Consider the following 144,179-nt stretch of genomic DNA (forward strand, 5'->3'; position numbering starts at 1 on the left):
CTCTAATGAACTTACAAGTAATTATTAAAATCATTCATTGGTATTAGTGAGGTGAATTTTAAAAATAGTTCATTATACCAATAGTGTTGGCCTGCTTTGGCAGTTTTTGTTTTGTTCTTTTTCATTAAAGGAACATAGCAAACATCCTAGATATTAGAATTGCTATTATTAGGAAGAATAGTAGTGCCATCATTTAATTTTACTTACACATTTTATTATATTTGTCCAACTGAGTGCTATTATGTCCCAGAATAATGGAGGTTATTCATAACCTTCTCCAATCTTAAAACAAGCCAAAGACTTAAAGTTTTCCCTAGATAACTGTAACCTTGAATTCAAGTTATTATTCCTCCTTGCACATTCCCCCATTTTGTTCTATCTGGTGTGCCAATTTTAAATATTGCTTCAAACCCCTAAAGGTTTTATGAGCTTTACCACAAGCTGCATTTAAACAGATTTCACTTATAATTAATTAGTTAAATGTGTTTAACTATTACTCATTGTCCAAATAAATGTAAAATAAAATATTTTTACTCAAAATAGCCATCTATACAATCATAAACAATAAAGTTATATAGTTGAATTTGTGTCATCCCTTTGGCTAAGCTATAAATAGACTGTTAGCTTCCTGATAAAATTTCTTATACTAAAGGAAGATGTAGCACTTTTGATTGCCTATCAACTTTAATATTTGCTGATATGGAAAAGTGCTAGTCTCTACTAAATATGGAGAAACCTCGACCTACTTTATTTGATTTTAACATCTTGCATTTTAAAATGGACCATCAAGGACTGTAGATTTTTATCATCTTTCCTTAGACTTCTCTACAGTAAAGAGAACACAAGGAAATTTTGGAAGGAGAAATGATGTGGGACTCTTGAGGCCAATTTAATAGAAAATATCTTGTAAGTAAATTCTAAAGTGAGACACATTGAGACTTATACAGGGAGAGACAAGGAATTTTCTTCATATAGTGCAAAACATGAGATATATTCACAATGAATGCCTGGCTTGGATACATTTTATAAGCCAGTACCTCTCATTTGCCTGCTTTTCATAAATCTCTTAGATACCAAGGGCATGAGATATTGTCAATTATCCTTTCAGTAAATAGGAGAGGGTGCTGTGTTTGTCTAAAAGGATGAGCCTACTTTTAGGTGTCAGATTGGGGGGCTGTTGATAGGACACTCAACTAACATGGTTACTTCAGCAGAGTAAGGAAGTCTAGACCAGAGAAGAGATAAACAATGACACTGCTTCAGCAGACACAGCTGGGTGACAAGTCTGGGCAGGAACCAGTTTTGCAGCTATCAGCAACCTCAGGAAGTGGCTGCATAAGAAAACACATAAGCAGACACTGCCTCAGGGAGCCCGAGCAATAGAGGGGGACTGTTGCTAATGAGGTTCCTGGGGCAAGGATGGAGCATGTGTGATCCCCAGGAGATTTATACAAATAGACATCTGGGGGTGGGGGTGGGTGTTAAGCAAGGGAGTTGGGGTTCCTTCTATCCTGGATGGCTTCAGGGTCAGAGAAATACTTAAATCACTGGTGTCACATATTTCCACCATCTGTAACACAGCACAAACAGGACAATGTAGGAGGCACCCAAACAGACCTTTGGCAGAAATACTATAACTCCAAGCACTGCTTTCCTATAATTTGGTGTCTGAAATACTGAGCACTAAGTCATTAAGGAGTCTTTGAATTTTTTCTTGCTTCAATCTGAATGAGTAGGACATTAAAATAAGAATATTTTATATCCACTTGTCTCAGAGTTTTCCCCCAAAGCAGAACCTGAGGCAAGGACCTTAGACACAATCATCACCCCATTCCATTCATGATAAATATTGCAAACAATCATTGAAGAGGCATTGGGTAAAGGCTCTCAAGCCCAATTGCTGATTTGTCGTCCACTGCCGCCATTGACCAGCCATGTGGCCTTTAGGTAGCTACTCGTCTGTGCCTCCGCATTCTTATTACAACATGTTGATGCTACCAGGATCCAACTCTTAAAGCTGTTGCAAGTATAAAGTGACTTATTACACGTGCTGTACTTAGAATAGGGTCTGGCATATAATAAATGCTCAAAACATGTTAATTCTATTTTATTATGAATTTTTTTCCCTACAGCCTCAAAACCCCTTATTGAAGCAGTGTCAATTAATTAGGATTGACATAAGAGAGTAAACAGTTTGTCCTGGCTCCATCTCCCAAAGAGTGAGAAGATGACAATACAAGCGAAGGACACGGCCTCTGGGTCTACGTAGCTTTAGACACCTGTGAAATCCAGGAATCTCAGAGGTGGAAAAGCCATCAAAGTCAGCCGCTCCAACCTCTAATTATTTGATTTTGATTTTTAGTTTTATTGAACTGAACTCTAGAAGTTGCAGTTCTGTTATCAGGAGCAATAGAGATAAGACTCCCCTTCCATATGACAAGCTTTCTAAGAACATAAAACATTTAAAGTGTCTTCCCAAGGTCTCCCTATCTTTAGACTAAATGTTTCTATTTCTTCCAAAAATTTGTCACCTAGACTTCTGAGTATCCAATGTATACTATATCCTTTATAAACTTCTGTATTTAAAGAGGGTGTTGTCCAGAATCGGACGCAATGTTTCAAATGTGATGATCAATCCATAAGGCAAATGACTCAGTATCTCTCTTGTTCGGGTAACTGTTCCTCTTTTGCTGCAGCCTGAGAGTGCACTCGTCATGCTCACCTCTGGAGGATGGTTTATAGGTTCTTTTTCACCCCATGTGCCCAGCAACCCGGTACCAGGAAGCACTACTTGGATTGAACTGGCATCTGCTCTGATGTAATTCTTTGTTGTAATGAGTCTTATGTTTTTCTGAATCATCTTTAATCTAAAGGGTTCATAGAAGACTGGAAACTGGGCCAGTGCAGGGTTCTCTTGAGGTCTTGTCACTCGCATGAGAATGGCACCGGTGGTTGGGACTAAGACAGGGCAACAATGCGCCAATTCGGACCACGTCTGCACTGAAGAAAGGCAGAGGGGACCTCTTCCTCTCTCTCCAGAACTGCATGGACATAAAGAGAGAGAGCAAACGAGGAGCATGCTGCTGTGATGTGTGTTCAGTAATTGCTTTAACATGTGACTTGCTGTTTAGGAAATAAATGGCATTTACTAAGGGTTTATGTGTTAGCGACTATGCCAGGCACTTTCACATTATCTCAATCCCCTCAACAGCCCTGTGAGGCTGGTATTATTAGCCCCACTTTACAGAGAAGTTATGAGGCTTGCCTAATTTTACGTGCTAAAGATAGTTCTTGCTTCTCTTGCCAGATCTCAACTGCCTTCCGCCACACCTGAGCTTCCCAAACTGGGGCGTTCCAGGGGACACTGGAAGCCATAGATGAAATGTGGCACAGCATCCTGGGTCATTAATATTCTGAATGGCAGGAAATTAAAATGCCTTCGACAGGAATTAAAATATAATGGATAACAGCAAGGACTCTGGAGTCTGACTGCTTTGGTTGAATCCTGGTCTTTTACTAACTAGTAGAGTGACCTTGGGCAATCTCTGAAAGATTCCTCTCTGTACCTCCCTCTCCTCATGTGTAAAAGGGCAAAATAAATGAAATAATACATAGCAGGCACTTAAAATAGTGCCCAGAACATAATCGGTGCAAAATAATTACATATATTAACTTAATACATTATGGTTTAGATGAAGTAAAATGCAAAATTTCTTTAATTTTAAAGGTAAAACATGGCAAAGAAATTTTTCACTTATAGAAGACTGCTTCAGTCTCAAATATTCATTCATTCTTCTCTGCTAATGGGGTTGAGGGAAGAAAAGAGGCTCCCACGACCATGCATTTGCTCTTTGCAGTAGACATACTTCTAAGATGGCTTTTACCAGTCCCCACCTATTAGTAATCATGCCCTGAAGAAATCATGCCCCACCTATTGGTAATCATGAGCAAGCATACTCTCGCTTGCTCATTCTCTCTGGCTCTTTTCATTTGCTTGCTTTTCATTTGGAAGCAAGCTGCCTATGAAGAGGTTCATGTGGCAAGGAATGTAGGACAGCTTTCAAGCCCATAGTTTCCAAGGGACTGGAGCCCTCAGTTCAACAGCCTGCAAGAAACAGGTTCCTGCCCTAAACCACATGATTGAACCAGAAAGTGGCTCCTTCCCCTTTGAACCTTGGAATGCCTGCAGCCCTCGTCAGCACGGTGATTGCAGCTGGTGAAAGAAGACCCAGCTAAGTTGCCCAGATTCCTGAACTACAGAAACTATGAGTTAATAAATATTGTTTCAGGTCACTAGGTTTTGGGTAATTTGTTATGCAGCAGTAGGTAACAAACACTCTTCTGGAAGTGGAGTATGTTTTGGAAGAAGATAGGACCATCATGGTTCAGGTGGAAAATGAGATTCATGAGATCATGGTAGAAGGACCTAAACAGATTGCAAGAAGGGAGATGCCCTCACAAGATCCCAGCTATTTTCCAAGACACACTCCACTCAAGCAGTTTTTCCTTATCAGCAGGTCTGGAATCAACCCTTAATTGTCTAGCTTGGAATTCCCTTGCTTTGCCCAAGTGCATTTCAAAGCATTTAAATTGCTCAACCTGCTCCAATACATCTACTGCTACTGTTTTCATCATTAATGAGGCATTCGGCTTTTATAATCTGGGAGATGACCTAAAGATCAGCGTTAATTTAATTTAAAATCAATGCACTAGAGAAGAAAGCCCTGCCTCCAATATTGACGTCATGCTGTGGCTTTTGCAAACTTGGAGGCAAAGACGCATAACAACATACGTTAGGGTATCATTTCTAACCAGGTGCTTAAAGACAGGATGGCACCTGGTTACAAAGGCCTACTAAAATAGATTCTGAAAATTGGTCTGCATCTGATTTAACAGTACTTATTGGAGGCCTTTCACTTCATGATCAAATGAAATCCAAACTAATTCCTGTATTCATTATTGACTCTTGAATCCCATTGAACAGCTAAGACTGGTATCAATGAATCCTATATCACTAATATTTGGGGAAAAGTCATTCATGACTGAGATAATCAAAGAACTTGGACTTATAAGCAATGGTTTTTATCAAGTACTTGTGTTTTTTGTTTGTTTTTTTGTTTTTTGCGTGGGCAGGCACCAGGAATTGAACCCAGGTCTCTGGCATGGCAGGTGAGAACTCTGCCTGCTGATCCACCACAGCCCACCCAGTATTTGTATTTTTAACTGAGCTATTGGCAAAGCTACTTATTCCTACTGCAGGAGGTGAGAAGGCTCTGTGATGTAACATCTGTAAGCACCCATTTCACACGGACCTTTGTATCCTAAAAGTCTGTGCACTGATTTGCAATGGGATACAGTGATATGTCTTCACAGTTTATTGTTTTCTTATTCATTTGTTTATTCATCCAGCAAACACTTATTGAATACCTACTCTGTGTCAAGCCCTATGTTAAGTCCTGGAGGTTAAGAACGATTAACATCAGTCAAAATAGACTTGGTTTTGCCATAGTAACAAAAAAACGCTCAATATCTCAATGGCTTAACCTAGAAAAAGTTTAATTTTTGCTCACGTCCACGTGATACCTGCCTGTTGAAGTCCATGTGATATCTCCATGCCAGCCTCAGCTTCTATAGTTGCTGCTTCAGGGCATGACCAGACCAGAAGACTTGCTACTGGTTACTAAATGTCTCCATCAGAAACAGAAACAAGTCACTTCCATTCAGCTGACCAAATTTGGCTGAGGAAGCACAATTCCTCAATTGTCCCATCAGAGGAGAAGCAGAAATAGAACATTGCTGCTAGCGTACACATCGGCGTGAAATCTTGTATTGGACAGTTGCATGATTTTTTGTCAGTCCTTTAAAATATTAAACATATCTTAGGGTCCTCATTATGTTCCTATACATAGTTAGGGGAACAAGAACTCCATATTAAGAAAGATCTATTTTCCTTCTCCTAAAGACTTTGGAGTCCTTACTATCTGTTCCTCTCTTCTGCAACAGGTAGGCAGGCCAGGTCATTCCTTTGGAGTGAAGAATTGAACACAGGAGGGCATGGGTAAGACCAAGTTCAACAATGAAAATTACCATGAAATTCTCCATCATTCATTTATGCAATTATTCAGCCCTTTGACAAATACATACGGAGCATCCCTACTATGTGCTATGTGCTAGGGATGGAGTTTTGATCAAAATAGGCATGGATCAAATAGTATAATGAAAAAGACTGTCAAGTAAATGGACTATTACAATGGAGTACGATAAAAGCTGTTAGGGAAATGCAGAGAGTGCTGAGGTCACATTATTGGGACACCCAGTAGTGGTGGATGAGGAAAGACCCTTGGAGGAAATGATGCCCAAGCAGAGCCTAATGCATGCACAGGAATAAGCTAGGCGAAAAAAGTAGGAGAGTAGCGAAGTGATTGCTCAAGAAGAACAAAGTCCTGGAGGAGAGAAAGGGACCAAGTGGGAGAGAAGAGAGGAAAAAAGGGAGAATGAAAGAGAGGAGACAGGGGTAAGAAAAGAGAAAAGCAGACCAGATCAAAAGCTTTGAGGATGAACAGGGCACTGCAAGGAGCCAGAACATAGCTTCAAGGTGGGGAAGTTTTGAGAGATGAGATTATAGAGGTGGGAACGAGCCAGATCTGAAAGAATCTTGTAAACCATGAACAGGAGTTTGGACTTTGTCCTAAGAGTACTGGGAAGCCATCGAAAGTCTTCAAAACAGGAGAGTGGTGTGATAGATATTTCAGAATTGAAGTAACCGCCACCTGGCAGTTATTAGCCTGGCAAAGAAACCGACCCAAGGTTTGCTCACAGCAGTCCTGGCCTTGGCTGGCTTCCCTGGTAGGATGGTTTACGAGAGGTGGATTAGGAATTTGTCTGTTTGGTATGATCAGGAACACTGGGAGATGCCCTAACACAAAGACGCCTTTTCTACTCTTTGCCATAAACAGTGAAACACCAGTCTTGATTCCTTCATTTTTTCATCTCTCAGATATGCACTGCACACATGCTATGTAAGTGGAATAGAGATTATGCAGTAAAGAAAAAAAAAGAGCTAAGGACAGGTTCTTTCTTTTGAAAAGCAGAAGTTCTAGTGGGGAGATGAGATGCAATTAATAGTATCCCCTGAGGAGGAGAACTGAGCTTTAGGAACACAGAGGAATAAATGAGGCCCAGGGAAGGCTTTTTGGAGAAAACATCACCATAGTTGGGCCTTAAAAGTTGAATAAGATTTTCTCAGTACAGAATCATGTTTTTATCAGAAGTCTTTCAGTTATAAGTGATAGAAACTTAATTTAAACAAATTTCAACAACAAAAAGGTGAATTTATTGACTCGCACACTGGGAAGTACAGAGGTGCAATTGATTACAAGCACAGCTAGCTTTAGGGATTCAGTGATGTGATCCAAGCTTGCCCTTTCTCTCTCCATCCTTAGGGCAGATTCCGTCTGCAAGGCAAGATGGCTGCCAGGAAACCCAGTATATTTGCTTCCTGGGGCTGCTGTAACAAATTACCACAAACCAGGTTTCTTAAAACAACTGAGATTTATTATTTCACAGTTCAGAAGGCCAGAAGTCTGAAATCAATTTGTTGGCAGGTCAATTCCTTTTGGAAGCTCTAGGGGAGAATTTACTCCATGCCTCTCTCCCAGCTTCTAAAGACTTGCTGACAATTCTTGGCATTTGCTGCCTTTTAGAAGCCTGCCTTCAATCTTTGCCTCCACCTTCACATTGCCTTCTTCTCTGTATTTCTCCTGTGTATCTCCCTATCTCAGAACTCCCTCTCTTCTAAAGGATACCAGTTCTTGAATTTAGGACCCACCCAAAATCCAGGATGATCTAATCTTATCTTGAGATCTTTAACTCAGTTACATCCTGCAAGACCCTTATTCCAAACAAGAGCACATTCTGAGCTTTTAGGTGGACATGGATTTCAGGTGGACATTATTCAACCCATTACAACCAGCAAAGCCATCTTTCCCACAGCCTATGGCACAAAATTCCCTTTCCAGTTTGGCCGGCTTTGACCGCTGTGGAGGAGGGGACGACAGTGGACATTAGCTCCACTGGATCCACATGGGGAGGGTTCTTGAGAAAAAGAGGATTCTGTCTTCAGAAGAACAGGAAAGGGTGTGCTGCTGAAACATCAATGACACGATCCTGGAAAAAGCAGGAAGAGGTTTCTGAGGGGTGGTACAGCAGGATCTTTGCTATCTTGATGCATCAGTACTGAATGCACTGTGGTGAGTATTTCATTTATTGGCTCCCATCTCCTTCTACAGATGAGGAAACAGAAGCACAGGGAAGGAGTGAGTGAGGGCCCTATTACTGAGAGGTAGTGAGGGGCATTCTGTTGGGAGAAGAGCTGCTTGCTTGGAGGACAATTGCCAATTGACCTGCATATGGGGAATAGGAGATAGCCAGAGAGCTAGATGTATCAGGTAGGGGGAGAGGGTCATGACAGGGCAGATGGGTGGATCTTCAAAAACCAGTTCACAATTGTTCCTGCCTCTATCCCTGTCTTACTTGAATTAAGCATTTTACCTAGAGAGCTACATGTCAGGCCACTTATTTTCAGAAGTTACTTTCAAGACCCATGCTGATCAGTAGTAATGTTTGTAGCCATCGACAGTGAAATCAGAAAAATAAGAACAGCATAGAACTTGTTTAAAAACAAAATCAATTCAATTTAATAGTCTGAGTTTCATTCCTTTCTATTTTGTGTATTTGCTAAAAAATTATTGTTTACTCTATGAAATCATCATAGAGGAAAATAGTTTTTATTTAGTTTGGTTTCATTGTCCATATTGGCAAATGAAAATGTTGGAAAACCCATGTTTGTTTTCCATATTTTTAGTGGGGCCGGGATTTTATGGTCTCTTGAAATTCAAAGTTTGCAACCCGATTTTCAACCAGTGCAGAGCAACCTCAGTGAGAAACCAGAAGGGACTTCCCTGAGCATTCATTTTCCTAAGAGCAAGGTGTCCTTGATTTTGAATTGACTTTTATTTGGAATGTTCTAAGAAAGCTCTGTTTTGCTCGGGATGAGACGGAGTTTCTTAGCTGCATTATTGGTTGCTAAGGGACAAGCAGTTCTGGAGCATGCTTGTAGCACCTCCTTAATACCTGTGGCTTAGAGACATTGCCACCGTTAGCCCAAGTGTTCAAAGACACAAGGCCCGCTTGTTAGTTAGAGCAGCTGATGTAGTTGAAAGCCCCTGATTCATGTGAAAGCACTTACGGTAGTAAAGGAAAATTAGCTGGACATTCTTCAGAGTAGTTGACCTATGGATTTGAATTTGATTTGTTTATCCAACAGACATCACCAAGTTAGCAATAAGCATGCTTCAGCCAGACCTACAGTTGGTGACATCTGAGCTGCACCTCATCCATCACATGCCAAGTTCTCATGACCCTCTCCATCCAAGCCATGCCTGCAGGATAACTGTTCCAAGGTAGGGAGGCCATTGGGAAGGCCTACTTAACAAACTAGGAAATAGTCCTTTCCTGGGATGGGTTATCTTTTCCTAAATAGGAAGCAAAGAGATATTTAAGAATGGCCTTTGGAGTCTCTGCAGACAATTCAATTTATGTTAGGGAAGTACTTTTTTGATTCCACTTTCACCTCCCTCAGCCTCTTTTGATTTTGGTCAGTTCCTGAAGAATGAAAGAGGTAAACAATTCTGAAAAGCTTGCAAAGGAAAGAAACAAGGGCAAGCTAGTAGAGCAATGCCTTACCTTCCAAGTCTGAGAAGAAGATTCAAATATGCCTTACCCATTTCTCATTCATTTATTGGTTCATTCATTAATTGGCTGATCTATTCATTCATGCAATATTCATCCATCATTATAAATAAAAATTTTCATAGTACTTTTTTATATGCAAGATACTCTTGTCCTAGATCTTGATATACACAATATTCAAAATGGACTTGGAGGGAAGGGGCTTTTGGGAAACCCACTTTGGTCTGATGTTGAGGAGGTCTTCTGTGTCCTGAAAGCCCTTGGAGACCCCGTCAGCCTCAAAAGAGTTGAACAGCTTCCAGGCTTCTACTTTAGAAGAGAGGAAGCAGTTCAACTGGCTGATTAAGGCATCAAGGCTTGCTCCAGGCCCAGTATTTTAAGGGAGAGAAGTAAACACAACCTGATGTTTCCTGCTCAGTGGCCAATCAATTCCCCAGGGAATGAAGACAGACAAGGATTTAGAGCGTAAGTCTGTTGAGGAAGAGTGGTGGGCCTAAATCCAGGAAAGCTCATGGTGTCTCAATCTGGGCATTAATGAAGTTCATATTTATTAAAATTAACAACCAGTTCAAGCACACATTTAGTGCCTATTCTTATGACCATCACTGGATAGAAAACAAAAAGTTAAAACATAGCCCTTACACTGATGGAGCTCATTATGTAGTCAGGAGGAAGAGTGCTCAAGAAAAAGAAGAAAGCAGGGCTGCATTTTCAATTGAGCTGTATGAAACACATGAGGTGTTATAAAATCTTTTCATCCTTCTGGTATCCCATTGGAAAGCCGGTTCTATCCTAACAGAAACAATAATAGCCGCATAAATGGTGTACTTATTATGCACCATTTGTAACTTTATGAAATGGTCAATGTTATTATTCTGGATTTACAGATAAGGACACCAAGGCACAGAGAGGTTGAGTGGTTTGCATGGTCCATATTGGTAGTATATAGTGGAACTAATGCCATATGATCCTAGAGCCCCTGGCTACCACCAGTGTGCTGTAGTGCTTCACTTCTGAGAATTTATTGTGTTAGAAGCAGGGTATGGGAGGCACCAGGTGGGCAAGACTAGGTGTGACTGGTTTCCAGAGATCAGACTGGGCAGAGCACGTGTTTTAGAACATTTCCATCAGTCAGAATGTCATAAATGGAGCTAGGCATCAGATAGTCCCTGGAGAGGAGCCAGGCTGGGAGGCAAGAGGCCTGAAACCAGACAAGTTTACCAGGGTAAGGGATGGCTCACTGCAGATTATAGAGGAGGGAACCAGGTGGTCTTCTAAACAGATGGATAATAACAAGAGTATGATATGGATGACCTGCAAGTGACTATGTCAAGTTTTCACTTAGTTGGTAGTGAAAGAAATCCAACTTAAAACACCATAAATAAACAAGAAAATGTATTAGCTCACGAAACTAAAAAATCCATGGGTCTATTAGCTTCAGGCATGGCTGGATCCAGATGCCCAAACCAAGAGTCTGGGATCTGCTTTTTCTGTTGACTTTTTCTCCCTCAGTCTTTGTTCATGTAGTAGCCACCAGATGCTTGGCAAGCCACAGTGGAAAGAATGTCTCTCTTTCCCAGTAAGTTAATATTAAATTAATTCAACAAATATTTATTTAGTCCCTACTCTGTGTCAGTATAGAGGATATAGCAGTGATGAAAGAAGGGTTAAGTTTCTTTCCTCTTAGAGATTACCACTAGAAGGGAAAAGATGAAAAGGTAATAAGGAATCCAAAATACAGTGTTAGGTAGTGATCAGTGCTATGGAGAAAAAAATACATAAGGGTTAGGGAAAAGAGATGGTGAGAGTTTAGATAAGATGATCAAGGATGGCCTGGCTGAGGAGCATCATCTGAGCAGATAAATGCATAAAGTGAAGGAGTGAGCCACGTGCATGTGAAAAGACTGCTCCAGAAAGAGGGAAGAGCAGAGACAACCTGGGGTCTGCTCAAATGGGCATCACAAGCTCTACAATGTGACGCTGTGTATATACTGATGAGTGAAATTTCAAAACTCTGCACTCAAGGAGTTAATAGTCAAATAGGGCAAAGAAATGTGACCAGATTGATATCTTGACATACCTGACAGGGAAGAAAGGAATGATCAGGGAAGGCCTGTTTGGGATCAAGAGTTTGGGATCAAGGCTTGACTCACTAAGGATAAAAATATAGAGCTCTGATGATCATATGCAGTAAACAAATTACGTCTGTGACTTCCGTACCTGAATCTTCAGTGCTTCTTTCTTTTTCTACAAACTTTTCTAGAATAGCAGGTTATAACTAGATCTGCATATGCCTGTAGCATTTTTTCATTGATGTAGACTGAATCTGAAATCCATCAAGAAAGACTGTGCAAACGAAATTTATATCACAACGGTTGACCTTAAAATCTAATACTATCATGTTACTTTAAATAAAGGGGTATTTTCTAAGAATCCCCTTCTGAAACCACTGCTCAAGTTTGCTTTCTTTTTCTGACTCATGCACTATTTCTCTCTCGTGCACTAAGGAATGATTTATCTTTTAACTTAGCATTAATTCACAATTTCACAATTAATTAAACATCAGCCTAATCATTACACCCACAAAGCATTTAAAGTGATGTTGGGAGAATGATGGGGAAATGACTAATGCTTTGAAGGTCCATTTCAAATTAGTTATTTGATTAATGAATATTCTACAAGGGCATTGGTGTGATGACCTCTGTTGATGACTTAAAGAAAGACATGTCTGTTTAGATAATGAAAAGACAAAGAGAGCTTGAGTTATCTCTGGGTATACGTTGTATAGAATTACAAGGATTAATCTACACAAAGTGTATTGCTTTTCCCATGGCTTGTTGGAGATAACATAGAATTGTAAGATCAATAAATAATGTTTGGCATTTCAAAGATGCTTCTTGATGATTAACAATGCAATGCACACCCAAGGCTGCCAGTCCTGGCAATTCTGAGCCCCACCACCCATCAGAGGCTGAGGAAAGAAAGCTTGGGCTTGTTCCCGATAAGGCTGGCAGTGGGGCAGGCTGTTTGCCTCATAAACGCTCCATAATCCCTCCTAACACCTGACCTTTCGATTTCTGAGATGTTGAAAACGAAAATTGGTTGTTGCCAGCTTCCTGTATATTCAAACAAATAAGAAACCACTTACCTTGTTTTGTGGTTAAGAAGGAGCCTTTTTCCCGGCAGTTTCACGATCAAAAGCATGTATTGCCAAAGGGAACGAAATATAGGTCAAAGCTGCTGACTACAGCACTCTATATGTATAAGGGGAGGAGGGGCTGCTTCACCACGATCAGCCCGCCTTCTTCAGCCGGAAGCACTTATTCACAATCATAATCTTGGACAGTTAAGTTACTCTACGTTCTTAATTATGCTAAATCTTATGACAATCAAATCTGCCTCAGAAATAGAGTTCATCTGGGTCCCCAAAGGATTAAAGTTATTTGAACATGAAGCTATTGCTAGAGAAGATTTCATTTTTATGGTAAGCAAAATAGCACTTACGCCCTTCCTGAGTTCTTTTTCCCTTTAAACCGCGGCAGTGTCTCTCCCAAAGCAGAGTCCATGTTCATTAGATAGATAACTCATAAGCCAGAGCCTGCTGGCGCCAAATCATTTCTTGGTATCAGTGCAAGAGCCTGAACCCTGACGGGCCCTGGGGGACCACTGGAGGCCCAGAAGATAAGGCAGAGGCTCTGAAGTCTATGTGCGAGGACAGATCCGGCAGGATGAGTGATGCTGCCTGCCCAATGTATGTATATATATGTATAAAAAAAACAGAATTAACATTTTCAAAAACCATCAGTTAAACAACTTTCAATGAGACCAACTCTAAGGGAAGAAAAATGGAGTGCTGCTTTTAGAAACAGGAGACTTTGTGACATGGTTTACACTTGGAGACTCTAGTTTGGGATGTCAGAAATTTTGGAATTTACGAGATCTGGAATCTAGTGGCAGCGCTGAAACTGATTTACTGTTCAATTAGAGTAAGTTACTTCTCTCCTCTAAAAATTGAAAAACTTGAATCAATTCTAAATTCCCTTCCAACTCAAAATCTTCTTTCTAAATGTCATTCATTTGCTTGGGTGAAAATAAATATCAGGAATTATGGCATTGAAATTGTTTGTATAAGAGTCATTGTCACATGACCCTTAGGAAAATAATTTTTTAGCCATTTGGCGTATGTTCATTACAACTCAATTTTTGCTTTACAGACATACTTTAAAATAATTTGCCAGTCAGGAAGTTATTTATTGTACCCTACATTTATTTGCAGTTACTTCCAAAAATTATTTGGAGGTGCAGGTTTAGCATATTATTTATAGTATGGTATGATACTTTTGGCTTTTTTGGGGTGGGGGGCGTATGCTCCTTTTTAATATAAAATACTCCGGCTCAAATTGTATTTTCTAAGGTCATTAGTCAAGGAAAATCTTTGCTCTAATTAGCCTTAAGAAAGAATGGTCTTATGCTAAATATCTCCTCGGTAATGTTCCCTCAGGACATCATGTAAAAGTAAAAGACAAGATTGATTCTCATTTTCCCTTTTCAAGAAAGCCTTTCCTGGGAAGTTGGGCATCCTACCTCTGGCAAAGCAGCACGTGGGGGTTGCCAGGGATGGCATGCATTCCTTGGTTTCCTAGCTCCTGCTCTCCCTCTTAGTACGTGGAGGCATGCTTGCCCTTAGATCAATTCGGGCCTGGGTCCAGGGCTGGCGAGTGAGTTCAGTCCTCTTCCCAGGCCCAGCATTGTGTCTTCCTCAACAGGCCTTTAGTTGAGGCGTCGAGCCCTTCTCTAAAAACTTGATTTCTCCTGTGTCCCTTCATCTTTAAAACTGCTCAGGAGCCCCCGGTCAGAAGCACTGGTGTCCCCTCCATGAGCTGCGCCAAATGACCAGCACTCTGACTGCCACTCGAAATGTTCCCTGATGCCACCCATTACCTGGCTTTATCAATACACATCAGATTTTGCTCTGGTTCCGAAGAAGGCTGCATCTCTTCCATAATGCTGGCAAAGACAGATGACCACAAATGCTCCAGAGACCTGACCTCTTGCTTATCTGTAGCTGGATTAATACTTCTCATTTCACTGTTCCTTGGAGCTATTTCTTGACCCTGGTCCAATCAAAACTGATGCCTGGCTTTGACATCTGAGGTAATTCCATCCTTGGTAGTGCGCATTACAGTTTTAGCAATGCACAACGCTGTCTCTTGTCACTAATGTAAGCTTTTAAGAAATTGATCAACATATGATTTCTTTTAGTTACTGTTGGAAACCAACACCACCCTCCGGGGTCTATTCAAAGAGTCTAGATTGAATAATCCTAGACAGTTCAGACTCTGACAAGCCCAGTTGAATTCCTATAAATGCAATTGTTGTGCTGGCAAATTCACCACCACCCTATCCCCTTCTTCCATTTCCTGCTGAGGGACTGATCCTGCCATCAGCAAGCTTACCCCATTAGCAATGCCTGGTTCCTTGTTTTAGGTCCTTCTCTTTCTTACCCCAAGTCAGCCAGCTGTACTCTGCTTATCCACATGCAAATAAAACCAAGAGACCCAATGCCATAACTGGCTGACATCAGGGCAGCTTTGCTAACGGGAAATGGTGTATTGCTCAGAAGTTTTAATGACCAGTATCTTTTCCCGTCTCTACTTGCCCCCATTCTTTCCCATCTTTCCCCTTTTATAGCCAGTGTTATCTTCTTGTTAGTGACCCAGTAGGAGAGAACTCTCACAAAGGATGCTGAAGCTGTCCTCCTGGAACCCTGGTCCCCTTGCTTGCATTTTCACAGCTGAAACCCATGGCTTTATTTGCTACCTACACTTTATCACCGGGGCTTTCATGAAAGAAAAGGAATTTGAGAAGCAAATGTGGGAGGAATCTAAAAAGACCAGAAAGTGTACTTAAGGACTGGATCTCCAGCAGAGTGGACATGTTTAGAAGAGCAGCTGCAATCTTTAGTCACAAATGGATCCAATTCGGAAGGCTTTTAGTGCAGTGAAACCACACGCTGGATAATAATCAGACGTGATTTTTACCTTGCACTACCACTGAGGCGTCCAATTTTAAGGCACCGAGTTATTTTCCCCATTCTGTACAAGTTCAAAATCAAGGCTATTGTGAGTATATCAGAGCTGGAAAATCTTTGCCCCACCCCCATTCCCTAAAGCAAAAAGCATTTCTGCACATACAAATAGATAGAATACACATCAAGAATTCCTAGGATGTTGGCACATGGCAAATGTTAAATTTGGCAATTCCTAGAGTATTGGCATATGGCAAATGCTAAATTTGGCCTGTGGAGGGACATCTCCCAAGAAAAAGAGAAGTGTGGTTACCACTTCGCTGGATATTTCCTTCAGCACAAACTCGGAAACAAATGCCAGGGTCAGGGGTGGCCATGGGGCAGAAATTTTAGCTTGTTCTCATCTTGGATTCATTTTTCTTGGCTTATCAGAAGTCTAGGACTCCTTGGGACCTGGATGGAGAGAAGATGTGACACTTTCTAGCATTCCTAAGACTCTTAATAGTGAGTGCTGTAATTCAGGCAGGTGGTCTTGAACTATTCCTGACCCTTGGTTTTCCCCCTTAAGGGGGGGTGCTTAGGAGTTAAGGACACACATGGCACTGAAAATGCAGGGGATGGGGTGGCAGTGGGAGGGCCTTTGTGGTCACCTACAAGCCATCATTTATTTTCACTTTTAAGCAGCTATGGCACTCTCATTGCAGGAAGAATATACAGATACCCTAATATTTATGAGCACTTACTATGAGCCACACACTTTCTTAATCACATTAAATGAATTAATTTATTTAATCCTCATTTAGACCCCTGAGGCAGGGATTATCATTAGCATCATTTCACTGAGGCACAGGGAGGTAACTTGCCTAAGGCCACCCAGCCAGTAACAGATGGAGCCAGGTTTCAAATCCAGTCCAACTCCAGATTTCATGCTGCCGGGGAGGGTGAGTTTATAGTCAAACTCATGGTAATTAATAAATATTCCCTAGTTAATGAATCTGAATATATGGAAAGAAAAAAATATGTCCACCATTCATTGACTCTTAAAAGAATCCTGCTGGCGAACATAAGTCGGCGAGATTGACATCTTTTCAGCTTGTTTGCTTGAAGAGATGCCTGCTGTTCTGGAAATAACTTCAGCATGACACTGTGTTTTGCCAGCCTCCCAGCTAACTTTAAATCGTGTGGGTCACAACTATAAACGCTCTGTCCTTTTGCTTGTCGGGGTTTTGAATTTGCAGAGCTTACATAAGTAGATGTTGTTAAGACAAGCATGAGAGATGATTTGACTCGGGTACATTCGCTCAGGAAGGATGTGCTATAGAGAATTAGCCCTGAGGGGAAAGGCTCCTGATATCAGTTTTTCATTTCCCAGAGAACTCACGGTGCCTCTAAGCAAGTCATTTTACTTCTATCTGCCTGTTTACTTTTCTCTAAAATGTGTGAGATAATTCCTATGCCTCTGGGAAGCAGAAAAAGAGAGTAGATTATTCAAATGCCAGAAGAAAATAGGATGAAAAATTCTATGATTACATGCTCTCATTATACTAAACAACAGCAGATTTACAAAAAGTTTAAATGACTCAACGGCTGGTGGCAGCAGGTAGCACATCCTCAAGCTTTAAGGCTTGTTGAGGCAGCGTCTGTACGAAAGCTGGACCTGCTTACGCCCACCGTTCTGCATCCCTAATGCTTCCCTGAAGGAGCCCTGGAGGGTCTGTTCCAGAAGGGACAGGGGGGCCTCGCACTCAGGGCTTCCTGAAGACTAAAGAAACTGTTTGGAATGACACGAATACACTAGGAAGTGAAAAGGTTCTTACATGTACAGAACAAATGATACATTCTATGCACATTAGGTTCTGAGACAAACAAGCTGCCCTCGCTTAGAAAATGATGGCAATCCCTAACCAACGGGTTCAAAAGAAAAGTCTGACCTCATCTGGTTATGGATTCTTTCTTCTTATTCAGATTCTCATCGTCTCCTATGTAGGTTTCTCATTATCGGAGCTGAGGTTGGCAGCATCTTTGTATTTGTCCTTATTACCTTTGGTAAATGGTTCTCAGTTTCTGCAGAGGTGTTGGCAGCAAGTCCACTCTAAGCAGCTTTTATCAGTTGATGGGGCTTTGCCACCCTCCGGTAGGCCCCCCAGATGCCTGCAGCCATGGTGCATTAATCCTGGACTGCCGGGGCCAGCCCTCTCTGCTCTATGTACTCCCTACTGTGCTTTGCCATTGAGCAGACACTTTACTCGTCTGGTTGGTGCCCAAGCTGAAGACAAAGCATCACTGTTCAGCACCCTGAAAAGTTACTTCTCAACAAAGCCCTGAACTTGCAAACAAAAGCAAAACAATAAAACACCCTGTTCTAGTTTGCTAGCTGCCAGAATTCAATATACCAGAGACAAAATGGCTTTTAAAAAGGGGAATTTAATAAATTGCTAGTTTACAGTTCTAAGACCAAGAAAATATGCCAATTAAAACAAGTCTATAGAAATGTCCAATCTAAGGCATCCAGGGAAAAATACCTTGGTTCAAGAAGGCCGATGAAGTTCAGGGTTTCTCTCTCATGTGAGAAGACACAGGGTTCCTCTCTCATCTGGAAGAGCACGTGGTGGACATGGCATCATCTGCTAACTTTCTCTCCTGGCTTCCTGTTTCATGAAGCGCCCCAGGAGGCATTTTTCTTCTTCATCTCCAAAGGTTGCTGGCTGGTGGACTCTGCTTCTTGTGGCTATGTCATTCTGCTCTGCTCTCTCTGAATCTCTAAATCTCCTAAATGTTTCCTTTTTTATAGGGTTCTAGTAAACTAATCAAGACCCACCCAAATGGGTGGAGACATGCCTCCACCTAATCCATTTTACCAACCACTCTTGATTAAATCACATCTCCAGGGAGATGATCTAATTACAGCTTCAGACATACAATACTGAATAAGGATTAGAAGAAACAGCTGCCTTTACAAAATGGGATTAGGATTAAAACATGGCTTTTCTAGGGTACATACATCCTTTCAAACCAGCAACATACCTTTATGCCTGATTTCATTATGCCCTTGTTACCTAATATCAAGGTGTCTAGAAACATCTTGACTTTCTCTTAGATAATGAAATACAAAATCTGTTGTATGTGTGAGAAAGGGATGGAGTAGAAGGAGAAAAGAGGAAATAACTTCAGGAGGTGAAAGAGAAAAAGATGTGTATTGCATAGTATTTCTGGCTTTGTATTACAATTGTGGTGAAGTGTTTTCTTTTTCTTTTTCTTTTTCCTTATGACGAAATCTATATTTTGGACGTGCTTTGGAGTACGGAATTACTTTGGTTACTTCCTTCCCAATCCAGGGTTCTATCTTTTCATGCTTATCAGCTACAGTTAAATGATGAAGGGTTATCCAAATGCAAGTTAACTATTGTGTTGTAAGAAGAGGCAGCAGTTAGTTAAGCACAGAAGTGTAGGCACGGAGCTAAAATAGGTCTTCTCCAAGCCAGCATGCAACAAAAGTCCAATTTGCATTTAATTTTGTCCATTTTTTCCAATCTATGTTTTTGAAGAGCTCAGGTTGTTTAGTAGGCAGCACTTCCACATGATCACAACTGAGAAAGAACATTCAATGAACTGTCATCTATCTACCTGATGGCCATACTTAAGTGTAATGTTTGGAGAACAAACTTGCATTGTTTTTGTTGTGATATTGTGTGACCATGACCTTGGAATCTGGTCAACTCACCATTGCCCGAGCCATTATACTCTTCCCACAGGTGAGAGCCACCTTGTCTTGGGACAAATCATTCTCCATCCTACCTTCTTTCTCAGTATTCCACAGGGGACTGAGTCAATAAAGCATCCTTTAAAGTTTTTAAGTAGGGCAGAGTGTTTCAAACAGTTTTGGTATTCAATCTAATAGGCTTCCTCAGCTTCCTTCTATGGTGAGTGGAGAGCGGCTCCCTATTAATGACTGCCCGTGGGAACAGAATGTTTAATGGAAAAATGGGGCTGTCTCAGAGGTAAGTGTTGACTCCTCTGCTTTCCAACTGTACAAACAAGATCAGTATACTTAAACTATCGTAAGTTTAGTTTTTTTAGCCACCAAGAGAGAATAATGAGACCCACATGTGCTGGTTTGAATTTGTGGACTCCAAAAAAGTCCTATCTTTTAATCCTAACTCAGTATTGCTGGGTGGGAGTTTTTTCATTATCTATGGAGATGTGACCTATCCAGTTGTGGGTGGTAACTTTTGATTAGATGTTTTCCATGGAGATGTGTCTCCACCCATTCAAGGTGGAGTTGCTTACTGGAGCCCTTTAAGAGGGAACCATTTTAGAAAGAGCTACAGAGCCCATGCAGCCAGAGACCTTTGGTGATAAAGAAGGAATACACACCCGGGGGAGCTTCGTGAAACAAGAAGCCTGGAGAGAAAGCTAGCTGACATCACCATGTCCACCATGTGCCTTTCCAGTTGAGAGAGAAGCCCTGAACTTCATCAGCCTTCCTTCAGTGTGGATGGCCTCTTGTTGATGCCTTAATTTGGACATTTTTATAGACTTGCTTTAATTGGGACATTTTCATGGCTTTAGCATGGTAAACTTGGACCTTGAAAATGACCCTTTTTAAAAAGCTGTTCCGTTTCTGGTATACTGCATTCCAGCAGCTAGCAAACTAGAACACCATGTCACAGGATTGTTATAAGGATGTTACGAGATAAAACAAACACATAGTGGCTCTTCAACAAATACAAGATTCCTTCCACTCACCCACCTTGTTGACAATGCACTTGCTATATCAACCTGCTACTCAGGTGAAGAAACATTATTTGTATATAGTATTTAGTGGTTTTTCCTTAGATCCAATTTTTTGCTTACAAAAAACAGACACATTTTTATCCATTCTGGCTATGGATGTAAAATAGCACACATTTTAAAGGAAGAAACCAAATAAGGAACAGCTGTTTATCCTATACTTTATTATAATAAAACTTTTGTTTTAAATCAGAGAGTAAAATTATGGGCATATAAATGCTTTTCACACAATAAAAATAGGCTAGACTTGCTACCAATAATTTCAACCTGAAAACCAAACATTTCACTTAGCCCTCATTGTACGGCATGTTCATTTAGTGAAGCTGCTTGGGAGTTATTTTTAAACTCAGCCACTTAAATCATCGTGTCTCGCATGCTGTCTAGAAGATGCGATGTTTCATTATCAAACAGAAACATTATGTGCTGTGGCATATGAGTCATTAAAGGAACAGCAGATATGTTGTCACTCCCAAATAATAAGCCTTGTTACTATTATTGATTATGTCTTCATAGCTTCTTAACTGAGAATCTCAAAGAACGTTATAATTCAACTACATGAAATTCTACTAATGTGGGTATTCTAAAGGATTTTCCTACCTACTGTCCATGCAATCATTTATTTGTCACCCATTTATTGAGCATCTATTATGTGCTAGATATACTGCCAGGCACTGGAGATTCAAAAAGGAGTAAGGCCAAGATAAAGTCTTATGCAAATCATTTGCTGTTTAGACAAGTTTAGTTAGAAAGTGTTTTAAAGTCTGATTTGCCTTAATCTGCACAGGAATCTCTGCATTCTAAAGGGCTTCCCTGGACTGTGGAATTGAAATAATAAATTGTTTGTATGCAGATTTCAAACTAAGAAAGGGTGATTTCTGAAAACTGTATCATTTGGAAGAAGCCCAGAGGCCTATCAGAAACCTTGCATTATTCTGTTTAAATATATTTTGGGTTTAAAGAAAGTTGGGGGACATCTCAAATTGGAATTTTTTTTTTGGTTTCCTTCAAAGTTGTCAAGAAAACTGATTGAAATGACAAAGACCGTCATGAGACTTGTGTTTGGACCCGTGATTCAAACTATACATGTTGTCATTTCTCTATTGCAGCTGGGAGAAAAGGGAAGAGAAGGCATATAAATAGACTGTTAGTAAGACAGTCTATGTTTTTTTCTGGTAAATGTGTAAGCAGTTAGGTTTCTCCTGTTAGAGAAAGAGAATTTCTTTGAAAGTTATTTTTCCTACATAGCTCTGAAACTCTAATACATGCGTGTATGTGTGTGTGTGTGTGTGTGTGTGTGTGTGTGTGTATTTCCCAGAGACCTTTGAACTTTTATCATTAAGACACGATTCATAGCCTTGTCAGACGTTGCTCTGTATGAATTGCAGGACCTAAATTAAAGAAAAGTTGAAATTAAAATCAATGAAATATGCACCTATTTAAAATTTTTTTTTGCTTTATATTTTTATTCTCTGAACGTGCAGGACACTTTAAGGTAGCAATTAATTTATTTTTAAGTAGTATGCTTTGTTCGTAGCTATTGTATTTGAGGTTTAACTTGTAATGGAAGTGAATTGAAAATATGCTGCCTAGTATTTCTTCATCACTAAATACACCTTTGGGAAAGTCAGCCACGGCGATCCTGGAAATACAGCTGAGACATTTGTGTCCACTTGATAGTTACTGAACAAACTTGAGACCTAGTGCCAAGGAGAAAATGAACACTCTTACAACCAGTCTCTGTCAGCAGAGATATCTCATATATTAATTTAACCAACATTCATGGAAGGTCTGTGACACGCAGAAACTGGTCCTCTATGTACTGGAGATAACAGTAATGGCTGAGACACACTCACCTTTTGAATAAGCTCACTATTTGTGGAAGCACACACAGAAACGCAATCTGATAAAGACCGATGGACTGTTTTCAGCTCTGAGAACAGGTACTGACCTTTCCTATCCAGATAGAAAGCGTGAGAACATTCTCTATTCCTGGAATGTCCCTTCTCTCCCTTTCTGAACTAGCTAATGCTTAGTCACATTGAAATAAAACTTTTTCAGAAAAACGTCCTCTGACTGTGCAGGCCAGGTTAGGTTTGCCTGTTCTATGCCTCCATAGAACCCTGTGCTTTTTTGCTCAGACTATCTTGTAATTACTTGATACCCATCTTTCCTGCTAGAGCATATGCTCCCCAAAGACGGAGATGGTGCCCGTTTTGTTTACACTGTTCCCCACAGCTAGAGCAGTGAGTCTTGCACTGTAGGCCTCTGAAGACAGCTGCAGGGGAAATCTGAGAAGTTGTTGGTTTACTGAGTCATTTGAACTCAGTCAGTTTTGCTGCTGGGACCACGCCCTTAGCTGCCTGTGGACTCCTCTTTACCACCTTCTTGTTATCTTGAAACGGATCCCAGACTTCATTCAGCTTGTTCTCTGTACTTCTGAGGGGCATTTTAAATCGGAACTGTTCTTTGCACTTGGACCCAAGCACCTCAAGGGTCTCTCTAAAAGAGTGGGCTCCAGTTTCCACCCATGTCTGTATCATACCCCAAGAGGTCTCTGGAGAGTTTCCACTGAGGATTCCTGGTCAGGCCCGATGGCCTTGTCAAGTTCTGGTGTGACAGTGACCCTGGCAGCACAACCTTGCAAAGAGACACCCCACATGGAAGGTTCTGTGGTTGGAATTTTGTTTCTTTTACTGTTTAGGTTTTAATATTAATGAAATTTGTATCTGTACAAATTAGATGAGAAAACAAGGAGAGAAAAGTGCTTCCTAGATCCCATAAGTTAAGTAAATGTTTTTCCTTCCACAACTAGAAAGCTATATTTGTACACAGGAATATATATTAAACATGATTTATAATACAAATGCCTTTTATTTGCTGTCACTCTCGCAAGGATTTGTAAGGTACACATTTGACAGTATATATTATAGACTCAGGGGTATTCTGTCCATTCCTTTCATGCAAGTAGGTTTGGGTTCATATTGCTAAGAGACCCAGAACCATGCCATAATTAATGGGGGAGAGATAAACTAGTGCACTTAATACTTCATACTGGAGAATAAAGGGCCAATTTATATCTAAATTTAGTTATTTAAACTAAATATTTTGGTTTCTTGAAATCAGTTACCTAGTCACTTTTCTTTGGAATCATGAAATATTAAGTAGTCTAAAGGAAAGGTTAAAGGAGTAGGATACACTTATCTTCAAATATCTGATGTGGGTACAACCAATTGTTTTCATCTTTTCTCCATTAGAAAACAAACACAAGAAAGCATGCTTACACAGACAAGACAGTAGAAGAGATTTTCTCATAAGTGATTTCAATACTAGAGGGAATTATCAAAGAAGACCTAGAAATCATTCTTGTGGTTGTTTGAAATAAAATCTTGGATTTTTCAGGTCACCAATATCATACTGAGTTATATAAAATTCACAAAAGCTAAGATCACAAAAAGTGAATATCACCCCCAAAGATAAGTACTGACAACAGTTGGGGCATATTTCTTTGATGCTTTTCTCTACATAATTTAATTTATTATTATTATTATTGAAATGAAATCATATTATACAAAAAATCATATTATATAATTATTCAACAATTTGATTTTTATACATAATTATCTTAAACTTCTTTACATATCAGTAATATTTCTTCCCTCCCTCCTTCCTTCCTTCCTTTCATTCATTCATTCATTTTTTTTTATTGCAAAATGGCAGACCATTGTAAGAATGTTTCCATAATCTTAACAATTTTTCTTACTGATGTACTTCTGTATTGTTTCCATTTTGGGGTTAGTACAAACAATACAGTGATGAATCTTCTTTTATGTATTTATATGTAAAATGTGGGAGTATTTCTATAAGGGAAATTTCTTAGAAACTCGATTTTTTAAAAATTGTAACAGAAACTCTAATATTGCCATCTTAAGGTATGTCCCTGTTTCTACCTATCCTTACCAGTCTGGTAATATCAATTTTTAAATATTTTGCTAATTTATTGAGACCAAAAAACATCTTATTTTTTATTTCATTTGGAGCTCATTGATTATTAGGGAAGCTGAGTAATTTGCAAATGTTTATTGATCAAAAACAGTTGTTCTTTCTCAGATATCTTTTCCTTCATTCCCTTTTCATTTGGTTTGTTTGTCTTTTTCTTATAGAACTTTAGACCTATTTCGTGTGGACAAAACATCTTTTCCACTGAATTCCTCGTAAATCCTTCTAATAGCATCCTCTGTATTTTGACTTTGTTTGTGGTGTCTTTTCACAATAACAGGAACTATAATAAGATTCTTAAAATGTACTTGCTCCATGTCAGTAGGACAGCAAGGCTTGTGTTCAGGCTTCGTTTTCCATAATAGTCATCCTTGCTCCTGGTGGACATATTTTGGCAACTGACAGATAATTTTATGTATTTCATCAAATCTGTGGGTAGAATAAATACGTTTTCAATATGATCTCTCTCCAAAACATTTTACCTCTAATTATCCCATTTTTAGTAAATCGCCAGAAAATGTTCTATCAATATGAGGAAGTAAACCAAAAAAAGGCACATTTGTAGGATGCAGACCAAAAAAGCATTCGGTTTTCAAGAGTGGTGATGGGAGCTGCTAGGACGCTGGTAAAGGAGAGGCTAGAAGAGCTGGGCAGCAGCCACTAGCCCATGTTTGGAGCAGAAGGAGATTCACGAAGGCCATTTCCAAAAGAAAGAAAATGGAACTAATCAATTATCTGAGTCATGTCATCCCACTGAAGATGCACATCTCTTATCGGAGAGTTTGGGGGAAGAGTTTGTAAAATTAAGCAACAAAAAGCGGACATTTTTAGTTCCCAAATTGACAGAAAGTTGTAAAAGAAAGAGAAAGTCATCATAGTACAATGTAAAAGAAGTAGGGTGGGGTGGTGATTCAGAGTAGAAAATAAAGAACTGAAGATCTATGATTGTGGTTTAAAATGACATTTGATTTTATCCGAATGAGTAAAAAAGATGTGAGAAATGTAAAGTTATGATGCTCTCCAACTTAAATTGAATTTAAAAAGAAGGTATAGATCATCAAATAAGCCACAGCAAATTTCAAGGACTGGAAACATTTAAAGTATGCTCTCTTGCCTTCAGGGGAATTAAGCTAGAAATTAGTAATAAACAGATAACTCTGAAATCCTCAATTACCTGGAAATGAAACAATATATCTCTAAATAAACTATGTGTCAAATAATAAATCATGACAGAAATTAGAAAATACGTTGAATCAATGATAATAAATATTTGGCATATCACAGTCGATGTGATGCGACAAAGTATTGCTGAAATGTATACCCTTAACTGGTGATAGTAGCTTTTCCTCTGTACCAGCAAAACCAGTTAGACATTGGAATAGAATACGAGTTCTCATCTACAGAACCAGGAAAGAAACCCTAGGAATGAACTGAACAAGCAACAGCACTGCCTATGTGAAAAGAATAGGATGCTGAGATTAAAACAGAAGATTAAAATACACAGAGTTGCCTGGGTGGCACAATGTACCTTATGATGGTGTTAATTTTATTCAAATAAATATAGGGGTAAAACATATAAATCCCTCAGAATTTTAACATTGGAGTGGGTTGGTAAAGATGGGTTACTCATATTTATGTGTGCATATTTCAATTTTACACAATGAGAATGTATTATTCTGTGTTTTTTTAAAGAGGTATGAGAGAGAAATAAAATCTAATAAAACGACTTTATCAGTGTGAAATAGGCTGATGATGACATTTGGGGCTTTTTTTGTCATTCACACTTGGGCCCGGCAAAAAACATCATTCTCCACATTGTGGTTTTTGTGCGATGGATAATATATTTAATAATTAACTCTCCACAGTGTGTGGAAATTATGCTTCAACACTACAATATTTTATTATCTGAGCTTTATTTCACATAATAGATTTCAGTAATGTGTTTTGGCGCAGAGTATAATTAGTTAATGGGGTTGCATTCACAAACCTGGTCCAGCGTAGGATTATGTTCCCTTTCAAACCTCTTCCTTTTGAAATTATGCACCCTGCTGTACCTGACTCTCTCTCTCTCTCTCTCTCTCTCTCTCTCTCTCTCAGACACACAGATACATGGAATTCCTCTTCCTTCAGATGAGCATAATTTTTGACTCTGAGAAGGCACTTTCAATTTTCATTTTTATTTTTATCATGTAATAGGAAAAAGCATCAGGAGGTCAGAGGACAGGTGAGGTATAGAAATATTAGTAACTCGGTACATTAAATATTGTGATTCTAGGATGTAGTGAAAGAGAAGTGTTCTCTTCTAGGAAAAGGCATGTAATAAGTTGAAATAAATGCACATTTATACAGTCTAACAAATGTTAACGTAGATATTTTATGCTATATTATAATCATCTTAGAGAGCATCCATCTAAATATTTCCACCATGCCAAAAAACGTGAAGCTAATTTCTATCATTTTGGTTGCAAAAAGTATTTTATTTCATGATGTACGACAATAAGAGGATGTCGCCTGTTAAAAAAAAGGGTTTAGAAATCCTTGTTGGTCATTGATATGGAATCTTCTTTTACATGTTGCAATAACAGGATGCTCATATTTAGAAGCCAGGTAAAATATTTTGATATATTTTCTGTGTAAAGCTTGTTTCTTTCCCAGTATCCCATATCACACATTTACATATTCTACTGTAAGAATTTCACAATAGTTTGGTGAGTTTGATGCTATCAATCCAATAATTGCAGAATCTCAATATTACAGAAAAAGAAACTTATGCTCAAAGGTGTTAAGTAAGTTGCCAAGTAACAGAAATAACGGTTGAAGTGCAGGTCTGGACCGAAATGCCTGGCTTATTACAAAGCACAGTACTTCGGTTCTCCATAGTATAGTACATGAATGTCTGTAATATTTCTTCTGAAATTATCAATATGCTGGTTATGTCTACATGTACACTCACCAACTCAAGTGTCACACAATCTATACCCCTGGGAAGGGGAAAGTTTGCCTGAGATTTTGCAAGTGAGGAAGACATCCAGTCTGAAACTGGTATTTACCTTTGACTTCTTCCCTTCCCTTCCCCTTCACCTGGAGACCTTTGGCAACTCCTGCCAGCAGTCCTGCCAGGAAGCACCTGACTTCCATGCATTTCTCTCCGCCTCCAGGTCCCTGTCTAAGCCGAGTCCACATCTCCCCACTTGGACACTGTAGCATCTCCTCTAACTCATCGCTCACTTCTACTGCTCTGGGCCCTGCAAAGAAGCCAGAGTAAACCTGCTAGGTTTAAATCAGTTCATTTCACTCTCTGCATCATCAGAGAGGCCTTGGTCTCTTCCTTGCACTGTAGGAACAAAATCATTGCATCTAAACTCTTCACTGAGTTTGCAGGGCCCTGAGCTCATACTTCACATGAGCTGCCCACCCCTGGCTCTCCACCCTCCAGCCAGGTGGTCTTTGGTTGATGCCCAGAAACCCTGGGCTCTTAGCTGCTTGCAGACCCCTGAACTTGGCGTTCCCTACATCGGGCTCATTCGTCATGTCTCAGCTTGAATGCCACTAAATCAAAGAGAACTTCCTTAGGCACTAAATAGAAGTAGGGCCCCAGACTTTTACTTTTTATAAAGAAAGTTTATTTCCCTTTGCAAACCCAACACATGTACTTGTTTACTCCTTTGTTATCTCCCTCTAGCCAGTAGAATTTAAGCTCGGTAAGGGCAGATGCATGGCTTGTCTCATTCGTTATTGTACGTATTTTCTTTCTGGCGCAATAAGTAAGCATAGTGGATTCTCAATAAATACTGAGTTAATGAATACTTGATTTGCATTATAAACATGCAAAGTCTGTATAGAGAACTTTAGATTCATTTATTCAAAGATTTCTACATTTTACTTGCGAGTTTTTGTAATAGAGAAAATAAATCATGAGTCTTAAAATAGGACACTATTCCACTCTCCTCTAAGACCAGGCTTATGGAAACTGGCTTATGAAATATTCAAAGAAAAGCAAAACTTTAGTTAATATAATTCAGAAAAAAAATCTGACATCAGTTTAATTGCTATAATTGTAGTGGATGTCACTTAAAGATACCTTGGTTAAATGGATATTGTTAACATTAATAAAACGTTTTCCTTTCTTTTGATAATTAGTTTCTTGAAGCCTGTGCTTAGGGAAATTTTCACTTTCCTAATTAGTTTTGTTTTGTGTTTGTTGCTTGGTTTGTGTTTCTTTTCCTGAAGAAAAGAGTTAATTACGTTTCACAGTGGTTAAGGTAGACAGCACATATTCTCTTGTATCCGAATTTAGATTTAAGTCTGCGTTTGGATCTTTCTTATCCTGTGCTGACTTCTCCCAATTTGGGTTGTTTCAAACTGTGATTTAAAAATAAAAATCTATTTAGCAGACTAAAGTCTTTAATAGCAAAAACGTAGAAGGCTGAAAGATCAATGCTTTATTCTCAGCCACAGGCACTTTTCCTGCTCCTACTGTATACATGGGTCTAGTAAAGAATAAAAATAATGCAGACAGCGTCTGTTCCATCCTGCTATTTTTAAATTGGCATTTTCAGAGACCTGACCCCCTAAGAGAAGGTTAGCTAATCTGGATTGAAAATATCAAGGGATTGCCTTGAAGTTGATATGTCAGATTAATTATCTTAAAAACCCTTTCCTTATGAAATTTTGTAAGTTAAATTACTGCCTAACAAACAGAAAGAAGAAAAGAAATCAGTTAGGCAGCTTGCCACAATAAAAAACAATAACAAAAACATGAAATATCATGCAACATCATTCTGCCTTGTCTTTCTTTTACATGATTATTCAAGAACCCGGGACTCGGGCTGTGCTTGCGGGCCAGCAGTTAATATGTTGGCTATAATGTCAATGAGCTTGAACGCACCCTTACCAAAATGGAACACATTATTCTTTGGGGCGCATCACTATTGGCATATGTTACATTCATTCCATGACTTTTCATTGTGTAAGTGGATTATCTTTCTCAAAATAGTTCTATTTTTTTTTCTGTGCCTAAACAGCCATGCATTTTTATTTACTGCATATCTGAGAAGAATTGTCTGGAGCAGCACATCTCTACGTAAATATAAATTTTTCCCTTGGTGACAAGCTAGTAGATATTACGCCAGGGTATTTGGTATAGATTGATTTCTGTTCATGGGTGAGAATAATGTAGGCGTGTTCATTCTTCTATAAAGTTCAGTGGGGGAAGGGGATAAAGAAAAGATGGGTTTTTGGAGGGGTCCTAATGATAAACAGATTACAGCATTGACAGTCTTTGACAGTAATGGAGAAGAATGTCCTTTGATTGTATGATGGTGAAGAATGGGGGATTAGAGACCAGTGAGCTAGTGAATAAATTGGAAGCCAGTGTGATTTGTAGGGAGGTAGCAAGCTTAGAGTCCAGTTTTCCTAAGCTGGCCCCTGGCTGAAGTCAGGGCTGTTGTCTGAAAGAGCCTCTGCCAGGCACTGGATGTGGGATTGATCAGAGTCAGCTGATAACCTCAACGGGAAGAGGACAGGAGCACATTTGCTCCATAGGGAATATGAGCTTCTGTAAGACAGCAACAGCTGGGAAATCACAATTTTGGTCTTAGAAAATGCATACAACTTAGGAATGTCATTTCTCTTTCTCATCTTGGAGCCAGGTCATCAAGAAACAGGGTTTTGCCTTTTTTTTCCATTTTATGTATAATGCTATAAAAATTCAATATGAACATAATCAAGAAGCACCAGACATAAAAGTAAAGCCTTAAGGAATTGGTAAGAAGGCAATACAAACAAATGTGCATTTTACCATATTTAGTTCCTGGTATTTGGATATCATGTATTAATTTTCCTTATAGAGATATTAAGTTGCTAATTTGGGGGAAGACTAAATAAAATATTTTCATTCTTTTATTACAGTTTTAAAAGGCTGTTTTTTTCCTCTTTCCAAATTATTTAGATAAAACATTTCAAATCTTTACTTGCCTCCTTTTCCTTGCATAATTCTAATGATATCCCCATATTCCTATGGAACGATATGACTTAGTACCCCAAATTTCTATTTCCATTAATTTTTTTCTAATTACTGAAGTCCTAGACTCTACTCAGCGAAGTATTTATCACCTACATCAAGCACACACTGGAATTCCTGTTTCATTTTTGTTTATTTTATGTCAACCCTAATTTAGCAAACCAAGTGATGAAACTTAAGACCAAAGTTTCCTTTAATTCTTAAATTCACAAGTAGCCCTCTGTCTCTCGCCCTAAATAAATGAGTAAATAAAGATACAAGCTAGGAGGAGAAGGTTACAATGAAATGATGGCCTGTGTTTAAGAATAGACATCGGCACCCTTGTGTAGAGGCGACTCGAGCATGGGCCCGCTGTGTTCCAGGTCCGCACGTGTAGGAGAGGTCAGACTTAGGATGACAGCGCTTCATAAGCAAATCGTCTGAGCACTGCAAATAGGAGAAGACTTTGAGACCCACAATTTCTCCTGGATTGTAAAACTAGTAGTTCATTCTCTTAAATTCAATGGTTATGCTTTAGTAGATCTGTATACGTGATAATTACCACAATTGTAGGGCAAAGATAAAAGTATACCCTTCTGGAATTTCACCTTACGATGAGGAAATGATAGCTGTCTGAGCTAATATTTGTTGCATTTACCTTTGTGCCAGGTCTTGTGCTAATCGTTTGATAGCTGTCGTGCTGTTTGGTTTTCTTAACAGCTATGAAGGGAGTTGAATGAGCAGGTCTCCTGGGGTATAATTATAGGCATTTTTGTCTCCCAATGTTCGTGTGTAATTTGCGAAGTGAGAAAGTTCCTCCCTCCCCCAGATGGAAACGTGGTCAGACCACATGAGTTTTTCTAATTTCTCTTAATAAAGCAAAATCCCTAGAGTCACTTTAAGCTACAACATTCAATTACAGTTTTAGTATTCAGTTTATGAGCGACGTTTGAGGTAAAAGGTACTGGTTCTTGAACCCAAAGAATGCTGGGTTTGATATTTGGCTTCCTATGCAAGCCCTTTGTCCACCTAGACAGTTCTGCAGGACAGGACCTAAGATGATCACCAAGGCTGGATGCACGGGTATGTTCTTTTAAAAGCAGTTTGCATTCAACAGCCGTTGGATGCGCATGGCTATTTACGAGGTGTAAAGAATAACAGCACAGGGATCCCCATGGACACAACACCCAGTTTAAGAACTAGAACATTCTGGGCACCTGCCTAACCCCGCTGCACCTGGCCAGCCACGCTGTGCTGTGTAGCTCATTCGTGTTCACTCCTTGCATCCCATTGTGTGAACTCACTACAATTTACCCATCCAGTTTACTGTTGATGGACACTGTGATTTTGAATTGCATTTTCATAATTATTGATTAGATTGAGCATTTTTCCATGTATTTATTGCTCATTGCAGATATCATCTCCTCTGACTTTTGATTATTTTTCTATTGGTTATTTTTTCTTTTTCTTACTGATTTGTAAGAGATTATATGTATGTATGTATGTATGTATATATTAGGGATTATAGTATAATATATTCTATTAGGGAAGGAAGTACATATGTAAATATACATATACATACATGTTAGGGACCAATATAGAAAGGGCAGATATAATACTGGCCCATTTGCTGTTGATGGCTACAGTTATTGGTATTTTACATCAGTGCACAGCTTGTATTTTCATTTCTTTATGGCCAATTTTTTATGAAAAGTTCTTAAAGTGGACGTAATCCACTATGTCAATCATTTCCTTTATGTTATACGTTTTAAAAGTTTTATTTCAGAGTTCATCACCCCGAGATTATGTATATATTTTCTTGTAAAAGTTTTATTTTTGCCTTTCATATTTAAGTCAATTGGAATTGATTTTTGCTTATTATCTGATATTAAAAAGTCAGCTATTTTCATGCCAGCGAATGATGCTCTGAGCTCCGTTCACTGTAAGAGCCATCCTTTCCCCAGCGCTCTGAATACCAGCTCTTTCATGAATTAGATTTCCACAATCTGTGTGCGCTTGGTGGGTTCTACCTTCTACTCCATTGATCGGTTTGTCCATCTTGCAATCATGACATGCTGTCTTCATTACTATCACTACCCAATAAGTTTGACATCTTGTAGGCCACACATACACACACACACACACAAACACACACACACAGACCCCAAAACAAAACACCCTGTGGGATGACCATAAATCCATAGATTAAGTCAGGAAGCACTGATCTCTTCCCCTTAACTCTGTGATAGGCCTCAATACGGATAGGGCACGTCTTTCTTTCCTAACTAGGGTTTTTTTTTTATATATATATATATTTTTTATTAATTAAAAAAAGAATTAACAAAACAATTAGAAATCATTCCATTCTACATGTACAATCAGTAATTCTTAATAACATCACATAGTTGCATATTCATCATTTCTTAGTACATTTGCATCGATTTAGAAAAATAAATAAAAAAATAAAAAGACAACAGAATAAGAATTAAAACATTAATAGAAAGAAAAAAAAAACAAAAAACCTATACCTCACATGCAGCTTCATTCAGTGTTTTAACATAATTGCCTTACAATTGGGTAGTACTGTGCTGTCCATTTCTGAGTTTTTATATCCAGTCCCGTTGTACAGTCTGTATCCCTTCAGCTCCAATTACCCCTTCTCTTTTTTTTTTTTTTTAATTAACGGAAAAAAAGAAATTAACCCAACATTTAGAAATCATACCATTCTACATATGCAATCAGTAATTCTTAACATCATCACATAGATGCATGATCATCATTTCTTAGTACATTTGCATCGGTTTAGAAAAACTAGCAACACAACCAAAAAAGATATAGAGTGTTAATATAGAGACAAAAATAGAAGTAATAATAGTAAAGTCAAAACAAAATAAAACAAAACAAAACAAAAACCTATAGCTCAGATGCAGCTTCATTCAGTGTTTTAACAAGATTACTTTACAATTAGGTATTATTGTGCTGTCCATTTCTGAGTTTTTGTATCTAGTCCTGTTGCACAGTCTGTATCCCTTCAACTCCAATTGCCCATTATCTTACCCTGTTTCTACCTCCTGCTGGACTCTGTTACCAATGACATATTCCAAATTTATTCTCGAATGTCTGTTCACATCAGTGGGACCATACAGTATTTGTCCTTTAGTTTTTGGCTAGACTCACTCAGCATAATGTTCTCTAGGTCCATCCATGTTATTACATGCTTCATAAGTTTATCCTGTCTTAAAGCTGCATAGTATTCCATCGTATGTATATACCACAGTTTGTTTAGCCACTCTTCTGTTGATGGAGATTTCGGCTGTTTCCATCTCTTTGCAATTGTAAATACCGCTGCTATAAACATTGGTGTGCAAATGTCCGTTTGTGTCTTTGCCCTTAAGTCCTTTGAGTATATTCCCAGCAATGGTATTGCTGGGTCATATGGCAATTCTATATTCAGCTTTTTGAGGAACCGCCAAACTGCCTTCCACAGTGGTTGCACCATTTGACATTCCCACCAACAGTGGATAAGTGTGCCTCTTTCTCCGCATCCTCTCCAGCACTCGTCATTTTCTGTTTTGTTGATAATGGCCATTCTGGTGGGTGTGAGATAATATCTCATTGTGGTTTTGATTTGCATTTCTCTAATGGCCAGGGACATTGAGCATCTCTTCATGTGCCTTTTGGCCATTTGTATTTCCTCTTCTGAGAGGTGTCTGTTCAAGTCTTTTTCCCATTTTGTAATTGGGTTGGCTGTCTTTTTGTTGTTGAGATGAACAATCTCTTTATAAATTCTGGATACTAGACCTTTATCTGATATATCATTTCCAAATATTGTCTCCCATTGTGTAGGCTGTCTTTCTACTTTCTTGATGAAGTTCTTTGATGCACAAAAGTGTTTAATTTTGAGGAGCTCCCATTTATTTATTTCCTTCTTCAGTGCTCTTGCTTTAGGTTTAAGGTCCATAAAACCGCCTCCAGTTGTAAGATCCATAAGATATCTCCCAACATTTTCCTCTAACTGTTTTATGGTCTTAGACCTAATGTTTAGATCTTTGATCCATTTTGAGTTAACTTTTGTATAGGGTGTGAGAGATGGGTCTTCTTTCATTCTTTTGCATATGGATATCCAGTTCTCTAGGCACCATTTATTGAAGAGACTGTTCTGTCCCAGGTGAGTTGGCTTGACTGCCTTATCAAAGATCAAATGTCCATAGATGAGAGGGTCTACATCTGAGCACTCTATTCGATTTCATTGGTCGATATATCTATCTTTATGCCAATACCATGCTGTTTTGACCACTGTGGCTTCATAATATGCCTTAAAGTCCAGCATCGCTAGACCTCCAGCTTCGTTTTTTTTCCTCAAGATGTTTTTAGCAATTCGGGGCACCCTGCCCTTCCAGATAAATTTGCTTATTGGTTTTTCTATTTCTGAGAAATAAGTTGTTGGGATTTTGATTGGTATTGCATTGAATCTGTAAATCAATTTAGGTAGGATTGACATCTTAACTATATTTAGTCTTCCAATCCATGAACACGGTATGCCCTTCCATCTATTTAGGTCTTCTGTGATTTCTTTTAACAGTTTTTTGTAGTTTTCTTTATATAGGTTTTTTGTCTCTTTAGTTAAATTTATTCCTAGGTATTTTATTCTTTTAGTTGCAATTATAAATGGGATTTGTTTCTTGATTTCCCCCTCAGCTTGTTCATTACTAGTGTATAGAAATGCTACAGATTTTTGAATGTTGATCTTGTAACCTGCTACTTTGCTGTACTCATTTATTAGCTCTAGTAGTTTTGTTGTGGATTTTTCCGGGTTTTCGACGTATAGTATCATATCGTCTGCAAACAGTGATAGTTTTACTTCTTCCTTTCCAATTTTGATGCCTTATATTTCTTTTTCTTTTCTAATTGCTCTGGCTAGAACCTCCAACACAATGTTGAATAATAGTGGTGATAGTGGACATCCTTGTCTTGTTCCTGATCTTAGGGGGAAAGTTTTCAATTTTTCCCCATTGAGGATGATATTAGCTGTGGGTTTTTCATATATTCCCTCTATCATTTTAAGGAAGTTCCCTTGTATTCCTATCTTTTGAAGTGTTTTCAACAGGAAAGGATGTTGAATCTTGTCAAATGCCTTCTCTGCATCAATTGAGATGATCATGTGATTTTTCTGCTTTGATTTGTTGATATGGTGTATTACATTAATTGATTTTCTTATGTTGAACCATCCTTGCATACCTGGGATGAATCCTACTTGGTCATGATGTATAATTCTTTTAATGTGTTGTTGGATACGATTTGCTAGAATTTTATTGAGGATTTTTGCATCTATATTCATTAGAGAGATTGGTCTGTAGTTTTCTTTTTTTGTAATATCTTTGCCTGGTTTTGGTATGAGGGTGATGTTGGTTTCATAGAATGAATTAGGTAGTTTTCCCTCCACTTCGATTTTTTTGAAGAGTTTGAGGAGAATTGGTACTAATTCTTTCTGGAACGTTTGGTAGAATTCACATGTGAAGCCATCTGGTCCTGGACTTTTCTTTTTAGGAAGCTTTTGAATGACTAATTCAATTTCTTTACTTGTGATTGGCTTGTTGAGGTCATCTATGTCTTCTTGAGTCAAGTTGGTTGTTCATGTCTTTCCAGGAACCCGTCCATTTCATCTAAATTGTTGTATTTATTAGCGTAAAGTTGTTCATAGTATCCTGTTATTACCTCCTTTATTTCTGTGAGGTCAGTAGTTATGTCTCCTCTTCCATTTCTGATCTTATTTATTTGCATCCTCTCTCTTCTTCTTTTTGTCAATCTTGCTAAGGGCCCATCAATCTTATTGATTTTCTCATAGAACCAACTTCTGGTCTTATTGATTTTCTCTATTGTTTTCATGTTTTCAATTTCATTTATTTCTGCTCTGATCTTTGTTATTTCTTTCCTTTTGCTTGCTTTGGGATTAGTTTGCTGTTCTTTCTCCAGTTCTTCCAAGTGAACAGTTAATTCCTGCATTTTCTTCTTTTCTTCTTTTCTGATATAGGCATTTAGGGCAATAAATTTCCCTCTTAGCACTGCCTTTGCTGCATCCCATAAGTTTTGATATGTTGTGTTTTCATTTTCATTTGCCTCGAGGTATTTACTAATTTCTCTTGCAATTTCTTCTTTGACCCACTCGTTGTTTAAGAGTGTGTTGTTGAGCCTCCACGTATTTGTGAATTTTCTGGCATTCCACCTATTATTGATTTCTAACTTCATTCCTTTATGATCCGAGAAAGTGTTGTGTATGATTTCAATCTTTTTAAATTTGTTAAGACTTGCTTTGTGACCCAGCATATGGTCTATCTTTGAGAATGATCCATGAGCACTTGAGAAAAAGGTGTATCCTGCTGTTGTGGGATTTAATGTCCTATAAATGTCTGTTAAGTCTAGCTCCTTTATAGTAATATTCAGATTCTCTATTTCTTTATTGATCCTCTGTCTAGATGTTCTGTCCATTGATGAGAGTGGGGAATTGAAGTCTCCAACTATTATGGTATTTGTGTCTATTTCCTTTTTCAGTGTTTGCAGTGTATTCCTCACGTATTTTGGGGCATTCTGGTTCGGTGCATAAATATTTATGATTGTTATGACTTCTTGTTTAATTGTTCCTTTTATTAGTAGATAGTGTCCTTCTTTGTCTCTTTTAACTGTTTTACATTTGAAGTCTAACTTGTTGGATATTAGTATAGCCACTCCTGCTATTTTCTGGTTGTTATTTGCATGAAATATCTTTTCCCAACCTTTCACTTTCAACCTATGTTTATCTTTGGGTCTAAGATGTGTTTCCTGTAGACAGCATATAGAAGGATCCTGTTTTTTAATCCATTCTGCCATTCTATGTCTTTTGATTGGGGAATTCAGTCCATTAACATTTAGTGTTATTATTGTTTGGATAATATTTTCCTCTACCATTTTGCCTTTTGTATTATATATATCATATCTGACTTTCCTTCTTTCTACACTCTTCTCCATACCTCTCTCTTCTGTCTTTTTGTATCTGACTCTAGTGCTCCCTTTAGTATTTCTTGCAGAGCTGGTCTCTTGGTCACAAATTCTCTCAGTGACTTTATGTCTGAGAATGTTTTAATTTCTCCCTCATTTTTGAAGGACAATTTTGCTGGATATAGGAGTGTTGGTTGGCAGTTTTTCTCTTTTAGTAATTTAAATATATCATCCTACTGTCTTCTAGCCTCCATGGTTTCTGCTGAGAAATCTACACATAGTCTTATTGGGTTTCCCTTGTATGTGATGGATTGTTTTTCTCTTGCTGCTCTCAAGATCCTCTCTTTCTCTTTGACCTCTGACATTCTAACTAGTAAGTGTCTTGGAGAACGCCTATTTGGGTCTAATCTCTTTGGGGTGCGCTGCACTTCTTGGATCTGTAATTTTAGGTCTTTCATAAGAGTTGGGAAATTTTCAGTGAAAATTTCTTCCATTAGTTTTTCTCCTCCTTTTCCCTTCTCTTCTCCTTCTGGGACACCCACAACACATATATTTGTGCGGTTCATATTGTCCTTGAGTTCCCTGATACCCTGTTCAAATTTTTCCATTCTTTTCCCGATAGTTTCTGTTTGTTTTTGGAATTCAGATGTTCCATCCTCCAAATCACTAATTCTATCTTCTGTCTCTTTGAATCTATCATTGTAGGTATCCATTGTTTTTTCTATCTTTTCTACTTTGTCCTTCACTTCCATAAGTTCTGTGATTTGTTTTTTCAGTTTTTCTATTTCTTCTTTATGTTCAGCCCATGTCTTCTTCATGTCCTCCCTCAATTTATCGATTGCGTTTTTGAAGAGGTTTTCCATTTCTGTTCGTATATTCAGCATTAGTTGTCTCAGCTCCTGTATCTCATTTGAACTATTGGTTTGTTCCTTTGACTGGGCCATATTTTCAATTATTTGAGCGTGATCCGTTATCTTCTGTTGGCATCTGCGCATTTAGACAGATTTCCCTGGGTATTGGATCCAAAAGTTTGGAAGATTTTTCTGTGAAATCTCTGGGTTCTGTTTTTCTTATCCTGCCCAGTAGGTGGTGCTCGTGGCACACGTTTGTCTGCGGGTCCCACCAGTAAAAGGTGCTGTGGGTCCTTTAACTTTGGAAAACTCTCGCTGTCCGGGAGGTTCGCTAGCCGAAGCAGCTTGGAAGAGTTCGAGCTGGCCCGGGGTCCGAACGCGGGGAGGGTTGCTGGCCACCGCAGCCCGGGAAAGCGCCCGTCCGAATTTCCTAGTCGCCCGGGCGACAAGCGTGGCGGGAGGGCGCCAGCTGCAGCGGCCTGCCTGGGAGAGTGCACATTCCCGGGGAGTCACGGGTTTGGAAGGGGCCTCCCCCACCCGTTACCGTTCTCCGCGGCCTGGGGATTTCCGATCCAATTCTCTCAGTTGGTCCGGTGGGCCGCGTGTGGTGTGGGCGCCAGCCGCCGCTGTTTCAGGGGACCGCCTCTCCAATTCTCCCAGCCGGCCCGGGAAGGGGGAAAGGAGTGACTCCGGCCACTTGCTGCCCCACCCGGTGAAGCCCGCGCGCCTCGGTGATCTCACCCGAGTGGCTTCTCTCAGCCAGCCAGCCGTTCCAGGATGGGGTACGCTGTCTTTTTTATCTCTGTTGTGGCTTTGGGCGCTGTTCTGTATCATTTCTACTCCCCTAGTAGCTGTCCTGGAGAAGAAACTAAGATCCGCGCGTCTTACTAAGCCGCCATCTTCTCCGGAAGTCTTCTCCCCTGAGCCATTTCGAGATTTGAAGAGCTGATCAGTCCTCCTTTGCGCTCCTCTTTAGAAAAGGGGTGGTTCCTAAGAAGGTAGGGCCAACTAGACAGGTACCCAGTTTCTCAAGCACTCTCAGGCACAGTGAGCCACACTCATTGTCACAGTGGGCTGTGCAAAAAGACCTTCTCGGCACCGGGAAGCCCCACTAAATCTTCTGCTCCTAACTAGGGTTTTTAAAGTGGTTTTATTTGTTTGGTGACATTTATTTTTCCATATAAATTTTGGATAAGTTTATTGAGTTCCTCAAAAATATTCTTAGGATTTTAATGGGGTTTCATATATTTGGATTAATTGGAGGTAAATTTATATTGTCGTATTAGGTGATTCCATCTAAGAGCATAAACTGTCCATTTATTCAGAACATTTTCTCTCTCCTTTATTAAAATTTTAAAATTTTTCTCCATATAAGTCTTTTGCATTCCTGTTAAAGCTAAGATTCTTTATGCATGTTGTTGATGGCATTTTAACTTTTGTTACATTTTTGGGTTGCTTATTGCTTTTGTATAGAACCACTATTAAGCTGTGTACTTTGGTCTTGAGCATAGCCATCTCGCTGAACTCTCCGGTAGTCTCAGTTGTTTGTCAGGCTTTTGGTTTGTTTAATAGGCTGGTTTGTTTTCGTTTGTTTCTCTTGTTTTTGCCTTCCTTCCAATCCACACCTCTTTCATTTTTTCCTCACAGCATTGGCCAAGGTCTCTAATACTAAGATAAATATTAACAGTGGTATTGGCCACTTATCAAGCACTTCTAGTCCTATTAAAAGCTTACCCACTAGTCTGGGGGTATAGGGAAGGTGTCGGGATGCCCAAAGCATAGCAGCCACTTTCTTGAGGTTATATAGTTTGGAACTGTGGGAGCTGTTACACAAACCTCTATCATTCAATTCCAAACCTGTGTTCTTTATGCAGATGCATTGTGTTTACAATAAACATCAGATTTAATTCACCTAATATATAATTTTTGATTATCTACTGAGGGTTTCTGTCTGAAGTTTGCTTTATAATTTCATGGGAAGTTCAAGGCATACATTTATAAAAAAGAAAACAATATAATACAGTATTTGATCTCATCAACCTTCTCAAAAACCTTAATCTTTGGACTGTTCCTAGCAAGGAGACTACTCAAACAGATTCATTAATCAGCAGACAAAACAAAGAATGCTGCCTTTTTTTTCCCCAAAGGTTTTAAATTACCCCAGAGAATCATAACATCAGTGTTATAAATGGAATATAAATATAAATATGTCCAGTGGATAGAAGGTCTTAAAAGCTGAAAGATAGTCATTTCAAGTTTGTACTTCTTTCAGAGTGGTGTTTGATTATTCATGAGAAAACAATGCCTTTGAAAGTAGTCTATATGAGGAAATAGACTTTTTTTTTCATTTTCCTAAAGACAGTACAAACAAAGAACTCATTAAAACAGATGATGTCATTGAAAAGTTGACATTAGACACACATCACCATGCAGTTGCCATATTTACCCCCCTCTGACCTATTTCAAACTCATATGCTTGCAAAGCAAGTTTTATCTCCTTGTACCCAATCAAGAGTCTAATTCTTCATCTTCAAGTATTGGAAAAGCTTTGTAGGAGGGAACGCAGTCAAGGAATATTTATTAAGCACTAGCTATGTTTCAGATGCTTTGCAAGACTCTCAGGATATGAAGAATATGCAGCCATCTTCTTCAAATGTCTCCAAGGTCAAAGGAGAGACAGAAAAGTGAGCAGAGACTTCCAGTCGTCAGGTGTAATAATTATAATCAAGGCCTGTTGGAGTGTTATGAGAGCACAGAAGGATAATGTATTAGATATCTATTGCTGTGTTGCAAGATGACACAAATGTACTAGCTTAAAACAACACACATTTATCTCGCATTTTCTGTGGTCAAGGGTTTAGAAATGCCTTAGCGGTGTCTGTGGTTCCAGGATCTCACAAGGCTGCAATCAGACTGCCAGGCTTGGATGGAGAAGGATCCTCTTCCAAGTTCATGTGTTTGTTGGCAGCACTCAATCCTTTGCAGGCTTCTGTACTGATGGACTTGATTTCTTGCCAGGTGTCAATTGGGGGAGGTCCCTAGTTGCTTGCCATGTGGCACTGGCCATAATTTCAGTTTGCTTCTTTAAAGCCAGCAAAGGAGAGGGCAATGCCAGCAAGATGGGAGCACAAGCTTAGGGAACATAATCAAGTACGAGGAACCATGTGCATCCCATCACTGTGCCACATTCTTTATGGGTAGAAGAAAGTCACAGTTTCTGCCTACACTCAAGGGGAGATCATACAAGTTCATAAACACCAAATCATGGGGGCCATCATAAGAACATATCTGACACAGAGACGAGATCTGGCCCTAAAGTGCCAGTTGAGTCCTGAAGGCAAGAATAGTTGTTCCAACAGAATGCATAACCCCAACAGAGTGATAGAGCAAAGACTAGTAAGAGGATTTTGTGGCTATTACATAAAGCTAGGGGAAGAGCTGAGAATGAGTTGAAAATGAATGCTAATCATGGTAAACCACCTTCCAGAGCACTTCCTGTAGGCCAGGTTCCTTTCAGAGGAATTTACACGTCTTAGTACTGATAAATCCTCACAACAACCCCATGAGGCTGCCTCCATTATTATCCCCATTTTACAGATGAGGAAGTAGAAGTTGAAAGAAGTTAAAACATGTTGCCTCATAGAGGTAGAGAACAGCTTATAAAGAAACTTGTATTCCTTGGCAGGGAATTTTAATTTTATTCTGAAGACATATATGGGTGTTTTAAGCTGGGGAAGAATAGGAGCAGATATGGTCATTGGAAATTCTGGGACAGTGTGTGTGGTGGTGGTGACTGGGAAGTAGGTTCTGGGGACAGTGCAGTCCCATTTTGGAGCCAGTGCAGTAATCTCAATGAGAAGTGCTGAGGGGCTGACCTAAAGCAGAAGCAAGGAGGCTGTAGGGGAAGGGCCAGAATTAAGAGGTATTTAGGAGGCTATATTGACAGCACTTAGATGCCAGGTAGATGTGGGTGTTGAAGGAATCAGGGATAATTCCCAGGGTTCTCATTGGGTTACTGTATGGATGATGTGTCCGTTCACAAAGAGGGGACAGCAGGTGGTGGAAAAGGTTTGGGAGAAAGGAAGGATAGTGAATTCAGTCAAGGGAACTTGAGCGTATACATTTTTTGTTACAGCAGGAGGTGAGGATGTCAGTGTGGTGAGAGTGGAGGACACCCAGAATTGATGCTGGGATGGATGCGATAGAGAAGTAATGAAAGGGGAATGAAGTCACAGCTGTATACTCACCCAAAGGACATGGGTGAGGGTGAATTTGTGGTGGAGCCAAAATCTGGGCATGTGTGCCCATCCTTAATACTGTCTCAGAGAAGAAGTTGGAGATGAACAGTGGAGCTTGTTCAAGGATGGAGATCGGCAAAAGCTACAGCAAAAGAAAGGTAGCATGTTCACTGTTAATCATGGGGTCCTGGCCAAGAGGCAGGCCAATAAAACCTGAACAGAGAAGGGACTGGAAGAGCTGGCAGAGCATCAGAAGGGAGTGGGAAATCCATTGTCTTCCAGTTACACAAAGACAACCCAAAGTCCTAACCAAGACACACAAGTTTCCACATGGTCTCATCCCTGGCTCCTCTCCAACAGTCTCAGGCTATTTCTTGAGCAGCAAAACAGGTCTGCTCTTCCTACAGGGTGTTTGCGACTGCTATTTCCAGCACTGGAGACCGCTCTTTTCCAAGATGGCTGCATGGCTTCCTCCAGTTTTCTCCTTAGTGTTGTTTCCTCAATATGGCCGTCCTTGACCTCCTTATCTAAGGTAGAATTTGAATGTCTTCTATCTGTCCCTCTTCCTGAACTTCATTTTTGCTTCTTAGCAATTACCACTTTAGATCAATGTTAAATATGATTGTTTCTTTATTTCCTCTCTCTCTTTCTAGACTGTAGAGAACAAGAGGACAGAGACATTATAATATTTTGATTAATTAACTCTCTCATATGATTCAAAAATCAAACAATTTTAATGTACAATGAAAAGTCTCACAGTCTTTCATTCATTCAATCCCCCTCCCGAGAAGATAGCTTTGTTTATGAAATTCTTGTGTATCCCGCAAGTTTCATTATGCTAATAGAAGCAAATATGAATATATACAGTCTTGGCTTGATTCTTCCTTTTTACAGAAATTAAACACACAACTGGGCTCGTTGCTCTTTTCATATAGTAGATGTTGATCTGCAGTGATTAGACTAAACAGAGCCTTTAGTTTATTTTTTACTTGGGGAATTAATTTTGGATTGCTTGATTTACAGTCACATAGAGTTGCTTTATGTAATGGTCCCACTGTTTATTGTAAATTTAGGTGTTTTCTTGTTTTTCTGTTAAATCGATTAGTAACTTTGTACATGCATTATTTAATCTGTGTGAAAATAGCTGTAGAATAAGTGACCGTTCTGAAGTGGATCAAAGGTTGCATACGTTTAAAATTCTGATAGGTATTGCCAATTTCCCTCCATGGGGATTGTACCAATTTACACTCCCACCATCCATTTTTAAAAATGCCTGTTTTCCAAGTCTGACCAACATGGGTTTTTTGCCAATGAGAGAAAGGTGAAAAAATGGTATCTCAGTGCCGAGTTGTTTTGCATTTCTCTGATTATGAGTGAAGAACCTGAGCTTTCTATCTTATGTGAAGGGACTTTATTTATTTATATGCATTTTATTCTCTATTCTTGTCCTTTAGGGAAGGGCTTTATTTCAGCACTATATTATTCTCAGCACCTAGAACTGATCCTGATCTATAGTTCGGTCCTTAAATATTCGTTGAATGAACAAATGAGGACATTAAGGGTGAAAAGCCAGGTTTAAGGAACTGAGGAAGAGGTGGAAGGAGGCAGAAGAAACTCAGAGATCATGACTGTGGAGACAGAGCAGTTTGAAATGACGGTGTGCCCATGGTTGTCACCTTGGCGGCACGGTCCAAGACCATGAAGATCTGAGAAATTTGGGCCAGGAGGTAAGATAAATGAGGACATAAAGTATCACACCGTGAGCTGTTCCAAGTAGGATGCACATCCATGAGTGAGCCAAAGGATGCAGGTGAAAGCGATGCTGTGGTCATAATCAGGCACCCCTAGACTCCTTCCTAGATGACCCTCTGGGGATCTTCTTCTCTGGTCTAATCCCTCACCTTCCCAGTCTCCTCTCACGCTGTGGACTTGGCACTTTAGTTTATCAGTCCCTCTGGCCTTGGACCCACTTGTCCACCAGTGCTGCATCTCCTTCTGTTCATTGTTGTATGGCTGCACCCTCTCTCCACGATTTCCTCCTGCTCTCAGGGTGTTGGGATGTGCCCCTGCTGCTGGCCCCAGAGATTTGGATGTTGGATACAGAAAATAAGTTTGCATTTCTTCCCTATTCTTGTTTACCAGTAGCAAATGGAATAGAAGCTAGGTCCTGGAAAATTCCTCTCTCTCAAAGCTGCTAACAGCTGCCATGGAAAATGACTTCCTAAGTCCGGATGGCTCTCTAAAAACTTGAGGAACAATGATCATTAAAATGAATGACACGTGTTCTTCAAGTCTTTGTGGAGCAACTTGTAATCTGGTTTTGAATTTTGTTAAAGCGTTACTGAGTGGTTTAGTAGATATTTCTTTTGTTCATTCTTTATATTATGGAAAATAATCCTATTACTGCAAATTCAATTGAATTTAGCCAGAATTTATTGAACACCTACTAATATTCTTAGCATTGTGCTGTAAGTTGTGGGGAAAAGATATGAAGTATATGATGCACTCCTGCCCTCGAGGAGTGGAGAATTTTTGCAAGAAACAATATGTATGCAAATAATCCAATTAGCCTGGAAACCCACAGAGTGCATATATGGAAAAATAGAGAATAAAATAAGTCAACTGGATATAAATTATGCTCCAGACACACTGGAGCATTAAGCTACATTGGACAGGCCAAACTTGTCCCTGCCTGAGGACTTCTGCCTAGAAATTATCACCTGGAAGCCATGCCCTGGCTGGCTTTTTCTGAACCCTCAGGATTCAATAAGGCCTTTGGTATATCCACTTATCTAAATTATCCATCCCTCTTGAGCCCCACAAATGCTTTCTCTTTATTTTCTCTGTTGCATTTAATTTTATGGTTAAGTTATTTGTTTTCTTACTTACTGTCTGCCTTCTCCCACCAAATCTTAAGTCCATGAGAAGAACTTCCAGTTGTTGAACCTACGTCTGGCACATGTTAGGGACTCAGTAAATCCATGAATTAATGACACATATGGGAAAAGCCAAAGGGAATGAGACTAACAGAGAAGAGGAGAAATGAAAGGCTATTGCGACTGTTGAATATGACTTCAAGGATATGGTGGAGCTTGTGGTAGTTCCTGAAGAATGGGTGAAAGAAATGAAGCTGAAGAATTTCAACTGAGATGGGAAAAAAAGGGGGGGGGGGAATCTGAGTGATTATCCAGTTAGGCAGGTGTCTTTCTAAAGAGAAAATGTAGTAGGTTTTCAGAATTAATTCTTCTCACCATAGAGATGGGCCCAAAATACATAATCCACCCCCAAAGGGGATAGCTGTGTTTTTTGAAACACTACACATTGAAGAATTTCCTGAATGGGGAGGGAAATAGGACTCCAGTTCATTATGTTTATTAAGCCATAAATACCCTTTAGAATGCTTGATTTTTGCCAGTGATGGAACCTTTTTAAGGGCTCAAGGGTATAATGAATATTATTGGGGGATATCTCAGCTCAAAAACTTTTCAGACTTTGAAATAAGGGGTCTGAGGGGATTGAAATTTAGTGTCTTGGGAAATAAGGTGGCATTATGGGGTATATTTCATGGAACTAATTTCAAAGAGAGGGTCAAGCTTTATTGCCCAAGAGATAACCCAGAGACAATGTTGTTCTCCCTTTTGCCTTCCAATCCAGTAAATCATCTGATCTGGCAAAATCTACCTTATTCTAAATCCCTTGAATCTACTCCCTCACCTTTCCCTCTTCCCAACGCTACCTTCTTTGTGCTGCTCTCCATTGCTCTTACCTGGCTCACTGCCATCGCTTTCTAACAGAATCCCCTGCCTCTGCCTTGACTTCCCCAATCTAGTTGTCACAGAATAATTTCTAAGGGGCAATATTTGACCATATCACCTGTTAGGGTCTTTCTATTATCTTGTACTTAAATTCCAAACTCCAAATCATGATATTCAAGGCCATTAATGATTTATCTTTTTTTTCTCCTCCAGTCTCAATTCTCAAACCTTCCCCCATTCCCAGCATCTTGTACTCTGTATAATAGACAAATGGATCTGCTCCTTGGCCCCTAAACTAGCAGGGTTTTCTCCTCATTCTGAGCATAAGTTCTCTTTTGACCAGCCACCCCAATTCTGCCTGCTCACTGAGGACTCCTCTTGGATGCCTAGATGGTCTGGAATTTTTGGCTTATCAGTCCTTCCACTATCCACCCAATACCAGCTTTTCACAGGGCCTCCGCCTCTGTACTCCCATAGCATCCTACTTCCCACTACATCGCAATTCTCTTAACCCATCTTAATTATTGCATTATTCTTCTGTTCCTTTAACAGCTTAGAAGCTCCTTAGGCTCAAGATATGTCATATCCATCTCACATTAGCCTGGCACAGTTCTAATGGACACCCAATAAGTATTTGTTAATTTCCAAGCCAGTATACATATCACACACACACAACCAAGAAGAAATTTACTAGAAAAGTCATGCATCTAATAACTGCCACCCTGTAGTATCAGCCAAGGGAATGCAGGTGGCAGGGGCAAGTAGGGTAGAGAGAGGAAGAGGAGAATGGGTTTGGGTATAAAGTTCCATGAGTCCAATGCTATGAAGGAGCTGAAGACTCAACCAACCATGGTTTCAGTTTTTATTTTCCTAGTAAGACAGCAGCTGGTGCCTGGCAGAAGGGGAGAAGTATTGCCATGTCACTGAACAGCAATAATGGAGAGGCCACTGAGCCAGCAGCCTAAACACTCTTCTCCAGGCCAGAACAGGACAGCAGGGAAAAGGTGGCACTGCAGCAAGCATCACCTAGAGAGGTAGCAGAGGCCATGGAGGTATAGCAGCAGGGAACTGCTTACCCAGGTGAACCTCGTTAATTAAGACTAGTAGGGCACATGGCCAGTCTGCAATGCTAAATACCCACACTGTAAATGTAGCTTAAAAAAATGCACTGTTTATGAAGTCTCCCATGCTAAGAACCTCAAACACATCTCTTATACACTTCCTACCTCCTACAACCAGCCAGTCACCAAATCTTGATAACAATATCTAATGAGCAACTGAAGACATTCCTCCCCTCCCATTCTCTGCAATGCCCCCTGCCTTAACAGATTATCATTTACAGGTTTCTGCCACCAAAGTAATCAGTCAACCCTTCTCCCTACCTCTGGAAGTTATTTATTTTAGATGTTAAACAGGGTCATGTCACCCTCTTTCTTGAGAACATTTGTGAGCTTTTCATTTCCTAGAGAATACAGACCAACTGCTTAGCTTTCTTAAGAAATTGTACTTTGGTTTTCTCATTTGTAAAATGGAATAATGATATCTACCTCATAGGACTTTTGTGAAGATTAAAGTGTTTAATATATTTAATATATTTATAGTATTATAATATATTTGTTATAAATATAATATATTTAATATTCTAGGTTTTAGAATAGAGTCTGGCACAGGATAAGGACTATAGAAGAGCTAGTTACTATTAATATTATTTTTATTAGACTGGTCTCTAATAATCCTTATGATCTAATTCAATGTAATTGGAGAAATAGGAGAGTATACATTAGGGCAAATTCAAGAGTCAGACTGATCTGCATTCAAATTTAGACATTTATTAGCTCTGTAACTTTAGGTAAAATACCTCCCTAAGCTTCGGTTTCTTCATATGTAAAAATAATAGCAATAGTAGTCACTATCTCAATGGGTGATTTTGATAAATATAATTCAGAAAGGAAAGGTGGCAAAGGAGATCAAGAAGAGCCAGGAAGGAATATTCTTCCAAGCCAGAGAAGGAGAATGTGATTGAAACCCAGGGTAGTCAAACTGCCTGAAGTTTGCAAAGAAACCCTAGGATCTGGCAATAGTGAATTAGTCATGACTTCAACTAGAGCACTGGCAGGAAAGTGACGGGGAGGGAAAGCAACTGCAGTGGATCGGGGCATGGGCATGTAGTGTGGAATATATTTGAAAAAAAAAAAAAGTCACTCTGAAACAAGTTATCTTGAGACTCTCTTAAGCCTTTACAACCTCTGAAAAGACAGATTTATATAAAAGTTGAATCCCAGGATCACAGGCTCAAGACTCGACACTGCTCAAGAGATGGGAGCAATATTAAACATAACAAATACATGCCATAGAGACCATTGCTATGTGCCAGCCCTGGTTTAAGTGTCTTTTAATGTATTCTAAGCATTTAAACTTTACAATTCTAGTATCTCTATCTTAAAGAAGAGGAAACTGAGGTTCATTAGAAGCAGAGCTAGAATTCAAATCCTGTGAGTCTGGCTCTTGATACAGTATAGCTGTGCTTTAATGCTTGATGTTTAGTCCTACTAAAGGCTAAAGCACCAAGATTCAGTTCAGTTCAATTTAACAACTATTTTTTTGAATGTCTACCTAGTGCCAGGCACAGTTCAAGGTCTTTAGGGATGCATCAGGAAATAAAGAAGATGAAGACGTATCTTACAGACATCAAATTAAAAAAATATATACCTATGCTAAATGGCTTCAACTCTTATACTCTGTCTTGTCAGACAGTTATATTATGTATATATTGGGCACACAATATGTCACAAACATGCCACCTTAGTTAAGGATGGTCACCCTTCCTATCTAAGAATGGTGCCTTCAGTTTCTCATCTATAAAAAATGTGAATGATGTGGGTCTCCCTAAGAAGCCATATTGGTGTGATAGACAGTCTGGGATTAGAATGGTTCCCAGATGCCAAAGTCCATTAGTAAATCTGTTAATCTGTTAGCTGCCCAAGACAAGAGGATACGCTATTGATGGTTCCTGGCTGTATGAGGACAGTTATAGGAGCGACTCTCTTTCTAGGGAACAGGGTCACTTCTCAGAAAAGTTCCCTGGGTCGGGCTTCTATCTCGCCATTGCATCACCTAACTTTTCCTTTCCTCCAACTCTGCATTTGTGCTTCAGCCAGTAACTTACACTTTCTATTGGAATAGTAGTTTGGTTGCTAAAGAGGAAGTTATCTTAAAGATTTTGGTCCTCCCCTGAAGTCTGAAAACTTAGTTTTCTTAGTTGTCAGCACCTACTGTCCTTTTAAGAACTCCTTTATTAAGCCATGCCCAGCCTCTTTTCACACCCCAGGAAATACTGTCCCATTTCCATCTTTGGGTAAATACTGCAACCTCTTTGGATCCCTACTGCACCCTTTTACTGAACTTTTTCTGGCTATGAGTTTATACAGGGTAGCTGTTTGATCCCTGGAACCTAAAACAGTTACTGACACATAGTAGTTTCTTGGTCTTTAATAAACTAGAAAGGACCTAATATAGTGCCTTGTTTTGGTTTGCTAAACCTGCTGGAATGCAATATACCAGAAATGAGTTGGCTTTTACAATGTGGATTATTAGCTTGTATAATTTACAGTTCTAAGGCCACGAAAATGTCCAAAGTAAGGCATCGAGAGGAAGCTACCTTCTCTGAGGAAAGGCTGCTGGCATTTGGGGTTTTTCTGTCATATGGGAAGGCACATGGCTGACATCTGCTTGTCCTTCACCTGGGTTCCACTGCTTTCAACTTCTGATTCCGGTGGCTTTCTCTCTGAGCAAATGAGGGTCCTCTCTTAGCATCTCTCTTAGTATTTATCTCTTATCTTCATAAAGGACCTCAGTAAAGGGATTAAGACCCAAATCGAATGGGCTGAGTCCCATTTCAATTGAACCTAAAGGTCCCACCCTCTGCAGCCACAGGGATGGATTAAAAGAACATGGCCTTTTCTGGGATACACAACAGATCAAAACTACCACATGCCCATTACCTCACAATCATTGCTGAATGGTGGCTTTTGTGTGTACAAATAAATGATGCAGTAAATGAATGAATGAACCACCATAGATGTTGGATATTCCCATCAGGGACTGATTTCCATCAAGAACTGATAGAATTTTCAGGGGAGACCTGGTAGGTGGCATGTTTTAAAATCCATAGTTGGAACTGCTTCTTTTTGATGTTTAAAAGAAAAGAGAAAATTATCCATTGACTTGAAAAGCAGCTACTTTGCATTATGATTTTATTAATGTTATGAGTAGTGCTGGGCCCATTTGTTGTAAAATGACATCCATTTCACAGAAATTGCTTGGGGCCAGTTTAGGGATGAAAAGTGCTTTTTTTCATCATGTGCTTTCATGTACTATCCACAGAGGCAAGAGAGAGGCAAAGCCAACTTGGAACCTATTTGGAAAAACCAATCTACTATTAGATATTCCAGCCTCTTTCCCTGAAAACCTTAAGGCACAAGACTGCATAAAGAGCAGATTCCCACTATGTATAACGTAGAACTGACCAAAAGCTAAAATGCAGCAGAAGGAAGAACCTATAGAAGACACAGGAAGACAAGCAGGAGAAGTTATGGTCACAGCGGAATAGAGGACAGGTGCCTCATATCACCAGCTGCACATGACACACCAGAGAACTAGGGAGGGGGAACCTTGATGGTGAAGGGAAATCATAGGTCAAAGGCAGATACAGCCATAATGGACCTCAGAAAATGTTGCTTCTGCCTTCCAGCACCTTCTCTCTGACTCTTGGGTCTTGCCTTTAGAATCTACTTTCTTCTTTAAAACTTTGTACCTCATTTGGCTACCTGCCTCTGAGTTCTGCAATTCCCATCATGACCCATGACTAGCACTCCTAGCCAATTTCTGGCTGACTGGTCCTCGTTCCTAGAACACAAATGCTGGAGTCACCTCTCCGGCTTTTCCCATTTTGGGTAAATCAACTGTCCCACACTGCTCGCCCCCAACTTAGACCCCATCTGGGGCTGGACACCTAAGGCAAGTCATATAAGCATTTTCTTCCCCTCGACTCCTAACTGTTTACTTTCTGTCAAGAAAATAATTTCCAGGGAGTGCTTTAAAAAAAAAAAAAAACAGCTGCCAAGCTGAGAAACCAGAACTCATATTGAGAAAACAGAAATAATCTAAGCCCAGAACCAAGGAATGACAGAAAGGAAGGAGGAGTTAGAAAAATAATACTTTATTTAGTTATATTGTACTTTTATTTCAAAATAAATTTAAAGATATTTTCAGATACAATAACTATAAAACAAGTTCTTTAAAAATAGGCAAAACTCAGATCAGAAAGTTTGGATCAAGAACCATCCATTTTTCTAAATGTGACTGTGTGATTGTGAAAACCTTGTGTCTGATGCTCCTTTTATCTATGGTATGGACAGATGAATAAAACATATGGATTAAAAATAAGTAAATAATAGGGGGAACAAATGTTAAAATTTAAAAATCTATATATTGAATAGATGGAAATACTAGTAGTCAATTGGAGGGAGGGGTAAGGGGTATGGTATGTATGAGTTTTTTCTTTTTTCTTTTTATTTCTTTTTCTGGAGTGATGCAAATGCTCTAAAAAATGATCATGGTGATGAATATACAACTATATGATGATATTGTGAGCCATTGATGGTACACCATGTATGGAATGTTTGCATATTAAGAATGCATGTGCTTGTATGTTGTTGTATCAATAAAAATTTTTAGAAGAATAATAAATAAATAAAGCTTAAAAAAAAAAAGAGCCATGCATGAAACATATAAAGTCTGATAAACTTTCCAGGGGTGAAGGACAAATTAGGCCTACAGCTTATGCTACTATACATACAATTTTTATTTTGCTTTTTTCACTTTAATTTATGTCATAATAAATTTATCATTTAAAACATTGTTCTCATAACAGAATTATTTACAAAACCCACTGGGTTCCAGTATATGGCATGCTGGCACGAATTTTACTCTTTATTTCTCTCCTTTTTCTCTTTTAACTATCCATGGGATGATATAAAAGAAAGAGTTTTCTGGAAACATCTTAGGCAATTGGCAGCAAGGGGATGTTCAGGCCAAGCCTGACTCAGAAGAAAAACATTCACCAAGGCTGTGGAATCCTCAACTGTAGACTCTTCTAAAGTGTCTTCCCTATTTATTCTCTTTTCCATCCCCACGGTAACCCATGTAATTAAATGAAGGAAAGATTCCTGAAATTATCTTGTTCTGGCACCTTAGCTTATTCCTTGTAATTCCAAGATTTATCATGCCACCAACATGTTCAGTTTTGTGTTTTGAACATCTCAACCTATGTGCAGTTTATTTATCAGTGGAAATGCTTACCTGTGAAAAAAAAATAAGAAGAGAAAAATAGTTGAGACCACACATAGAGGCAGAGGTAAGAACAGAAAAGCTTGTAAAAATCTGGCAGTCTAGTGCCACAGTGCCTTGAGAATATTGCCAGGTACCTGCAAGAGATAGCGCTGGAGAAAATGTGAGCGCTGTTATCAAAATTTCAAAGGATTATTGAGATTCTTCAAGAATTCAGTGCCCTTGCATTTACTTAACTTTCTTCTATGGTTGACATTTAGGTGATCTCCAAATTTCTGCTGTAATAAGTACATCTGCAATGAGCATCTCAAATCGTGGAAGGTTTTAAGATATTTTATTTGAGAGAAATTCCTGGAGGTGAGGAAAAGAGCTTCAGCTGTGGTTTCCTGCGTTGAAATCTTAACACCATTTAGTAGCTGGGTAACCATCATTCACCAGCTAGGTAACCATCATTCACTAGTGTTGCAGCTTCAGATGAGTTAGCATACCTCTCTCTGCTATTAAATCCCTGTAAGAACATGGCTGTGTCATGGAGTAGTTGTGAAATTTAGTTAAGATAATATCTGTAAAATGCTCAGGAAAGAGACATATGCATATAAAAGCTCACTAAAGGCTAACCATCATTTCCTATTTGTGGGTGTTTAAATATAAGTCTTCTGGTGTCTGTAACTCCCCAAGTGCAGATGCTGAGTCTTGATTGCATTTGTTCCTTCAGAGCCCAGAACGGTGCCTGGTACATAGAAGATACAGACGGTGAGCTGGATGAGGGCGTGATGGCCAATCGTGCTGACCTCTGAATAGCCTGGTCACCTGGCACCCACGTGGCACTCATCATAGTTTTTTTTTAATGTATCAGTATTTCTAGAACTAAAAGTAAGTCATGTGTAACCCATTAGGACTTTGTAGGAAACAATTCATCACAGTTGCTCTTGTTGCCTGCAGAGGCTCAGAGTATGTAGGTGGGGACAGATAAGTATTGTGTGTGTGCGTGCGTGCGTGTGTGGGGGGGGTGGCAGGGGTGGGGAGGAAAAGAGGGTGCCTCATCTACGAGGCATGGGATGTGAGCTAAAGGCGGAGGAGGCCAGAGCACATCTGAGCAGGGGGCAGCAGGCTGACACTGGCACCCCCAAGACAGCCAGCTCCTGGAGACAGGGCTGTGCCCAGGCCGGTGTAGGGGCTGGGGGTGCAGGAGGCCGCAACACTAGGAAGAGAGGCTCGGCTCCTCTCCTCTAAGGCAGCCAAAGAAAGGAATGCGGCTCTTTGGCCAAGCAGTTGCCAACTTGATCAAACTGTGAAAGGCTTAATTAGTTTTTATTAAAATGAGGCGACTGCGACACAGTGGAATGAAGGGGTGGGGCGAGGGGGGCTAAGAGCAGACAGAGCTGATCTGCCTTCTGCTGCTGCAGAATGACTTTAATCTGAGCCTCAGTGTCCTGATCTACAAAATAGGGCCAGTGCTACCTAATTTATAGGGTTGTTGTGAGGGTTAAAAATGAAAGGGAGACAGAGTGTGGAAAACCCCCCACCTCCACCCCAGGATAGCGCCTGGCACCTAGTGGGTCCTTAATAAATGGTAACTGGTAGCATTAAAATTAATCACAGCAATCAGGCCTCACAATAAAAACTGACCTAGGGCTTATCAAATGAATTCTCCCCACCGCATGAAAGAAACATGAGAACAAGCTCAAATTAGCTTCCTATTTTCCAGCGGTGAGCAGAGGAGACTGCGGAAGGTCACAGCAGCCAATGCGAGGGAAAGAAAATGAGATGCAACACGGGGCCCCGCTCATCAGCAGTGAATGCCCACCCAATTAAGCAGATTAAACATTCACTCCTTGTGATGAAAAAGACCCGCGCAGCTGAGCTAGCGGCTTTCTCTGCTTCCTCGTCCAGAGCCTCTATCAGTTAAATCACCCTTCCTTTCCCTTCCACATTCAGGAAATAATTGGCACTTGTTTAATGCCAAATTTACATTTGTTTTGCATGGGAACAAAATTTGCTTGCAAACAGCTATGTGTGTGAGCAAATGGGCATTTGTGCTGGTAAATAAAATAGACATGCAGTTTTTCAGTTTGCAGATGTATTACTCAACAAAACCAGCCTTTAATTTTCAGTTATTCCTAAGTACTTAGGCACACACTGTCGCCAGAAAAGCACTTTAGTTTTGTCATTTCTGTTCATCCCTGAGGTTTTCACATTTGTCCCAGATGCATATGTTATCAAAACCGACCAGATTTTCAGAATTTGGGGGTTGAATCTCCTAGATGAAATAATTTATAAATTAACAAATATTTCCTGGGCACCCATCTTATGCTGGTTGCTAGAGCTTCAGAGATGAATTTGTGGTGTCTGCTTTTAGAGGATCTTGCAATCCATGGAGATTATAAGTGGTATATGAACATAAAATGGAAGAATTACCCTCAGAGAAGTCTAGGTAACAAGTTGGGGAGGGAAAAAAATAACAATCATATCTGCCTGCACAGTTCGATGAGATGATATTCAATTTGAGCAATGAAGACTGGGGTAAAAGAGGAAATGGACTTTCCAGGCAGACAACAAAGCAGGGACAGGTGTGAGGCTCCAGGATTCTCTGGGGGAAGTCAGTAAGGGGCTCAGTGGGACCGGAGTGGGGGGGGGGGGGCAATGATGCTGAAGAGGCAACATTATACTTCATTTTGAAAGGTCTTGAATGCCATGTCAGGAGCTGGACTTTATCAGTGTTTTCCTGTCTTAATATACATGAAATCACCTGGGGTTCTTGTTAAATGGTTCATTCTAATTCAATCCGTTTGGGGTAGAGCCTGAGATGCTGGAGTTTTAACAAGGCCGCCATATAGTGGTGTGCTGGTAAATACTGAGCAACTGGCTTTTGGTGGGGGAGCAGAGCTGCATTTGTCAATTTCCATGGCGGAAATCCTCCCTCCATGGCCCATTTCAAATTATAAGCATGAAGCCAACAAATGTGGATTTGGAAAGAACTGTTCACAGTATGCGCTTTCGAGCCCGTGTACACTGGCCCCGTCAACCACTCCACCACACACACACTCCATCAACGTGTCCTAGAGATGCCCAACACCGCTGGCCCAAAGACTGCCCAGAAGGAGCAGCAAGGCTGGGTGCACTGCTCTCCACCTCAGCTACACACGGGAATTACCCAGGAGGGTTCGGTTTCTCACTTCCTTTTTTAATTGTGAAAAATAACATATATATAAAAAAGCAGTAAATTTCAAAGTGATCACAACAATTAGCTGTAGAACAGATTTCATAGTTTGGTATGGATTACAGTTCCACAGTTTTAGGTTTTTTCTTCTGACTGCTCAAAGACACTGGAGACCAAAAGAAATATAATGATTTAGCCATTAAATTAGTGATTCAGCCATCATACTCATCTGTGTTATGAGTATGAACTATCTTCTCTGTTATTACCCCTCCTTCTCCTTTGATCTTTCTCCCACTTTTTAGGGGTATTTGGGCCATGCCCCATTCTAACTCTTTGATGTTGGAAGGGGCTGTCGATAATATGGGGTAGGGAGATGGAACTATCTGATGTTCTGGAGAGGCTGGGCCCTCTGGGTTTCAGGTTTTATCTGGTCCAGGAACCCATCTGGAGATTGTAGGTTTCTGGAAAGTTACCCTAGTGGATCGAACCTTTGCATATTCTTACATAATGTCCTAGGTGTTTGTTAGGATTGGCTGGAATGGTTTTGGTAAGCTATGATAGGTAGCAATGTTTAACTGAAGCTTGCATAAGAATAACCTCCAGAGTAGCCTCTACTCTATTTGAACTCTCAGCCACTGATACTTTATTTGTTACACTTCTGACCCTTTTGGTCAGGAAGTCATTGTTAATCCCACTATGCCAGGGCCAGGCTCATACCTGGGAGTCTTGTCTCATGTTGCAAGCCTGGGAAGATTTTATTTAAACCAGGAAGGAAAAATGAAGAAAACAAAGCTCTTCCTTAACCCATTCATATATTCAACAAGAATTTTGACACACAAAAGCAAAGTGGTCAGAATTTCCTTGTTTTCCCATTTGACTTTCTAGTCCCTTTTTGTTTCTGTTCCCTGAGTCCCCAGAGATCTTAGCTGGCTCCTCGTTGTGCTGACAGAGATTGTTTTTCTTCCCTCTTCAAACCATCTGTAAATTTTCTTTTTCTTAAAATGCTCTCAATTTCCCATCTCCCTAGGAAAAAAGAAAACCTTTATTCCTTCACTCCAGGCTCTGGCTAGGTGTTGGCCAGATATGTATCAGTCAATTCACAATGAGACATGAATAGCTAACAGCCTCTTTATCCTTCTTCGGGATACCTGCATTTTAAGAGTAGATGTCTGTTAAGCCCAGTGACTCTCCAATTGGTGAAGTTTTTAATGTGTCTTGTATTATCATTTATCCTTTCATTCAGTTCAACAGACCTCTGAGCACCCACTAGAGGCCAGGCAGAGTAGTGGGTGCTGGAGATGGGGAGTGAGTGTCCCAGGAAGCACGAGCAACTAGAGGAAGGATGAATGCCACACAAATTCAATATGGCAGCCTGCAACTTGCTGTTTGATGGAGGAGACCATGTGCAAACAGCCACCTGGAACGCAAAGGGCAATAAAAGGATATACAGAGAGTCTCGAGGAAGAAGTATAACAGATGATACCTGGAGCATGCCTATTGTCTTAGCTCATCTTTGACAGGAGCTGCATGGTAGACAATTAAAAGTGGAAAGCACTCACAAGCCCCCAAAATACAAATTATCTGTGGTGCTGATTGAAGGGAGAATCATTTTTCAGTGTGTCAGCCCTACAGGTAGCAAGCAGAGTGTTTATGTTCGGCAAATTAGAGTCTGACTTGTAGCTTTGTCTAGAGTGAATGCTACCTCCTCAGTCTGAGGGTCTAATTCAGTCAGTTTGGAGTAGGCTGGGTCAGTTAGAATGTGCTGGCAGAAACTAACAGAATAACTGGCTTCCAGTGATTTAAACCATAAAGATATTTATTGGTTCTGTATCAAGAAGGTAGGTGGTCCCAGAGTTGTTTTGGTATTTGTGGTAGATGGAAAAATGGCCACAACTTTTGTAGCTCCTCTTTTCAAGAGGCTAAGCCTAGTAGTCTATCCCTTGGATCTGCTCTTTTCTCTTGCTTGAGCCAATAGAATGTGGCAGCAACAATATTGTATACAAGTTTCAAATGTAGACTCCAAGAGACTTTGCACACTTCTGCTTTCCCTCTTGAATCCTACCTAATGACCTCATGGGCAAGCCCATCTTAAACGACTGGAGGAGGAGAGGCCAGTGGGTGTAGACATTGGCATCCCAGCCATGCACATCTTTCATCCCTGCAGACTGACCAGCAATCATCTGACCCAGCTGCTGACCACAGACGCATGTGTGAGACAAGTTGAATCCGGAATATCTACCCAGCTGAGCCCAACCCAAGTTGCTAACTTATAGAAATATGAGCTGAAGAAATATCTATTGTTCTAAGCCACTAAGTTTTGGAGTGGTTTGTTACTATGCAGGAGCTAGCAGATACGACAACTCAGTGAAGTCTTCAGTAACCAGAATCTTTCTGCCTTTATTTCCTGCCATTAACAATGCATTAGCAGTGGCTTCCATTATAATTGAGGATAGCCACTGCAACTCAGAGATTCATTTCCTTACACTGCAGAAAGAAGGGGAAGAGGCAAAAAAGGCCTCTCGCATGTTCCAGCCTTTCACCAGGGAGGATAAGCTTTCTCAGACATTCCTAGCCCACTTCACCTTGTGCCTCACTGGCCATGACGGATCCACATGGCCTCCCCAGACACTTCCTGCCAAAGGGAGTAGGAAGGTGTACATAAAATCACTATATATTTATGCTTACCATTCAGATTACCATTATTTCATTATTTCTCTTTCTGTTTTTTGCCTCTCCCTGCCTCTGGCAATGGTCTTAATTTAGCAATTTCTGGATGGGGTCAAGTTCAATCTAGAAAAGTTGTAGGACGCAGTGAGTTTTGAAGGAAGGAAGAGATATCATTTAGTAAATTGGCTACCAGTGAGTGGAAGGACTTTCAAAGTTAGAGGGAGAGAAAAATGGGCTATGAGATATGCTGAATCTAAGCAAATTAATGACAAACATAAAAACCGTTATATATAATGAAAGTTAAGGTAGAAGAACAGTAGCCAGGATGTTGAGAGAATTGGCATGTCATATTCCATATGATTGGCATCTAATTTCAAAATAAGAACACACCTGCTGGTAGCAGAATTCCTACACATACTCCATCCAGTTGACTCAGACATCGGAGCCGAGCATTTGACAATCTAGAAGGTGCAACACGTGACTGATTTGTGTTGGCATCTAGGGAGACAGTTGACATGTACATGTAATCTCTGAGCCAGAAATCTGGGGAGAAGGGCATTTCATGCGACAAACAATACACCAGGGAATATCTTACTCATAACACCATCAATTTAATCGGTGCTTTTAAGTATATCAGACTGATAATAAAACATCTAAATAATAACAGTCCACAGTCATTGGTTTTATTATAGTAATGCCCCTGGGAAGGCAATCTGGGTAAGGCAAAAATGGAGTGTTACCAAAAGGGGAATTTATAATTGGAATTCTAATAGTTAGCAAGTGAGGTATGGTCGTCTTCGTGAGAAGCTGTCAAAGGAGTTTCAGGCCACCTGTGCAGAGAAAACAACTATTTAGAGGCAGACGTAGCTTATCAGAGCATACATGGTTTTTTGTTTAGTTTGAGATGAATACTTCCCATTGAATGCAACAAGTAGGTTGCATTTTTATATGCAATTAAAATGAATTTGATTGTGATTGGAATAAAACTGAGTGCTAACTCTTGAGAGGATCTAGAGGGGCCATGATGACAGGTCTCCACTTGAACTGCATGGAAAAGAAGATTCGACTGAGAATGTGCCCAACACCTGGTGTCTGTTTGAAGGAAATATGGAGGAAGGGAGCAAGGGAGAAAAGATAGGATGGAGAGAAATAAAGAGAAAAGAAGAAAATATGTAACAAATAAATGAACAAACTGTGGGGTCCATGTAAAGAATAACTTAAATTTTCAATCTTGATTGCAATGGGAATAGGTTGCCTTGGGAAGTTTAAAGACATATGTCACCTGAAGTATTAAAGGAAAAGGTCACATGGGAGTAGCAGTATCAGTAATAGGCAATAGATGAAGGCTGGACAACGTGATAACCTGACATCCCTTCTAAATATCAGAGGATCTGAGCTGTAATGTATATGCTATTGATATTACTTAATAACCAAGATCAAATCAAGCCAAAACCATGGAGGAGCTGACAGTTTTGCTTAAAATTCCTACTTCTTCTTTATGATACTCTATTTTAGTGCCCTCTTTCCTTTTTCTACAGATTCTCTTTTCCCTATCCCATACAGATATGGTCACGACAACCACTGCTTCCAAAGCAAGCAAGAAAAGCAATTGTATTGACTCACCACCTTTATATGCTGGGGATGCGACCCAGTGATTTTCTCTACCAATTCTAAAAAGACCTTCGGGGAAATGAAATACTTAGAGCAAAAGAAAGAAAGAACTACTGACCGTGACCTTGCAGACATGAGCCAGGTTGCTCTGCTGTAAAAAATGCCTCCTTTCCATCCCTCGGGCCTTATGGTCGACCGCTCACACATGAAGGCACCCCATCAATAACTGGAGAGTATTGACAGTCATGCGGAAGACGTCGCCAATGAGAACTTTGAGTTTGGTTCTACAGATTCGGTTAAGAGCATCATTATGTCCCCTGCTCCCCATTTCAGGAAAACAACTATCACTTTTGCATACATTTGTATAGGTATTTTGTGCTTGAGTTATATTTGCTGACACATCTAATACTATAGAAATAGCCTAACAAAAGGGATCCAGATGGCACCCAGCTCCTTAGAAAAGGAACACATTTAGTTTTTTTTGTAGGTTTTGTGCCTTAACCATACACAAATGCCAACATTTTCCCACACTATCATGCCCATATGTGAGAATAACATGATAAGCTATCTCATATTCTCCCCCAGGAGAATTCTCCCCTAGGGTCTTAGTCCAGACCTCATCATCTCTTCCCTGCACTCCTAAAGAACCCTATAGATGCCAGGCTCCACCCTGAAATCAGTCTCCACCGTGTCCCCCCAATCCACTTACTGAATCACTTCAGTTCATGCCATTTCATAGCTTATAACTTTCCACTGTCTCCTCACGGCCTACGGAATCAAGTCTAGACTCTTCTATGCTGTACACAAAACACTCACATAGAATTCCTACTTTCTAAACAGTTCCAATTTTGAAGTATTCTGCCTCATGTCCATTCTATAACATAAATTTCCAGAAATGTCAACATCTGTCAGATGGGCTTTCACTTATGGAGCAGCACAAAAAAACTCCTTTGTTAAATCATGGGCCTCCATTGTTTTTGGAAATTATGATCACCGTATAAATATTTCCCATTTCCTGTCAAACACCAATCCTTTCACCTATATATGAACTTAATGGTGAAGCCACAGCAAACTTTCATCCTTCTTTATATAAGTCATGGGTCATTTTTTATTTCTTTAACTTTACATATTACATTCCTTGTTGCAGGAAGAAACAGTTTTTTCCAATGTGGCAAACTCTTAAAGAAGACTTTAAGAACCCAGTTCAAATATTACATTATATGAGGTTAATATTTCTCAAAGGCTGGCGCATTTCCTCCCACCTCTATACTTCGAAGACATTTGATCATACCTCTTTGGTGACTTCACCACATTACATGTTGATTATTTGTTCACATATCTTTCTCTCCTGGCCGAAAAGATCCCTAAAACTTTTTTTTCACAGAAGAAGTGGTTGTGAAATAATATCAGAGTACTGAACATGGAAACTTCAGTTCAAATCACAGCTCTGCTATCTATGAACATGATGAATTTCATCCTAAACTTATAATATGTAGAAAGGTTGGATGAGTTAATGTATATAAAGTGGCACATAATCTATGCTCAGTGAATATTTGAATGATAAAGGGCTGGTAGACAGAAATTCCAGTAATAGACCCATGAACTATTTCCTGCACTTGATACCCACTGAAGTACACAATAGCAGGTACTCAATAAATTCTTGTTCAATTAATATTCAACACTACCAATGCAAAGATATTAAGAGACTACAGAAAGAAAAGATTTAGTTACTGTTAATTTGATGATCTATGTAATATTAATTTCAGAAATGTGTTCTGGATAGTTATAAGCAGGGATGGGCAAAATTTTCCCAAATGAAAAGAGCCAGAGAGCGAGTATTTTAGGCTCTGCAGGCCATATGGTTCTCGCATAATTATTACACTCTGACGCTGCAGTGCAGATGCACCACAGCATGGCTGTTCTCCTATAAAATGTTTATTTACCAAAACAGGTGTGTCCCATGGGTTGGAGTTCACCAACCTCTGGTAGATCATTTTGCCCATCTCTATCTCCTTGGACTATCTACTAGTGTTGTTTATAGTTTTGTTGCATGCAAGATTTTCTTTTTGATTAGTCAGATTTGCCAAGATTGATCTATTGCTTTGTGTTTTTGTTTTGAAGAAAAATGCATATTATTAATTTATTCAAATGACTTGATAATTTTCTCCTGTATTTTTTTCTAAAGTTCTTTAAGCTTGTTTTTCATATCAGATCTTTAATCCCTCCAGAAATATTGCTGTCTGTGAAGTAGGAATATAATTTTTTTTCATTTGAAAGCAAGTTGTTCCTATCTATTTATTGACTCTTTCATCTTCTCCAATCTCATTTGTGGGGTCACTTCTTTTCTATTGGATCAAGACTATATCTCTATTTGGGTTCTCTATTCGGTTTTATTGCTCTATTTGTCTATTACCAGTACAGTATTACCTAATAACATCATTCTACTCCCTTATTCTTTTTCTACATGCATTTTAAATACTTGCCATGCTAAAAGTTGATTTATGTTTTAGAACTAATTGATTTCTGTATTAGAAAAAAACAAAATCTGGTAGAATTCTAATAAAAGTGCTTTGACTTAATATACTTATTTTAAATAATTTTTATTTATATAAAGTTAGGAAATCCCATCTATGAATATGGTATATTTTCATTTATTCAGTTCTTTTATGGCCTTCATTAATGTCTTCTAATTTTCTCCATACAGTCTTGAATATATTGTTATATTTATGTTTAGGTATCTCACTGCTCTATTACAAATTGTATTATTCCTAGTATTGTGGAACTTGATAATTAAGATTTTATATTCTTTTCCCTTCCCAAATGCTTTTATTAATTTCAATGCTTTCTAGATTCTCTTGGATGTTTAATATGGAAAATTTTTATTATATGCAAACAACAGCAATTTGATCTTTTACTTCTTAATTATCCTCCACTTATTTTTTTTTATCCTCTTCTTCTCCCTCCTCTTTCCCTTCCTTTGTCCTTCCTACCTTCCTTCCCTCTCTCCATCCTTCCCTCCTACCCTCCTTCCTTCCTTTATTTCCCAGGATTCTGATACAATGCTAAATGGTAGAGATGCTAAGAGGCATTATTGCTGTAATAGAAATGCTTCTAAAATGCCATCATCAGAAATAATGTTTACTGTGGGATTTTAGCAAATATTCTTTATCAGATTAAGTGGAGTCCTTTCAATTGCTAGTGTGCTAAGAATTTTATCATTAGTAAATATTGAGTTTCATGAGATTTTTTTTATGCAACTACTGAGATAATCATTAGAATTTTCTGATGTGTACTGCTGATTTGGTGATACATTTTAAAAATGTAAACCCATTTTTGAATCTCTGGAATAAGCCCTATTAAGGTCTGAGCTATTATATATTTTAACACTGCTAGATTCTATTTGCTAGAATTTAATATTTGTAAGTTATAACACCTGTTATCAGTAACTGAGTCTGCTCTAATTTTTTCTTGTATTATGCATGCTCAATTTTGTTATCAAAGTTATAGTAGTCTCATAGTTATAGGAGTTATATTAATACTATTGTTCTAATATCCTCATAAAAAGAGTTGGGTATTCTATAACATAACTACTATAGTAGCAACAATAGCCTTTTAAAAAGAGTTGGGTAGCTTTCTCTTTTTATTTTTATTTTTTTTTTGGTTTTTCCATGCTTCATTATTGAATTTTTAAAAGAAAGATCATCTTTTTTTAAGGGTTGGCAAAACACCCTGCTAATTATTTGGACCTGATAGCTCTGGTTAGGGTAGGAAGTAGATATGTAAGATGAGAGTATTTACAAATGATTGAATTCATTTAATCAGTATTGGCTTATTGGTTTTCTATTTTACTGTGTATCTCTTTTGGTCATTTGTATATTTTCTATTTTCTTTGTTTTTATCTAAGTCTTCAAGATCCTTAGTGTTTTTGATATTTTAAAAATCACTCCTGTATCTTTAATTATATTTTCATTTTATCCATAATGTCATTTATTTTGTCACTGCTGTCATTTGATCTCGATCAAAAGTTGTCAAAGTTTAGTCTATTTTATTAATTATTTCAAATTGCTAACTCATCTTTTTGCTAATTCTCTCTATCATCCCTCTATTTTTCATTTTCTGATGTCATTTGCTTTTCTATAGCACATCTTAGTTTTCTGCCTAAATGTCTGGATTTTCCTATGAGTCGGCTTTTGCTAGATAAGGCTGCAATGACAAACAATCCCAAAATCTTAAGGTCTTGCAACAATCAAAGCTTCTCACTCACTTTGCATGTCACCTCCTGGGTGACAGGTTCTGCTTCATGTCTTCTTCACATCAGGAACGAGGTGAAGGAACAGACTCCCTCTGTGGAAAGCAATGAAGGAACCATACAATGGCTCCTAAAGGTTCTGTTTGTGTGACATGTTTCACTTCCTCTTACATTTTATGGCCAAAGAAACTCACCTGGTCAAACCCACCATTAGCAGGCAAGACATCAGATCATGCTCCCAGATGGTGGGGCAGCAAATATTTAGAAACCGTAATATGACAGTCCACAGTGTTCCTTCCCCGTTATTCCTTCTATACAAACACTAACATTCCCCACGGGTCGATCTGGGTTCTGTTCTCAGTTGTATCACAAGACTTGAACGACCTAGGCTCAGATTTTGATTCCTATACTTACTAGCTGTATGACCTTGGGCAAGTTCTTAACCTCTCTGTGCTTCAGTTCTTTCACTTCCAAAAATAGTCATGATAACACCTTATTGGCTATATCCAAAAGTTTTCAAGAATTAAATGAAATAATATAGATAATGTTCTAGAACAAAATCTGGCACATGGTAAACATTCAATGTAAGATAAATATTATTATTCTTATTACTCAGACCCTGAAAAGTTCTAATCAACACTACAGCAGAGGAAAGCTCTATACACTAAAAACTCCTAAGATTATATTTCAAACCCAGATCTCTCTTCTAAGCTCCATATCTAGACTCCAACATGTGGATGATATCTCTCACATATCTGAAATCAAATACGTGTGAAACTAAACTCACCAATCCCACACCAAGCTCCTTCTCTTCCAACCTACCAAATTCAGTAAATACAATCTCAATCCTCTCAATTGTACAGGATATCAATATCTCTTTTGCAAATCGCTATACAAGTCATTTCAATTTTTATTTCTGATATATATCTTGAATCAATGCACAGTTGCCCATCCCAGGTGCTGGGATCCGAGCTCCAGGCCCCATTATAACATACATCATTACTTCTTCAGCTCCTAACTGGCCTCTCTCCATCTGCTCTTCTCCATCTGGTCCTTCTTACAGTAGCCAAATGCAGCTTTTGAAATCTAAATAGGATCATATCACTCCTCTGCTAAAAAATTTTTAAAATTTTTTTAAAAAATCAAGGAATTCTCCATGTACTTAGGATGAATCCAAAAATTGTGACCTCCCCAGTGTCTTGCATGATCTATCTCATCTCCAAAAAAAAATGCCATGCCAAGCCTAGCCTGGGTTCTAACCACACAGTCTTCCAGTTCCTGAAAAACTACACTTATTTTTCTTGCTTCATGATCTCTGCCTGGAATATGTTCTCCTTAATCTAGGCCAGACTATTTCTAACACATCCTTCAAATCTCAGGTTAAGCTACACCTCCTCAGAGCTGCCCTCTCTATGCCTCAGTTAGATTCCCCTATAGCTTTCCTTGAAAGCACTTAGAACCATTTAAAATTCTAAAGGTATTTGTGAGATTATTTGTGCTTATCCCTTCCTCTATGAAGACAGTTTCAACGTTTATTTTGTTTCCTGCTATTTACACAATCTGTAAAACCTAATAAGAGGTTATATAATTATATATATATATATTGTTTTGTTTTGTTTTTGTATGGGCAGGCACTAGGAATCAAACCCAAGTCTCCGGCATGGCAGGCGAAAACTCTGCCACTGAGCTGCTGTGGCCCGTCCAATGTATATTTTTGAATGAACAAATGAGTGGATGCTGAAGAGTGATCCATAACTGAAAGCCAGCATTGTGCAGCACCTTTCTTGCATTTATTGATTTGAATAAGTTCCAGTCTTTCTTGAAAGTGAATATATACCATAAAATCTTTCTGAAGACTGTGGAGAAATTCCTTGAGGAACTCTAAGAGGCTCCCCATACCTAAACAGCCTAATTACCTAATGACTTAAGTTGGAGGGGTTTCCCAAAAAGTTCATCCATAAATCGCAGCTCTTTATGGTGAAATAGATTCAACAATAATAATGATGATGTTTATTATTATTATTTTATTATTTTATTATTCACAAATAATGAAAATCCATTTGTGTAATTATGTACCGAGTGAAAGTGGCTTATATTTTAGATGTATTATGGTTAAGCTTTTAAATGTTATGTGTCAAATCCCAGGTATATCCTCACAGTTGCTTGGAAATTTTATTATGGGATAATGTAATGCTTTGTGTTAGTTCTGTAATGGATAGAATCAGGAAGGCAAGAAAGATGAGTAATTGGCACTCTTAGTTCAAGCAATGGTGCAGAGGTTATAATATCTACCTTACAGTATTTGTGAGGTTTAATTAAAATAATATTGGAAAAGCTTGGAAAATGCTAGTACAGAATAGGCACATCGTAAATATTAGCTACTATTATTATTTGTTATGTCCATGATCACCATCGTTTTGTCATCATCATCACCCCTCTTTGAACCATATGTGGATAGTGTTATTATGCAGATAATAACCATGCAGCAATTAATGAGGCTATTGGGATGGGACATTTTTGTGCAACAGCAAAAACTTCAAAGCCTTCAATGACTCCCCACTGCCAACTGGATAAAGCCCCAGTTTTATAGCAGAGTTTTCAAAATCCTTCCTAAAAAAATGGTCAAAGAACATAAGACAGAAGAGGAAATGAAAAAGGTCAATGAACATTGAAATAACATTTGGTATCGCTGGTACTCAATGAAATACAAATTGAATCAATGGCATGCTTTGCTTCGCTATCAAATTAGCAAAACTTTTCATTGTGATAATATTTCCTGTGGATGAAGATACAGATGAAAGGGGAAATACTGTGTGTCTCTTGAAGAAGTAAAATAATTTCAAAAAAATTAATAATATATATTAGAAAGTAAGAATACTTTTTTACCCAATGGTCACATACCTAACAATAATAATTGCTAGTATTTTAGCTAAGTACTACGCTAAACCATTTCATATGTATTATTTGATAAATAAAACTAAGGGAAATTTCCAAAAATTAGAATAATATTTATGCAGAAAATGGTCATCATGTTGTATTTTATATTGTCAGAAACTTAAAAACAATATTAAAACTCATCCATTAAGGAATGGTTGCATACACTGTGATTGGTTACAATGTAACCATTGAAATTATGATTATGAAGTCGGGACAACACAGAATCATGCATTAGTTACCATGTTATTTCAAAAAAAGAGCAATATACAGAATTGGGCATATGACTTGGTTTCATCTATACCAAAAAAATATAGAAAGAAGTCTGGAAAGAAGTACAATAAAATGTTAGCTAGCAGTGATTTCCTCTACATGGAACAATTATGGATAATTTAAGCAGGTTTGGCATTATACTTTCAAATTTTTTTTTTTTTTTTTTTACAATTAATAGGTATTATTACTTTCATCCTAGACTGTTTTTCCAGATTCATCTGATGCCAGGCCCCATAACAACTCATCCTTTGTAAGCATAAAATTCCTTCCCAATGTTTCCTTAGTTTCATTTCCTTCTTAACTCACCCTCTGAAACCCAGCTCAAACATCTCCTCCTTAAAGAAACTTTCTTACCCGCAGAGGTGCTAGGTTGTTGCTCTGAGACTCATTGCTCCTTGGTCACATGTTCAAGGCAGCACTTGTTACTCTGTCCTGTGCTACACACTGTTAGTGTGCCCACCTCACAACAGCCTGCCATCTCCTCAGGCCTCTCTAGCCCCAGCCCAGCACCAGGTCTGTTTGTTGGACAGACAGATAAGTTGGTGGGGGATGAACAAATGGAAAGGCAATTGAATAATAACATCATATTAAGTAACTCAAAACCATTCTGCACTTCAGAGACTGGCTGGAGAAAAAGTTGGTGATGAGGAGTCTTCAAAATAAGAAAGAGGGATGTGGAAAGCATCTAATACTCCTTCGTTGAATAAGCTCAAAACCAAGTTTGGTAAAATCAAAAGATCTAAGACACAAATTCCTTCCATTAAAAAATTAGGATGATTTTAATTATGGGAAGAAATACATAAAAACCTTTGAACTGAAGGTTTAATTTCCATAGTTGGCTTTTTTGGGTAAAAAATGGGGCATGACTGCCTTATGTTTTTTTTTTTGTTTTTTTTTTGAGTTTTGAAACTGTTTAAGAGGCTTTAAGCAGAGGCTGATAATGAAATAACTTCTGACTGGAGAACTGGGAGATAAAGCAATTCTTGGAGTGTGATACAGACAGCAATATTTTTCATAGTGTCCAAATATTATTTTTCATCAAACCTGTAGAAAACCTTCAACCTGCCCTAATTTTTACCAATGAATCTAATAGACTTGGATTAAACTGCAGGGAAGATGAGAACATAAATTTCATTCCTTTCATTCCTTGTAATATTAGGGTTTGTATTCTTTCCTGCTGTAATAACCTCTAGACTTCAACAAAATTGAAAACCTTTAAATAGCCTTTCACAACCTTTCAGTGGAGTAATGAAGTTTTAAGTGCTCACTGGGGATTTTTCAGTTCAGAAAAACCTAAGCAGCAGTGGATATTAAAATCTAATGTTTACTTCCACTCTTTTACAGCCTAATGGTTTTTTCTGACAGTGTAATTTTTAAAAGGTTGGGTTTCATTTATTAATATAGTGTACTCATGCTGGAAACCTTTCTTCTTTAAGGACTCTGATGGGGGACTTATGGTTAAACTGCCAGAGGGATCAGCAGGGACAGGGGAAAACAGAGACCTGCAAAAGGACTTCTGAAACCTGCAGCCAAGCAGGTTGTTTTAGGTTCAGAAAATGGAGAAAAGTCCTCTCTTTACGCACGAAACCCCACAGGAGGTGAAAACACAAATGCAGATGTGGAGCCCCGTGTGCACATAATTGCCAGTCTGCGAGCTCCTGGAGGCCACACAGTTGCTCAACCACCAAAAGGTCTGCTCGGGAAACCCAGCCGCCCTCTAAGCTGCTGTGAGGGATGCTCTTCTTGGAGCTGCTCTACCAGGGGCCCGTGGGTGGGTGTTTGGAAGCCAAGGAGAAATTGCAGGATGAGCAATAGGCAGAGCCACAGTTCAGCAGAGAGAGGATGGGATTTGGAAAGATTCCATTTTATGTATTGTGTTGTTGAAACCAACATGCAGGGATAACCTGAGTGAGTTCCAACCAAGTGGTAATAAAAAGGGAAAAAAACAAATGCCTCTTCTCATATCCATAATGCCTTCATGTAGTTAACGGAAATTTGCAAGATAAGTACATTGAAGTGGCAAGGGGCAGGATTTATTTCCATTGACTGTGATGGAGTAAAGGTACTCTCAGGTATATACGCTATCTAGCACACTGCTTTAAATGATAAAACAAAAGTGCCACTTGAGGACTTAATTGAAAATAATATTGTAAATTAAAGGAGCTTGATGGTCATAAAGGATGGATAGTTTGGCATGTTTTTCATCTTCACATTTTACAAATAGATTTCTGTTCTTATGAGTGTATATGTAGCTCCAAAATTGGAATCGTACCCTAATGGATGTAGGCAATTTCAGAAAATGAAGAATATGTACTAAATTATTCCCTTAACAAATTTTTAATAGTATCAGGACTCACTATTACTTCTTGAAATATGTTTATAGTTTTTATAGAGAACTTAGATAATTCAGATAAGCAAAATCAAAGCTAAAATCTCCTATAATCCCAAAACCCATAGAGAAAATCAGTATTTAGGGTATGAACTTTCAGTAAGTTTGATTTAATCTTTGTCATATCATCATATCCTCTTGTATAACACAAATGTTACATAATATTTCATTGACTGTTTTGCTGTGAAATTTTGATCAGGACCAAAATAAGGGCCCTATGAATTCTTTTCCATTCTGCTGAAAAAGTCTTTAGTTGAGTAATTAACTCTAACTCTGACTGCTCAACCAAGATCCTGTCCAGCTTCTCCAGCTGGCTTGGTGGATCTCCACTTTAGGACATCATATCTTGACATGCCCCAAAGAAATCTCATCATCGATTTCTCCTTTCAATTTTCCATTTCCATCCATGACAGGTTCTCAGCATTTTACCTTTATTTTATTTCTTTTCCTCAGCCAAACCCTGCATCATATCTGTTCCTAAGTATGGTACAATCAGTTCTTTCAAACAGTGCTAGCATTGGTGCTGAAAGCTACTCTGAGCATTTATTCTGTCATGACAAGTCTATCGTCATTACCCAACTGAGCCCCAGCCTCATTAAAATAATATTAGCCCCTGAAACCTAAGGGATTCATTTCATCAGTTAGTCACTCAACAAATGTTTATTGCATGCTTACTATTGGCAGGTGATGTGCAGCCACTGGGGATGTGAAAATGTAATTGTACAGTTTCTTTCTTAAGGAAGTTACAGTCTAGTGGGAAGTAAGACTCTTGGCCCAACAACTATAAAATTATAATAACTCATTATATTGGATATATGTATGGTGGAAACAGAAAACAAGGAATGCCTATATTTCTATGAAAGACTCAAGAAAGTTTCCATCTTTCTAAAATAACAGTATTTTGATGTCACATTCTTATTAAAGAAAGCCCTAACGGCCTTCTGTAGCGTAAGGTACCAACCTCTCAGTTTGACCTCATGGCTTTCTATCATCCCCCTTTTCACCTGTTCAATCCTGTCTCCAGCTTCTGCACCCAAATCCGTCATTCCCACTAACCCACTTTTCATGCCCAATTCCATCACTGAGCATGCTCTTTCCTCACCCAGAATACTCTTCCAACTCCCTCTGAATCTTTAATCCCAACTATCCATCAGGTCTCATTTTTTTCATCCAGGCTCCCTGATATGCCAGTCGACATTCTCACCTGGCAAGGCAATTACAGTAATGTTTATTTTGCTTAACTATTTTGTGTGCATATCAGACATCTCTAAGTATACTATTGGATCCTGGACGAATTATCTCCCTGTATCCCCAGTACATGACACAATGTTACATATCTCATATAATCTAAACAAATACTCTTTTACAGGAACAGTGAATAAATAATTGTATTATGCTCTAATACATCTGGATTATTAAATTAATAATTAAATTAATTATTATTAATTAAATTAATAATAATTTAATTATGCTCTAATATATCTGGATTATTCAGTTAGCATTTTGTAACTGTATGTATCATTTGATAATGTAATCTTTACATCATCATTTCATGTATATCCTTCCCACCTACTCAGAGAAATGCTTAGATCTTCATTGACAAGGATCACTCCTTGAATTAACATTCAACAAATATCAAGTGAATGCCTACTGTGGTGTGTCAGACACTGTACTAAGTACAGGAGTCACATCTCCAGAGAGATGTGGGGTGCTGTGTATTGGAACACATACAGCAAAATCTAACATAACCTAGAAGATCAGGGGAGGCTTCTAGAGGTAATGACATTTAAAATAAGCCCTGAAAGATGAGTTGGATTCAGCAAAGAGAAAATGGCAAGTTGCAGAGGAAACAACAAACTCAAAGATTAGAGGACAAAATAAGCATGTTATAACTGAGAGTCTAGGAAAAACTCAAAATTCAATATAAAATGAAGAGGATAAAGATGGAGCTGGGAGGGAAAACAGGGTCAGATCATGCTGCAAATTTTGGCCTTTCTCCTAAGGGAAATGAGGAGCCGTTTAAGAGTTTTAAAGCAAATGGATGGTATGATCAGATCAGTATTTAGAATGTCCAGTTGGGCTAAGATTGAGAATGGAATGGAGGGGAGCAAGTGAGGAGTCAAGGAGGTTAGTTAGGAGCCTGTTTCTGTAACCCAGGCAGAAGATGATGGTAGCCTAAAAAAAGACTATTATGGACGAAATTGAGGAGAAGTGGAAATTAAAGAACTATTGAGAAGAAAGAATAGAGAGATCATGGCATCAGGACATAAAAGTCACTCAGTAGGTCACTGGATTTGGAAAGCACAAGAGTTCTGGAATCAGACAAACATGGTTCATGTTTTGGTTCTTCTGCTTGCTGAATCATTTACCCCTTATGAGGCCAGTTTGCTTGTTCATAAAATGGTGATTATATTTGGCTCACAGAAGCTAGGGAGCGGATGCACTTCAATAAAAGAATATGGAAAATAAGCTTCACACAGGGTTTATTATATAGGAAACTATTAATTCTTTCTTGCTTAGAAAAAAAAATTAGCTCAGAAACTACTTGCTCTTTTTCTTGCTTCTCTCCTCCACATGAAAGCAAATTTTGTCATCAGGATTAGAAACAATTCCCCAGGAAAAGCATAGCATGATATGGCCTTTTATTGGAATTCTCTCTAGGGCAGCTCTTTGGTTCTGTTCTATGCAATATCTACCTGCATGATGGCAGAACATTAGGAGCAGTTAGGCCAAGTGTGGCTCACAGGTGCATTGGCATAAAGCAGGAAATAAGGATGAAAGAGAAGGAAAAGCAGAGAGAGGAAGGGACAGAATAATGGAGAAATGGAAAGAAAAACCATGGATCTCGAGGAGGCGTAAAAATTGTCACCTCATTGCTTTCCCCAATTAAATCTTCACTTTGTGCATGAAGAGGATTTGTTTTGGGGAAAACTGAACATTTTCAAGGGTACAAGTTTCCAACAACTTGCAAAGAAAAAACATCCTCTTAGTGCAACTGTTACATGGCCTAACCCAGATGGAGCATATGTTTACATTTGAAAGGTTATTGCCAGCATTTATTTATCACTCTAGTGAAATGTTAATCTCACATAAATTTCACAGTTTTAAGTTTCAAATGAGTAATTTATACCTCACGGCAAAATAGTGAAGTTACCAGACAACTGCATTCATCTTGTATTCCAGTGATTAACTGTGGGTTTCTTTCTGTGCATTACACTGAACTTTTGGTCATCTTCTGCTTGCTGTCTGGCTTGTGTAGCTCTGAACCTTCCTAACTCTAGTGTCCCTATGCTGTTCCAGCCTCCCTTTCTTTGGGGGACAGTTCGTTCTCTGCCATTCCACAGTAATCCAGCTTGGCCCATAAAGTTCAAGTAGGCTCATGACCTGGAACCAGAGAGCTTTATCCCACCCTGCATTCATGTGTGCACGTGACCCAAGTTTGTGCAAACAGAGTCCATCTCAGGAGTTTTATATAGCCATAAATAAAGGCTCTAATTTCTATGGAATTACAAACTGAAAGGACCAGTCAACCACAAAAAGAGGACTCTGTTTGAGGCTGTAGCCAAGAGGAAGCAAAGCAGAGCTGAGAACTAGAGAGGGCAAGACAAAGCTCTGATGATATTCTTTGAGCAGCCGGATCCAAACATACCTGAATCCATCAAAGCCTCCCGTGGTTGAGTTTTATGATCCAATACTGTCCCTTTATTTTTTATTACGTGTCTATGAACAGGCATTCATTCACAACCAAAAACAACTAGACATCATTTTTGTATTCTATAATATCTGATATTGGGTAACAATGCCAAATGCTTATATATTGATTTAAAATATTTGCCCAGAAGTACCTAGGCAGCTTCTTTTCATTAGAATTCTATCTAGATCAGCTCTTTAACCCAGTCTTATCTCTCAGGTTTCTCAGAAACGTTGGTTGTACAGAACTTCAGATGAAGGAGATTTCACCCACCATAAGCTACAGGTATTTTCTAAAGAATACTTGTTACTGTAGAGACCCAAGATGTCAAGGAAGCTTGCAGTTTATTGGGATGCACACATTCTTTGAAGTTAAACCTGGACTAATAACCCTTATCAAACATTTAATAGTTACATGATTTTTCTTGAGTTAACAGCTATACGAATTCTAAGATCCCTCATCAGTAAACAGGAGTGATAAAGCATCCTCATTTGTGTGAAGAGTAAATGAAACCACATTAATAAAGTACATTCTCTTTGAAGGTAAGGAGTCTAATTTGTTCACTACATACCCCTAGGACCTAGAACAGTGCCTGACATGCATTAGGTACTTAGTAACTATTTGGATCAAACAGAAATGTCCAGTGCACAAAGCCAGGTTCAGTACATGCTAACTTTGCGTGGTAGTTATGACAATGATAATGAGGTGCATGTGGGCTACTGAATACAAGAAAGAAAGTGACATGGCAACCTCATAGGAAAATCATCGAAGCTATCCCCTTATGCAAAAAACAAGCCTTGTGTGCTGGTTTGAAAGGATGTATAGACCCTAGAAAAGCCATGTTTTAATCAAAATCCCATTTTGTAAAGGCAGAATAATCCCTCTTCAACATTGTATGTTTGAAACTGTAATCAGATCATCTCCCTGGAGATATGGTTTAATCAAGAGTGGTTGTTAAGCTGGATTAGGTGACGACAGGTCTCCATCCATTTGGATGGGTCTTGAGAAGTTTCTGGAGTCCTATAAAAGAGGAAACACTTTGGAGAATGAAGGAGATTCAGAGAGCAGAGCAGAATGACATAGCCACAAGAAGCAGAGCCTACCAGCCAGTGACCTTTGGAGATGAAGAAGGAAAATGCCTCCCAGGGAGCTTCATGAAACAGGAAGCCAGGAGAAGCCAGCAGATGATGCCATGCTCACCATGTACCCTTCCAGATGAGAAAGAAACTCTGACTGTGTTCACCATGTGCCTTCTCACTTGAGAGAGAAACCCTGAACTTCATCGGCCTTCTTGAACCAAGGTATCTTTCCCTGGATGCCTTAGATTGGACATTTCTATAGACTTGTTTTAAGTGGGACATTTTCTTGGCCTTAGAACTGTAAATTAGAAACTCATTAAATTCCCCTTTTTGAAAGCCATTCCATTTCTGGTGTATTGCGTTCCGGCAGCTAGCAAACCAGAACACCCTGACATTCGGAAGGCTGACAAATATATCACTTACTAGGATATTTTTTTACAACCCCTGCATGTAAATGAGAGCCATACTTTACTCACTAACCTGAATGAGCAGTAGTGAATGGGTGGGAGTTCGTGCCGGCTGCTAGGAACACAATGAGGCACATCAGTAATAACAACACTAAGAGTCATAGCCAAGATTTCCTGAGCATGTTCTTTGTGCCACTGCTCTGAGCACTTTACATCTTCGCTCATTAATTCCCATAGAAATTCTGCATGGTTGGTACTGCTATTATCATAACAAATTTACCAGCAAGGAGTTTGAGGCCTAGAGCATTTAAATAACTTGTCTGTGGACACACGCTGGGCAGAGGTAGAAGTTGAACCTGGCCGGTCTGGCTCCAGGACCTGCAGTCGCTGCGTGTTAAAGGACTCCTAAAGAGCCACCCGAAGGTGAGAACCAGGCTTTAGAGTCTGTGGTCTGATGATGGTTTGGTGGTGTGGTTACAGAATGTTCCATGTCATAAAATGAACAAGACATAGGAAAAATATCCCAGAATCCAAATTGGATTCTCTGAGCTTAAGATAGAGCCAGATGTAGAAGTGTGAAGGGTCTTTCTCCTTTCAAGGTCATTCTCCTCCCTGCCCTAGACTGCAGGGTTGGGGATACTTCTCGGCTAGGAAAGGCCTTTCCAACCATCTCTTTCCAACCCAAAATCATCCTTCCTTCTTCCCTCGATCCTTATCTCCACCACGTCTTTTTTTTTTTTTTACATGTCCTTTTTGTTATTGAGTACTATTCCTTAATAGAGTTTACCTAAACAACTCATGCAAGAGGGACTGGGTATGCTATTTGACACAGGTTTTGAGGAATTACTCAGCACTCCATGTCCTAGAGATGGCAGTGCTTCCACCAAACGAATGAATCTCGTTTCTTCCCAAACTATGCATTGTTCTTTTACTGTTCAGCCAGACTGCTGCTGCTTCCCTCTCTGATCTACCTTGGACACAACTGAAAGGCCAAGTTTTCAAATGCTGCTTTCTGAGTCACTCTCCTATTCTAAAATACTTGGCTGCTCACTTATAGTAGAACAAAATCTAAATTCCTTTAACTGGCATTAGATGCTCTCAAAATCTGCCTTGCCTTATCTTTTGGAATTTATTTCCACCGTGTCCTGTCTCACTGTTTCCTATATTCACCCGGGTGCATTAGGCTGCTCACCCTTTCATATCTTCTCCTCCATACCTGGCATCCCCTTCTCCTCATCAATTTCACTTGGTTCATTTATTTTCATTTTTGGAGCATTTGTGGTAGGCCACTCTCTTTCTAGGCCCTGGAAATGCAGCGTTAATCAAAGAGGGCAAGGTTCCTACTCTCCTGGTGCTTTTATATTCATGAGTAAAGACAACAGCTAAATAAATAAACACAATAATTTCAGAGAGTGGTAAGTGCTATGAAGATAGCAGCACAGGGTAATGTGGTTAAAGTGAGTGAGGGTGGAGAGGACATCATTTCATTGGGTGTTCAGGGGAGATGTTTTGGAGCCAATGAAGTTTAATTTGGGTCTAAATATCAGCAAGGAGCCAGCAAGCAGCTACCTCCAATGTGCAAATACTATCCATTCTCATTGCAATCTCAGCCTCAAATCCTCTCCTCTCTTCCCACCCAAATCCCTAACCCATACTATTTTTTTTTTTTGTATGCTGTATGGGGGCGGGTCACATTTCAGTATTTTTCCATGTGAATATCCCATTATTGCAGCACCATTTGTTGAATTTTTTTTGTTTTTTGGGAAGCACATGGGCCGGGAACCAAACCGAGGTCTCCTGCATAGCCCATCATGTTTTATCTTTCTTGAATGGTTACTACTCAGGTGTTTATGCACATGTCTTCTTCTCCCATTAGAATTTTTAATTTGTGAAATTCTAATTCTACTCTTTTTATCACCTGGGATCCAATGCCTATCTTAATATAGGCATGCAAATATTTCTTGAACGAGAGAACAAAGGAATGAGTGAATGAACAAGGGAAAGATGGCAGAATTTCATTTCACTGACAGCAAGGATGGGGAAGGCAGATACTGAGAATAAAGAATCCTAAAGGGCCACAAAAAGTGCCACAAAGCCTGGGAATGAGGCCAGTTCTCTTAAGAGAACGGAATTTATCCATTTCCAATTGGCCTACCTCGAAGGAGAAAGTCCTAATTTTTTTTTCCCAGTGATTTGTTTTAAGCTTCTTTCACTGGACATATTGAGCTGTTCTGATAGGGCAGGCTCCAAAGCCAAGGGAAATTCTTCAAAAGCCTGCCACCGTCTGAAGCCCAGGCATGCTTTGATGAATTCAATCGTACAGAGCTGGAGGTAATAGTAGTTCCAGTTTCTTAGTAAAGTTGTTATTCAATGAAAGTGACAAGCCTGACAACTTCATTAACAGCACTGACATTAAGCAACGTTGACGGTGTCTTACAGTTAAATAGGGAAGGAAAAATTGCAATTTCGATACATTTTAATCAAACTCAGTCGGTAGTCTGTGTCAGATCTGCCCTTGTTACTTGGCGTGTATGCTCCTCCTTTAAATGTGGCTGGGGAGATGTCCTCTCCCGGGGTGCAGCCCTCTGCATAGTAACCCAGGGGGGTTTGGGAGCCACTGCTGCCTGTGGTTGACGAGGCTTAGTTGTGAGCTCGCTCTGGCACGCGGCCTGCCACTCATGGTGTCCACAGACAGCCGCTGACTTTCATCTATGGAACCAGCATTCACAGCCGGGTGAAAATGCCCAAATGCAGCGTTTATTACTTTCCAAAACCTTCTTCTGCCTTCAGATGTTTTCCATCAGATGAAACACTCGGTTCTCCACTGAGAAGTTATCCGGAACACAGAATTCATTTCACTCCCCTAATTAACCCAAGAGAGTATATGTGGAGAAATAGAGCAGGAAAAATGTTGTAGGACAGAAGGAAAACATGTTTACAGTGTCATGTTTTAGCAACCGATGCAGTCCGGGGTTTTAAGGGAAATAGTTAAATCCTATTCAAATGTCTTGTCGAAATCACGTCTTTTTGAAATGGGATGAATGTAAGTCTTTGAAAATAATATAGAGGAATTTTCCATTTTTCCATTTGCTATATTTATGTTATGGCTATGACAATAATGCATTTGGGAAGAAATCATCATTTTGACAGCTTCCCGTTGCCATATCTTTCCTTCATATATTTTCTTTGTCAGTGCTTTGAATAAGTTATCTCATTGAATGTATTCTCTCAGTAAGCGTGTGTGATGGTTAACAAATAGCTCTTAAAGGGACACTGTAAAATAATTTGACATTCAGAGTTAATTTTCAAAGTTGCCCAACATGATTTGTTTGGAGAGCTTTAAATTTTATTCTTCCCGTCTGATCCCTTTAGTAACCTAACATATAATTTTTTTTTCAACACGGCAGTAACCTTTGACATTGAACCTGTCTGAGCCAGGTCACATGTCCAAAGATTGGTGCTAATGAATGCAGTTCTCAGGTGGGGATGAGCTGCCACCTAATTTCCCTGAGACATGCTGTCAGAGGGATAATACCAACATGTCCACAGTGACACGGTTGGGTCTGCTCCATTGGGAGATGATATATTTTTAAGACTGTTCGTGTCAAAAAGACAGTGCAGGCTTCTGTCAAGGACAGATATGCTCCTACATGAAATAAAATCTGTAGAAAGAAAATGCCTGTGAGAAATCTTTTTTTGCCTTTGTGCATTTCTCCTCTTCCCCTCTGAAGAGGTCCCACAGGACCAGTGCTAAGCTTCTCTTCATTAGAACCCAGATTTCAATTTCAATTTTAATTAGAACAGATGACTAGAATACTTACTATTCTCTGTTGTTTCTGCATAGAGCTAATCAGCAACTAGAAGCATGTTCTGTGTTTTCATAAAAAGATTAGGATCGTATTCCACAAAGATTTACCGCCATCCATAAAAATTATTTTATATCCTACCCTACCACTGTTTTAGTGGGTGAGTAGCTTTAGGAAGAGAATATTGTTTTCCATTTATATAGTAACAAAAACCAACAGAAAACTTGATTTTAAATACACATAAACCCTCCAATTTTTGTAAAAACATAACTTTACTAATAAACATCCCATCTACCCCTGAAATTCCCACCAGCATTTCCGGTACAATTTGGTATATTGCAGTTTCTACAAACTAAAAGGAAATGTCAATGAGCGTATGATACACAGTGTTCTATAACCCATTTAATAAACAGAGCTGAGCGATCATTTTTAACGATCAACACCTAAACTTTTGGCACCGTAGAGTTCTCAAAGCAATTGCAATAGATCAATCATTTATTTAATCAACTACTTAAATTTAAATTCATATTTAAACTCCAATATTATATTGCGTTTCAACTGTGCCAGGAACTGTTTTAGCTTGGAGAGGTGGGCAGGGGTTACAGCAGAGGATAAGACTGAGAAGGCCTGAGTGCACAGGGCTTATATTTTCTCAACTACTTAGGAATGGTGTAGGAAAGGTATTATTATCTGAACATGATAACTGAAGGAACGCCACAGGGCCTGATGAGTGGTCAGGCTGTGACTCACACACGTCATGTCCTCACTCCCCATCCAAGTTGGCGGGCAGCAGTAAAAACAGGTGAGCAATGAAAGGTCTCCTTCAAGATGATTCTTTTTCCTACATGATTACTGCAGCCCTAAAATCATCACAAGCACTGACAGCAACTCAAACGAAAAAGAAAACAAAATAAATCTCAGCCATTCTCTGGTACACATAATGCCTCACTCTCTCTTGGCAAGTTTTGCCCCCACCCCCAAAATGATAATAATTTTGTTTTCATTATAAAAGTTATGTATGCTGTTATAAAATAAAAATCAAACATACTGAAAAGAATGAGAAACCATTATCCTCTTTGTATGCATATATACATTCACATACATGTTTATTATTACTATTAAAATGCGATCATGTTACACATGCTGTACTATAACCCAAATATGCTCCATATTAATAAATACAGATCAAGGAATCATTTTTAAACCCTGCATAGCATTCCATTCTGGATATATATCATAGTTTATTGAACCAGTCTTTTAATAGATATTTGAATAGTTTCCATTTTAGCAACTAAAAAAGCTTAAATCAAATCTGTGCATAAAGATATTTACAAACTTGTCTACTTATCATACGGTAAATTCTTAAGAGTGAAGTTTCTTGAGTGTACAGTGAACACATTTTAATATTCATCTATCTCTCAAATGACAACTTCTACCAAGAGGGTATAGGGCTCCTGTTCCCTCATGATCTGGTCTTTAATCTTGGACAATATGACAAGGAAGTGAAAAATGCTATTTCTTTATTGTCATTATTAAGCTTTAATTTTTCTGATTAAAAAAATCAATGCACATACATAGAGAATTGGGAAAAATACGTAAATTCTCAAAAATTCAATTCATGCAATAACCCCACATCTCAGAGATAAACATAATCAGCGTTCTGCTATCATTACTCTTAGATAGTCATAATTTTTCATAAAATTGCAATCATGCTATAAATATACTTTTCTGCCTTTTTATTTTTTGAAGTGAATTTTTTAATTGTTAAGAACTGCATATACAGATAAAAGCAGACAGAATCAATGAATGTTTCCAAGGTGAACAAACCTCTGCAACCACAGCCCAGGTCAGGAAACAGAATTACCAGCACCCTCCCCCACCAAAAGTACCTGGCACACATCCTGCCACCAAAAGAGGTAACTACTCATCTGACTTCTATCATCATAGATGAACTCTACCTCATTTTGAAGTTTGCATATATGCAACCACACAGTAAATATTCTTTGTATCTGCCTTTTTCACGTAACAGATTCATCTCCATCTTTGCATGTAGCAGCCGCTTGTTTATTTTCATGGTTGTATTTCATTATTTCATTGTTATATTGTTGCATGCTTACACAACTAATAATTGTTTCTACTGTTGCTGGATATTTGCCTTGTTTCCAGTTTGGGATATAATGAATAATGCTATCCTGGCATTCTTCTTGCTCTTTTCATGCACACGTGTATGCATTTATCCTGGCATGTATTTAGCACTGGAAATGCTTAGTAGACATGTATTCAGCTTTGACTGTGCTGCCAAACAGTTTTTGAAAGTGGTTGTACCAATTTATACTCCCATCAGCAGCATGCGAATACTCAGTTGTTGCACATCTCATCAACAGTTAGTATTCCCAATTAAAAAAAAATTGTTTTGTTTTGTTTTCGTCATTCAAATGATAATTGGGAAAATAATAAAATATATTATTGAGTTTTGAATTTGCATTTCCCCGGTGGCTGAGGTGTTAATCACTCTTTTGTATATTTATTGGCCATTAGGATATTTTGCTCTTACGAGATGTTTTTCAAGTCTTTTTGCATAAGGACTTTTGGCCACTTTAATTTCATTTACCTGCTTTGTAACATTCGTGTTAATATGTATCCGAATCTACACACATTTAACTCCTCAATGACATTGTTTAATATAATCAGCATTTCTTTTCATTTTCCCTAGATATTCATCCTTTTTATTGCTCTTCATTCCTTCCTGCATTTCCTTCATTCCTTATAGGAAAAGTATCCTTCTGCCTGTGTTCCTTTTAGTTTTGGGATGGTTTACAATAAATTCCATCATATTAGTTCTCCAAAAATGTCTTTCTTTTTCCTGATTTATGAAGTATATTTTTACTTGGTAGAATTCTTAGTTGGCAGTTGTTTTCTTTTCTTTGAGCATTTCAAGAATGCCATTTTATTTTCTTCTGTCATCTGTCATTTCCTAAGAACAGTCTGCTGTCGTTATTTTGATGCTCTTTTGAATGAAATGTGGTTCCCCCTAACTGTTTCTACTTTTAAGAATTTTTTTCAGAAACTTGACTGAGTTGTCCAGCTTAAATATCCTTTGAATTTTTTTTCTTCTTGAGGTTCATAAAACATCTGCAATCTTAAGAAGCTTTCATTACTTAGTTTCATTGGTTTTGGAAAATTCTTAGCCAATATCTCTTTAAATCTTCTGCAATTATCTATGTTCTCTCTTCTGCTGGAACTCCACTTGCATGTCTATCAGCCTCAATCACACATATGGTAGAACATCTCACTGCATCCTACTTGTCTTTTATGTTCTGTCTCTGTATTTCCAATTGTTTTTTCTATCCATCCCTCAATCCTCTTTTCAGTAGTAGTTTGAATATCTTTTATTGAGTAATCTTCTAGTTAAATAAGTCTCTCTTCTAATGTGTCTAAATTGTTTTTAACCCCTTCATTGAGTTCTTAAAATCCATTATTCTAATTATCATACTCAATAATATCCATATGTTTATTATATATGCCAGCTCCCTGGGAAATTTTCCATCTTGTCATCTATTTTCTTGAAAATATTAATCAAACTGATTTTAAAGTCTATATTCTATTAAACTCCAATATCTGGATGACCTGTAGCTCTGTTTCTATCACTGGATTTCTCTTGGGTTTTGATCAGTTGGTCTTGGATCCTGCCATTTTTCATACATTTTGTGCAATGCCAGATAGCATAGGAAAAAAATTATGATTTGTAGAGAAGATTTACTATTTGTATGGCAGGTATTTACAGTAGGAGCCAAACATATTGTTTTAATTATAGATTAAAAAGCTTTAAGACCGAATATCAGTCTTTGGGGAGGCTAGCCTGCTTCTGAGTGTCCTTACTCCTTTACAGTAGAGTTTTTATCAGATGCCTCCCTCTTTGGTAGACCCTGAAGTCTTTTTTGTCAAGTCTCCTCAGCCCTGCAAAAAGACCAAAGGCTCTATTTCACTTTAAGCCTCTTAATCCCTGCTTTCTCTTTGGCTTCTTAGCATCTGGCTGTCTGCAGCTTGAAGGTTAGCAAATATCTTGAGAGGGAAAGCAGGTCTACCTAAATGTGTCTCATCCCCTCTAGAATCTTGTCTGAAAATTTCTGATATTTCTACACAGGTTTATTTTGTATTTGGTCAGCAGAGGGTTTGTCTGATACCAGCTAATATACTGCAATTGGAAACCAGTCTCTCATTTTTGCTCTAATTTAAATCTTTTCTTGCTCATTAATGAAGTTCAATATTTTTATTAGCTTACTGGCTGCTGGCAATATTTTAAAACTTAATTTTAATTTTTCTAAATAATACATATTAATGATTTTTAAAGTCAAGTTGCTCTGATACTGATAGTAACAGCATTTTCCTCCCTCATCTTTCCACCCTTAAGCCTGATTTTCCAGAGACACCAATTGAACTGTTAAATTTTATTACTTATTTTACTATATTATTATTTTTATTATCAAATGCAGATTTAAAAATAGTCATCTTATCCTGAAATTCCTTGATTTCCAATTTTAAACATTTTCTGATGACTTCCTACTGAAAGATGAGGATTTATTTCTATATAGCACTACCAAAACATAAACATTCTTTCCTCCTCCATCCTTTCAATAGTTACATAGCAATTTCAAGACTGATCTGGTGAGTTTTAAATTGTAATCTCTATGCATATTGTTTCTAGATAAGACATGTAGCATATATTTTCTTCCTTTTTATATGACATTCTATCCTAAATTTAATCAGTTTATTTTTTTATTGGTTTTCTATGGATTTGTCAAAAAATTTTCCCCCAAATTTTATGATATAGCAGAAAGGTTAATCAAATACATCAGATAAACCATCTACATTATATATGTTTATATATATAATGAACCAATTGGCTCCTAGGCCGGCAGTAGAAGTACCATCCTGGCAATTTCATTTGCTCCTCTCTCCTGGATTCTTATTTACTTGGATTTCATAGCTTTCTTTTTCTTGATTTACTCTTATATTTTTGGATTCAATTCCAATAGCTTCCTGAAAAGGGATGTATATGAGGTACTTTTTTTTTTTTTTAATCTAACAGGTTGGAATTTTTTTTTTCTTTGTATTCTGAAGGTTTTGCTCCACTTTTTCCAGCCCATGATGCTGCTATTGTGAAGTACAATTCCACCCTCTCCATCGATATTCCCGATCTGCGGAATGACGGCCTTCGTGTTTGTTTGGTGTTTCCATTTTCTGAGTTAGGCACTTTGTTGGCTCTTCCATTATGTGGATATGTCTTTTGAATCTTGTGAATTTTCATCATTATTTTCTTTCCTAATTTCCTCTCCTCCATTTCTGTTCACTGATTCTGGAACTCTTAATGACAAAAAATTGAACGCACTGGTTTACTTCTTTGCAGATTTCTTGAACTCTGTCTTCAACCTTGATTTGTGTTTGTTCTCTTTCTTGAGAGATTTTCTTACCATTATATAACTTCGCCTCTTCTACTGTTCTTTTAAAACATTGCAGTAATTGGATTTTAATTTCCAAGAACTCTTTCTGGTTTCTTAATATTTTTTCTTTTAAATAGCATTCTGCTCATTTTTTACTTATTTGAGGAACTCATTTGTAGATTTTATTCAGTTTTTGTTTTGCTCCCTATATTGTCTTTGCTTCCTCTAATCCCCTTTATTTCTGTTTGGTTGTTTTAATCACTTACTATAAATTAGAAAATTTCATTAAAAATCTGATTACCATTGGCTATCTGTACATAATTAAAAGTGAAGCACTAAACAGTTATATATTCATGGTTCAGCTTGAACTTGAGCACATCAGTGGGGGTTTTCCAAAGAAACAGAACCAATGGGATTGAGCAGTGGGTGCTGGCACACCTGAAGGCTCGAGCAGTAGGAGAGCCCAGCAGGCTGGAAACTCAAGTGGGAGTTGATGGAGTCTTGAGGCAAAATTTCTCCTTTCTGATAAAACTCAGCTTTTTCTCATAAGGTCTGTAACTGATTAGATGAGGCTGCCTCACATTATCAAGGATAATCTCTTTTCCATATCTGCAAAATACCTTCACAGCAACAGGTAGACTAGTGTTCGGTGAAGCAGCTGGGCACAACCGCCTTGCCAAATTGGCACATAAACTTAACCATTACAACTAGTGCATTTCACTGTAAGGTGACTGTGAGTGGTGTTGGGTGACCCTTTAATGTCAATAGCTGTAGGTTTTTGCTCTTAGGAGATTCTGTTTTCCCAAAGAAGAATCCTCCCTTACGTTGCCTCATGGTTATAAGTCTTGTAACCAGGAGTCTGGAAGCAGAGTTTGGGAGACTCTTACCGTTCTCACCAGTGAATATGGATTCACTTGATCTCCTGTTTTCTACTCCTTCCCTCACCATCTCCGCTGTGCCTCTGTGGCTGAGAACCGAGCCTCTCTGGTTAAATCTCTCTGGTTGTGTTGGAAAGGAGTAGTCCCCCGCCCAGTTGTGGTGAGGGAGTGAATGTGGTGGCCCTAACTGATCCTTTTACAACCAGTCCTTGTGTTCTCCACTTCCACCTATAACCCTCACCGTTAGCGGTAACGGGTGCCTCCAATTCCTGAGACTTTCTTGGAATTGTTGCCATGAATAAGTTTCTTCTTTGACTTCCTGCCCTGAAAGTTGTCAGGTTTCTGGCTTTTCTCCATGCTACTAAATCAGTTCCCACTTGCCCAGTTGCTTTCTGCCTCACAGATTGCTTACGTTCTCAAATCATGTTGACATCTCACCTGTTCCCTATATCTTTGTGGTTTAAAATCTTTTTTATTCATTTATAAACCTGCACACTCAGTCTCCAGTGGCTCAAGAAGAGATGTGCATGGCAGTTGCCCTCCACAACACACAGGAATTTCATCACTGCAGCTTCTCCATTCACTGGCTCTGTTTTATTAGGCAAGTCACTTAACTTCTCTGAACTCCAGTTTCCTTGTAAATAAAACAATCATTCTTATCTCATAGAGTATTGTGAGTTAAATGACATAACACACATATACTATTTAACACATTCAGCAAGCTCAAAAAAATTGATCTGGAAGCTATTATAATTATTAATACATCATTATTGTTATTATCATTATGATTTGCCACATAATAAGAAACTTCTTAGATTTAATCTCATATCTCCTTGCAAAAAAGTTTGCTCTGGTGCTAGAAATGGAAAAAAACTAAGTATTAAAATACTATTCAGAATAGATCACTGTTTATCTTAAAAAGCCTCTTCTACATCTGCATGGAGACGTTTTATGAAAGTCAGTGAAAATACCCCTTCAGTCACTCAGAAGGCCAGCTGTTGGCCAACTTTTACTGTAAAGGGCCAGACAGTAAATATTTTAGGCTTTGTGGGACAGTCTCAGACCAGCTACTCAACTCTGCCATTGTAGGATGAAAGCAGCCACGTATAATTCATGAACAAATGGGTGTGGCCAGGTTCCAAATAAAACTTTATTTACAAAACAGAGGGTGGCTTAATTTAACTTGGGGACCATAGGTAGTAGACTCTGCATATGAAAAACGCCTATTGTTGACAATATTATTCAATGAGCTCGTTAAAGCTCTTTCCTTAACAAACAGCCCCAAATGTTCAAGTCCTTAACACAACCAATGTTTATTTCTAATGCCCAGCTTGGTGAGCAGCTTCTAGTGGTAACTTAAAGATCCGAGCTCCTTCCACCTTGTGGCAATTCATCTTCCTGGGTTTCCTGGACTCCTGACTGGATCCTCTGCATTCAGTCAATCCTTGAGCGCAAAGACAATGCGGAGGAGATAGGATGGGCAAGCCAAGGTTGAACCCACATTTCATTGGTCAGAACTTAATTACAAAAGAAGCTGGGAAACTCAGTGATTTCCTTTAAAGTGCTCAGCAAAAGAAAGGAGGAGTATGGGCATTTAGCCAATCCCATCAAAATTTGGACTGTCAGGTTAGAAAACAAGCCATTCGGCAACACTTGGCAACCATCTTTTCCTTCCAAAATACATGAACAATCCTCCAGGGCAAGCTACATAATTTATTGGCCCCAGTGCAAAATGAAAATGTGGGGACCCTGGTTAAAACAATCAGGTCCACAGTTTTTCCCTTTCTTCTGCGGTCTCTCTCCACACGTCATGGTGGTGTTTTTATTTGCTATTTAATCTGGCAGTCCCTCGGTCACGGGAATACCCGTAGGTGAAGCCACCCTCCTAGGCACCAGGGCCCACCCACACCTTGGCACATGGGGCACACTCCCAGGTCCAGGCCCAGGCTGCTTCCTCCTCTCCCCAGGGCAGAAGGTGCAGTGGCCAGGAATGCAGCTGGGATAGGCAGCTGGGTGAGGGTGGGGGTCTGTGCCTGAGCCCAGGGCTCCGAGGCCCCTGCACATAGCCCGCCATCCCACAGGGCTTCACTTAACCCAAACAGACAGAGTTATTAAGAATGTTAAGACAGTAAACACAGAGTATTAAATGCCTAGAGCAGACCCCTCCTGAGGGCAGCGTCCCAGCCCCGACACTGGCCACAGGCCCATGAAGCCTGCTCTGATGTCCTTTCAACTTGAACACTTGCTGGAGGGGAAAAGGCCTCCAAGACCCCACTTTGATGTGCTCAGTAAGGGGCCGAAACCAAAGCCAGAGACCTTGGGCTGCTTTTGCCCAGATTTTTCCTACTTTCATGGAAAAACACACTGCATTGGACCGCTGTGCAAATGAGGCACAAATTGAATTGCCTTTCAATAAAACAAACAGCCCTCAATTGTTTAACTTGTTGCATGTTAAGGAAATGCTAATGGGCTCGATGTTCCAATCTTGAGTGTTCTGCTATTTTTTTATATGCAACATTTGTTCCAATTTTAAAACACGTACAGGGGAACTTCAATTCCACCCAGTCAGTATTTATTCTGTGCTACTGACCCTGTGGGAGGCAATGAAGAGTCAGGGTGAAGAATGCTGAGGAATTTCCAATGCTGGTCCCTGAACTGCTTTATGGCTTTGGGCAAGATGCTGCGCTTCCAGGAGCCTTCATTCCATCACCTGTAAAATGGGCTTGGTAATAGCCACTTCACAGCCTCATGTTGAGAAGTAAGCATCCAATACATGGAAAAGGTTCTTACTGGGCATTGGTGATAATACTGATCATTATTATGGGGAGGTGGAGAAAAACACCTTCAGACATGATCTCAAATCTCGGGAAGATGATGCATTTACAAGGAGAATGAATTCTAAACAAAGGCTGCAGAGCAGGCAGTAAACACTGGGAGCGTCCACGGGGACATACCGTGTGAGTCATTGGAATGAGAAGGGTACAGTGGCAGCAGCTTCTTCCTTGAATCAGTTGACACTTGTCAGAGAGCATTGCCAGGCTATTCTTGGCTCTGCCACATCCAAATAGGCCCTTTTATTACACAGTTTTCTTTGGGCGAGGGGGCACAATTGAAATGTATGGCCATTTGGTGGTTTAGGTATTTACAGTGGGGTAATTATCTATGAAATGTGGTGCATGTACCCCTAGTAAGTGATAAAAATCAGGAAATGTGAGTGGTTTCTGGATATTGCATTTAATATCACAGTTCAGACTGTGTGCTATAGGCTCAATGGAGAAGGGGAAGAATCCTCAGAAAATAAACATTTGTCTGCAAATTTTCCAGTTGAAGGAGAGGTCGGCTGTTAATGCTGCTATCTCCACTGCACATGATGATTGGACATTAGTGAATCACACAGCCTGGGTCAGCCTAAAATTGTCCTATAATAAAACTGAAATATAATAGGAAGTTGTGCTAGCTTGTATTTCAAAAGTGGGGACCTCTCAGTGCACACGTATTGAAAAGTGACCCTTAAAACAAGAAAATGATGCAGGACAAACTGGGCTGTTTCTGCTCCACAAAAGGTTGTTCTTGCAATAGAAATGCCTCTATGGCCACAAGTAATAAGAAAAAATCAAATCAGTCAGCTTTCCCTGACTCTGGTGATCTTATATATAATTTTAAATATGGGAGTGCTACTTACTTCATCATACTGCTCTTATTTTTGACTTCAGACATATCTAACTATTCTTCAAGGATCCATGTATAAAAATACAGAAGGCTGCGCAGTTGTATTATGCTTTAGCAGAGAAGCAGAATTTCCTTTGAATTTAGAAGTTTGGAAAAAGTGAAATTTGCCAGTCTCTTAGGGAATCACAAGGCCTACCATATGTGTGAGGATACCACTATATAATATATTTATATTTGACCAAGCAATGTATATGTTTGCCCTAAATTATTCCTAGAGCCATAATTCAATCTGTCTGGCTTCTTAGCAAGAGAGGATGCCATTCCATTTAAAATGTGTATGCCATAGTTGGATTCAGAAATTGCGGAAACTGAAACCTAGGGCTGTTTTAGTTTCCTATTGCTGCAGCAAAAAAGGACCAGACACTCAGCGGCTTCAAACCACACAAGTTTAGTATCTACAGCTCTGGAAGTCAGAACCAGGGCTGTGCTCCTTCTGGACGCTCCAGAGGAGTGTTTTCTTGCCTTCCCGGCTTCCCTTTTCTCATGGTTCTCTTCCTGCACCAAAGCCAACAGCCCAGCAGCATCTCTCCTGCCTCTCCTGCCTTCCTCTTACAAAAGCTCAAGCCAATTACCTTGGACTCACCTGGATAATCCAGGTAACGTCTCCATCACAAGACACTGGGATTAGTCACATCGACGAAGTCTCTTTTACTACATACAGCAACATGTTCACAGGTTTCAAGGATGAGTGATGTCTCAGGACATCACGGAGAGACCATTACTGAGTCTCCTGCAGTGGCTGTCTCACCGCAGTTCTTTTCTCCACCTCATACCCAAGTACCTACGTTGACTTCCTCTATCAGCAGACAAACAAGTTCAAGTCTCCTCCATCGTTAAAATGAATAAGTCAATAAACCCTCTCTCTATGCTGAATTTCCCTCTAACTACTGTTCTTCCTTTTTCTCTTCCCAGCCATAATCAAGTGATTTCACACACTCACTACACGGATGTGTCCAGGACACCTTTCTTTTCCCTTGTCCTTAAATCTTGACCTGCTGCAGCCTGACACCTGTCCCCAGCACCTCACCAGTGTGATGGTCACAATGACATCCCACTGATGAAGAACTATCCTAACTTCGTTTCTCAGTAACACCCTGTGGATGCTTCCCTTTTTCTTGAAACTCCCTCTTCCCTTAGATTTTGTGATGTGCATTTGTTTATTCTCTCAGAACTTTATTTTCCCTTTTTCTGGTAAAGGCACCTGGTTGAGCTTTATGGAGCTGCATCTCGCTCACGCACCATGACGCTTACTTCACCTGGGGTGATTGGGCTGAGCTCATGACTTAGGCCTGACCAGTCCGATGCCACCTCTCTGTGGCCACACATATTGGTTCAGGACTGGGCACATGGCCAAGCGGAGCCAGTGGGGTGAAGTCCCAGGTCAATCCTGTAATCAGCAGGATTACAGTAACCAGCAGCCATGTGGCCCCTCAAAGAGTTTGAGTTTGAAACCCATGTGAAGGAAAGTCAAGGAGATCACCCTTTATAATGTGGGTGGGCCTCATCTAATCAGTGGGGGGATCTAAAGAGAAAGAATTAAGGATTCCAGAGGTCAGAAGACTTTCTACCTCGAGACTTCAACATCAGCTTTTACTGGAATTTCCAGCCAGCCAGCTTCCTCTAAGGAATTTGGAGTGAAGACTTCAACCTCTTCTTTACTAGAGTTTCCAGTTTGTAGCCTGCCATCTGGAATTTAGATTTGATGGCCCCCAGAATCACATAAGCCAATTCCTTATAATAAATATCTTAATATATATATATATACATGCATGTAAATATGTGTGTGTGTGTGTGTGTGTCCTGTTGTGTCTGTTTCTCTGGAGAACACCACCTCTGGAGATACAGGATAATTAATTAATTTACATAAGTAGAACTGTAAGAAACTGTTGGAAACAATTCAAAATATTAGGAGTTGGCTTTGATTGCATTGAAGGCAAGGGGATGCTCATTTCCGGTGCTAATGCATGTCAAGCACATTCATTCATGTATTCATTCTTTAGCTTACTGAGCATGTACTGCATATGTAGGAGGCATCTGACCCTGTGTCCAATACTGCTGACATGGAGACAAGTAAGACATAGCACTGGCCACAAGGAGCTCAAAAGCACAAGTGCAAAAAAATAATTGATTTTAAGTGGTGTAAGTACATGGGCAACAACAAGTCAAGGACACGTCTGAAGCGTCAGTTCCAGGGCAGCCCCTTGGCTAGGTGGGATGGTGGAGAGGGGCTGGGAAGAACACTTTAATCCTCATGGCGAGCTAGTGCAGGCATTACCTGCAGCTGACGGATGGAAGGAAACCCACCCAAAGTAAGCAAATAGGAATTTCAATCTTGCCACTCTCAATGTAAATTAAAAGGATTCCAGTTATAACCTAGAGCAGTAGGTCTTAAGTTTCTCCCTTTAGATTTTCTTTCCTTTAAGTCTCTCACCCATCACAGCAGCTTGGAGCCTCTCCCTCTCTAGACTCCTTACTTTCAAACTTCCCCTCCAAATGTTCCCAGATCCTTTCCCTTTCCCATCCCTCCCTCTTGTGATGTTTTCCCTCCCCACTTCCCCCATGAGACTGGAGGTGTCCATGCCACCAACTCCCCACTGACCTCATTTTCTCCACTCAGTGATGGGAAGTCCCTGAGGGGAGAAGCTGATCTTTCACTCTCACTACCTTCCTAAGAAGGAATCCTGATTGTTTCATTAAATTCAGCAAATATTTTCTGAGTATGTTTGGAACAACTTGGATATGTAAATCTACTTTTTCAATTGTTAATTTCAGGAAATCTGAACAAGATCAGTATTTTCCAAGAATAGCGCTTAGTACTGTTCAATCAGAAAATGGTTGTTCTCCTAGTTTATAGTCTAATTGAGGGAAGCAGATAATAAACAATAAATAAGCAAATTGTTTAGTATACTAGGAAAGTGATAAATACTAGACAATAAGAAAAAGGGAGCATTTGGAGGGAATAAGATTACTCACCTTGAAAGGGGAAGAAAAAATTTCAGAGCAATTGCCCCAGTAGTAAGTGGCTGAGTCCAACCACTTTTGCTATTCCATGCTGCCCTAATTAAAACAGATTATAGTCATTATGTATTAATTGTATTACATAAGGCCTCTTAAATTACAATTATGCTTCCAGAACATATATTTAGAATAACTTGGGGGTGTACATTCAAAGTAAGTTTTCTGTAAAGACAGACAATTCTCAAATATCTCTTGGTAATGATTTCACATTTTGCCCTATCTATAAATATGTATGCATTTAATTGTAGAAAGCATGTGTTTTCTGTGCTGGGAAGAACCTGGGGTAAATGAGAGACTAAGAGGCCTGAGTTTTAGTCCAGCTTTGCCATTTGACCACCCATTTGTTCTGGGGAATATCATTGAGCCTCGTTGTAGCTCACGCAGCTTCTGCTCTCTATCAATGGTCTACCTGAAATGAAAATAGTCTATGGAAGCTTATATAAATGTGTATCCTCAACTTCAAAAACGAATTATTTCGATATTCAAATCTGATACATGCCTGCTTCCTAAGGTTGTCATAAAAATGTCTACGTGGAGACTCGCCCATGGTGAGGGGCTCTGTTCTGCACAGTGAGAGGTATAGCGTGGGCACCTCCTTTTCTTTTCCAGTGTTAAAGAGATCAGAGGGTCAGGCTCCCCTTATTTCACTTTGTCTATTAAGCCTCACTCCTACCACATTAAAGGTTTGTTTATTTATTAGACATTTCTTGGGTCAAACAAAGACACTGACTATCATTACCCTAAATTATGATGCCTCTTTCCTGTCAGATATCTGTATTGCTGTCCTATGACTATCCCCGTGCTATACTTGTCTAGGATTACTCCAGCCTCTTTATGCTCTTTTCTTCCAGGGAGCAGGACTCATCATTTATCTCAGCAAGAACTTTTTCTCCTGTTTTTTTTTTTTTAATTCCCCCTCTAGTTAGTATAAAGAAGGGCTAACACAGCTTAGTACTTCAAGAAACATCTCACCGCTGTCCTAGAGCACAACTTCTGCTGCCTTCCCTGAATTAACTGTGTCTCCACATGTTTCCATAGCTCTTCAGGTTGTATTTTTCCTATCTGAAAATAAGAATTAAAAAAATAACCCTCATAGTTTCCTTCCCTTTTTTGCTCTGTTTCAAAACTGTAGCCATTCTCTTGTTTCTCACCAACTGAATAGTTAGGAGGCAGCTCAGCAAACGGACTGCAACCTTCTACACAAAAGTTCAGTGGGCTGAATTACTCCATCCATCTGGTTCCCAGGGAATCTCCTGGATTTAAGTCAGACATGATTCAGGCTGGAGGTTTCTCCTTACCTGCACCGACCCAGTGGGATCCAGGAATGTCCCCAACATCAGCTGTGAACTCAAGTACCTTCCAAAAATACCTCAAATAAGGATTCCAGTGACACCTGCAGCTCTTGACCCAAACTAAGAGGCTGCTCCATCTGCTCCCTGGGGTTGGAGAGAGTGGAGAGAAGGATCCTATGTACCTTGGCTCCTGGCTGGTCACCCAGGCAGCCCCAGCTCAGCACCAGCCAACGCAGTAGCCACCAGCCATACCTGGCTATGGAGCACTTGAAAGGCAACTAGCGCTACCAGAGAACGGAAATTCTTATTTTAATTTCAGAAACAGATTAAGTGGAAAAACTGATGTTTGAGCCACTAATTGGAAAACTTTTAAGGAACAACTTGCATGTGATTCTAGCTTGTCAACTATTTTATGAAATCTAAATGTCAAATATTTATCATGAAAAATTAGATGTGCTTTAAGTTTAAATACTTACTAGATTTCATTAACTTAAAAACTTGTGAAATATCTCAATAATGATTTTATATTGATTTCATGTTGAAATAACATTTTAGATATATTGACTAATTAAAATATCTTATTTAAATTAATTTTGCCTATTGTTTAATGCAATCACTAAACCTTTTAAAATATATATGTGGCTGTCATTATGTTTCTGTTGGACAGCACTGCTGTCAATCAACCTTGGGAATGTGGACAAATAAATGCTTTTGCAATTCATTAAACACTGTTGGGAGAACTAACCTTTATTAATCACCTACCATTCCCCAGAAGTTATTCCAGTCTCTCTACCATGTTAAACTATTAAATGTTAATTATATTATTGAGAGAGAGATAATTGAGACTTACAAAATTAAACACTTGGCCCAAAATCTCAGAGCTCTGAAGTGGCAGACCCAGGTTAGAATGGAATTCTGTCTTGAAAAAGGATAGTAATATTGTAACGAAAGCTCTGATGTATTTTCATAGAAGCCACTGGTATCTTTTTCCAGTTAATCACAAAATTAATCATATCATTGCAGTTGTGCCCACCTCTTAGAGATGCTGAGAGTTTGAACCAAGAGAATGGGTGTGAAATGCTGAGCTCGGTGTATAGTACATGTTAACTGTTATTATATTTCAGGAGAGGAAAATACAGTGCAACTTTCATCTGATTCTGCAGGTGAACCATTCCAAATCTATCAGGGCGCCCCTATTCCAGGGTGGTTATGGTAAAAATTATGACACATTTGCATGCATTTTTTTTCCTGTTCAACCTCTCTCTCGCTTTCAACTCACAAGTTGTACCTATCACATCACTCTGCTTTTCCTCAACCTTCCTTTCATTTCCTATGTGTGGGCAGCACCACCATCAAGTATTAATCCCCAATTTAGTCTTCAGCCAAAATCCAAAATGATTTCCTTTTTATGCAACAGATGGGAGAAATTAACCTATGCCTTTACTCCACTTTTTTATCATTAGCAAAATGGAACTTCCTCGAAATGAATGCCTGCTAATGTTTCACTTTTTAACACAAGTAGGCAGTGCAAAAAAAAAAATTTCCTGTTACTCCTCCTTTCCTGTCTTGTGAATTATGTTATGCTCTGACTGAGGTAAATACAGAAAACACAGGAGCCAGGGACACTAGCCTTTATTAGGTGACTCAACCATGGAAACTACAACTACCTAAAGCAAGTCGGCCAAACACAGCCTGCTATTTAGAAGCTGCGTGTTTGGAAGGTCTGCGTAAAATTGCTAAGGAGGAAAACCATAGTTATCTGGTTTGGACTTCTCTCCTTCTCTCCTTTATGACTGCATGGTGAATCAATTTCAGTAACATCAACAAGAAAGCCTCAGTGCACAACCCAGGGGTATGGAAAAACAGTCACTAATTTTCTTGTATTTACAAAGTTGTTCACGCATATGGTCTCATCTGAGTGACACACCATGAGAGAATATGCCCAAAGGGGCATCTCTGTTGTCATGCTCATTTTAATCCTTTGTTGCCTCTTCCCACTAGAACCTAAACCCTTTAAGGGCAGTCATTTTTCCTCTATTTCACTCATTGTTGTGTCCTTTGCATCTAGTCTTGGGACTGGTCATCTAGAAAGTGCTCAATAAAACAGGTGACTGAATGAGCTTCATAGGCAATCTAGAAGAGTACGAAGCAGTAAAAGCAAGTAGCCCACAAGGAAATGCAAGCTGCAGGTAGAATCTCGCGCTGGCCTCACCTCCTCCTGCTTCTGAGCTGCCTTCTTACTGCTGAGCAGCAAGCATTTTTCTTTACATGTGAGATGGGTTCCAATTGTCCCCTAATCTTTGAGTCTGGCTTTTCAAATGGATGAAAATCATGTTCCAGAGAACATCAAACCTAAGCAAATAACAGTTAGTGAGTCAGTCTAGCCAATTAGAGGCGACAGGTGAGGAATCTAATTATGACACCCCATGGTGTGGCTGGGTTCTCAGGGCCCTTTCACCATGCAGTGAAAATGTCACACAATTGGAAAAACACATTCGAGTGAGCACACATCCCCCGCTGCACAGAATAAGTGCCAGAGCTGAACATTTGTATTCTGCTTGAAAAAAACAAAAGCAAAGAAAAAGAAAGGGGGGTTTACAAAATAGTTGTGTAGGCCTTGGTCACACACAGTGCTGAGGAGCGCTTTCAGGGGGCACGCAGACACTCTCTTGCTGTGAGAGCCAGGAAGGTCTCAAACAAAAGGAAGGTTAAACCCCAGGAAGCAAGGAAAGGCAGGAACATCTAATTTCCTTTGATGCTAAATAAAACCCAGCAAGAGCCAGAGTGCTTGGGATGCTACTGACAGATGGGGGGTGGGCAGGGTAGGGATCCCAGCATTTATTTAAAAAGTGCCCTTCAGAAAATAAACCCACATTTTAAAAAAGTTTTCAACAAAGCACTGAAATGTCTGTTCTGATTTATTTATCCATTCACCCATCCATTCATCCAGACTTTATTAATACAGACCAGGGGCTATGTGCTGGGCAAAAGGTGATAAAGATATCCTTCCTCTTCTCAGGAAACTTCAAACTGTCACATGGGAGAGACAGACCCAAATGATGGGATTAGAAGACTACCTTTTATGTGTTGCTAAAAGCCTAGTTTTCTAGGACTGCTGTAACAAATTACACAAATGTGGTGTCTTAAAAAATGGAAACTTGTTCTCTCACAGTCTTGGAAGCCGGAAGTCAGAAACTAAGGTGTTGGCAGGACAGTTCTGCCTCCGGAGTCTCTCAAAGAGAGCCCTTCCTTGCCTCTTCCAGGCATTCCTTGACTTGAGGCTGTGTAACTTCAGGCTCTGCCTCCATCTTCACATGGCCACCTTCTCTTCTCCATCTGCCTCTCATTGTGTATCTCTTATAAGGACACCTGTCATTGGATTTAGGACCCACTGTAATCCAGGATGACCTCATCTTGAGATCTTAAACTTATTTACATTTGCAAAGATCCTTTTTCCAGATAAGGTCACATCCACAGGTTCCAAGATCTTTGGGGGCCACCCTTCAATCCATTATAGGTAGTATGGAGTAATGATAGTATTATCAGGAAAGACTGCCCGGAGGAAGTAATACTGTAGCTGCACTTGAAACGATATACAGAAAACATAGACGCCACACAGGCAAACCTGGGGCAGTGGATTGTCTTTTTAGCAGAAGAGATGGCATAAACTAAAATACACGCATAAAGTGTGACTATAAAACAATAGCTAGCAGCTCAGTGTGTACGGAGGGAACATGAATAAAGAAGAGCTGTGAAAGATAAGGCTGAGACCGAAGCAATGCCAGACCATGGAGGACTCATACTCCATGCCATAGAGCTTGAGCTCTTTCTGGTCAACCATTCTTAATTGGTAAGCTATTGGCACACTGGTAGGTTCATGAACCCATGAAATGTTGGTCAAAACTTATGTTCACTGACACAAGTGCATTTTAATGGTTATGCATTTGATAAAAGGTAGATGAACTGTGTGACATGATACAGAGTGAGGTAAAATTTTCTGTCTGACATTAAAATATATAGTGTAATAATATGTTATCAGACAGGCCACAAAGAAAATTTTCATATTTACTGAGCCCCATGAGTATATAAGAGAACTTAGGGAAGAAAGAGAAAAATGAGACAATTACGGAGTTTTCATATGTACTGTGAAGTACTGTTTGCTTTGTTCATGAATATCCGGTCATTTTGTTCATTTATTCAATTAGGCTTTGAGCCATTTGATCCTGTTAAGCATACTGCCCAAAATTTTAGTACTCAAAATTGCACCATGTTTACAAAAAGCTTTGGAATCATTGTTCAAGATTGAGGAGAATGTTGGAGAGCTCCAAATAACATAACCAGATTTTATTTTCTTTCTGCTTTGTTTTATATTCCCCTGGGGGATGGTTTGAGGTAATAGTACAGGCAAGGAGGTCAATAAGGAGAATTATACAGTGAAATAGTAATAGATACTATGCTGGTTTGAATCGGTTGTGTGCCCCAGAAAAGCCAAGTTCTTTGTTCCTCATTCAATATTGCTGGGTGGGAGCTTTTTGATTGTTTCCATGGAGATGTGACCTACCCACTTATGGGTGGTAACTTTTGATTAGGTGGTTTCCATGGAGATGTGTCTCCACCCATTCAAGGTGGGGTTGCTTACTGGAGGTCCTTAAGAGGGAACTGTTTTGGAAAAAGCTCAGGAACAATGGAGCCCACACAACCAGAGACCATTGGAAATGCAGAAGTAAATGCTCCCAGGGAAGACTTGTGCAATGAGGAGAGAAAGCTAGCAGATATTGCCATGTGCCTTTCCAGATGAAGAGAAAAGCCCTGAATATCCTCAGCCTTTCTGAGCCAAGAAATCTTTCCCTGGATGCCTTAGTCTGGACATTTTTATAACCTTGCCTTAATTTGGACATTTTCACAGTCTTAGAATGATAAACTTGCATCCTAATAAATTCTCCTTTTTAAAAAGCCATTCTGTTTTTGGTATATTGCATTCCAGAAGCTTACAAACTGAAATAGATTTTGGTACCAGAGAAGTGGGGTGCTGCTCTGGTTTGCAAATACTAAACATATTGGAACACCTTTTTAAATAGATGAGGGGAAGATTTTGAAAAGATTTTGAGGAGCTTGATAGAGAAAGCCTAGAATGCTTTGAAGAAAATGTTGGGGGAAATGTGGACTCGAAAGATACCTCTGACAAAGCTTTAGACATCATTGCAAACTGAAAGAAAGGCAGCCCTGGTTTGAAGGTGGCATAGAATCTTGCCAAATTGGATACTGTTGTTTGATGGAAGTTATAACTTAAAGGCAACAACCCTGGCTACTTAGCTGAGACTTCCAAATTAAATGTGGAAAGTGAGGCTTGGTTTCTTCTTGCAGCTTATAGTAAAATGTGACAGGAAAGAAATAAACTGAGAACTGAACTCTTAAGTATAAAGAACCCAGAAATTTATGGTCTAGAAAATTCTGGGCTCCAAGAAAGGGAGACCCCATAAAATAATGCCCCACATGAGGAGTTAACCAAACATGGAACCAGTCAACCATTCCAGAAAAATCCAGAATTGGAGATAGAGTTATCCAGAAAAGATTCGTGGAAAGTCCTATTATTGTAGGATCTATATAAGTGTACCACTTCCAGTCTGGACTAAAAGAGACAGAAAAGGAACAGATTGAAAGAAAAGTGACTTCAGAGGCAGAACCATGGAAGCTAAGGTCTGAATACAAGAAACCTGGGACTAGGGGAGTGGACCCACTCATGCACTTGTAGAGGATGAATTTGTCCCAAAGGCAAAGGGTCAGCCTTCCACCTAGTTGTTCTGGAAGAGTTGTGACCCAGGCCTTGGAGAGGGTGGAGAACGTTTCTTGGGGATTGAGGAGGGCCTGGCTGCCACCCATTGTTCAAAGGGATTTTGTGTTTGCCCCAGACATGACAGAAAGGCTGGGTGCAGCCCTGATGTTTGGAGGGAATGGAGCCAAGATAAAGGTGGTCTCCGCGATGTCCTCCAAGACTTCAAGCTCCATGCCAATGCTCGGAGAGAGCAGGGCTGCTGAGTTGACCTTGAAAAGGGTGAGACTGCCACTTTCTAAAGCCCCAAGGACAAATGACTCTCAGACTCTGAGATCTAATGAAGTTTGCCCTGCACATTTTCAGAACTGTTTGGGTTGGTGACCCCTGTGTTCCTTCCACTTTCTCCTTTTGGAAATGGAAATATGTATACGACTGTCCCTCTTTTGTATGTTGACAGCAAATAACTTGTTCTGAGTTTTACAGGTCCAGAGCCAGAAGAGAATTTTGTCTTAGGACAGACCATACAATTAGCTGATGTTGATGAGATTTGGTACTGTTTCTGACTTTGTATTGTATTTGTATTGTTATTGAAATGATTTAAGGCTTTCTGATATTGTGATGGAATGAATGTATTCTTTTATTGTGTGTGCTGTATGGCAGGGGTCACATTTCATTCTTTGTCCAAGCAAGTATCCTGTCATTGTAGCACAATTGGTTGAATTTTTGTTTGGTTGGTTTTTTGTTTGTTTCTTTGTTTTGGGGAAGGGCATGGGCTGGGAATCAAACCCAGGTCTCCCACATGGCATGTGAGAATTCTACCACTGAAGTAGTAATGAATATATTTTGCATTTGGAAAGAACATGTCTTTTTATGGCCCAAAGGGTAAATCTGTTGTGTACCCCAGGAAAGCCAGGTTCTTTAATCCTCATTCAATATTGCTAGAGGGGATCTTTTTTATTGTTTCTATGGAGAAATGTGACCCACAAATTGTGGTTGGTAACTTTTGATTAGATGGTTTTCATGGAGATGTGCCTCCATCCATTCAAGGTAGGGTACTCACTGTAGTCCTTTAAGAGGGAACCATTTTGAAAAAAGCTCAGAGCCAACAGAGCCCACACAGCCAGAGACTGTTGGAGATGTAGAAGGAAAACACCCCTGGGAAGGCTTATGCAATGAGGAGAGAAAGCTAGCAGACAGAGAAACCCCAAACATTATCAGTCTTCTTGAGCCAAGGAATTTTTCCCTGGATGCCTTATTTTGAACATTTTTATAGCCTTGCCTTAATTCAGACATTTTCATGGCCTTAGAACTGTAAACTTGCAACTTAATAAGTTCCCCTTTTTAAAAAGCCATTCCATTCTGGTATATTGCATTCCAGCAGATTACAAACTAAAATAGATACCCACCAAACAGTGGAGTATGCAATGTCTTGGGAAATAAAATCAGGGGGATTTAATGATTAATGGAATTTAGGTGAGGGTGAGAAGATAGGAAGTCTAATTCAGGCTCACTCACTGGGCAGTTATCTTCCAAGGTGTATGGGATGGTTGGCCAACATCCAAGGCATGTAGAAGCATCTCCCCTACTCACAGCTATGCATTGGCCATGCTGATCAATTCCCCTCTGCTCAAACCAGCCATGTTCACTCTCACCTCTGGGTCTTGCTCTAGCTTTTTTCTCTGCTAGGAACATTGCATCAATATTATTATTCTCATTCTATAAATGAGAAAAATAAGGTACAGAATGCACACAGTATCAGAATACAACCCCAGGTGTTCTACCTCCAAGGTCACTTATTTATCTAGCACGCTACATTAAGAGCCTGAAATGAAAGTTTCTAGGGATCAATGTTAAGTCTTGTCCTCACACACTGTATTTGATAAAATTAGGTTTAGCTGAAAGTAGCAAAAACTCCAAATATTAGTGACTTGAACAAGAGGGAAGTTTATCTCTCAAGTAAAGGAGGCTAGAAGTCCTACCATCACTTTCCATTCCAAGCATAAGAAAGGAGAAGAGATGAAGAATAAACAACAAAGTGCACCCACCAGATGTTTTTTTTTTTTTTTTTTTTTTTTTAGGAAAGGAAGGAAAGACAGAGAAGGAAGGAAGGATGGGAGGAAGAAAGGGAAACATTTTTTAAACATTTTCTTGTTTTATTATATTTTGTTTGTTTGTTTGTTTTTTTACATGGGCTGGGGCCGGGAATCGAACCGGGGTCCTCCGGCACGGCAGGCAAGCACTCTTGCCCGCTGAGCCACCGCGGCCCGCCCCCACCAGATGTTTTTTAAGGCAAGTTTGTGAAAGCCATCTCATGGCATTTCTGTATCCATCAAAGGTAAGAATTCTAGCCTTCCTCCAACCTTTATGCTTGAAGTAGCAGGAGTCAACAGGAAGCTTTGTGTGTGCCAAATGAATCTGCTTCCACCATTATTGTCAGGAGTAAAGGGAGGACCTGAGAACCCTGCATCTAAGTAGACACTCACCCGACTCTCTTCTCAGCCCTCCCAGCCTCACCACCACTACCTTCCCATTACCATTGGGCCCTTTATCCCTGTTTAAATCAGTCACCACAGAAATTCCTGAAATCCCAGGACAGTCTTCCTCCCCAGAACTCTGATCCTCCCCAGAACTCAACTTTATGCAGCAACGAGGCAGTACCTACCTCCTCTGTCACTTTCTACCTTCCATCTTGCTTTGTTTTTCTCCATACCATTTTTTATTACCTAAAACATATTTTTTAACTTAAGTATTTCTTCCAGGTAAATTATAAACTCCATGGGGGCAGGGATTATTAAAATGTTTATTTTATTTGCTGCTATATGCCTAGAGTCCAAACTATAGGAGGTGTTCAATAACTATTTGTTGAATGAATGAATAATTAATTAATTAATCAATCTCATTGGTCAGGGCTTAGAAACATGACCAGACTAGCAAGGAAAGCTATGAAAAGCAGTCTTGATGTCAAGTATCATATACCTGGCTAAAGTTTTGGAGGAGGGAAGTATAGATACTATGGGACAATCAGCAACCTCCACTATAGATGCCAAAACCTGTTCTGCAAGACAGGTTAGAGGACATGTGACTTAGGAGTGACAGTGACAGAAAGCCCATCCAAGAAAAAAAGTATCTCATGAGGCTTTGTGTGCTTGTGAGGAAACTAGGTCTCGAGGAGGTGAAATAATGTGCTCTAGGGCACAAAGTCCACTAGCTGAGAAAATGGGGGACAGACTTTTGGGTTTGTGCTCTACAAGGTATGTTATGGAACATTCAGTCACACTGCTGGGCTGTTGCTGTCACTGGTTTTCCATGGTCAGAGATGAATGGGCAGGAAGGAGGAGAACATATGTGGACAGACGATCCATATTCTTTGAACAAGACAGAAAGAATAAGAGAAGACAGTGTAGGAAAGAGTCTACACTCTTCCTACAGAGAGTGTACAGAGAGGGAAGAGAGTTCAGGCAATTTCAAATTTGTGATTTAGTATTTTGAAATTACTTTGGCCAAAATAACATTTTTTTACTTATTATTATGGCCAAAGGAATTTCAAAATACACCATTAATGGCTATTCAAGCCTGGCTAGCTCCAGGTGAATTTCCGCCAACCCAACAGCCTTGCTGCAGGGTTCTTTGTCAAGTGAACACTGCATGTGGACATTTAAGTGACCTTTTAAACTGGAATCACAGGTAAATGTCCAGGTTTATTTTGCTAAGCTGATTGCCCCATACATTGATGATAACGGATTAATTTTTTTTTTAAAAGTTAACTTTCTATTTTTCCCAGACCCCCTCATAAATCTGAGTGATGGTAAGGATGTTGACAATTTTGTTGGTGATTTTTGAGTCTGAGATAAACTTTAATTTTCTCCTCTTCATGTGTTGAATTTAAAGAAGTGCTGACAAGCAGGAGTTTTTTTAAAAAAATAAGGTTGACACTTTTTTGGGCAAACTATTTGACATATAGGGACATTATTATCTTAGGAAACAAGATGGCTTTTGGTGTCAGACCAAATGCCCTTTGTCCCACGTCCCCCAAACCATCACTACCACCCTCACTCCCACCCACAGCAACCCATATACGACCATCCCTGTGCTTAAGGTCCTAGAGTTAACTCATAAGAGGAGAAAATCCTAGGACTGCTTGCATCTCCTTGCTGTGATTTTCAAGCAGGGAGGGGAAAAAAGTTTTTCTAACACAGAATCTGACTCTATTTCATCAAGAAAGCAGAACTTGAATGATACTGCTTCAAAGCGAGAATTTTCCCTAACAAAGCCCTTACCCCACTACACTGTAATTGCTTCTTTATTTGTCTGTTCCTACAGACTGTGTGCTCTGTAAAAGTAGAACTGTTTCTGTGTCTTCAACTGGGCATGTCCAAACTTTTCACAGTGCCTGGTGTATAAGAGATGCCTAATAAACATTATTGAATTGAATCGATCCAAATATCACAGCTTGAGGGGAAGATATGAAGGTTGAAGTGAGTGGGACATGGAGAAGTTTGAGATTAAGGAAGGACTGAGTTAGATAAAAACCTAAAAAATCTGGATATCTGTCCACGACGATTTTGGTTTTCACAATCTAGTGACCCCAGTTTATGAACTATTTTTTACATTTTAGAAACATAGAGGCATTTCTTTAACTCTCAAACATGTAATGGAGTCTAAACAACTTAAATTATTGTTGTTAAAAATGAACCAATTTGGGTCAGCATCATTCTAAGCGTCACATGAAAGCATAGAAGCATAAGTCGGTTGGCATAGAAATTAGGAAATGATTCAAATTTTTAAAGAGCTTGATTGGTACTTGGAATCAACTTGCAATTCAATATATATTTAGTTGATATTGAAGCCAAATCCAAATGAAATCCTCTGTCAGTTAATTAAGTGTGTAGAAGAGCTTTAATTAGATTTCATCTAAAGAATTGCTATGATGAACTGATGGTATTCTATTTAGCACATTTATTCCAAATTTTTCCTTATTGTGGCCCAATTTCATTCTTCCTTCTGCTAACCCCTCAAACAAACAAACAAACAAAGAAATAAAGAACATGTCTATGAGCAGACTGGAGAGCTGTAATTTCTTGCCATACTTCTTGCACAACACTAGAATTCCTTCTCTAGAAGGTTGTGATTTGTGTAGAGAGCTGAGTCGTTCAAATGGGTGAGTTCCCACCTCAGCTACCAGGGTTAGAATCCTGATTCTAAGTAGTAGGCAACCTGGAAGTTGAGCAATTCAGCATGTACATTTCTATAAATATATAAATCATGCAAATGCATATTTACATTTCTATAAATATAGGGTCAAGAGGGAAATGTCAAGAGCAATCTTAGGTAAACCTTATAAATATTTTTACCTTCACTAAAATGAAGCCATAAAAGCAGCATGCTTTATAAAGAGATTATCCTGGCATTTTATACGTATTAAATGGGTAATTATAGGCACTCTGCTTTTAGTTTATATTTACAATTCCTTTCTTCATTAGATACTTTTCAGTCCAAGAATGACTAATATCTGTTAAGCTTTTACTGTGAACCTGGTGTCATGTTAAGTGTGTAAGCACATTGGGGTATTTAATCCTCTCAGCAAGTCTAGGAGATAAAGACTATTATGATTTTCATTTTGCCCATAAAGGATGTCATCAGAGAGCGATTAAGTAACTTGCCTAGTAAACAGCAAAGTCTTACCTCCACTCCAAAGCCTTCATGCTTACTCTCTGCACTGCAGCCTCAATTTCCCAGGATTTTAGGAAATCCTTACATGGGTTTTTGGCCCGGCTGCCAATAATGTGCACAAGGAAGGCCTTTTTGTCACACTTCAGTGACCACAGAGTTTGTGATTTTATGACTTTGCACCAGAACTTAATTCCACCTCTGTCACTTTCCCTCATTTTCACCCTTGACCTGAGTAATAATAGTTCGAAAGGTCAATTTTACCTGCTCACAACTTCAGTTCCTTCTCTGCCATTCCTCTTATCTCCTTTTCCCATCCCTATTCGAAAAAATACCCCCAAATGAAAGAGTCATCATGCCTATGCACAGGAACAAGAAGAGGGAATCTCCCCAGATATCCAGAAAGGTAAGGGCTGGCCATCAAGGTGTCCAAGTAGGCATGAGATGACAGTCAACATTCTCAGTTGTCCTGAGTGACAACATTTGGCCATCACAAGAATTAAGGCTGCATATGAATATATGCTAGTTCCTATTCTGAATTAAGTCATATTTTGAAAAATTATATAGGATTTTTACACTGGTAGCTGAATGAAAGGAGAATGGTTTATTTTGGTTGAGTCATTGGCTTTGCTACACAATATCATCAATCTGCATGATGGTCCCTGGTCCCTGGTTTGATGGTTTTTCATCTGGGTTTATCTGCATACTGGGAAATAAAATTAGAGCCCAGAGCAATGAAAGAACTTATTATGAGATGCATCTAAAAGTTTTTTTTTAAAAAGAAACAAAATGTACAATGAGAAACATCCAGAAATGTCACCATTTCCCAATGTTTCCTTTCATTGTAACAAATTTCCATGGGGTTTGGAAGATACGACGGGGCAGTGAGGCGCTTGCCTGACCATGCGGGACGTAAAAAATTAGGAGGAATTACTTTATAACTGAGGCTACCCTAAGCACACAGCTGAAATCACTTTTCTTTGGAGAAATATAATACACCTGACCAAAGAGCAAATAAAGCTAGAAGAATTTGAAGATGGGGGAATAGATTTGGAGATAATCACAACTAAGTCAGGTCCCTTAGGGAAAAAAATCGGTCATATTGCAAAAGCTCTTGTGCAAGATATTTCAAATTCCTAAAGACTCTCTAACCCATGTTTAAAACTCTGCCAACAGGAAATGGTGATTTGCATCCAACTGAAGACTTCCATATATTAATTTGCATGCACTCTTTATTTTCTTAAAATTTATAAGGATTTTTTAAGTACACGAAGACAGAATGATGTACCCCCTTTTCTCTGGGCCAAAACACTTTCTAAAACTGAAGAATATATATTTTTTTAATTCAATGTTCCCTTGATTTTTTCCCCCCTTCAAGCTAAATCCTTCCCAACTCATTTAGTTTTCAGATCTCATATCTCTTGCTCTGTGCATTAGAACAGTAGAGCAGGAAGGAAAATTTAGTTTTAAATGTCTTTGCTTAAAGTATTCTCAATAAAATGTTCTCCATTCCAGAAAACACTTTTGGCTTTTATTTACATTTGAACAGCCTTGTAAATTAGGTATTTTTTTCTAAAATGGCTTAAAACTTTCACATCATAAAGTACAGATAACTTGATTAGATACTCAATGCAATATAGTAAAAATGAGCTTCCGATAAAAGCAGCTTCAAAGGAGCTTTGCTAGACTATAACTATAAAAATGTCCATTTGCCTATTCAGTCTGCCATTACTGAATGAGAAAAAGACATAAACGTCATCGAAGGCAGATTATTTATTATATTTTTCCATCTTCTTAATACACTGGTTATTTCATTCTCTATTAGGCATAAGATGCTTAATATTAATAAATTAAAATGATTGCCTGTTGTCTTATACAAACACAGAATTCATTTTTGCAGCTTAAACTTGTTTAAGTTCACAAAATAAATAATGGAAACTATAAATAAGAATTTTGAAATGACAGAGAGAAAACTGTGGTGAGATTGAAATGCCCATGTTCAACTTTTGCACATTTTCAACTTATCACTCACTACCACTACCTAAAGTATTTTTAAATTTTTCTTACTATGATGATATCAAATGTGATATTATTTTTAATTCTTTTAAGTCCATACCAATTACAATGACTTTATCCATACAGGATAGGATTCATAACCACAGCGAATTTATCTTCATTAGTGCTTATAAAAATTGAAACAAGTCAAGGCATTGATACACAGACCAATTGGTCATCTATTTTCAGCCTTTGACTCACAGTGATTAAAACAGATATTCCACCAGAAAATGAGAAGGTTGGTTGAACCAATCAACATACACTAAAAGTCCTCTGAGGACATGGGTCACACTTTCCTTTTCCAAGCAACATATACAGCAATAATACTACACTAGGAGTGCAGGGAAACTTAAATATCAGACACTGGCCTGGCAGAATCTGGCTCAAAGTGGTCCTCTACCTATTTCTGTGAATATGTCATATTTGACATATTCCAGGTCATTTTCAGGAGTCATGTCCAGCAGCCAGAAACGGAAAGCATATTGTAAGGCTCCTCCTCTTTTCTTAGAGGCATTTAGGAGAAACTTTAGGACCACAGTGTTATCACTTTATAGTCCTAAAAGATGAACTTCCTGATGATGGTAACTACCATTTGTTGGGCACTTACCATATCACAGGTATTGGACTAAGTACTTTTTATTATTTACTCTATATCATAACCCTATAAGATGGATATTATTATTTTCATTACCACTTGACGTATGGGGATATATAAGCTAGAAAAGCCTCAGTCTTACCTTAGATCATCTTCCTATTAAATGGTAGTCAGATCTCCAAACCAGACTTGGATGAGAAAATATACTCCTAACAACTATGCCATACTGATTTTAACTCTTAAAGGAATATGAACTTAGGTCTCAGGTTCAAGGACATATATATTTTTTTATTCATTTAAGGTTCAGCTATCCCTTCTTGATTACCCTGGCAGAGGCACAGTATAAAGTCAAAACCTCTACCTCTGCAGTAGTTAGAGAGCCTCCATTCAACAAAGACGGTAGCGTAAGACACTCCAGAACCTTTAAATAACTAGCAGAAACTGGCAGATCCATCTTCCTCAAAACTCTGAAAAAGAGTCAAAAGGTTGCAGTAACAGAGCAAATGCTGAATCAAGAAATCTCAGCTTTAAAATAGTAGGTGGCTCTATTGTGTTCCCAGCATAGGGTGGAGCCAGACTGCTCTCCCACTGTGGGCCCCTGGTTCTATGGAAGCAGAGTAACCCCTCAGCACATTCTGGGGTGTCTGTATGTCCTTGAGTGCCACCCTAAACAGTGAACCAGAGAACTCCTCTCTACTTCACGCCCCCCTCTCCCCGAACTTGCCCTGCAGGGAGAAGCAGCTTGTACACAGCTAAAGCAGTATAAAAAACAATTAAGTCCAAGCAGCCTGGGACAAGGATTATAAGCTATAAAACACATAACAGAGGGCCCAGGATGAGGGGGGGCATCTATTTCATGGGCAGTAGAGAGGACATTCTGATTTCTGTAAATGGGAGAATTCCTAAGGCCATGAGCATCAGCCCAGGAAAAGACACAGGCTCAGAGAAGATGAAGAGGATCCTGCTTCACTTCACTTCAAAAAGCTAAACTCTGAAGGAGAGCACCAGCCAACATGGAGCCAAACAATGTGAGAGCTGCTTTGTAGGGTTGTTTTCGTCACCCCCTAGTACTCAAGGAAACCCCTGTCAGATCACTATCTGGATAAAAACTTAAGGATCAGACAACCCAGGGGCTAAACCCCTGAGTTAAAACATTAAAATATCAAAATAAGCATTGTGTAACAAAAGATTACAAAAGAAACAAGAAATGGTGGCTCATCTAAAGAGAAATGTTTAAGAGGAAATAAGTATAAATACTGGAGTTGAAGATCACAGTAACTGAAATGAAAATCCCCAAAATGTCCAACACACTTTTTTATAGAAATGGAAAAGATAATCATCAAATTTATATGGAAATGGAAGAGGCACTGAGTAACCTTGAAAAAGAACAAAGTTGGAAGTCTCACACATCCCGACGTTAAAACTTATTACAAAGTTACAGCAGTCAAAACAACAGGGTACTGGCACAGATATAAAGACTAATGGCATTTATTTGAGAGTTCAGAGATAAATCCTCATATCCATGGTCAATTGAATTTTTGACAAGGGCATCAAGTCCAACCAATGGGGAAAGAATAGTCTCTTCAACAAATGGTTCTGGGAAAACTGGACAGCCATATGCAAAAGAACAGGTGGACTTACTTCACACCCTATACAAAAATTAACTCAGAAGTATGAAATCCTAAATATAAGAACCAAAAATATAAATCTCCTAGAGGAAAACATCTTCAGGACCCTGTGTTAGGCAATGGTTTCTTTGACTTTATACTGAAAGCACATCCAAAAAAAGAAAAGATAGATAAATGGGACTTCATCAAAATGTAAAACTTTTCTGCATCAAAGGACATCATCATGAAAGTAAAAAGACAAACTACAGAATGAGAGAAAATATTTTGAAACCATGTATTCAATGGGTTTAATATCCAGAATATGTTTTTTTTAAATCCTATGACTCAATAACCAAATACGAACGGCACAATTTAAAAATGGGTATAAGACATATCTCCAAAGAAACTATAAAAATGACCAATAAACACATGAAAAGATGCTTACCACCATTAAACATTAGGGAAAGGAAAATCAAATGCACAATGAATTATGTTTCCCTACCCACCAGAATTACTATTATTTTTTTAAAAACTATAAATACTGTTGAAGAAGAGGTGGAGAACTAGGACCACTCATTGGTGGGAATGTAAAATGGTGTAGCTGCTATGAGAGACAGTTTGGCAGTTTCTCAGAAAGCTAAATACAAATTGCTGTATGTCCTGACAATTCCACTTCTAGTTATTTCAATTCCAAAAAAATTGAAAGCAGGGGCCCAAAAAGACTTTCACAATAGATGTCCATAGAGGCATGATTCACAATTGCCAAAAGATGGAAACAATCCAAGTATCCATCAACATATGAATGAATAAACACCATGCAGTGTATACATAAAATAGAATACTGTTCAGCCATAAAATGAAGTAGAGTTCTGATACATGCCAAATTATGGATCAAACTTGAAGATACCATATTGAGTGAAAAAAGGCAGACACAAGAGAACAAGCACTATATGATCTCACCAATTTGTAACAATCTGAGTAAGCAATTTCAGAGTCGGAAACTAGAATATAGATTCCAGGGGCCAAGGTGGGGTAGGGAATGGGGAGTTAATATTTAATTCATACAGAGTTTCTGCTCGGGGTGATGGAAAAGCTTTGTTCATGGCTGGTGGTGATGGTGGCACAACAGCATGAGTGTGACCGGTACCACTTAACTGCGTATTGAAAGCAGAATTGTGGGTTATGAATGTTACTGGAACAAAAACTTTCAAAAAACTGTAGGACTTTATAACACCAACATCCTAATGGTCTACTACAGATCATGGTCATGCCATGACTGCAGTGACACTGTTTCCTCAGCTCTAACAGGGGTGACACACTGGGGCAGATGTTGGTGATGTGGAGGGTTGTGTGTGTGTGTGTGTGTGTGTGTGTGTGTGTGTGTGTGTGTGTGTGAGCAGGGTATGTGGCATCTTTGTACTTTCTGAAAACCCATAACTTCTGTAATTAATATAAAAATGAAAAAAAAAGCACCTCTGTCATTGCTGAGCTCTTTGTAGTTATGAATTTTGAAATTTAATTTGCCCCTTGGGCTTACTATCAACTCAACAGAGGGTCATTAACCTTTCTACTGAGATGTTTACATTTTGCCAACTCTAGAGGAGAAGACGTTGCCTTTGATAATAAGATCTTACCAAACCAAAACACATATGTAGCAGGCAAATACTCTATGTCCTCGGGATCACTGAGATCCATTTCAACACAGCCAGACTTATGTGGAGAAGGAAAGAAGAGTTCAGATGTTGACTTGTACACTGGCTGAGGTCCTGAAGAGCATGGAAACCCACTCTTACCCCATTTCCCCACTTTCCACGCATCCAAACCTTCATTCTATACCCAGATGTTCACAGGTCTCCTCCACTGCAGCTCCATGGAAGGATCCTCTGTGGTGGCCTTAACTAACCCGATGCACTTTGGAAACATAATTTGGGTTATATCCTCTTAGAGCTCTGCTTGATACTAAGTGATAGAAATTTGGAATTTGCTTACTCAAATTTTAGAGCTGAGCAGGATCATAAATTTTATTTCTCCAGGATCCTCCGTGTGAGTGATCCATGCTCACTCAGCTGGTGAGTGGCAATGCGGGAGGGAGGGAAAGTTGCACCCTGCTGATTCTCAGTCCAGTGTTGTCTGCACTACACAACCTCCTCCTGCACTATGCTGCCAGCTAGCTAATCTAAAAAATTCATCTGTAGCATAGATTTCATGAGTAACACTTCCCCCTTCCTTTCCAGCTACCTGATGCATTTCCATAGGGGACACTTTTGGAGCCAGAGGTTAATGAGTATCAGCAGTGATTACAGGCACTTCAGGCCTCAGCAGCCCAGCTACACGGAAAGCCCTCTGGGAAAACAGGGCTTATTTTCACTGAGATACATTCATCATGGTGGTCATTGGTCAGGCCCCACCAAAACTTAAGGAAAATCTTGAAAAGCACAGCTACTCATAGAATGAAGTAAATAGAAAGCAGGGCCTTTGAGAAGAAAGCTTACAGAATTTAGGATTACCTGGCCTGAGAGAAGAAGAACTTAGAAATGAAAGTTACTTTTAGAATTGCCTTCTGGTTAAGGGCATTTATAATACAGAGAAAAGTAACTTGTCTTCCACACTAAGGAAGCATGAAGAGAAATTGGGCTTAAATTGCAGCCTGATAAATGGATGGCCTCACTGGAAGGCAGTGTGACCAATTAGGCAGCCTCAGGAGGCTTTCTGTAGTCCTAAAATAAGGGATGCACTTGAGCTGCAAGGATGTGGGACGCCATCTTACCCGATGTGTGAGAAGAAAGGTGCACGCCTCCGATGGCCAAGCCAAGCGCTTGGCTGAAGGCACAGGTGCACACTGCGTAGGGTCTTGAGTTTCTCCACAACCACATTATCCCAGAGTTGATTTTATTAGCTTTATAACTGCTAAGAAATTTTGAGGAATCATCTACCACAGACAAGCTTCTATCATGTGGACAATAAAGTGTCTTCTGTCATTGACAAAGGGATCAAATTTCATCCAGTCTCAAAGTGAGTCTCCAATTTTGAATCATAATATGGTTAAAACTGCTCTCTGCAAACAGTTTTTTTTTCTAACCTGGTTTCCTTACCAGCACAATGCAGTAAGATCTTCAGTTCTCTTCCCTGAGATACTCTGGTCGTACTATGAAAAGCACAAAGTCAATCTTCATTGCTACCAAAATCTGAAGGTTAAGTTTCCAGGCAAGAAAAGAGCTGTCCTGAAGCCATGACCGGTCAATATTGTTGCCAGAAGTAATTTATCAGTGTAGAAGCACTGGATACTTCAGTTGAAGTCTTCTTTTTTTCTCACTCCTGATAATCTTACAGTCACTTTATTTATTTTTTTAATTCATTGGATGAACAACGCAATGGAAGAGAATTTATGATCTTCAGACAATGAAATGTCTTTTTCATCACCATCATTGTTAATTTTTTTTTACACCAATTGTATTAGCATTTTCTCAAGTCCTTTTAAAAACTTAGAATGCTTCTGAGACTAACAGTGTGGTTGGAATACATGTAAATCTCCAATAGCCTTTTTCCTATTGAGATATAAACTCTCTTTGCAAGGTAGGAGGTTCTTTCATTATGAATTCCAAATGCGCAATGTCCATTAGTTAGTACTATGTCATCATCACTTTGATCTTAAAATGAAAGTTATTTCTTCAACTCCTAATAGTAGACCAGCAAGTTTCATTTGGGGAGAAAGTAAGTTTCCCTCTTCATCAAAGCCCCTTGCGTGTGGGAGGGGGGAGGCAGGCAAATATTTAGACTCAGCAAGTCTTGTATTTAAAATATTCTTTCTTTACCAAATATTCGAAGTTCACAAATCCGAATCATGTAGAGTGAATTATATTTGCAGCAGGAAAAGGACAGAGAAAGGGATTGAACAGTGGAGGAGATTCCACTCAAGAGATGATCCTAAGTCCAAAAGAGGTAAATTCATGCTTCTCAACTTTTTATACAGTGGTTGTTTTTCACTTAATATCTACTATATTTAGAAACAAATGCAATGCTCTCATTTATCATAGTCTCCAAAATCTACCTGAGTTTCATGACCCTAAAACTAATGTTTAACTAAAATGTTCCATCATACCCAATAAAAGCTATACCTAGGCAAATATCCTTTTGTATTTTCAGACCAGGAATCTTTCAAAACCCTACTCTTTCATCCCTGCAGCTAAATCTCCACCGTTCTCCTCTCCCCTACCTTTCCCTGTCAAACTCCCAGTTCTCGTCCAGCAGGGCAGAAAAGAGGCAGGGGGAGTGGTCAAAGGAGTGCTAGTGGTACATTTTGCATCATTTCAGAGCAATATGTCTCCTCCTTATTCTTCTTGTACACCTCTGTCACCTGTCTTGTATATCTCTGATCTGCTCTCTATGGTTCATCAAGTACAAGAAACTTCACTGTTCCCCGAGCCTTAGCAACCAGAAAGAGAATGAACCTGATGGTGGCTTAGAGGGGTAAAGTGTCTTATGATTTATGATGCCTCCATATATACCAATTAAAGTGAGCCTCTCTTTTATAAGGTGAGTATTATGAACTGCATTTCACAAATAAGGAAATTACGATCAAGACTTCAAGTCACTGACCTGAGCATCGTGAAGGAAAACAGCGGCTCTAGGACTCAAAATACGTCCTCTTGGCCACACATCCCATGCTCCCCATGACTTCATGCCTATCCACAGTAGAACGAGATCAGGTGGGCTGCAAGATAAGTCACATGTGGACAATCTTTGCAAGTATGATGCAGTCAACTTTTGTTGCCAATTATTCAAAATGTTTTTTAAATATAAAAACTAGCAAATTTTAATAACTGGAAGTATATAAAGGAATAAAAATACATAGTTTTTTTTTTAAAAAGAATGGAGAAGCAAACTACCCTCTGGGCTTCCACCATATGCCTCTCTCAATCTTGCCTCTTCTATTCAGCTGCTTTCAAAGAGGAAACATTCATTTTCTGAGCTCCTACTAGGTTGCCAGCATTATGATGTATCCTTTGTGACAGTCACAAGGTACAGATCAAAGGCATGTGCTTTGAAGCTAGACGAACTTGGTCCCTAACCTGACTATGCCACTTGGCCATATGACCTTGAGCTAGTTAATTTACCTTTACAGGCCTCAGTCTCTCCATCTATTAAAATGGAATTAAAGAAACAACTAAGATCATTGCAAGGTTTAAGTAAAATAACACATGTAAACCCCTCAGCACAATATCTGATGTGTAGTTAATATTACCCATTATCATTAGTATGATAGAATAGAAATAAATGAAACAGGCTTAAATAATGTTATACAGCCGGATTCTGGAAAGGGAATAGAACAGAGAGAGACATAGATTTTTCTTCTTCTGCTATCTCCTGAACAATTCCCAAACATTATAACTCTCTCACTCTAAGACTTAGCAAAATCCTGACTGATTTAAAGCCCAGTATTTTTCCCTAAAGAATGGAAATCTCAAGGCATGAAAGTATGTCTGCAGAAATGGTAAGCATATGGGGTAAAAAAACCAAAGCAAAAAAAAGTAGAACAGCTTAGGACTCCAGTTTGATGTAGTCTTGCAATTCACAGCCTTGTCAGTCTGTTTTATAACACCGTTGCTCAAATTTGTGACAAAGCCCCAGCCCCAGAATCCTAGAATGAAGAAATTTGGCATGGAGTAGACTCATTTACATTTTTTTTCTTTAGAACATTTTCATTTAGAAGTTTCTTTAGCTGACATTCCTGGTGTAGTCACCCCAATGACACGTGGAGAGACAAAAATATCAATACTCAATGGTGCCGCAGTCAAATCAGGTACAAGACAATTCTCCCCAACTCCCACATCATGGGATCATCTAACACATTCACTAACAGAGAGGTAAAGCAAGCCAACTGGCTTAGCAGGCATAGTATTTTTCTTTATCAAATATTTCTCATGGGCCAGGTGTTTCCATTTCAAGTAGATGACAAATACCAACTCATTAAGCCCCCATAACTGGCAAACTTGCAGGTGTCAAGGTGATCAATTAGAACAAGGAACTGAACTGAAAATGGCAATCGAGCTCACTTACTGCAACAGTGCAAGCAAAAAGCCAAAGGGAGGCAATCCTGCCCAGCCTGGGCAAGGGGCAGAAATCACGTACCATGGGCAGGTGAAAGCATCTCACTGCCAAGGAGACTGGAACACAAGGCTCCCACTGCCTTTTTATAGACCCAGGGACAGGCAAGGAAGAGGGAGTGGAAAAGTACTGAGTCAAAGTATAGGAAAGTCCTCAGCCAAAGCCAGCAGCAAGGACATCTCAGCAGAGGCACCTGAGAAGGGCCTCTGTTGAAGCCCCTGGTAAGGAGACCTGCAAATAGAGGTGCCTGGTCTGAGAAAGCAGTTATTAATATGAGCATGGCCAGCCCCAGGGGAACCTGGGACCTTGACTGCAACTCCCTCCAGAAAACCTCACTGCATCGCCTGTTCCCCAGGTCTGGGGTGAGGAGGGCAGAGAACCCGAGTGACCGCCCATGGGCCGGCTTGCAGGATCACACGGCATGTTGACCCGGTCCAGGGTCTTCAGAGGCTTTTATTATTTCTCACTTTATAGTTGTAGAAACTGAGACACAATGAGATTACATAATTGACCTAGGGTCACAGAGAACAGTGAATGATTAGGCTTGGATTTAGCAAGAAGGCAGACCCCAGAAGCTATACTTTTAAGCCTGGTGCTAGATTTGGGGATGTGGTGGGTGCTGGATTTTCATCTGTGACCACAAGCCTGTTGGGAAATGGGGCTTTGAGGTACTAGCTGTGACTCGGGTCGCTACAGGCCCACCTGGCTGTTGACTCTGGAAGAGTTCATGTCCCCTTCTCCAGGGTGAGGCTTAATTCCCGCACACTGGCTTTCAGCTCTCCTGCCCGAATACAGATAGGTTTACATACCTAACATTTGCCAAAGCATAAATCCTACTGAAAGTAGGTTGTTGTAATTCTTACTAGGCTTGTGATTTATGATCTTGAATTGTAGACTCAAGGATGGGGGGCAGAGAGCATCAGATTTAGAACATATGGCTTCCTTTTAAAGCAATTTAAATTGGACTTTCATGTAATTTTTCATTTCTCAAACCTCATTTTCACATTCAAATTGTACAGCCAAATTCCCCCTTTAAACCAGATTATAAGTGGACTGACAAAATATGACAATTTGGTTTGTTTTTTTAAAAGACATTTGTTATAAGGGAAAGCGATATGTTCATGTAATGTCTTCTTCCTTTTGCCTTTGAAGTAACATTCCTGAATTCAGTTCAATAATTAGGAAGTGATGAGACGCTTCTCCACACTGGAAAATCATGTCTGCTACTTGGCCAGTGAATAGCACTGAGTAGGTAATCAATTCATTATTGCTAAATACCTGGTCCCAGAGAGTCAAAGATGAATAAAATCCTACCCTGCCTTCTTGGTTTATGATCTAGTAAGAGACAGTCAGGCAAATCAACAGCTAAAGTGAAACATCGTCGAGTTTGGGAACAACATAAATGCCTGTCAGGAATAACATAAAGAAGAGAAGAGAAGCCCTTAGAAAGAAGCAACTTCAGTTCATATTTTTCTTTCTTAAATTTTATTAGAATTTTTAAATTGGAAAAAATTGGAAAAGGCCAAATAATGCACTGATGTATGAATAAAGACATAATAACTTCCCTTGTCCCCTATTTTTAATCTCAGCATCCTGAGATAGCAGAAATAAAAAACTAATGTTTTCTTCTGTATACTTCCATATATAGGGCTTACTTTTTCCTAATCATAAAAGGGAGAGAGGCTATACAAACCACTTTGCAATGTCACAAAATCCCATGGCTCTCGTTCCAGACCAGTGACATGGATGTAACTCTTAAAAATACTACATGATGCTGCATTTAGCATATGTATCATAATGTATCCAATGATTCAGAACGGATGGATGTTAAGGTTACAGCCCTGGTTTTTGTTTGTGTGCTTTTTACTTTAAAATAGCCCCATAGTGCTGTCCTTGCCTGGGAATGCTTTGTTTTAATCAGCTCTTGTCCTGTGGTTTCCTTTCTTCTGCTTACTTTGCTCTTTTCTTTTCTCTAGTTTCTTGTGGCATAAGCTTAGATCACATGTTTGAGAACTTTTTAAGGATGTAATATTAGTTTTCCATGTTATAAACGTCATACAAATCTTGATAAGGGCATTCTATTAATGTTGATTTTTTTTTTCATTTTCATTTTCATTTTCAGTTCAAAATGTTTTTTAATCTCTCTCATGAGTTCTCTTTAACCAGGTTATTTAGAAGTGTGTTGTTGTTTTCTGAATATTTGGTGATGTTTCTGATTTTTTTCTTTTATCGATTCCTACTTTAATTCACTTTCCGTCATAGAACACATCTTATGATTTCAATCCTGTCAAATTTATTTAAAACTTGTTTTTATATATGATCTTCTGCTGAAACTTTTCTCTCTGTAGAATACATCTCCAAAGTGTGGTCGCTATGTCCAAGTATGTGTTCATTTTTATCTTTAATAGACATTGCCTACTTATTTTCCATAAAAATATAACGATTTATATTGCCATTTTCCCAAATTTTGTTTAAGATGTTATCAAACTATTTTTCCCATATGTTTGCTAAAAAAAAGTTTATTTTCTTTCTTTGCATCTCACAGGCAACCAGAGAGGTTGAAGAATGAGTCCCTTGCTGATCCACTTTCCTTCTTTTATGAACTGCTTATTCACCATGTACCAACTGGTTTTTTTTTTTTGTAAACATATAAATTTTCAAGGATTTCCTTATCAAGTCTTTTGAATTTTCCACTATTTCTTAATGGAAATGATGCGTTTTCACCCTTAATATTTCCTTCATGGAGTGGGTACAAAATAATACCATGCACTACCTATTGAATGTGTGTAATGTATAACGGGTAATGCATTTTCTCTAATCCTCAAAATAACCTGAAGGGAACATATTCAATTCATCTCTTATTATATGTTCATATACGTGTGTGTACAAGTGTCAAACTCAGTATGTAGCTGGTACCAGTATAATTCAGGCACTAGAATTATAGCTTTCAAATTACAGTGGAGACAACCGCATCAGTTCACGTGGGTGTCACTGTTTACACCCGGAATGAATTGCAGAGCTGCACTTGAACCCAGTCTGTCCACATCCACAACCCACGTCCTTATCACTAGAGCGTGCAGCCTTCTCTCCAACGAAGAGTTCAAAATGTCCATGGCCGGTTTTTGTTGTTGTTCCTCTAATTATAAGCTAAAGGGAAATAACAGGTCACTTATATATGAAATTTGAAGTTATCTCACCACAGGAGACTTAGAATTGAGAAATAATGGCATGGAATTTCAAACATTCACTGCCACATTATCCTCTCACCACCAGCCAAAGACCACGTCTAATCTGTCCAGCCCTGGCAGACACATCCTTCTTCTGTGGAGCCAAATCTCCCTATCCTGCTGATACTTCTCTTAGCCTACTAGCTACCCTGCAGAGAAAAAGTCCAAGAAACTTTTTGCAAGAAGTCTGTGCAAGTTGAAGGTGCAAGAGCTTCACTGATTCATGGGACATTTCATCACAGTCTTCACCACGGTCCGTGATGGGTGCCCCCCTCAGATGAGCCACAGGATCCAGAAAGTTGAAGAATCCCATTGGGCATCTCGGCAATAAGCAGCCCTTCAAGATACTTTGCGTGCAATCACCATTATTTTATTTCTAGGAACGAAGAATGAGTAAGAGAGATGCTTTTCCCATCACGCTTTTCATCTCCACTGAAGCGATGTGTTGCCATTTCAGAAGGCGACGCATCGGGGACGCGCAGGACCACTGCTCCGGTCCCTCAGCTGTGTGACGGCGGCCGGCCTGGGAGCGGGCTGGCAATCCCCGCAGTGTAGGCAGCGGACCTGCAGGCGGCCCACGGTGTGGGTCTGTTCGGATACTGCATCCCGGCTAAGAGTTTTATCTCGTCCCTCAAGTTGTTGCCTAGCAGGAGGGATATTTGATAGTTTTGATTTAAAAAATCTGGCAACCCCACCATCCAGAGCAAACGTAAATAATGGTGCTTGACTCTGTTGCTACCTGTTGAGGGATAGAAACCAGACTGCGATGGCTTCTTGATTGTAATGCCATAGCAGGCATTGTCCTAGGCTCTGGGACCCAGAAGTGTCCCTTCTCTCATGCAGCTTATATTCTAGAGAGAAATGAATGTGTCCACTTAAAAAAGATAGCCCCCAGCTCTGTCCTTTACAAGCTGTGTAACTAAGTTCTGTAAATTCTCATTTTTCTCAATGGGGGACTGATGATACCTAGGGTTGTCATAAGGTAAAAAGAGGTAACATAGAAAAAGGATTTTAATTCAGGGCCTGGAACACACTAAGTCCTCAATAAATGGGATTTTTCCTCTTCCCCTCCCCCCCTCCTCCTTCCCCTCCCCCTTCTCCCCCTCCCCATTCTTTCAGTGACAATGAGAAAGACGAGGAAGGGGATGCCATTTCTGCTCACCCACATTTTCAGTGACCTTTTGCACACCATGTTAAAACTGAGTTTTCTGTACCCTCAGTGAGGTGTCCCGAGTCGTATCCCCTGTGTCCTGGTATACACCTGACAGATTCTAACCCATCCCCCAGATTACCTGTGCTCAAACACACTGGATTTTCTTTATTTCACTTAAGGCTCCATTAACATGAAATGGGTCAGACACTTACTCCCATGCTCAGCTTGTTCAGGCCAAAGTAACTGCCCTAAGAATATACAGTGAGCCCCATAAGAGAGGGAGTTGACATCTGGGGTGATTTGTGGGGATTTAAGAGGTTGTGAAGATCAGCGGGGTTGTAGAGACTGTTGCAGATAAATAAAAAACTGTATATACTGCAAGGCAAGATGCTAACGGACAAATCAGCTCAAAAACATTGACTCTGACGTTTCTACTGCTTGAGGAAGATAAATGTCCAAAGGATCCAATATGAAGATGTGATTATTTAAAATACTATTCGGTTGCCTGTGTGTTTGAAGGGGCGGGGGGCGTAGAGGGTTGTCTAGAGAGCAGTGAACTGGATTTGCACATCTGTAGTGTCAAGAGCCCCCAATCTCTGTGTCTTGTTCCTAACTTGATGAATGGCACTTAAAATGCCATGTACATCTTCTCCGTTCTTGTTTTCTCATCTGTAAAATCAGGCCAGACTATCTTAAGAATCCTCATTGCCTGAAATTGCTGTGTTAATCTCTGCAGTATAGTTATTTTTTAATGCGAAACCAATCAGAATAGTAATTAAAATTTCTCATTCTTCTTTATCTAAAAAGTGGGGAGAAGAAGACCTCCATTGCAGGGATACCATGAAAGTCAAATTACATGTTATATATGTAGATCACTTATCACAATGTCTTGGATGTAGTCAGTTACCAATAAATGCTGTTCTTATAGTTTTGGTATCATGAAATCACAAAGTATCATCCTAACAACAATAAATGCTGTTGTTATAGTTTTGGTATCATGAAATCATAGAGTATCATCCTAACAATATCAAGTGAGCAAATAAGCAAATTAAAAGTGAAGTATCTTTTTAATCTTCTGCCCAGATTACCCTGGGATGTATTGGGGCATCCCATCAAACTGTACAAACCAACTAGATCTCATTTCCTATTTAAAGTTCCAGGTAATTATGGTGATTGAATAAGCTGACCATACAAGTTAGATTAGATAATGTGCTACCAAAAATATAAATTTTTCACCAAATAAACATCTCTTCTTTTGGTCTCACACAGAACTTTCAGTTTTAAAATACAGTCAAGGTCATCCTTTCTCTTTAATCTGCTTTACCTCAGTTCTACTCAGCTCAGCTTCATTCATGTCTCTAATTGAAGTCTGATCGCTTTTTTCAGTGTTTTTAATAGTTGCTGTAAGAGGGAATGCTGACTTTCATAGTTGCAGAACTCCAGCTCTGTATCCCGGGTGTCACAGATATGCGAAGTTCAGGGGAACAGCCAGGTTATACAAAAAGAGCTCAGCATCTCAAAATTCAGAAATAATAGTTACAACTCCGAAATAGATGTGATGACTCTAAGAGTTTACAGTCTAGGAACCTTTACAATAAGCCTTTCCCTGATAACCTACGCAGTCAAATTCAATTCTCAGAGTTTACACATTATGGTTAATCCTTATTAGTGAGGCGTAATAATATTTGTGTTTTTGGTTCTGGCTTATTTCATTCTACATACTGTCTTCAAGTTTCATTTGCCTGGTTTGTATGCCTCATGACTTCATTCCCTCTTGCATCTGCTTGAATTTCTGCTTTCATTCTTGAGTCAGTGCACCCTTAGATCACCACCATCCAATACAACTGTGGACATTGCTGCCATAAACACAGTGTGCAAATATCCATCTGTGTCCCCGCTCTCCGTTCCTCCAAATCTACACCTAACTACCAGGTTGTGGGATCATATGGCAACCCCACCCCTAGCCTCCTGTGGAGCCACCACACTGCCCTCCAGAGCAGCTGCCCCACTCTACTTCCCTACCAACAATAAATAGGGTAAAAGGTGGAAATATTAAATTTCACCACCTGGGGAAGACTTGATATTCTTGCAATCATTGGGGACTGCCAATTTAATGGGCCAGACCTTTGATCTTGTGGTTTGCTCTTAGGAAAATTATTCCTACAAAGGAAAAGCTAAGCTTACTTATGATAATGCCTAAGAGTCAACCCCAGAGAACCTCTTTTGTTGCTCAGATGTGACCTCTCTCTCTAAGTCAACTCCACAGGTGAGCTCACTGCCCTCTTCACCACATGGGACATGATTCCCGGGGTGTAAATCTCCGGCAATGTGGGACAAGACTCCAAGGGGCAAGCATCGCCCTGGCATTGTGGATGAAGAAAGTTTTCTTGACAAAAAGAGGAAAGATAAATGAAACAAAATAAAGTTTCAGGGGCTGAGAGATTTCAAAGAGCCAGAGATCATTCCGGAGTTTATTTTCATGTAGGATATAGATATCCCTTTTCAGTTTTTGGTGTACTAAAGAAGTTAGAGGGAGATACCTAAAACTGTTGAACTATAATCCAATAGCCTTGATTCTTGAAGATGACTGAATAAATATAGAGCTTTTAAGGCATATGATTGTGAAAACCTTGTGACTGGCTCTCCCTTTATTCAGTGTATGGACAGATGAGTAGAAAAGAAAAAGATAAAAATAAATAAATAATAGTGGGTGAGAGGTTATAAGATGTTTTGGGTGTTCTTTGTCACTTTATTTTTATTTCTATTCTTTTTTTTGGAGTAATGAAAATGTTCAAAAATCAATTGTGCTGGTGAATCCAATGCTACATAATGATACTGTGAATCACTGATTGTACAATTCAGATGATTATTTGGTATATGAATATATAATATGTCTCAATAAAATTACACTTACAAAATGATCTATCTTTAAAATAAACTATCTTAGGGGGATAAGACAGTAAGAAAAAGTAGAAAGAGCACTGCTTTCTGGTTGGGAGGATTGTGTGTATTTTGGGCCCCTCCTTCCATTTGAGAGGCAGCTTAGGGGTCAGGTTTGACTCATGGCTCTTTTTAGCATTGACTCCTAGAAGATAATAAAACTTACTTCATTATTATGAAATTATTTCCTATTTGTGAAGTACAAAGGAAGCACTATTTCAGTATTAGATGAAATATTTTCCAAATCTGCAATAATGTCATATGTATTCTATAATGGAAAACATGGACCTTCCTCCATAAAATAAGAGCTATTACCCTTAATTTATACCGACTTTTTAAAATGTAAGTCTCTGTTCTAAGCATGTTATGCAAATCGACAAATTCTCAAAAACATTCCTATGAAATGGGTACTGGGGGTGAGACGCACTCAGAGGGGAGGCATCCTCCATGTAGCCTTCCAACTTACCGAGGCACAGGTGGAAATCTACCCACCCCTATGCACCCTTCTTTTTCTTCCAGCCTCTGCAGAAAGCAATCCCTGAATCTCATTTGTACAGATCATTGCCTGATCTGTTCAGGTTGAACTGGGACAAGACTGGACTGGTCTCCTCTTCTCATTCTTTTCTCTTGCTGGAACCTCTTTAGGGATCTACCGGGATCCTTTTGCTTGCCCTATTGTCAAAACTCTCATTTCAGGTTCTCGTGAAGCAGAAAGAGTGAAAGGCGGATGGCCAAGAAACATGGTTTGAATCGTGGCTCTATATTAAATGCATGTAACTTTGGATAAGTTATTTGACAGCTTGGATTTCCAAATTCATCTGTAAAATTCAATCCATTCCAAGCTTCAAAACATTTTTGTCCATGATAGATGTGTATATATGAGGAAGAGAAAGGCAGAGAATGGGAAGGAGGAAGGAAAGGAGCAAGAGAAAGAGGGAGAGAGAGAAACTAACAGGTGCCTAGGAAGACACTGAATGCATGTTTGTTGGCCAGGAAACTTCAAAGAAGACAACTCTTGAAATCCCAAATACACTCTACATTGTTGTGCTGGCCTTGAAATGCCAAAGGCTCTCCTGAACTTCACCCTCTCCTCCTCTGGTAGATCACAGACAAACACAGGGAAATGTACATCTGCAGGTTACAGTGTCCCATGCAGGGTAGGGGATGAGATGGATGGAGGGTGTCTGTGCTGGAGTGGCGGAGAGAAAGAGATGGGCTCTATTGACGAGGCTCATGGAACATTCCCATCCAAGGCAAAAGATATTTACCAAGACAGCAGAATGGTATGGAAGGGGCCTGTGTAGTGAATTCCAGGACATAACTCCATGGGGAGTGAGTGGTCTCCACAGAAAAGGGCTAACAGAAGAAGGGGCAGGTAACTCTCAGGGACAGTTGGTCAGTAAGGAAAGAAACAAACCCCATTTGCTCTGATAGGAACAGGGGAAAAAAGCTTTTATTTGGATAATAATTATATATGCCAAAGAGTTCTAAAACTCAAGGTTAGAATTTCTGATGTCATGAATCAAAAGTTTGATGATGCTCGAAGAACAACAACCGGTTTCACCATTTTATCCCTTTGCCCTTAGTGACAACATCCCTTTTCAGCCTTGAAGCAGTTAGAGTCATCGCCCAAATGTCCCTCAAGATTGAGAGATAATGATCAAATGAGAGGGAGGAATTGTAACTGAGAAATCAGGATTTAAGGGATGATTTTGATTACTGAATTATTATATAGATATTCCTTTTTGCTTTGAGGCATATTGGAGTAGACAGAGGGAAATAACTGAAATCTCTAAATTGTAATCCAGTTGTCTTTATCTCTGATAGTGGTTGTATAGCCCTAACTTCTATCCCTGCAATTGTAAAAAAAACTTATGACTAACCTTCATTTGTACCCAGTTATCCAGTTTTTCAACTTTAGAGTCTTGTAATCACTAAAGGCAGTCCTAACCCACCCCAAGTCCAATATTTTCATACTGCATAGCACAGCCTTCTTACACCTAGGAACACTGGACAGCACTTCAGCACATCACTGGAGAAATCAATCTTGTAGGTGGGCTGTCCCAAAGCGCATGTGCCAACTAATAACATGGAGGACTGAGAACAATACGCCCCCACAGGAAGTGTGGGGACAGCTTGAGGATAGGGACACAAGGTGAAGAACTGGGAACATCTAGACTCCCTGCAGAGCACTCAGTGTCTTGGTTCTTTTTCCTTGGACTTTGGGGAAGGTTATAGAGAGAACAAATATAAATTGTTTTTTTGTGTGTGTGCATCACATAACGGCTAAAAGTACACGTCTGCCCTGGAGTCAGACTGAATTTGAATCCCATTCCTGCCATTTAATTGCTTTGTGACTTTGGGCATGTTACTTTGTCTCCCTTTGCGTTGGTTTCCAGCTACATAAAATGAGAATATTAATCATTCCTAATTCACGGGGGTTTTGTTGGAATTAAATTATTTAATACATGTAAAAGCACTTAAAACATAGCATATACTCAATAAAATACAGGTAACCTGATTATTAATTCAGTCAACTCTCATTATTCACAGTAGGTATGCTGTCTAAAGTTGTCACAAACGCTGAGTTAGCGAATTCTGAAGCACTACTTCTAGGGTAAATACAGTGTTTGGGTCCAGTGAGCCTCTGATCACAACATTTGATCAATCAATACATAAACTTATTTTATGTGTGATTCTATTTAAAGACACCTATTTACCATATATTGTTGAGTCATTATCCTCTCGAACTCATGGGCAGCAGCCCTATACCTCCCACTTGAACAAAGTTTATCTAACTCACATATTTTCATACTGCACAGCACAGCCTTCTTACACCTAGGAACACTGGACAGCACTTCAGCACATCACTTGGGGGCCATTGTAAACATCAAAATCACCAAAAAGCAAAAAACATGAAAGATGCGGCATAAAATATACTACAGAGAAGACGCTTGTTTACACTATATAGAAGAGTAGAAATAAGACTACACATCACCTTGTCTGACCTCAGCTGAAAGTCTACATCAGCCAAGTCAAATTTTTCACCATGAATGTGCCATGAGTATTAATTTTGTGGTTACAAATGCTAGCAAGTAGGTGAATCCTCACATATGAATCTGGGATAATGAGAGTTAACTGTATATAATCAACTACTAGCTATCATCATTATTATTAATTCTTTTTGTCTCCCTCAATCCTTGGAGGGTGTCTGTGCTGGAGTGGCGGAGAGAAAGAGATGGGCTCTATTGACGAGGCTCATGGAACATTCCCATCCAAGGCACAAAGATATTTACCAAGACAGCAGAATGGTATGGAAGGGGCCTGTGTAGTGAATTCCAGGTCATAACTCCATGGGGAGTGAGTGGTCTCCACAGAAAAGGGCTAACAGAAGAAGGGGCAGGTAACTCTCAGGGACAGTTGGTCAGTAAGGAAAGAAACAAACCCCATTTGCTCTGATAGGAACAGGGAAAAAAAGCTTTTATTTGGATAATAATTATATATGCCAAAGAGTTCTAAAACTCAAGGTTAGAATTTCTGATGCCATGAATCAAAAGTTTGATGATGCTCGAAGAACAACAACCGGTTTCACCATTTTATCCCTTTGCCCTTAGTGACAACATCCCTTTTCAGCCTTGAAGCAGTTAGAGTCATCGCCCAAATGCCCCTCAAGATTGAGAGATAATGATCAAACGAGAGGGAGGAATTGTAACTGAGAAATCAGGATTTAAGGGATGATTTTGATTACTGAATTATTATATAGATATTCCTTTTTGCTTTGAGACATATTGGAGTAGACGGAGGGAAATAACTGAAATCTCTAAATTGTAATCCAGTTGTCTTTATCTCTGATAGTGGTTGTATAGCCCTAACTTCTATCCCTGCAATTGTAAAAAAACTTATGACTAACCTTCATTTGTACCCAGTTATCCAGTTTTTCAACTTTAGAGTCTTGTAATCACTAAAGGCAGTCCTAACCCACCCCAAGTCCAAATTAACCTTGATAACCAAGACTGGATCTACCCAAAATGGGCTCACCTGATAGGTGCAGTAGCTTAGACTTTAACCTCCAACTCATTTATAACTCATTCCGCCATTTTCTTACACATGTTCTCTGATTAAGCATATAATCAATCTGCGCATGCTCAATAACAGATCATGTCTAATTACATCATCTGGGGCCACTGTGCTCATTATCTTAAACCCTGCCTGTCTTTTTCTCTAGTAAAACTATAAGAATTGCTGCAGCTCGGGGAGGCCAATTTGGGGCTGATAGGTCATCTACTGTCCTACGAAATGCTTAGTAATAAGCTCTTTCTCTCTTTGGGAAAGAAAAGTTGGATAATGCAATGACCATCATTGGGCTTAGTTCCCAGTAATTTTCACCTCGATAAAAACCTGCAGTTGAAATTTTCAGTATCTGCATATCTACAGCTAGCAGGGAGTAAGAAGAGAGAAAGAGAAGCCATCCATGGGTGAGAGTTGCTTTCACATTTTCTTATTATCCAGAATATTCAAAAATTGAGAGTCTTCAGCCAAAGGACTTTCAAGAAATGCTTACAATGTTTCTTTTCTGCTTCTACAGAAATTGCCCATTTTGACACTACTTAGAGCAATATTAGTGTTTTTAGAAAAATGCTATCTAAGTAGCATGTATATCATTTGGCCTACCACTTTTAAAATTACTCCAACTTATAGTTCAGGACCTGTTAAATTTATGGCACAACTTTTTAAAGGAATGAATAAAAAGGTTCAGTGGAAAACTATAGATTTATTTTTACCATAAGCATTTTTAAGCATGAGAGGGAAAAGGAATGCATTTGTTATTTTGACCTTTTACAGATTTGTTTACCTTGCAGGTTACATTAGTAATTCTTCAACATCTACTAAAATTGCTAGTAGTTATGTGTGTGAAGAAACCATTTCTCATCAATTTCTTTTTCCTGATCCTTTGAAAGAGTCATTCTAATTTTCTGGGTCAAAACAATAGTGTCAATTGAAGTAACTATTTTCGGTGTCCACAAGTAAATATCCACTCGGTAGACTAAGAATAGGAGATGCCTTTTATTGAACATTGCTGGATGAATTGCATCCATTAGTTATAAATTCACAACCCTGCAATGCAGATATTATTATCCCCATTTTATAAAAAAGAAAATCGAAGATCAGAGCATCTAAGATGCTTGACTGATACCACACTTTTTGCAAGATACAGCCTGAATTTTAAAACCTGGTTGCCATTCTTTCCAACTCTAAGTTTCCAAGCCATTTTACAATTAAACAATTTCGAGAGCCATGCAGAAAACTATGATCGATACGTTAACTTTCCAATGAAAACTTGATCACACTTTATAGTAGTTCTTTTAGTTAGAAGGAGACATCAGACTACAGCATAAATAATTTGGGCTTTGAAATCTAGACCTGGATTCAAAACCAGCTCTCCCACTTAGCAGGTACAAGGCTTTAGGGAAGTTATGTAATATCTATGATACTGTCTCATAAAGTTGGGGAGATTAAGATAAAGCTTGTAGGTACTAAACACATTTCCTAGCATCTGGTATGGGCTTCATGAGTGATATATCCCTTTGGTCTATTAGTTTTAAAAATGCATATTACACTGCCTGAAAAAAATAAATAATATTCCAAATTAGTTGGCCCATGACTTTCTAATGCCACAATTACTGTGTGTCCTTTGTTTCATCACTCAGCAGCGGAGACGTAAACCACCCTCGTGTAGAGGATTGGCAGGATTTGTAAGAGGAGCTGCTGCCCCTGATGGCTGTGAGAAGAAGCAATTCTTCTTGTGACAAGAAAAATAAAGGCTGTTTTCTTCCTCAGATGCACAAGGTTTCTATTAAGTGAAAGCAGATTGAATCCGGGTCTGAAAAGATTTGGCACAGGGTCTAATAGGAGGTGAAATGGAATCAAGACTCAACATGATTTATCACAGTAATTTCTGTAAATACCAAAATGGAAAACTTTTCGGGTGTCAGAATGAAAAGGTGAATTGACTGGTCAAAGAACTTGAAATACTCATGTTTGTAGCTCCCAAGTTCAGGCGAACACCCATGAACGTCATGGGATGAGGCAGTGGTTGTTTTGAATGGAGGACAAAGTTGTTCTTCTAAAAGATTGTGAAGGACTGTGTTAGCTGGGTTCGGGAAGAAGTGTCTTAACCCAAGGAGTTCATGAGAGATCAAGCCTAGCAAGGCTGAAGCCATAAGTAGCTGAAACCAAAGTGCTGTCTGTGGGAAGAGCTCTCCTGAGAGAAGTCACGGGTCTTGCCAATATGGAAAGAACCATGGAAAAGCCTTTCTCAGCAACACTTTTTTTTCCCTCACTACAACTTTGGCCAACTTGCAATGTTCTTCTGAAAGGAGTTTTTAGTCTTCTCAGTCCATGCCTTTGTGACAGTTATATTTTGAATCAACATCATTCTCATGGCATCCCACTGGGGTAGGTTTTCAGTCCTGGCTAACCATAAGAAAGTTGATACCACCAGGAAGGGGAATCTATCTGTGTTCTAGCCCAGGCATTTGTGTATTTACACAAGGTCTGGGAAGCTGCAAAGACAGAGTTGTTCCAGCCGGAGGGTCTGTCATGAATGTAAGTCCCTTATAGTGTACAGAGGACTTTCCTCCAAGCCAGGAAGACAGAGACCATTGCGTTGGGTGCTTATGATCTGTTGAGTTCTCTGGCGAAGTGTCTCATTTAACCCTCACCACTGCCTGCAAAACAATCACCAGCCATACTTTTCTCTGGAGAAAACCAAGGTTCAGAGAAGGTCAGAAACCTGTTCAAACCACACAGATAATAAATGCTGAATTCTGAACTAGTCCCCATTTCTTTTGACTCTAAACTGGAAATATTTCTACTACTAAAGGAAGATAAGGTTGGAAGGACAAACTGGAGTGAGAATATACAGAATATTGATTTGTCCAGCTGAAGAATTTAGACTTTTTATTTGGTAGGAAGAGAGCAATTACTCCAGCCTATGAGCAAGGAAACATCACGATGAGCGGACTTCGTCCTCCATCTCCAAACTTGGAATCCATCATTCTCTGCTTGTCTCATCTCCCTCCCTCCATGAACCTGTCATTTCATTCATTCATACTTCTCGGCCCATGAAGGAGACTCTACTATTAGCTCCATTTTATAGATTGGGAAACAGAGGCTCAGAGAAGCAAAGGAATTTGGCCAAGACTAGAGCCAGGCAGGATAAAGAACCAGAGCTCAGGTGTCTGACCCCACTCAGTCACCATGCAAAAAGCCACGCATCCAGGGACAGAAGTACATGAAGTATGTGTGCTCCAATAGATGAGGTTGTGGGAGAGTCCAGCTGCTTACACAGTGTTAACATGAAAAAGGAGGCATGGAAACATCTTTCTTAAACATTTCAGGGGCAGAATATGCAAAATGCCAAAATGACCTCTAACATGAAGAAAACAGCAAAAACTAAGGAATATAAATGACTGCTGCAAAACCCACACTAGATGTCCTGGGATGTTAAAGATTATTAACTCCTGCACAAGTGTGTTAAAAGGAGTGGCTCTGTTTTGGTGCTGACTCATCATCATTTTTCTTACCTAACATTATTGCTGCACAGAATATCATAAAGTTTAGGAACAAAGAAAATAATTCTAGAATTCTCTACAGAAAAAGAGTACATTTCAAAGAGAAGTGGATTTTTTCCCACTTGTTTTTATTTCATCATGGTACAGTAACTTGATGAAAATTTCCCTTGTGGATATGAGGAATTGTTGTTTTGACCCTCTGTACCTGAGTGTTTATTCTGACAGTTCTCAATTTAGTAAAGCATTATTGTCATAATTGATCCTAGAGAATCATTCGCCTGTTAGTGATTCAATACTGCATGGGTTATGGTATCGAGAGGAATATTGACTGTCAACTTTATTTACAGTAATTGATGATTTTTTAATTGTTCTCGGTTCCTAAAATAATTAAGCTGCGATGAACACAGCACTGGATGAAGAAAAGTCTTATACATCTGAGGGGAGAGGACTTCCTTTTGTGTATACTTGAGGGGAAAGAGGGCACCCCTAACAAGCTCACAGAATTGTTCTAAAACTGGCCAAACCCTAAACAGCCCCTGGGAGACAAATGAAGTGCTGTCATCCATAAGTGCCCCCTGCCTTTCTTTGGCGACATGGCTTTCTCTCCTTTCGTCTTCATCCTGACTCACCTGTGCCACCTTTCACAATGGGTGCTTTTTCCCCAGTGTCTGGGACATAGTTCACACTCAACAAATGTAGCCTTAATTATTGAATTTGTCTATGCGTCTGTTTCCACCACTACCCTGTAAGCTCATTTGGCAGAAGGACCACGTGTCTTGATCAACTTCGATCCCTAGGGCCCCACTTCCTGGCTGGGCCTTCACTCATGCTCAGTTGGATCCAGTCTGCTTGTGTTAAATCCTAACTCCGCTATTTACTAGCTCTAGAAATTTGGGCAAATGATTCACCTCTCAATGCCTCAGTTTCTTCATCTGTAAAGTGGGATGATAACAGAATACTTATCTCTTAAGTAGCTCTGAGGATTAAATAAGTTTCTAAAGGTAAAGTGCTTAAAACAGCAAACAGTAAGAATGTATATCATCATAATTCCTACTTGAGCTGTAACAAACAACACCAAGTCTCAGTGACTCAACAAAATTCTACAATGCAAATGGACCATGTCCTGTGGGTACGCTCCAGGTAATAACTCAGGGGTCTTTAACACAGGGAGTGCAAGACTGCCATGCAAGGAGGAGAGAGCAGGATTATATCCAGAAGGTGTTCTAAGGGGCCAGGCCTGGTAAAAGTGAACCTCATTTCCCCCCAGAACCAGTCCTGGAACCCACCAAGACGTAAGGGGACTGGCCCATGCAGCCTTCAGTGTGAGCCAGAAGCAAAACGAGCCAGCAGAGCACTATCTCAACAACTGTGCACAATTTAATACATTTCAACTATTACTTATAAAATTTAAAGCTCTAAAAACATAGAAATAGGTTTTCATAGCTGGGTAATTCAACCGTGATTACTTAAATGTCAATGTTTTAATGTTACATTCTATTGGATTCTGCACGTCCCTCTATCCTTAATGCTACCAGCCCACCTGGGACCTTCCCCCCCGGGGGTCCCAAAAGCCTAGAGAAGCAGAACTGGTGGCGAAGTGAGCCACGGAGTCTGGATGGGTAGGGACAGTGGGCCCCGGGGACAGTCGGTGGCAGGGTCACCCTCCCAAGCTTGCCTGGGTTTCTGGTTTTTCAAGAAGAGTCAGCAGTCAGGATGTTATATGAAACTCCCAAACTCAAAATGTGAGCGACTACTTAAAATATTTTTACAACACCAGGTGGGTAGAACATTCATCTGCCCCATCCCCCCATCAAATCAGAGCCTTTTCAAAGAAATTTTATGACTATACGGTAAGGAAATATATTGATGACAGTTGACAGTGATGAAAAGCCACTCTGCAGAGTGGGACAGCAGGACCATGAGATGCATAAAAAAGGCGGGGAAAGTGTGGGTGGAACCCTGTTTTACACACGGACCCCCTCACCACACAGGCCCACGGCCCTGGCCACTCTCTACCCCTCAGAACCTTGAGTGTGTCTTCCTAAGCCCAGGACATGGCCCCTTCACATGGAGGTGAAGCACATGAAGCCTGGAGCCAGACCATCGAGGTTTGAAGCCTGACTCCTATGACTTAACCAGCTGTTAAGCTAGTTTCCCCATTTGCAAACTGAGACTACCAGGAATGCCACTCTCAAAGGATTTCTCAGTGGATCCAATGAGCTAATCTTTGTAAAATATTTAGAACATGCCTCACATGTAGCAAGTATTAATGAATGTTGGTCATTACTTTTATTATTATTATTTACTCAGGCCTCTGAGATGAATTTGACATGTGGGCCTCCTGGTTATAATCTCTGCTTTAAACCTTGGCAACTCAGACTCACATCAGAAAGCACTTAGCATCCAACAAGACGAAACACTAGATAACAGGCCTTGATTCCTAGGAAATTCCTAGCACCCTCCTGCTTTGCACACCCCAACTCCTGACTCTCTACTCCATTCCTGCTTCTACTCAATTCTCAGCCTTTAGGTCTACATGTCCGGGCTTCAATTCCATCCTTGCTTTTTACATTGACGATGATGTCTTTAGTTCAATTGACCTACCACTCGCCCTGTATCTCTGACTTCCTCTAATCACTTTTGATAATTACTGGCCTGGCCAAGCTGAAACTCCCAGAAGAAAGCAGGCTTGGAGAGATTAAACAGTTCATTCAAGGTCACACAGCCAATAAGGCAAGGAGCTGGGGTCTGAACCACGTCTTGAACTCTACAGCAAGGGATCCCAAACTTTAAGTCAGACTGCAGTAAACTTTATTTTGCTGGAGCAGAACGTTGAATCTCAGGCAATTTTGAAGCTAGCTCATGAGAACAAACCATTTAGCTAGGAAGTCAGCCTAGCACAGAAGTCGTATCACAATGGCCCCTGCTGTTCTTGGCTCTTATTGAATTCCTATGAGGTGCTGAAAGCTCTGTCTCTTTATGACAAATGGCCATACAGTGAAAGATCAAATTTTAGCAAATGTTAAAAATGCAACTGGCTATCAGAAAAACATGTGCATAGTAAGTTGGTGATTCTCAACAAAATTAGGAGGGTACTCATGAAGATCTGGGACATTTCTCTCAGCAAAAACCATGGGTCTTCTCCTAGGATCACAGAATGATGGCCCACTAGCCAAACATGATGTGGGGGTTGGGGACATGAGCAGCATATTGTTAAAAAGAAAGAAGCCTGCATTTGAATGCTCATAAATGGGATATGCCCTCTTCTTTATGCTGCAGTTCCCAGCCCTCTATTGGAATTGTGGCTTTCTGACCAATTATATAGAATAAATGAGTTTAAAGAGTGACTTTAAATGTATTCAAAGAATGCATTTCATGTTTCCCCATCAATATGCCTTACTGATGCTGCCCTGTTGCTTAAACAGCACGATAGCCATCTGAAATATTTTAACAAATTGCTTCTTTTTCATGAATCTATTGATTGCAGAAATGCATGACCCTAGAAGAATGTTGTCTGATGATCAGTGAAACATCTTGTTGGTTCAGATTTAGGCTTGTCTCATGGAATATGCCCAGTACAGTGTGGAAAGCATTGGTTCAAAGAGGGTTTGTAACTTGCCCAGTATCACATCCCTAGGAAATGATAGCATAGGGTTCTAATTTAAATCCAGTCCATTTCCGCCATTTCATGCTGCCTCCCACTGATGTAATTCAGCCTTTGAAACTATATATTTTTAAATATGCACCTTAGAAAGGCATCCATCCATTAAAAATTCCTTTGTTTCTCTCCTGGTGTTTGTCATGATGCTGAAAATGGTGAGCATTAGTTGTTTGAAATATTCAGTAACAATTCCTTGGATAGTAGTTCTAATTTTAGCTTTCTGTAGCCCCTGTTTCTTCAGGCAATGAATAATTTGCATGGCAAGTTTACTTCTGAGCAAAACATTAGAGTTGAAATCAAGGACACACAGAATAGTTGCATAGGAAAACTTGGTGTCAGAACTGCATTAAAACTTGCTAAAAATTCATTATTGATGTTATACTATTGGTTATATATTTAATCTTTTTTTAGTTTGAATGTCTATTAATTCTAATTCAACATAATAACCATTTATATTTTCATAATGGTAATGGTAAGGCAGTGACTTTTTAAACAAATATTTTTATTTAAGAAAACAAATAATACACTTAGAATCAACAAAAATGGATATCTTAGTTAGCTTAACCATAGGTATATTTAAATAAAGTATCCAAATAATCATTGTAAAACCTGTGTTATTACAAATATCAATTTGTGTTGTTACAAGTATCAATGTGGCTATAGTAATGACCTATGTCACTAAATATTTTCCTGGTTTCAGGAAAATATAAAGATACAAATGTTTTTACAATTAACATATGAAAATCTTAACCTCCTGAAATGGATATCTTAGTTTATCCAAGGCATAGTTAATAAAATATCTAAATATAATCATTGTAAAGCCTGTTTGTACAATATGTTTCATAAACCAATTTAAAATTAAAGCAAGGAAGGAAAAAAATCTACAGATATAGGATCAGGGTTTCTTTAGATTTTAAATATTAAACACTATCTTAAATACCATTTGATTAACTGTTAACTATCAAAACTGTGTGTTCTCAAATTATCAAGTAGAAAGTTATTACAAATATTCAATTTTGCTATAGTAGTGAGCTATGTTACTAAACATTTTCAAATTTTTTATTTCAGCAATTTTTTATCTAATATTACTGTAGCTTCCTATGTTTTTCTTTTTACTCTTTTTTGTTGTTGTAAAATATAACATATATGTATACATACATAAAGCAATAATTTTCAAAGCACACTTCACCAAGCAACTACAAAACAGGTCCCAGAGTTTGTCATGGGCTACCAATCCCTTATCTCAGCTTTTCCTTCTAGCTGCTCCAGAACACTGGAGAATTTATCAAAGTCATAATACTGAAACCCTACAGTATCTGTCCTTTGGTATCTGACTTATTTTACTCAGCACTTTGTCCTCAGGGTTCATCCACATTGTCATGTGTTTCGGGACATCATGTGTAACTGCTGCAAAGTATTCCATCTTATGTATAGACCATATTTTGTTTATCTTTTCTTCTGTCAATTGGCACCTGAATTGTTTACATCTCTTGGCAATTGTGAATAGTGCCGCTGGGAACATCAGTGTATGAATGTCTGTTTGTGTCACTGCCCTCCACTCTTCTGGATATATACCAAGTATTGGTATTGTCGGGTCATAGGGCAACTCAACATTTACTTTTCTGAGGAATCACTAAATTGGCTTCCCTAGCAGCTGAACCATTATACACTCCCACCAGCAGTGAATGAGTGTTTGAATTTCTCCCTATCTTCTCCAACATTTATAGCTTCCTATTTGTTTAAAACATCCACTCTTATGAGTGAGGTGATATCTCATTTTCATCTTAATTTGCATCTCCTTATAGTCAATGAAGATAAAGCTTACTATAAAGCCACAGTGGTCAAAACAGCATGATAATGGCACAAAGATAGAAGGATTGACCAATGGAATAGAATCGAGATCACAAAATTTATGGGCATTTGATCTTCAATAAGGTCCCTAAATCCTCTGAATTGTAACAAAATGGTCTGTTCAATAAATGGCCATGGAAGAACTGAATATCAGTAGCCAAAAGAAGGAAAGAGGACCCTTATCTTACACCCTATACAAAAATTAATTCAAAATGGATTAAAGACCTAAATGTAAGAGCCAGTACCATAAAACTTCTAGAAGAAAATGCAGGCAAACATCTTCAAGATCTAGTAATAGGAGGTAGCTTCTTAAACTTTATACCTTAAGCACAAGCAGTGAAAGAAAAAATAGACAATTGGGAACTCCTTAAGATCAAGAGCTCCTGTGACTTAAAAAAAACTTAGTCAAAAAGTTGAAGAGGCAGCCAATTCAAGGGGAAAAAATATTTGGAAACCACATGTCAGATAAAGGTGTGATATCCTATGTACATAAAGAAAGTTTACAGTTCAACAACAAAAGAACAACCCAATTATAAAATGAGCAAAAGATATGAATAGGTACTTTTCTGAAAAGCAAATACAGATGACAGTGACTTTTTAAAACTGTATTTTTATTATTGGCAATAGCCTTTGCCACTCATAGATCATTTTCCTTCCAGGGTCTTTAAAGATATTTTTTAAAAAGGGGGACTCAGGATGCAGGTTTTAATCTCATGTCATCAGACTAGTCCATTCACTATCCTATTTGGGGTAATGGAATCATCTACTAAGCCTTAATCTGCTTTCCCTTATTTTTTGAAGACCTTAGCCCTTATCTCATTTTACTCCTTCCAACACTATTTTTATCACATTCTTGGTGAACACTTTAGACCAGGATTGGCCAGATAGTAAATATTTTAGGCATTTTGGTCCAAGAGACAGAGTTGAGAATATATATATATAGGTACATATATAACAAAGTAGAAAACTCCTCTCTGCCCCATATACCCCATTTGCCTGTAGTACCATCATGATCAGTTCCACCCTCTGTCCCAGATCCTGGAGCACTCTTTCCTCTTAGAGAGCTCAGCCATCTCCATTTGAGCAGTAGGCTACAGGTGAGGTGACACTGAATGCTGACCTCTGGACTAAGATTCCACACCTGTGTGCTTGGCAGCTGCCAGCAGCAGAGTCCCCAGCAGGTAGGTAGTAATCAGCAAGTGGTGAGGTGCAGCCAGCCACCAGCCATAGAGGCTGACTCTTTGAGCAAAGGGGTGCACATAGAGGAAAAGGGACACACTAGATTGGTTTCTAAGGGTCTTGGAGCTATCCAGCTCTAACAGTGCCCACAGTCCTACCAAAACAAGTGGTGGGTATATTGGACCAGATTGGGCTGTAATTTGTGAACCCCTGATGTAGATAATCATTCCATCACTTCTGCCTCTCAGCCTCTTAACCTCTTCTTCCAATGATCTCGTTCTTACCCTACCTCAAGTACACACTTCCATGGTTACACCTTGGCATTACAAAAAACTCCCTCCCCTTAAAAACAGTTTCAAGAACTTTCTTTCTGATACCACCGCCTTTCTTCCCAGCACATCCCCTTTGTTCCTCGAACTCCAACAATTCTTCAGCCCTACCAAGCTGGACAATATATTGATCCTGCCTCCTCTGTAGTCTTTCACTCCATGCAGATGCCCCTTACCTGGCTAAAATCCACAAATCACTCTTTGCATACAACTCTTTACTCTTTACATACAACTCTAACTCTTGCCATTTTCTAACTTCATCATCACTCCGGGCAAAACTCCAGCCTGACTAAATATACTTCTCGGCTTACTCCATAATGGCACTCAACTTGCTGAGAAGGGCTGAGGGGCAACACAACAATACTGCTTCAAGTTAATAAATTCTAGCCTCACATGAACTTAGTGCTGCCTAGTAACCCCACATGTATTCATTCTTTTAAAACTGGGACCTCCAAAGAGTTACACCATCAGTGTGTGGATATGAGGATGATCTAAAAATAACCCATCCCAGCACCCCTAGACTGAGGTTGAGTGGAAGAGGGAAAATAATCTGCATGAAAATCTGGTAAACTAATCATCCCTCATGTAATTTTCAGCCCAAATACATAACATTCTGATGGCCCTATAAATCATAAACTGAGAATGTAATTTAGAGTAACTATAGACTGGTAGTGCCTCCAGGAGAAGCAATTGTAAATCTTTTCAGACTTCAAGGAATTCCCACAAATAAAATCCCAAGGTAAATGAAGAGATCATAGTACAAAAATTTAAAGAAAAATTCTAAAATCAAAAGGAAACAAATTACTATGAGCAAGAACCAACAGACATAGTAGTGGGTATAAATTCCATTTCTGTTCAGAAAATGAAACTTATCAGACACAAACTATAAACTGTTTAATGCTTTTAAATTTTTTAAAAGGCAACATTGAAAATATGCATAGGGAACAAGAAACTATGAAGAGTGACTAAGATAATTTTAATACTTACCACATCCACATTAGCCAACCACTTCCAAATCATCAGCACCTCTAATCTGACAATTGCAAGTCTCCTAACTAGTCTCATCGCCTCTTCCCTTTTTTCCCCTTGCTGTTGCCAACACAGAGTCTGAGCGATCCTTTAAACTCCTCAGGCAGGTTATGATCTGTCCCTAAACAAAACCCACACTGGCTTTCCATCTCTCCAAAAGCAAAGACTAATATCTTCCCGTGCTAGTTTGAAATTGTTATGTACCCCAGAAAAGCCATGTTCTTTGAATCCCAATCCAATCTTGTGGGGCCAGACCTATTGTTTAGGGTAGAACCTCTTGATTAGGTTATTTCCATGGAGATGCAGCACCAGTTGTGGGTGTGACGTTCTGATTAGATGGAGATGTGACTCTGCCCATTGAAGGTGGGTCTCAATTAGTTTACTGGAGTCTTTAAGAGCACCCATGGAAAGGGAAAGAGCTCAGAGCCGACAGATGCAGACATTTAGAGATGCTTGGAGTACCACAGAGAAAGCTTAGACACAGGTATTTGAAGATGCAGAGGAAAATGCCAGATGGACCCATAGGCTCTGAGAGAGCCATTTAAACCAGAAGCCAGGAGAGGAGCCCTGCAGACACTGCCACGTGTCTTCCCATGTGACAGAGAAACCCAGAAAGGAATCGGCCTTTCTTTAGTGAAAGTATCCTTTTTGTTGAGGCCTTAAATTAGACATTTTCATGGCCCTACGTAGGACTGTAAACTTGTCACTTAATAAATCCCTTTATAATAGCCATTCCATTGCTGGTACATTGCATTCCGGCAGCTTTGTAAACTAAAACACCTCCTAATGGTCTAAATGCTATCTCTGATCTGCTTCGTCATTAACTTTCTGACTTTGCACTCTCTTCCTGCCACATAGGTCTCCTGGTTGCTCCTCCAACCCTCCAGGCACCCCCACTTGTGTGCCCTGGGGACACCTCTCCCTTTAATGCCCTCCCCTATATCTGCCTAGCTCACTCTCTCATGCTCTTCAAGTCTTGCTCAAATGTCACCTCAGTGAGGACTGCCCAAACCACTCTAAAACTGCACACCCTCCCCCTTCTAGAACATCTCTGTCTCCCTTCCATGCTTATTTCATCAAGGGTGGCAGTCACTCTCTGATAGACTTTCCCTATTCATTTTATTAACTGTCTCCACCACCATCACCACTCTGCCACCTAAATAAAAGCTCAATAAAGAGCAAAGATTTTTGTCTGCTTTTCTCACTGCCATATCCTTAACACATAGAAGAGTACCTAGCACATGGTAAGTGCTCGATAACTATATTTATTTGTATTCTACCCTATTTGTATAAATAAATATGAGTCAGTCTGTATAATTGTACAACTGGATAATGTTTTAGATTTATATACATCCATGTAACTGCCATTCAAATAAACATATAGGACATTTCAATCACTCTAGAAAGTTTCCCTGTGCTATTTTCCAGTCACCAAGTTTTCTGATTTCTATCACCATATATTTACCTTTGCCTGTTTTTGAACTTCCTGTAAACGGAATCATATAGCATGTACTCTTTGTGTCTGACTTATTTCACTCAACAATGCTTATTTCTTTTTTAAAATGATATATAAAGTTTACAATTTAGCAGTTAATATATTCACAAAGTTGTGCAATCCTCACCTCTATCTAACTCCAGAAACCTTTTCGCTACCCCCAAAAGAACTCTGTACTCAGCAATCACCCCACATTCCTACCCAACCTCCCAGCCCCTGACAATCACGAATTTACTTTCTGTTTCTGTGCATCTGGCAATTTGGAACATCTCATATAAAGAAATCAACAAATATCTCCTTTGTGTCTATTTTTTTTTTTTAATTTACCATAATGTTTTCAATAGCCATCCAGGTTGTAGCATATATCAGTATTTCATTCATTTGCATGTCTTATTAGAATTCTATTGCATGGCTATGCCTTATTTTGTTATCCACTCACCAATCAATGGACACTTTGGTTGTTTCCATTTTTTCACTGTTGTGAACTTCTGTGACATGAATGCTACTATAAACAGTCACATACAATTTTTTTTCTGAATGTAAGTTTCAATTCTCTTGGATATTTCTAGGATTTTCTGCATCGTATAGTACTCTGTGTTTAACATCTTGAGGAACTGCTAAACTGTATTCAAAAGTAGGTATATAATGCAAAACCATTGAAAGCAGGGACTCAAACAGATATTTTCACAATGATGTTCACAGAGGCATTATTCACAATTGCCAAAAGACGGAAGCAACCCAAGTGTCTATCCACTGATGATGGGAGAAATAAAGTGTGGTCTATACATACAAGGGAATATTACTCAGCTATGAAGAGGAATGAACTTCTCACATGTGAGATAGCCTGGCTGAACCTTGAAGACACCAAGCTGAGTAAAATAAGGCAGACACAAAATGACAAATACTTATGATCTCACTGAAATGAAACTAGAAGAAGAAACTCAGGATATAGGTTTTTATAGGAGTTAGGATATAGGTTTCCAGGGGATGGGGTGGGGACCAGGAACATGAGGGTTAAACAGTATGGTATTCCTATTTGGAATCATGGAAATGCATTGGTAATGGATGGTGCTGATGGTAACACAACATTGTGAATGCAACTCACAGCACTGAAATATGTAATTGAATGTGGTTAAAAGAGGAAATGTTAGGGGTTATATATGATAAAAAGATACACATTAAAAAAAAACCCACAGAACTTCGCTACACAGTAGGCCCTAAGTTAAACTATGGACTATAATTAATAGTACAATTATAAAAATGTGACTTCATCAATTGTAACAAATGTCATATACCAATGGCAAGGTACTAATAAGATGGTATATAAGAATACTGCATTTTATTCATGATTGTTCTGTAATCCACAATTTCTCTAATAAAGGTGAAAAAATTTTACTTTCCCACCAGAATATATCGGATAACCCAGTTTCTCCACATCCTCACTATCGCTGTCTTCTTATTACAGGCCTCCCACTGGGTGTGAAGTCATTATTTCATTGTTTTGATATGCATTTCTTCAATGACTAATGGTGTAGAGCATCTTTTCTTCTGCTGGTAGCCCATTCATATAACTTTGTTGAAGAAATACTTACTCAAGTTCTTCGGCCATTTTTAAATTGTTGTTTTATAGTTAAGTTGTAAGAGTTCTTCATATATTCTTATCAAATAGGTGATTTGCAAATATTTTCTGACCTTCTGTGGGGTGTCTTTTCACTTTCTTGATAGCATACTTTGAAGCACAAAATGTGGGGGTATCCCAGAAAAACATGTTCTTAAATTTAATCCATTACTATGGGTGTAAACCTATTGTAAGTAAGACCTTTTGATGAGATTACTTCCCCGAAAATGGCTTCTACCTCAATCAGGATTGGGCCTAATCCTATTACCAAAGTCCATTATAAGGGAATGAAATTCAGACAGAGAAAGCCACTGGAAGAAAGAAACTAAACCCAGAAGAGAAGAAACAGACCAGGAGACGCTGCCATGTACCTTGCCATGTGATAAGCTAAGGACACCAGGATCACCAGCCAGCCCAGGGCACCACAGTCTTTGGGGAGAAAGCATCACCCTGATGACAACTTGATTTAGAATTTCTTTTCTCCAGCTTCAAAACTTTAAGCAAGTACCTATCATAACTTCCCAAAATCCAACCAAAACCATTCCAACCAATCCTAAAGAACATGTAGGACAATATATAAGATTCTACAAAAGCTCCATGCAGAGGATAACTTTCTAGAAACATACAACCTCCAAATGAGTGTCTGGTCCAGAGATGTCCTGAAATGCAGAGGGACTAGCCTTTCAAGAACACCAGCTAGTTCTGTCTCCTGACCCCTTATTATTGACAGCCCTTCCAAAAAAAAATAGTTAGGATGGGCATAGTCCATATACCCCTAAAGAGTAGGAGAAAGATCAAAGGTGATGGTGGAGTTACACAGAGAAGGTACAGTTTAAGAAACGAGTATGATTGCTGAATCATCATAGTGATATTTCCTTTAGTCTCCCATACCTTAAAGCAGCTGGGAGAAATTGTAATTCATGCCAAACTCTTCAATTTGTTCTACAACTAATTGTGCTATGCTTTGAAATTTATTGCTTTTTTGTATATATGTTATTTTTCACAAAAAAGAAAAAAGTGATAATAAAAATATATATATATGCTTTCTAACATCCAATCTTCTGGAACAGCTAGAAGGAAAAATCTGAGATGATAGTATGCTAGCCCATGACAAACTCTTGGATCTATCCAGTAACTACTTGTTGAAGAGTACTTTGAAAAGTATTACTTTTTTCTTTCTTTGCTTTGTACATATGTTGAATTATTCAATAAAAAAAAAGTTAGGAAAAAAAAACCTCTAAGCACATAAATTCCCACTTTTTAGGCCAAATCATTTCATGGTATTTTCTTACATAGCCCAGGAAACCAAAATGATCCTATTGAATTGTATAGCAGTTTTTATCAACAATAAGTTCATTGGTTCTATTTTTGGGCTGTTTTCAGTTCTAGTGATATAGTTGTCTATTCTTATACCAATACTATATCGTGAATTACTATAACTTTATAATAAGTCTTGAATCTGATACTATAACTACTCCAACTTTATTCTTAGCTATTCTGGATTCTTTGCATTTCCATATACATTTTAGGAGCAGCTTGCCAATTTCTACAAAATAAATAAATAAAATGTGATGGGTCTTTCATTGGCTATGTAAATCAACTTGGGTATAATTGACATCTGAATAATACTGGATCTTCTAATCCATAAACATGGAATATTTATCCATTTATGTATATCATCTGTAAGTTCTCTCAGCCATATTTTGTAGTTTTCATGTAGATGGTCTCACGGAAGGCAAATATCCTACCGCTGAACCACCCATGTACCCTGGAACAGCTCTTAAACAGAAAATTTAATAAGTTACAAGCTTATAGTTCTGAGCCTATGAAAAAATCCAAACTAAGGCATCCAGAGAAAGATACCTTAATTGAAGAAAAGCCAATGTGTCTGGAATTTCTATGTTAGTTGGGAAGGCACGTGGCTGACATCTGCTGGCCCCTTGCTCCTGGGCACCATTACTTTCAGCCCCTGTTTCTGTGGGGTATCTTCACTTTACTTTTCCAGGGCTGGCTTTCAATTCTTGGCTTCCCTTGGATCTCTCCAGGTTCTGGCTTGCTTAACATCTCACGGCAATGTCTGCTGGGCTCCAAGCATCTCCAAACATCCATGTCTCTGTTCTCCATGTGTCAGCATCTGTGTGAACTGTGCTCTGAAATTTCTGTTGGCTGTGTCATTTCTGCCTTTTCTGACTCTCCAAAATGCTTCCTCTTTTAAAGTACTCCAGTAAACTAATCAAGCCCCACCTGGAATGGGTGGAGTCACAATTCCATCTACTCAAGTGGTCACACCCACAATTGGGTGTGTCACATCTCTGGGGATAATCTAATCAAAAATTTCCAACCTGTGGTATTGAATTCAGATATAAGAAACAGTTGCCTCCACAAGATTGAATCAGGATTAAAACATGGCTTTTCTGGGGTACATAATACTCTCAAACTGGCACATCATATAATCATATAAAGTATACAATCAGTGATTCATAATACCATCATATAATTGTACATTCCTCACCACAATCAATTTTTGAACACTTTCATTACTCCAAAACAATACATATAAGAATAAAAATAAACATGAAAAATAATATCCAGAACATCTCATTTCCCTTATTCCCCTATTACATATTTTGTTTTTGCCCTTAATTTTTTATTTATCTGTCCATACACTGAATAAACGAAATGTCAGCCACAAGGTTTTCACAATCATATGGTCACACTATAAAAGCTATATAGTTATACAGTCATCTTCAAGAATCAAGGCTATTGGATCATAGTTCAATAGTTTTAGATATTTCCTTCTAGCTATTCTAATCCACTATAAACTAAAAAGGGTAATCTATATAATGCATAAGAATAATCTCCAAAATGACCTCTCAACTCTATTTGAAATCTCTCTGCCATTGAAACTTTATTTTGTTTCATTTCTCTTCCCCCTTTTGGTCAAGAAGGCTTTCTCAATCTCAGGAT

At 39.2% G+C, this 144,179-nt stretch overlaps 2 long non-coding RNA genes across 18 annotated transcripts in view; one reads left to right on the plus strand and one right to left on the minus strand.

Annotated features, from left to right (window-relative positions):
* LOC143642838 (uncharacterized) overlaps positions 1–3,468 on the plus strand; it is a 13,472-nt gene extending 10,004 nt beyond the window's left edge. Inside the window, exon 3 of the long non-coding RNA XR_013155938.1 lies at positions 3,308–3,468. This is a non-coding gene — a long non-coding RNA (uncharacterized LOC143642838). The remainder of the gene's footprint in view (positions 1–3,307) is intronic.
* Positions 3,469–24,631: 21,163 nt separating this feature from the next.
* Positions 24,632–114,044, minus strand: LOC143642837 (uncharacterized). Of its 17 annotated transcripts, XR_013155925.1 has the most exons (6): positions 113,938–114,044; positions 113,648–113,762; positions 93,214–93,498; positions 93,035–93,124; positions 92,018–92,101; positions 79,565–79,884 (listed from the first exon to the last, which is right to left on the minus strand). It is a non-coding gene; the product is annotated as an uncharacterized LOC143642837 (long non-coding RNA). The 17 variants fall into 17 exon arrangements; XR_013155924.1 differs by lacking the exon at positions 93,214–93,498 and having other exon boundaries at positions 79,565–79,874; XR_013155921.1 differs by lacking the exon at positions 93,214–93,498.
* Positions 114,045–144,179: the final 30,135 nt, after the last annotated feature.

The sequence above is a fragment of the Tamandua tetradactyla genome, chromosome 7 (assembly GCF_023851605.1).
Source record: "Tamandua tetradactyla isolate mTamTet1 chromosome 7, mTamTet1.pri, whole genome shotgun sequence".
NCBI lineage: Eukaryota > Metazoa > Chordata > Mammalia > Pilosa > Myrmecophagidae > Tamandua > Tamandua tetradactyla.